The sequence below is a fragment of the Salmo salar genome, chromosome 04 (assembly GCF_965601325.2).
Source record: "Salmo salar chromosome 04, fSalSal1, whole genome shotgun sequence".
In the NCBI taxonomy this organism is placed as follows: Eukaryota; Metazoa; Chordata; class Actinopteri; order Salmoniformes; family Salmonidae; genus Salmo; species Salmo salar.
Genome location: NC_138294.1, coordinates 38,851,111 through 38,995,289, shown reverse-complemented (window position 1 = coordinate 38,995,289; position 144,179 = coordinate 38,851,111). Strand labels below are relative to the sequence as shown.

At 41.4% G+C, this 144,179-nt stretch overlaps 1 protein-coding gene across 2 annotated transcripts; it reads right to left on the bottom strand.

Moving 5' to 3' along the window:
• Positions 1-53,188: 53,188 nt before the first annotated feature.
• LOC106602849 (solute carrier family 13 member 2) lies at positions 53,189-116,645 on the bottom strand. Of its 2 annotated transcripts, none has more exons than XM_014195783.3 (12): positions 116,242-116,645; positions 93,123-93,251; positions 92,869-93,005; positions 91,348-91,601; positions 90,859-91,039; positions 85,094-85,216; positions 64,747-64,956; positions 64,474-64,589; positions 58,232-58,350; positions 57,954-58,115; positions 57,617-57,754; positions 53,189-57,345 (listed from the first exon to the last, which is right to left on the bottom strand). In XM_014195783.3, the coding sequence occupies exons 1-12, from the start codon at positions 116,338-116,340 to the stop codon at positions 57,211-57,213; spliced, it is 1,803 nt and encodes a 600-aa protein (XP_014051258.1). In that variant the 5' UTR covers positions 116,341-116,645; the 3' UTR covers positions 53,189-57,210. The 2 variants fall into 2 exon arrangements, with proteins under 2 accessions (XP_014051258.1, XP_082830501.1); XM_082974375.1 differs by having other exon boundaries at positions 93,123-93,248.
• Between the last annotated feature and the right edge of the window lie 27,534 nt (positions 116,646-144,179).

The window sequence follows — 144,179 nt, the reverse complement described above, 5'->3', positions numbered from 1 at the left end:
ACAAATTCATATGATATTGTTTGTTTTGCAAATTCGTAACATATACGAATTGTAATTCATAACATATCATAAGAATGGACATCCACAAATAAATACATACCATACGAAACGTAACATATCATACCAAATGGAGTGTCTTCAATTTACATACAGAATAATATTAAATGCTCTGAGACCAGGTTGGGTAGGAAGATGATACTGCCACTTCCTTGAGATTGCTTAAAAAATCATCCACTCACCACCCCTTTTCAATTAAGCTACGACCAAAAGGCATAAAGCTTACTTTGCTTTGGCTTGCCATCTTTAGAGGCAGCTGCAAGCCTGCAGCGACCCTACCGGAGACGATCCTACCAGAGATGACCCTACCAGAGACCATTTCGGTCATAGGTTACTAGTGTGCTGTTGGCTGGTTCGTTCAGTGAGAGAGCAACTACAGAAGCATTATCTACTGCACACGCCTCCAGACTTCAACTCTGAAAGAAGAAGGGCTTTGAATTAAGCAGGAAGGAGCTACACAGACAGCAGCTGTGCAGCCTTCGGAAAGGGAGGGAGGGAGAGCAGCAAGGAAGGTGGACGACTGTTTTTGTTTCTTGCAAGCCCGGGCTTTGAGAAGGGAGAGGAGGGACGGGGAATTAGATATTCTTGTACCAGCAAAGGCAACAGCCAGGACCCGTCAAACGCTGAGAAGTCTGCCGATAATAATCCCGGCAGTTGCGGTGGCGGAAGAGATACTGGAGGAAGCAGCAGTAACAACAGCAACAGCCAGACGAGTCCGAACGCGAACCCAAACCCAACGGCGGCGTTTAAAAAAAAAAAGGCTGCAACTCGATGAACGTTGGGGTCCCGGCGACCATGGGGAGGGACAGCTCATGAACATGGTGATCACTCCCGATGATGTACTGAGCTTGCAGAAGATCGCAGAGAGTAAATTTGATAGTCCACATACCACACTAGGCTAACTGATTGACTGGCTGATATGGCTAATAGTAATGCACGCTTAAAACACCATTCATTCATTGAATGACGAGTGCCCATTGACGCGTTCCATCTCTGGTTAATCAATACATTGTGAACAGCTGATGTTTCCCGCCATTAAAGACTGGGAACTTTGCGCTACCTAGCTAACAACATTCACCAAAACTTAAGAGAATGTTCCCTTAAGAGTCTATTTAGGTTGTTAACTTATGGTTTCAAAGGAATGTTTCCAGTGATGTGCATAGAATGTTTCCAAGAGACCATTCCCTTAATGTGAAAAATAACTTACCCAGAATGCGGATACCATGTTCTCAGAACATAATCTACTAATGGTATAGACATGTTTCATGGGAATGTTGCAAGAACATTAATGTGTCCAGTTTTCTGTGGGTTAGGAGCAGGGGTGAAAGTATGGCGTCCCGGCAAAATAAATATTAGGGGTACAACATCCCGGTAAAACATGAGCCTATCACAATGAAAACTAAATGTCAAGAAAACTGTAGGCTATTACACCATTATTAATCATTACCGCATGTCAGAGGCATGAAACATTTGCGAATGGACTTGAAAACTGGTGGTATAGCCTATGCTCCAAAATGTGATGTGGTTCGATGAGAACATTGACATTTTGCCAAGGCAGGTATGAGTGGCCGACAACGAGAGACAGGTGGACAGCAGTGGAGCAGTGCTTGACTTGGACTGAAATATATGCTGGTACTTTTGGGCTTATATTCTATAAGAGGAACAGGAGCTCAAGCAGTAGAACATTTGAGGTGTTGGTACTCAGCTCCAGTGAGCTCCTGTCTAAGTCAAGCACTGGTTTGGCTGGAAATATGTTGCAAGCGGATGAAAGTGCATGGGTAGCCTAGTAAAGGAGCCCTTAAAGTGATTGTAAGACAATCAGATGAAAACATCATGACTGGTTGTGTTTATACCACAATAAAAGGTAATACATTTTAAAATTTAAATGACAAATCTTTACAACTAGGCCCACAGAGATCCTTTTAAATTAATAGTGATTCTATATGTAATTATATGATTAGGCCGATCAATTCTATGACAGTACCAGTCAAAAGTTTGCACACACCTACTCATTCAAGGGTTTTTCTTTATATTAACTATTTTCTACATTGTAGAATAATAGTGAAGACATCAAAACTATGAAATAACACATTGAATAATGTAGTAACCAAAAAAGTGTTAAACAAATCAAAACAGATTTTATATATGAGATACTTCAAAGTAGCCACACTGTCACGACTTCCGCCGAAGTCGGCTCCTCTCCCTGTTCGGGCGGCATTCGGCGGTTGACGTCACCGGCTTTCTAGCCATCGCCGCTCCATTTTTCATGTATCCATTTGTTTTGTCTTGTTCCCTGCACACCTGGTTTTCATTCCCTAATCAATTCACATGTATTTATTCCTCTGTTCCCCATCATGTCTTTGTGTAGGATTGTTTGTGTTACGTGTATTTTGATATTGTGGATATTGTTACGCACCTTACTTTTTGTCTATGTTCCGTGTTTTGGGCACATTTTATGTTATTTTGTGCTGTCATTTTGTCACGCTTGTCGTTGGAAATGGAGGACCAAAACGCAGCAGGTATGTGTATGCTCATCTTGCTTTTTAATAAATACAAAATGAACACCAAAATAACAAAGAACGAACGATCGACAAAAAACAGTCTGGTAAGGCACAAGGCTAAACACAGAATAATCACCCACAAATAACAAACACAAACACACCCTCATATATGGGACTCTCAATCAAAGGCAGATAGACAACACCTGCCTTCAACTGAGAGTCCCAACCCCAATTAACCAAACATAGAAACAGACATACTAGACAAATCATAGAATACCTGAAAACCAAACAGTGCCCAAAAACCCCGGAATACTTAAACCAAATACCCCTTCAACAAAACACACCACCCCGAACCACATAAAACGAATACCCTCTGCCACGTCCTGACCAAACTACAATACCAATTAACCTTATACTGGTCAGGACGTGACACATTTTGACCAGAATAAAAAGTGCGCCTCTAATACACACTCCTAACACACCCTTTGCCTTCATGACAGCTTTGTACACTCTTCGCATTCTCTCAACCAGCTTCATGTGGTACCTGGAATGCATTTTAATTAACAGATGTGCCTTGTTAAAAGTACATTTGTGGAATTTCTTTCCTTATTAATGCGTTTGGTAGGGATGGTATACAGAAGATAGCCCTATTTGGTAAAAGACCAAGTCCATATTATAGCAAGAAAAGCTCAAATAAGCAAAGAGAAACGACAGTCCATCATTACTTTAAGACATGAAGGTCACACAATATGGAAAAATGTCAATAACTTTTAAAGTTTCTTCAAGTGCAGTCGCAAAAACCATCAAGCGCTATGATGAAACTGGCTCTCATGAGAATCGCCACAGGAAAGGAACACCCAGAGTTACCTCTGCTGGAAAGGATAAGTTCATTAGAGTTACCAGCCTCAGAAATTGCAGCCCAAATAAATGCTTCACAGAGTTCAAGTAACAGACCAATGTCAACATCAATTGTTCAGAGGAGACTGCGTGAATCAGGCCTTCATGGTCAAATTGCTGTGAAGAAACCACTACTAAAGGACACCAATAAGAAGAAGAGACTTGCTTGGGCCATGAAACATGAGCAATGGACATTAGACCGGTGGAAATCTGTCCTTTGGTCTGATGAGTCCAAATTTGAGATTTATGTTTCCAACCGCTGTGTCTTTGTGAGACACAGAGTAGGTTAACAGATGATCTCTGCATGTATGGTTCCGACCAAGAATCATGGAGGAGAAGGTGTTTTTTTGTGGGGGTGCTTTGCTGGTGACACTGTCAGTGATATATTTTGGATTCAAGGCAAACTTAACCAGCATGGCTATCACAGCATTCTGCAGCGATATGACGGCATCCCATCTTGTTTGAGCTTAGTGGGACTATCATTTGTTTTTCAACAGGACAATGACCCACCACACCCCCAGGCTGTGTAAGGGCTATTTGACCAAGAAGGAGCGTCATGGAGTGCTGCATTAGATGACCTGGCCTCTACAATCCCCCAACTTCAACCCAATTGATATGGTTTGAATGAGTTGGACCGCAGAGTGAAGGAAAAGCATCCAACAAGTGCTCAGCATAAGGGTGTCTACTTTGAATCATTCTCTTTGCTTATTTGAGCTGTTCTTGCTATAATATGGACTTGGTATTTTACCTCTATAGGGCTATCTTCTGTATAACACCCCACCTTGTCACAACACAACACAACTGGCTCAAACGCATTAACGTTTTTGGGATGAGGGCAGCATTTGGAATTTTGGATGAAAAGCATGCCCAAAGTAAACTGCCGGCTACTCAGGCCCAGAAGATAGGATATGCATTCATATTTCTAAAACTATTAAAATTATGTCTGTGAGTATAACAGAACTTATTTGGCAGGCAAAACCCCAAGGACAAACCATCCAGGATTCTTTTTTTTGAGGTGACAGTGTTTTCAATGGGATTTCTATGTGGATCTAGATTTCTAAGGCACTTGCTTGCAGTTCCTATCGCTTCCACTGGATGTCACCAGTCTTTAGAAATTGGTTGATGTTTTTCTTTTGAGTAATGAAGAAGTATGGCTGTTCAGAACGAGGGTCGAGTCTAGTGTACTGTTGTGGTTGGGGCGCTCAACCTGAAAGCTCGCTCCACTTTGTTTTCGTCGGTATTGAGTTTATCCCATCTTAAATGTTATTGATTATTTACGTAAAAAAATACCTAAGTTGTATTAGGAAAGTTGTTTGAAATGTTTGGATCAAGATTACAGGTAACTTATTAGATATTTTGTAGTCATGTTGCGCGAGTTGGAACCGGTGTTTATCTGATTCAAACGCACCAAATAAATTGACATTTTGGAGATATAATGACGGAATTTATCGAACATATCGTTATTTCTGAGTTTTGTGTCGCGCCTGGCAGGTTGAATTATGATTGTCATGTGTTTGTTTGATGGGGTGCTGTCCTCAGATAATAGCATGGTTTGCTTTCGCCGTAAAGCCTTTTTAAAATCTGACATGGTGGCTAGATTAACAAGAAGTTAAGCTTTAATTTGCTGTATTGCACTTGTAAATGTATGAAAGTTTAATATTTCAAATAATTTTTGGGGAATTTCACGCTCTGCCATTTCACCGGATGTTGTCAAAACGTTCAGCCGTAACAGGTTTAAGAAGGAGAGAAATTCCACAAATTAACTTTTAACAAGGCACACCTGTTAATTGAAATGACTTCCAATGACTACCTCATGAAACTGTTTGAGAGAATGGCAAGAGTGTGCAAAGCTGTCATCAAGGCAAATGTGGTTACTTTGAGGAATCTCATTCAGAGGACTTGGATTAAATGCGGAAGACACATTTCAGTTGAAGGCATTCCTTTCCTTTCAAATATGGAATAGATTTTGATTTGTTTAACACTATTTTGGTGACAACATGATGCCATATGTGTTATTTCATAGTTTTGATGTCTTCACTATTACTTTAAAATGTACAAAATAGTAAAAATAAAGAAAAACCTTTGAATAAGTAGTGTCCAAACTTTTGACTGGTACTGTATATATATATGTATATATATATAAATATACAGTTGAAGTCGGAAGTTTACATACACCTTAGCAAAATACATTTAAACTCAGTTTTCACAATTCCTGACATTTAATCCTAGTAAAAATTCCCTGTCTTAGGTCAGTTAGGATCACCACTTTATTTTAAGACTATGAAATGTTAAAATAATAGTAGAGATAATGATTTATTTCAGCTTTTATTTCTTTCATCACATTCCCAGTGGGTCAGAAGTTTACATACACTCATATAGTATTTGGTAGTATTGCCTTAAAATTGTTTAACTTGGGTCAAACGTTTTGGGTAGCCTTCCACAAGCTTCCCACAATAAGTTGGGTGAATTTTGGCACATTCCTAATGACAGAGCTGGTGTAACTGAGTCAGGTTAGTAGTCCTTGCTCGCACACACTTTTTCAGTTCTGCCTACAAATTTTCTACGGGATTGAGGTCAGGGCTTTGTGATGGCCACTCCAATACCTTGACTATTGTTGTCCTTAAGCCATTTTGCCACAACTTTGGAAGTATGCTTGGGGTCATTGTCCATTTGCAAGACCCATTTGCGACCAAGCTTTAACTTCCTGACTGTCGTCTTGAGATGTTGCTTCAATATATACACATAATTTTCCTCTCTCATGATGCCATCTATTTTGTGAGGTGCACCAGTCCCTCCTGCAGCAAATCACCCCCACAGCATGATGCTGCCACCCCCGTGCTTCACGGTTGGGATGGTGTTCTTCGGCTTGCAAGCCTCCCCCTTTTCCCTCCAAACATAACGATGGTCATTATGGCCAAACAGTTCTATTTTTGTTTCATCAGACCAGAGCACATTTCTCCAAAAAGGACGATCTTTGTCCCCATGTGCAGTTCCAAACCGTAGTCTGGCTTTTTTATGGCGGTTTTGGAGCAGTGGCTTCTTCCTTGCTGAGCGGCCTTTCAGGTTATGTTGATATAGGATTCGTTTTACTGTGGATATAGATACTTTTGTACTTGTTTCCTCCAGCATTTTCACAGGGTCCTTTGCTGTTGATCTGGGATTGATTTGCACTTTTCGCACCAAAGTACGTTCATCTCTAGGAGACAGAACGCTTCTCCTTGCTGAGCGGTATGACGACGGCGTGGTCCCATGGTGTTTATACTTGCGTACTATTGTTTGTAACGTGGTACCTTCAGGCATTTGGGAATTGTTCCCAAGGATGAACCAGATGTGGAGAGGTCTACAATTGTTTTTCTGAGGTCTTGGCTGATTTCATTTGATTTTCCCATGATGTCAAGCAAAGAGGCACTGAGTTTGAAGGTAGGCCTTGAAGTACATCCACAGTTACACCTCAAATTGACTCAAATGATGTCAATTAGCCTATCAGAAGCTTCTAAAGCCATGACACAATTTTCTGGAATTTTCCAAGCTGTTTAAAGGCATAGTCAACTTAGTGTATATAAACTTCTGACTCACTGGATTTGTGATACAGTGAATTATAAGTGAAATAATCTGTCTGTAAACAATTGTTGGAAACATTACTTGTGTCATGCACAAAGTAGATGTCCTAATTGACTTGCCAAAACTATAGTTTGTTATTAAATTTGTGGAGTGATTGAAAAACGAGTTTTAATGACTCCAACCTAGGTGTATGTAAACTTCCGACTTCAACTGTATATATATATCAATGTATATTCCTAATTCTGCCAGAAATTCACTGTAACGTCCGTCGTCAAGAATGGACCAAGGCGCAGCAGGTATGTGGATACTCATGATTTTTAATTTAAAAAAAAGGAGTAAAGTATCCACTGGACAAAAAAACAATAAAGACAACAGCAACAGTCTTGCAGGCACATACAACGCAGTGCAAGGACAACTACCCACAAAACCAAGTGACAAACCTACTCCTACATATATGACTCCCAATCAGGAACAACGATCCCCAGCTGTTCCTGATCAGGAGTCACAAGACCAACACAGAACATTCACACACACAAGACTGCCACGTCCTGACCCCAAAACTACTACAACAGCTCCATCTGCTGGTCAGGACGTGACAGTACCCCCCCCCCCCCCCCTCAAGGTGCAGACCCCGGAATGCACCTAACAACAGAAAACACCAACAAACAAAATCCCCAACAAAACCCATAAACAATAACCCCTAAACAATAAGTGAGGGAAGGGAGGGTGGCTGCCGTCACCGACGGCACTGTGCTACACCCTCCCTCCCTCCCCAACCCACCTATCCTGGAGGTGGCTCAGGTGCAGGACGTGGACCTCGCTCCACCTTCGACGTCGCCCACTTTGGTGGCGCCGATAGCTGCGCCGGGCAGATGGGCAACTCGGGCTGACCCTGGCAGACGGACCACTCTGGCTGGGTCGGAAGACATGCGGGCCACTCGGGCTGGGCCGGAGGACAAGCGGGCCACTCGGGCTGGGCCGGCGGACAGGCGGGCCACTCGGGCTGGGCCGGCGGACAGGCGGGCCACTCGGGCTGGGCCGGCGGACAGGCGGGCCACTCGGGCTGGGCCGGCGGACAGGCGGGCCACTCGGGCTGGGCCGGAGGACAGGAGGGCCACTCGGGCTGGGCCGGAGGACAGGAGGGCCACTCGGGCTGGAGGGCCACTCGGGCTGGGCCGGCGGACAGGCAGGCCACTCGGGCTGGGCCGGCGGACAGGCGGGCCACTCGGGCTGGGCCGGAGGACAGGAGGGCCACTCGGGCTGGGCCGGAGGACAGGAGGGCCACTCGGGCTGGGCCGGAGGACAGGAGGGCCACTCGGGCTGGGCCGGAGGGCCACTCGGGCTGGGCCGGAGGGCCACTCGGGCTGGGCCGGAGGACCGGAGGGCCACTCGGGCTGGGCCGGAGGGCCACTCGGGCTGGGCCGGAGGACCGGAGGGCCACTCGGGCTGGGCCGGAGGACCGGAGGGCCACTCGGGCTGGGCCGGAGGACCGGAGGGCCACTCGGGCTGGGCCGGAGGACCGGAGGGCCACTCGGGCTGGGCCGGAGGACCGGAGGGCCACTCGGGCTGGGCCGGAGGACAGGAGGGCCACTCGGGCTGGGCCGGAGGACAGGAGGGCCACTCGGGCTGATCCTGACTGTCGGGCCACTCTGGCAGCTCCGGGCAGTCTGGCCACCTTGGCAGCTCCGGGCAGTCGGGCCACCCTGGCAGCTCCGGGCAGTCGGGCCACTCTGGCAGCTCCGGGCAGTCGGGCCACTCTAGCAGCTCCGGGCAGTCGGGCCACTCTGGCAGCTCCGGGCAGTCGGGCCACTCTGGCAGCTCCGGGCAGTCGGGCCACTCTGGCAGCTCCGGGCAGTCGGGCCACTCTGGCAGCTCCGGGCAGTCGGGCCACTCTGGCAGTTCTGGGCAGTCGGGCCACTCTGGCAGTTCCGGGCAGTCGGGCAACGAAAGCAAAACATTAGATTATGTCAGCAGAGTACCCAGCCAGAAATAATCAGACACCCATTTGTCAAGGTAGCATATAATGTCACATAAACCCAAACCACAGCTAAATGCAGCACTAACCTTTGATGATCTTCATCAGATGACAACCCTAGGACATTATGTTATACAATACATGCATGTTTTGTTCAATCAAGTTCATATTTATATCGAAAACCAGCTTTTTACATTATCATGTGACGTTCAGAACTAGCATACCCCCCGCAAACTTCCGGAGGAATTTGCTAACATTTTACTAAATTACTCACGATAAACGTTCACAAAAAGCATAACAATTATTTTAAGAATTATAGATACAGAACTCCTCTATGCACTCGATATGTCCGATTATAAAATAGCTTTTCGGTGAAAGCACATTTTGCAATATTCTCAGTAGATAGCCCGGCATCACAGGGCTAGCTATTTAGACACCCAGCAAGTTTAGCACTCACCAAAGTCCGATTTACTATAAGAAAAATGTTATTACCTTTGGTCTTCTTCGTCAGAATGCACTCCCAGGACTTCTCCTTCAATAACAAATGTTGGTTTGGTTCAAAATAATCCATAGTTATATCCAAATAGCGGTGTTTTGTTCGTGCGTTCAAGACACTATCCGAATGGTAAAGAAGGGTGACGAGCACGACGCATTTCGTGACAAAACATTTCTAAATATTCCATTACCGTACTTCGAAGCATGTCAACCGCTGTTTAAAATCAATTTTTATGCAATTTTTCTCGTAAAAAAGCGATAATATTCCGACCGGGAATCTGCAGTTGGGTAAAAAGACGAAAGAAAATAAAGCATGGGGTTGACTCGTGCACGCGCCTAAGCCCATTGTCATCTGATCGGCCACTTGCCAAAGGCGATAATGTGTTTCAGCCAGAGGCAGCCTCGATATCATTCAGCTTTTTCCCGGGTTCTGAGAGCCTATGGGAGCCGTAGGAAGTGTCACGTTACAGCAAAGATCCTCAGTCTTCAATAAACAGAGACAAGAAGCTCAAGGAATAGTCAGAGAGGGCACTTCCTGTAAGGAATCTTCTCAGGTTTTTGCCTGCCATATGAGTTCTGTTATACTCACAGACACCATTCAAACAGTTTTAGAAACTTTAGGGTGTTTTCTATCCAAAGCCAATAATTATATGCATATTCTAGTTTCTGGGCAGTAGTAATAACCAGATTAAATTGGGTACGTTTTTTTATCCGGCCGTGTAAATACTGCCCCCTACCCCCAACAGGTTAACCTCTTACATCTAGACGTTCCGCTAGCGGAACACCTGCTCCAATATCCAATGATGGGCGTGGCGCGAAATTCAAATTCATCTAAAATCCGAAATCTTCCATTTTTCAAACATATGACTATTTTACAGCATTTTAAAGACAAGACTCTCGTTAATCTAACCACACTGTCCGATTTCAAAAAGGCTTTACAGCGAAAACAAAACATTAGATTATGTCAGCAGAGTACCCAGCCAGAAATAATCAGACACCCATTTTTCAAGCTAGCATATAATGTCACAAAAACCCAGAAGACAGCTAAATGCAGCACTAACCTTTGATGATCTTCATCAGATGACACGCCGAGGACATTATGTTATACAATACATGCATGTTTTGTTCAATCAAGTTCATATTTATATCAAAAAACAGCTTTTTACATTAGCATGTGACGTTCAGAACTAGCATACCCCATGCAAACTTCCGGGGAATTTACTAACAATTTACTCAATTACTCATGATAAACGTTCACAAAAAGCATTACAATTATTTTAAGAATTATAGATACAGAACTCCTCTATGCACTCGATATGTCCGATTTTAAAATAGCTTTTTGGTGAAAGCACATTTTGCAATATTCTAAGTACATAGCCCAGCCATCACGGGCTAGCTATTTAGACACCCGGCAAGTTTAGCCTTCACCAAAATCAGATTTACTATAAGAAAAATGTTATTACCTTTCCTGTTCTTCGTCAGAATGCACTCCCAGGACTTCTACTTCAATAACAAATGTTGGTTTGGTCCCAAATAATCCATCGTTATATCCAAAGAGCGGCGTTTTGTTCGTGCGTTCTAGACACTATCCGAAATGGTAAATCAGGGTCGCGCGCATGGCGCAATTCGTGACAAAAAAATTCTAAATATTCCATTATCGTACTTCGAAGCATGTCAACCTCTGTTTAAAATCAATTTTTATGCAATTTATCTCGTAAAAAAGCGATAATATTCCGACCGGGAATCTGCTTTTCGGTAAATAGAGGGAAAAACAGAAAGACGGGGGCGGCCAGTGCACGCGCCTAAGCCCTTTGTCCTCTGATAGACCACTTAGCAAAAGCGCTTGTGTGTTTCAGCCAGGGCTTTGAATTACGTCATTCAGCTTTTTCCCGGGCTCTGAGCGCCCATGGAAACCGTAGGAAGTGTCACGTAACAGCAGAGATCCTTTGTAATGGATAGAGATGACAAAGATGGCCAAGAAATGGTCAGACAGGGTACTTCCTGTACAGAATCTTCTCAGGTTTTGGCCTGCCAAATGAGTTCTGTTATACTCACAGACACCATTCAAACAGTTTTAGAAACTTTGGAGTGTTTTCTATCCAAAGCTAATAATTATATGCATATTCTAGTTTCTGGGCAGGAGTAATAATCAGATTAAATCGGGTACGTTTTTTATCCCGTGAAAATACTGCCCCCTAGCCATAACAGGTTAACTAGCTTTTTTTTTTTCAATACCTCCTTTTCTCCCCAATTTTCATGATATCCAATTGCTAGCCTTGTCCCATCGCTGCAACTCCCGTACGGACTCGGGAGAGGTTAAGGTCGAGCATCCCCCGAAACACGACCCTGCCAAGCCACACTGCTTCTTGACACACTGCTCGCTTAACCCAGAAGCCAGCCACAACAATGTGTCATAGGAAACAACAACAACTGGCGACCGTGTCAGCGTGCATGTGCCCGGCCCGCCACAGGAGTCGCTAGAGTGCGATGGGACAAGGACATTCCGGCCAGCCAAACCCTCCCGTAACCCAGGTGACGCTGGGATAATTGTGCGTCACTTCATTGGTTGTGGCCGGCTGCGACACAGCCTGGGATAGAACCTGGATCTGAGTGTGAAGCAGTGCCTTAGACCTAAACTCAGGAGGCCAAACTAGGTATTTCTTTGCAGCACATTACCATAAGACTGGACAACAATCAAGATAATGTCAAACTAAAGCCTGCAGGACTTGCTTTGTGGAGTGTGGTGTCAAAAAAGCAGAGCATCTCTTTATTATGGACAGAACTCTCCCCATCTGTACAACCATGGAATCTACAGTTGAAGTTGGAAGTTTACATACACCTTAGCAAAATACATTTAAACTCAGTTTTTCACAATTCCTGACATTTAATCCTAGTAAAAATGCCCTGTCTTAGGTCAGTTAGGATCACCACTTTATTTTAAGAGTGTGAAATGTCAGAATAATAGTAGAGAGAATGATTTATTTCAGCTTTTATTTCTTTCATCACATTCCCAGTGGGTCAGAAGTTTACATTTGGTAGCATTGCCTTTAAATTGTTTAACCTGTCTGGGAACCTGGGACACTTGCGTCCCACCCTAGTCAACAGCCAGTGGAATCGCGTCGCGCGAAATACAAATACCTCATAAATGCTATAACTTCAATTTCTCAAACATATGACTATTTTACACCATTTTATAGATACACCTCTCCTGAATCGAACCACGTTGTCCGATTTCAAAAAGGCTTTACAGCAAAAGCAAAACATTAGATTATGTTAGGAGAGTACCCAGCCAAAAATAATCACACTGCCATTTTCAAAGTAACTAGCATGCATCACAAATACCCAAAACACAGCTAAATGCAGCACTAACCTTTGACAATCTTCATCAGATGACACTCCTCGGACATCATGTTACACAATACATGCATTTTTTGTTTGATAAAGTTCATATTTATATATAAAAACAGCATTTTACATCGGCGCGTGACGTTCAGAAAATATTTTCCCTCAAATGCTTCCGGTGAATCAGCGCTACAATTTACAAAATTACTATTCGAAAACATTGTTAAAATGTAATATTGTCATTCAAAGAATTATAGATTAACATCTTGTGAATGCAACCGCATTGCCAGATGTAAAAATAATTTTACTGGGAAATCACACTTTGCAATAAACGAGGTCCTGTGCTCAGAAAAATAGGCTAGGCGATACAGGTTAGCGCCATCTTGGAACCATCTAAAATCAAATATACTATTGTAAATATTCCCTTATCTTCATCAGAAGGCACTTCCAGGCATCCCAGGTCCACAACAAATGTAGTTTTGTTCGAAAAAGTTAATAATTTATGTCCCAATAGCTCCTTCTTGTTAGTGCATTCCGAAGGCTACTCATAATGTACGAGGAGCACGGGACTTGTCGTCACGAATGTGCAAAAAAATATATATTTACGTTCGTACAAACATGTCAAACGTTGTATAACATAAATCTTTAGGGCCTTTTTCAATCAGAGCTTCAGTAATATTCAAGGCGGACAATTGCATTGTCTTACTAAACGTTTCGGAATGAAAGGGTACCCATGGGCGCCCGCGTCATAGTAGTAATGGCCCTCCCCCATGACCAAATTTCCAGGCCTCTCGTTCGGTCAGTTTTTACCGGAGAAGACTCAAACCACTTTGTAAAGACTGTTGACATCTAGTGGAAGCCTTAGGAAGTGCTAAATGAATCCTAACTCATGGTGTGTTTCATAGGCAAAGTGTTGAACGTGATTCCACAAATCAGATTTCCACTTCCTGCATGGAATCTTCTCAGGTTTTGGCCTGCCATATGAGTTCTGTTACACTCACAGACACCATTCAAACAGTTTTAGGAACTTTAGGGTGTTTTCTATCCAAAGCCAATAATTATATGCATATTCTAGTTACTGGGCAGGAGTAGTAACCAGAATAAATCGGGTACGTTTTTTATCCAGCCGTGTCAATACTGCCCCCTAGCCCTAACAGGTTATTAATATGCTATTGTCCGGTTGGATATTATCGCAATTTTACATTAAAAATACCATAAAGATTAATTTTAAACAGCACTTGACATGCTTCTAAGTACGGTAATGGAACATTTTGACTTTTTGTCTCTCGTTCCTCGCTCACGCGTTATGCCTTTGGATAAGTGATCTGTACGCACGAACAAAACTGAGGTATTTGTAAATAAATATGGATTATTTCAAACATAAACCACATTTATTGTGGAAGTAGCATTCCTGGGAGTGCATTCTGACGAAGATCAGCAAAGGTAAGAGAATATTTCTAATACTAATTCTGAGTTTAGGTTGCCCCGAACTTGGCGGATGTCTGAATAGCTCACCGTGATGGCTGAGCTATGTACTCAGAATATTGAAAAATGTGCTTTCTCCGTAAAGATATTTGAAAATATGACACAGCGGTTGCATCCAGGGGTAGTCTATCTATAATTCTTAAAATAATTGTTATATATTTTGTCAACGTTTAGTATGAGTATTTCTGTAAATTGATGTGCACATTCACCGGAGGTTTTGGTGGGAATACATTTTCTGAACATCACGCGCCAATGTGAAATGGGGTTTTTGGATATAAATATGAACTTTATCGAACAAAACACACATGTATTGTGTAACATAATGTCCTAGGAGTGTCATCTGATGAAGATCGACAAAGGTTAGTGCTTCATTTAGCTGTGTTTTGGGTTTTATTGACACATGTCCTTGCTTGGAAAATGGCTGTGTGATTATTCTTGTCTATGTACTCTCCTAACATAATCTAATGTTTTGCTTTCGCTGTAAAGCCTTTTTGAAATCGGACAATGTGGTTAGATTAATGAGAAGTTTATCTTTAAAATGGTGTAAAATAGTTGTATGGTTGAGAAAGTTGAATTATGACATTTTGTTGTTTTTGAATTTTACGCCCTGATATTTCACTGGCTGTGTCCCACCTAGCCCATAGAAGTTAAACCAGACTGCACAATTTTTTTCTTTTTTTATTGATGATAGTTGTCTAGATAATCATTAAAAACTGTACAGTTAGCAGAAAACGGCTTCAGTGTGGGTTTGGAGTTGTTTTTTTCCCCACAAATTTTTTTTAAATTATAATCCATGGTGGTCTTTATAAATGTAGTGTTATTAACAAAAAAATGTACTGACTTATACTTTATTTCTCAAGAAAAGCAAAATGTTTCTTTTTTTTGGTTTCTATTTTTTAACATTCTCTCGCATTTCATGTTAAAATGTGAAACGGATAAGTTGTATTTTTTTTCTTTTGTCCTGGAAAGCATGTACCTTACTTATATTTTTAGTTTTTTTTAAAGGATTTTGCATAAAATGTTTGAATGATTTTCTTTCTGTATTTTTTTTTTTTAGTTTTTAAAAGAAAATAATAAAATGTTGTATATCACTACTTTTGCAGCTGTTACTTACAACCATACTTCTACAACCATACAGGGGCACACTCCAACACTCAGACATCCTTTACATATCGTTATATATATATTTATATACCGTTTTCCTCGTTTTCTTTCATACATATTTCGTATATATTTTAATCTCACTTTCCATCTACGGACTGAATATACTTTCCTGCAACCCGACTCACCCAATGTGGTATGGATCTACTATTTTTATACTTTAGAACCGGAACCCCCATCAGAAGCTAGCCAGCTAACTAGCTAGTAGTCAGTTAGCCACTGCTAGCGGTCTTCACCGTTAACTCGGACATCAGCCAGCCTCAGCCTGGTCAATTCCTGCCAGTCTGTACAGCGCGATATCAACCCAGAGCATGTCGGACTGCTTTTTCTCTACCACATCTCCGGATTCCTACCGCAAGCTCCGAACCTTTACACAGGATCATCGCAGCTAGCTAGCTGCAGTCCGAGTGGCTTCTCCTGGCTAACGTCTCTGTCCCGAAGCAAGCACCAGTTAGCCTTGAGCTAGCCTCGAGCTAGGCCCATCTCCCAGCTTACCGAAGAGGTCCACCAGCTTTTCTTGGGCTACAATACCTCTTTTGCCAATTGGCCTGGACCCTTTACTGCCGACAAGGAGCCCCGCCGATGAATCACGACTGGTCTGCCAACAGACTCTTCGGTGGCGACATCGCCGAAGGCCCATCTGCTAGCCTTGGCCTGCTAGCTGTCTGAATCTCAGTATATCCAGCTCGCCTAGCGTAGTAGCAACTACTGAATTGGCTCCCTGACTCACCTATTGCTAGTCATTGAACCCTATGATCACTCAGCTACACATGCCTCTGCCTTATGTCAATATGCCTTGCCTATTGCTGTTTTGGTAAGTGAGTATTGTCTTATTTCTGCCCAATATGCCTTAGATAGCCCTTTTGTCCCATCCCCCACACATGCGGTGACCTCACATGGCTTAACTGGTACCTTTAGAGACAAAACCTCTCTTATCGTCACTTAATGCCTAGGCTTACCTCCACTGTACTCACATCCTACCATACCCTTATCTGTACATTATGCCTTGAATCTTTTCTTCCACGCCCAGAAATCTGCTCCTTTTGTTCTCTGTTCTGAACGCACTAGACGACCAGTTCTTATCGCCTTTAGCCGTACACTTATCCTACTCCTCCTCTGTTCCTCTGGTGATGTAAAGGTTAATCCAGGCCCTGCAGCCCCCAGCACCGCTCTCATTCCCCAGGCGCTCTCATTTGTTGACTTCTGCAACCGCAAAAGCCTTGGTTTCATGCATGTTAAAATCAGAAGCCTCTCCCTAAGTTTGTTTTATTCAATGCTTTAACACACTCCACCAACCCTGATGTCCTAGCCGTGTCTGAGTCCTGGCTAAGGAAGACCACCAAAAATCCTTACATTTCCATCCCCCTCTACAACATTTTCCAACAAGATAGAACTGCCAATGGGGGCGGAGTTGCAATGTACTGCAGAGATAGCCTGCAGAGTTCTGTCATATTATCCAGGTCTGTGCCCAAACAATTCGAGCTTCTACTTTTAAAAATCCACCTTTCCAGAAACAAGTCTCTCACCATTGCCGCTCCCACCCCCCTTAGCCCCCTACTGTGCCCTGGACACCATATGTGAATTGATTGCCCCCCATCTATCTTCAGATATCGTACTGTTAGGTGACCTAAACTGGGATATGCTTAACACCCCGGCCGTCCCGTCCTCCAATCTAAGCTAGATGCCCTCAATCTCACACAAATTATCGAGGGAACCTACCAGGTACAACCCTAAATCTGTAACCATGGGCACCCTCTTAGATATCATCCTGACCAACTTTCCCTCTAAATACACCTGTGCCGTCTTCAACCAGGATCTCAGCGATCACTGCCTCATTGCCTGCGTCCATAATGGTTCCGCGGTCAAATGACCACCCCTCATCACTATTAAATGCTCCCTAAAACACTTCAGCAAGCAGGCCTTTCTAATCGACCTGGCCCGGGTATCCTGGAAGGATATTGACCTCATCCCGTCAGTAGAGCCTGGTTGCTCTTTAAAATTGCTTTCCTCACCATCTTAAAGAAGCGTGCCCCATTCAAAAAATGTAGAACTAAGAACAGATATAGCCCTTGGTTCACCCCAGACTTGACTACCCTTGACAGCACAAAATCATCCTGTGGCATTCTGCATTACATCGAATAGCCCCCGCGATATGCAACTTTTCAGGGAAGTCAGGTACCAACATACACAGTCAGTTAGGAAAGCTAAGGCTAGATTTTTCAAGCAGAAATGTTCATTCTGTAGCACTAATTCCAAAATAGAGAATAAGAGCACCTCCTCCCAGCTGCCCACTGCACTGAGGCTAGGAAACACTGTCAACACCAATAAATCTACAATAATCAATCATTTTGGCTGGCCATGATTTCCATCTGGCTACCCCTACCCCGGCCAACAGCTCTGCACCCCTTGCAGTAACTTGCCCAAGCACCCCCCACTTCTCCTTCACCCAAATCCAGACAGCTGATGTTCTGAAAGAGCTGCAAAATCTGGATCCCTACAAATCAACTGGGCTAGACAATCTGGACCCTCTCTTTCTAAAATGATCCGCCGAAATTGTTGCAACCCCTATTACTAGCCTGTTGAACCTCTCTTTCATATCGTCTGAGATCCCCAAAGATTGGAAAGCTGCCGCGGTCATACCCCTCTTCAAACAGGGAGACACTCTAGACCCAAACTGTTATAGACCTACAGTTGAAGTCGGAAGTTTACATACACCCAGGTTGGAGTCATTAAAACTCATTTTTCAACCACTCCCCAAATTTCTTGTTAACAAACTATAGTTTTGGCAAGTCAGTTAGGACATCTACTTTGTGCATGACACAAGTAATTTTTCCATCAATTGTTTACAGACAGATTATTTCACTTATAATTCACTGTATCACAAATCCAGTGAGTCAGAAGTTTACATACACTAAGTTGACTGTGGCTTTAAACAGCTTGAAAAATTCCAGAAAATTATGTCATGGCTTTAGAAGCTTCTGATAGGCTAATTGACATCATTTGAGTCAATTGGAGTTGTACCTGTGGATGTATTTCAAGGCCTACCTTCAAACTCAGTGCCTCTTTGCTTGACATCATGGGAAATTATGAATCAAGACCTCAGAAAAACAATTGTAGACCTCCACACATCTGGTTCATCCTTGGGAGCAATTTCCAAATGCCTGAAGGTACCACGTTACAAACAATAGTACTCAAGTATAAACACCATGGGACCACGCATTCGTCATACCGCTCAGGAAGGAGACACATTCTGTCTCCTAGAGTTGAACGTCCTTTGGTGCGAAAAGTGCAAATCAATCCCAGAACAACAGCAAAGGACCTTGTGAAGATGCTGGAGGAAACAAGTACAAAAGTATCTATATCCACAGTAAAATGAGTCCTATATCGACATAACCTAAAAGGCCGCTCAGCAAGGAAGAAGCCATTGCTCCAAAACCGCCATAAAAAAGCCAGACTACGGTTTGCAACTGCACATGGGGACAAAGATTGTACTTTTTGCAGAAATGCTTGCAAGCCAAAGAACACCATCCCAACCATGAGCACGGGGGTGGCAGCATCATGTTGTGGGGGTGCTTTGCTGCAGGAGGGACTGGTGCACTTCACAAAATAGATGGCATCATTCGAGTGAGGAAAATTAGGTGGATATATTGAAGCAACATCTCAAGACATCAGTCAGGAAGTTAAAGCTTGGTCGCAAATGGGTCTTCCAAAATGGACAATGACCCCAAGCATACTTCCAAAGTTGTGGCAAAATGGCTTAAGGATGACAAAGTCAAGGTATTGACTTCTTTTTCATAAAGCCCTGACCTCAACCCTATAGAACATTTGTGGGCAGAACTGAAAAAGCATGTGTGTGCAAGGAGACCTACAAACCTGACTCAGTTACACCAGCTCTGTCAGGAGGAAGGGGCCAAAATAACACCTAACTAATTGTGGTAAGCTTGTGGAAGGCTACCCAAAATGTTTGGCCCAAGTTAAACAATTTAAAGGCAATGCTACTAAATACTAATTGTGTGTATGTAAACTTCTGATCCACTGGGAATGTGATGAAAGAAATAAAAGCTGAAATAAATCATTCTCTCTACTATTATTCTGACATTTCACATTCTTAAAAAAAAGTGGAGATCCTAACTGACGTAAGACAGGGAACATTTACTAGGATAAAATGTCTGAGTTTTAAATTCAACTGAGTTTAAATGTATTTGGCTAAGGTGTATGTAAACTTCCGACTTCAACTCTACATCCATCTCACCGACCATTTCGAATCCCACCGTACCTTCTCCACTATGCAATCTGGTTTCCTAGCTGGTCATGGGTGCACCTCAGCCACGCTCAAGCTCCAAAATGATATCATAACCGCCATCGATAAAAGACAGTTCTGTGAAGCCGTCTTCATTGACCTGGCTAAGGCTTTAGACTCTGTCAATCACCGCATTCTTATTGGCAGACTCAATAGCCTAGGTTTGTCAAATGACTGCCTCGTCTGGTTCACCAACTACTTCTCAGATAGAGTTCATTGTGTCAAATAGGAGGGCCTGTTGTCCGGACCTCTGGCAGTCTCTATGGGGGTGTCACAGGGTTCAATTCTCAGACCGACACTTTTATCTGTATATATCAATGATGTCGCTGATCCACCTCTTCGCAGACGACACCATTCAGTATACATCTGGCCCTTCTTTGGACAATGTGTTAACAAACCTCCAAACGAGCTTCAATGCCATACAACACTCCTTCCATGGCCTTTTAAATGCTAGTAAAACTAAATGCATGCTCTTCAACAGATTGCTGCCCGCACCCACCCGCCAGACTAGCATCACTACTCTGGACGGTTCTGACTTGGAATATGTGGACAACTACAAATACCTAGGTGTCTGGTTAGACTGTAAACTCTCCTTCCAGACTCACATTAAGCATCTCCAATCAAAAATGAAATCTAGAATCAGCTTCCTATTTCACAACAAAGCCTCCTTTACTTATGCTGCCAAACATACCCTCGTAAAACTGTCTATCCTACCAATCCATGACTTTGGCGATGTCATTTACAAAATAGCCTCCAACACTCTACTCAGAAAACTGGATCTGTTTTGTCACCAAAGCCACTTTTACTGCCCACCACTGTGCCCTGTATGCTCTCGTTGGCGGGCCCTTGCTACATTTTCGTAGCCAAATCCATTGGCTCCAGGTCATCTATAAGCCTTTGATTGGTAAAGCCCAGGCCTCATCTCAGCTCACTGGTCACCATAGCAAACCCACCTGTAGCACGTGCTCCAGCAGGTATATTTCACTGGTCATCCCCAAAGCCAACACTTCCTTTGGCCACCTTTCCTTCCAGTTCTCTGCTGCCAATGACTGGAAGGAATTGCAAAAATCACTGAAGCTGGAGACTTATATCTCCCTCTCTAACTTTAAGCATCAGCTGTCAGAGCAGCTTACCAATCACTGTACCTGTACACAGCCAATCTGTAAATAGCACACCCAACTACCACATCCACATATTGTTATTTATCTTCTTGCTCTTTTGCATCCCAGGATCTTTACTAGCACATCATAATCTGCACATCTATCACTCCTGTGTTAATGCTAAATTCTAATTATTTCACCTCCATGGCCTATTTATTGCCTTACCTTCCTACTCTTCTACATTTGCACGCGCTGTACATAGATTTTTCTATTGTGTTATTGACTTTACGTTTGTTTATGTGCAACTCTGTGTTGTTTTTGTCGCACTGCTTTGCTTTATCTTGGCCAGGTCCCAGTTGTAAATGAGAACTTGTTCTCAACTGACCTACCTGGTAAATAAAAGATGAAATAAATAAACAAACAAAGCATTTGTGTTTAGTGAGTCGGCCAGATCAGAGGCAGTAGGAATGTTCGGATGACCAGGGATGTTCTCTTGATAAGTTTGTGAATTGGACAATTTTCCTGTCAAAATGTAACAAGTACATTTGGGTGTCAAGGAAAGTACATTATTTTCTTTACGAATGTAGTGAATAAAAGTAGCCAAAAATATAAAATAGTAAAGTAATGTACAGATAACACAAAAAAACTACTTAAGTAGTACTTACAAGTATTTTTACACCACTGCCCAAATGCCTTCATACCAAAACATTAGCATACTTTATATACCGTTACACATGCACTTAACTTATGTATGGAAAACTATGTGATAAGGCCTTGAAACCTGAGTGAGGTGCACATGTACAGTACATAAACAGATGCATGCGCCATATATTTATGTGGTGGACACTTGATACGGTCACATGATATTGTTGTGGTATGTCACAAAATAATGTTACGACCACATACATTTTATATATCAATATTTTACTAAGTGGATGGTCTCTACAGAAGGTGTAAACAGTTCAGCCAAATGGTTACTTACATAGTAGCAATATCATAAATAGATAGTGTCAATATAAATAACATATACAGTATGTACAAGAACGATATCAATAACAATATCAGTGATAGACGAGGTAGTTATATGCATACAATCAGGGGTAAAGTGGCTGAGCAGCAGGATAAAATATAAATAGTAGCAGCAACATATGGCGTGTGTGTTAGGAGAGAGTCATTTGAATAGAGGCACTGCAGATAGTGCTGATGACTGGTTCGTGCAAACCACGCATGAACAAGGGAATCTATATTCAGAGAGCCTGTTTCTGTCCTTCCCTTTACTTTGGTGCAGGGCATGTGATGTCCATAGCCTCTTCATCACAAAACTCCCTGATCTTTTCAAAAAGATAAGTTTGTCTTGCTGTGTCCAGTCCAGGTGGTGCTTGTACAGGCAGACCATCTATGGGCAGAAGGATGCGCAGCAGCTGAAACCTGGTCCCGACAGTCCCAACACTCCTTGGCGACAACACCAGGCTCCAGAGCATCGAAGCTGTAAAACAGGGAATAACAAAAAAATCAGAAGACCCTACAACCCTGCACAACATCAATTCACCTCCCAAGTTTATATAAGAATAACCTCATACAATGAAAATAATTTTTTACTTGAAGTGCTGGTACTGCTTGATCTGTGGCAGCGGCCCGAAGTACAGTGTCAGGTGTTACGGCCAGCCATAGCTTTCCACCAGCACCGTACCATCCTCCAGTCCAACCAGCTGTGGGATGTTGACCTGTCACAGTGCTGTCCTTCACAACACCAGCAATCTCAGACAAAGTGTTCACTCTGTTCTTTCTGAAGCGCTGCTTGATGTGGTCGAAGCACCAGTCAGGGGCAAACTTGGTGTGGCCTGTGATCAGCAAGTGAAGGTCCAGATTGTGGTGGAGGTTGTGCATGGTCCGCCAGGCACAATACCAGAGCACAAACTTGTTCTTTTTTTGGCCACTGCAGTTATCACAATTCAGGTCCACATGTGTTTTCCCAACTCCGTAGTTGAAGAAATGGTGCATGTAGTTGATGACAGTGCTGCAGCCTTTGCTTGCTTGGGCCAGCTCTCTTTTTGATGACTGCATGACTGGTGGATTAGAGTCAGGTGGGTTCTACTGATTGATGCTGACAGACACATTCCAGATACAAATATTTTAGCATTATTATACAATTGATGCAAAATGGCATTCTGCATTATCACTACACACAGTTCATACAGGGAATGTTAGCTACTGTAGCTAGCCAGCCGTCTAACGTCAGCTGGCTAGCTAACAGCAAGCTTTAACTAGCAATACAAAAAGATTGTCATAGCTAGCTAAAGTTAACCAATAGGTTCAATATTAGCTAGTTAGCTAGCTAACATTAGGCTATAACTAGCAATGTGAAATGCCATTCTGAGAAGACTACACTAGCGTTACACACACTTCATTCACATATGTTAATTTTAGCTAGCAAGCCAGCCACCTGACCTCAGCTGACATTAGTAGCTAACGGCAAGCTTTTACTTTTTTTTTATTTTTTTTTAGACATGTCACATTAACTAGCAAGCTAAAATATGAAATATTATCCCAATCCATAGAGTAATGTTACTAGCAATACAAACCGATTGTCATAGCAAGCTAAAGTTAACCAAATAACGTTAGGTTCATTGTTAGTTAGCAAGCCAGCCATCGAACTCCAGCTGGCTAGCTAACAGAAAGCTTTAGCTTGCAGTGAAAACATTTTTCTGACAAAATTAGAAAGTATAATATCTGAATCTGCAGCTAGACTCTTACCTGTATACATGGATGAAAGCTTCACGGCAGACTGCAACCCATTTTATCAGACATCCTGTGTTGTTTCCGTTTAGTTTGCACAGCTTGTTTGGCCCGTTGTGTTCCACTGATTTCAAAATGTGTTATTTTCAGAGTGAGAGAGTCAGCATTGCATGGCACGATCGTCGTCCAGAAAGTAGCCCATCACAACTTTTTCCCACTGACCTTTGATGATAGCGCCTGATAAATTCAGGGCAGCAATGTTATTGAGAGCAGGAGAAATATATTTGCAGTTCTCCATGTCTAAAGTTATATTGTTCAAAATAAACGTTTTTAAAGATATAGTAGATTGGACTATCAAGGCATTACGAGCAGCTCATTTTATAGACACAACATGCAACACTGCAGACCAATCCAAACTCATCTCTCGGCATGTCCAGCCTACTCATTATCTCAGCCCATCATGGCTAGCGGGAAGGTTGCCACCTTTCTCTGTGGCTAAATCAACTAGGCTCATAATTTAACCATTTTATTTGTATTTACAGATGACATACAAGTTTTATATTAAGGCACATGAAAGTTCACATGTTCGAGAAGGCATTTCTGCCAAAAAATGCAATTTGATAAAATAAATGTATGTTCAAAAGGCTCTCCTGTGAAGTCGTGAATTGCGACATATGCCTAGTTTCCTGAATTAGGTCACATATAAAGTAATCTGTTTTTCCCACGTACACAAGTCTCTCACCTAAGCCCTACCACTATTCTGTCTGGTCCATTTCTCCCACCAGTACACGCATGAGAGAAGTTTGAATGTTATCTCTCTCCATACTCACTCCACATGCGTGGTCTCTGGACTCATGGTGCACTCCTGCCGCCCATACCCAGGTTACAGATAGGAGTGTTAAGACACTTCTTAATTTGGATATCCAGACCATCCATTATGATAAATTATTATATTCTCCATTTCTCCATTTCCATTCTCCAAGACATGTCAAAGATTATAACAACATACTGTTACTGTTGAAACATTTTTCAAAATTGATTCATACTCCCTTATTTACCTGTCGACGTCTCCGAAGAGTTTCCAGATCAGGGAGTTAGTACCCCAACCCAAGGGTGAATCCCAACAATCCAGCAGACCCAATCTGGTGAAATTTGTATCGAAACAAAGACAAAAATGAAATCAGCAATACACACATCACAATCCATTTGGAGTAACTGTCATCCCTTATTAACATATATTTTTCCTTCTATATACAGACTGAACAAAGTACATTTGTATATTTACCCAAAGACCATGAGCCCAGGGAACTGGTAATTTTCCCTTCGAACACATGATTCAAAAACCACATGTTAAATCAAAAATATACAGATTCAAATAACCAATCAACTTAGAATTACAACTCTTGATAACCCCATAAGGAAATAATATCTCATAAAGTAATTGAAAAATAGAACAGAAACTGGTGTTTCTCATTCATTTTATTATTAAATCCCACCTGTTTTGATCATTTCTAGTGAGATTGATCAAGCCTCACCAGAAAGTCAGGATACAGGGCATTCGACACCATTAAATATTGCCTTTCCCTTTTCTTTCCCTGTCCTTTCTGAAACCATTTAAAACATTTCCATCTCACTGCCTACCCAATTTAAAACCTAATTGAAAAGACCCCACACAATTAATCCCACGGTATTAACACCAATAACACATTCATACCTGGTGAGTTGTGTTGTGTGTGCATGCTGGTGTGGGTGTGGTAAACCGTAAGTCAAAAACACACATGAACAGGCCTTACTTATCTGGGAACTCTGTTTATGGCCTAATCCAGATACCTTTATACTTAAAACTGCTGAATATCACTAACTGCTCTCCCCAAGACCACAGTCTCAGGGAACATTGCGACGAGAGATAATGAAACCCCCTCCTCTTCTGGAAAAGAAAGTGTACATTTCGTTAGCATTTACTATGCTACATCTTAACCTCTTGGGGCTAGGTGGGACGCTAGCGTGCCACCCGTGGTGCACTCCATCAACAGCAGGTGCATTTCAAGAGCGGCAAATTTGAATCCAAATAAATGTCAAAATTCAAATTTTTCAAAAATACAACTATGTTACACCATTTGAAAGATAAACATCTCCTTAATCTAACCACGTTTTACGATTTCAAAAAGGTTTTACGGCGAAAGCATAAATTTAGAGTATGTTAGGACAGTACATTTACAAGAGTTGTGTGTAATGTTTTGTCAAGTCAAAGACAAGGTCACCAAAACCATAAAACCAGCTAAAATGATACACTAACCTTTTACAATCTCCATCAGATGACACTCCTAGGACATTATGTTAGACAATGCATGCATTTTTAGTTCTATCAAGTTGATATTTATATCCAAAAACAGCGTTTTACTATGGCATTGATGTTGAGGAAATCGTTTCCCTCCAATAACCGGCAGTCAAGTCAGCGTCACAAATTAAATAATTGAAATTAGAAAACATTGGTAAAATATTATATTGTCATTTAAAGAATTATAGATTTACATCTTTTGAACGCAATCAACTTGCCAGATTTAAAAATAACCTTACTGGGAAATCACACTTTGCAATAATCTGAGCACTGTGCCCAGAAAAATACGCGTTGCGATACAGACTAGACGTCATGTTGGGGAGATCTAAAATCGAAAATACTATGTAAATAATCCATTACCTTTGATTCTCTTCATCAGATGTCACTTCCAGGTATCACAGGTCCATAACGAATGTAGTTTTGTTCAAAAAAGCTCATCATTTATGTCCAAAAATCTCCGTCTCGTTAGCACATGATGTAAGCCAGCCGGACTTCTCGTCATGAACGAGGGGAAAAAATATATTTCCGTTCGTTCAAACATGTCAAACGTTGTATAGCATAAATCATTAGGGCCTTTTTTAACCAGAACATGAATAATATTCAAGGTGGACGAATGCATAGTCTTTTATAACGTATTGGAACGAGGGTACCCAACATGAAGTAGCGCGCCAGGTGTCTAATGGGACATCACCGTTCCATGGCTCTTGTTCGGTCAGATCTCCCTCCAGAAGACTCAAAACACTTTGTAAAGGCTGGTGACATCTAGTGGAAGCAATAGGAAGTGCCAAAATATTCCTAAACCCCTGTGTTTTTCAATGGGATAGGTTTAAAGTCAATACAACACATCAGGTATCCACTTCCTGTCAGAAAATGTCTCAGGGTTTTGCCTGCCAAATGAGTTCTGTTATACTCACAGACACCATTCAAACAGTTTTGGAAACTTTAGAGTGTTTTCTATCCATATATAATAAGTATATGCATATTCTAGTTACTGGGTAGGATTAGTAACCAGATTAAATCGGGTACATTTTTTTTATCCAGACGTGCAAATGCTGCCCCCTAGACCCAACAGGTTAATCAGCAATCCAAAAGTATTAATTATAAACCAACCATGATAAATGGTAAATCCACTGTCCTTACTCCCATCATTAAATGTTTGTTTGAATCTACCCCATGATTTATGTATCCTTTATTTAGCATCTACTACCCTTAGACACGGCAACATTATCTCGCCACCGAGTCTAACTGTTCACTGGTCTCTTTTACCCATGATTCTACATAACCACCATACCACAATGTTCTTGAACTAAACATTTTAAAACTTCATTTTATGTTTTGTAACCCTAATGATAATTTCTCATGACTCCTCCTCCCTATCGTCCACTATCAAAATCTATTTCAGAATAAGACGACATAAAATGTCTCATGAGATTAACCCCCCCCCAAAGTTTTCTGAGTCTGCAAGGAGTGTTTGGCCAGATAACTTTACTTTGTTGCCTCTTTAGAATCCATCCCCCTGGCATTTTGCCTAGATTCTTCAACCCAAAATACTTTTTCCTGTAGCAAATTCATCCAGTTTTTCATAAGGAATCCGCGATATTTGATCCCAGGCATATATTAAAACATTTTTGGAAACGTGGGCTCCTACATCTACCTTCATGGAGGATACCTTCTGTATCCTCCATGAACCACTATCGATCGAACCGAGGCCATACACCACTATGTTAACCTGTTGGGGCTAGGGGGCAGTATTGAGAATTTTGAAAAAAATATGTGCCCATTTTTAACTGCCTCCTACACCAACTCAGAAGCTAGAATATGCATATTATTGTTCATGTTTGGATAGAAAACACTCCGAATTTTCTAAAACTGTTTGAATGGTGTCTGTAAGTATAACAGAACTCTTATGGCAGTCAAAACCCTGAGACAAATTATGACAGGAAGTGGATACCTGATGTGTTGAATTACCTTTAAGCCTATGCCATTGAAACACACAGGGGCTTATTAATTGTTGAGCACTTCCTATGGCTTCCACTAGATGTCACCAGTCTTTACAAAGTGTTTTTTTAGTCTTATACTGTGAGAACTGAACGAACAAGAGCCTTGGAACGGTGGTGGCCGATTAGACTCTGGCGCGCGAGTTCATGTTGGGTACTCTCGTTCCAATACGGTTTAAAAGAGAATGCAATCGTCCGCCTTGAATATTATTCATGATCTGGGCACGGACGGGTTGGTCAGCCATATAGGTCCACTGATGGAACTTTACAGCTCTATCTCTGGCAGTCAGCTGGTACCGGGACAGGATCTCGGTTTTTAGTCGCCCATAGTCCGCAGCTTCATGGGAATCCAGGTCAAAATAGACTTCCTGGGCCACCCCGGTCAAAAGAGGAGCTAATGCGCTCGCCCATTCTGTGGGCGGCCACTCTTCCAAGGTGGCCGTCCTTTCGAAGGTCATGAGGAAGGCCTCGATATCATCCTCCTTGGAGAGACGAAGTAAGATGGCGTGACCAGCCGCTCTAGGCCTCACTCTAGGTTCTTCTCGCCCACTCAGCTGTCATTGCAGGAGTTCTATGGTTGTCTGCTGTGCCGTGATCAACTGTTGTAGTAGGGCGTTGTCCATCGTTCTTGAATGGTTCCTCTGTGTCTACTGGAAGAATCTTGATTTACTCACTTATCCTTGTGTCACTCGTCCACGTAGTGCCCGCATTCTCCACCAATGTGAGCGGACCAAGTCATCTGGTGTCACTCGTCTTAATGGATCTTCTTGGATAGCACCTCTCTCTCTGTAGCCCTTCTCCAGAGATAGTCTATCTTCCACCTTTCTTGCTGGTTTCATCCTCTCTCTTGTAGGGGAAAGAGAATATGTCATTAGTACCATCAGCTGTGCTTAATTGCCTCTGGTTACCTTGTCTCACATACCTTGTTGGGCTACTATCCGTGAGCCCAGCCTGCCCTCTGGTGGTCCTTCCACACCTGCTAAACCTGTAACGAGAGGGTGAAAGTCTCAGACGCAGTGGCTGTGAGGCAGTATAGTGTGTGTGTGGATGGATGGATGGATAAAGTGTCATGCTTGTGTACTTGGAAAAAAGGTTGCCTGTAAATTCTGAAGGAGAGCCACATTCAGGCTTAAAAGAAAAGCAATAAGACATTTGAACTGTTTGATTTGGGTGTATTAGCCATAGCAATAAAGAGGTTGGTTTTATGCCCTGTTGGGGAGGGGAACCATGACAGATTATGCTGAAGTAGGAAGACAAGTGTGAATAATTTTGGTAATGTGTGTTATCAACAACAATGATATTTGAGGCGCAACACTAGAAGGTCATCCATATTCTCCAGTAACGCATTTGCAGATGTCATGTATTGATTCTAATACAAGGTATTAAGTGCTGTGACAAATAAAAGGCACAAATATCATAACTATTCTCCGGGGAAGTGGGTAGTGCTACCTTGGAAAATAGTTAATAAAAAGTTGTGTATTATAGATGGGAGTGAAGAAATCTAAAACACCCTGGACACCGTCGGGAGAGGATTCGGAATAATAACTATTGAAATTGTGACAGACGGCCCCAATTCTCCCTGTAAAGCGTGGCTGCGCTGAAAGAAGTGCACACGCATTCTACCAATTCGGTTAGAATATGGGAACAATTGAGCAAACTGGATAAAATTGGTCAGCATTTCCCTGCTGACAAAAAATTCCAATCAAATAAAGAACTTAGATGTTGTTGTGCTATGGCACAATGATATCAATGAGAAATCACGAGCTCCATATACAAGTGTTTTGATGTTGACGTTTTATCAACAGAAGAGTATAACCGATAAGTAAATTAGATGTCTTCAGCTGAAAAAGACCGGGTACGTGAGTACATTGATAGAATTTGTACGTCGGCTCTGATGGCAGGTTTGAAGCCTGTGATCAAAACAGCAATTGCGGGGGTAGTGGATGAAATAGAGCAGAATGCTGTGAGAGTGGAATATATCTCCGGTCACTTCGCAGACGTGCGAGTGGTTAATGTGGCCACAGTGGAAGTCATTAACAGGGGTCTAAATGGCTGAGGTAGGAAAAAGAAACAGAGAGAAAAGGGTAGCAAACCAGTGCTAAGGCACAGGAGGTTAGCTCCCTGTTTTAGACGTGGGGCTATTGGTCATTGGAAGAATGAGTGTAGACCTGTAATGGAGACCGCTGCATTCGGGGGTATGTTGACATGCAAGCCTTTGCACCTTTGTCAAAACAACATCAGCATACACTCCTGAAAGTAGCGGGACAAGGAACATTAACCTGTTATGGCTAGGGGGCAGTATTTTCACGGCTGGATAAAAAACTTACCCGATTTAATCTGGTTACCACTCCTACCCAGTAACTAGAATATGCATATACTTATTACATATGGATAGAAAACACCCTAAAGTTTCTAAAACTGTTTGAATGGTGTCTGTGAGTATAACAGAACTCATATGGCAGGCCAAAATCTGAGAAGGTTTCATTTAGGAAGTGGCCTGTCTGACAAGGTGTCGTTCTTCTTGTCTCTGTTTATTGAAGAGTGAGGATCTTAGCTGTCCCGTGACACTTCCTACGGCTGCCATAGGGTCTCAGAAGGCGGTAAAAAGCTGAATCGTGGCTTTGCAGGCTCTGGCTGAAAAAAAGTAGCGCGTTTGGGTAGTGGCTGGTTACAGTACTGTGAGACTCAGGCTCGTGCCCGCGTCGACCGAAAGCTTTGTTTTCTTTCCTCTGTTTAGCTAAATGGACATTCCCGGTCGGAATATTATCGCTTTTTTTACGAGAAAAATGGCATAAAAATTGATTTTAAACAGCGGTTGACATGCTTCGAAGTACGGTAATGGAATATTTAGATTTTTTTGTCATGAATTGCGCCATGCGCGCGACCCTTATTTACCCTTTCAGATAGTGTCTGGAACGCACGAACAAAACACCGCAATTTGGATATAACGATGGATTATTTTGGACCAAACCAACATTTGTTATTGAAGTAGCAGTCCTGGGAGTGCATTCTGACGAAGACAACAAAAGGTAATCAAACTTTTATAATAGTAAATCTGATTTTGGTGAAGGCTAAACCTGCCGGGTGTCTAAATAGCTAGCCCGTGATGCCTGGGCTATGTACTTAGAATATTGCAAAATGTGCTTTCACCAAAAAGCTATTTTAAAATCGGACATATCGAGTGCATAGAGGAGTTCTGTATCTATAATTCTTAAAATAATTGTTATGCTTTTTGTGAACGTTTATCGTGAGTAATTTAGTAAAATGTTAGCAAATTCCTCCGGAAGTTTGCGGGGGGTATGCTAGTTCTGAACGTCACATGCTAATGTAAAAAGCTGTTTTTTGATATAAACATGAACTTGATTGAACAAAACATGCATGTATTGTATAACATAATGTCCTAGGTGTGTCATCTGATGAAGATCATCAAAGGTTAGTGCTGCATTTAGCTGTCTTCTGGGTTTTTGTGACATTATATGCTAGCTTGAAAAATGGGTGTCTGATTATTTCTGGCTTGGTACTCTGCTGACATAATCTAATGTTTTGCTTTTGCTGTAAAGCCTTTTTGAAATCGGACAGTGTGGTTAGATAAAGGAGAGTCATGTCTTTAAAATGCTGTGAAATAGTCATATGTTTGAAAAATTGAAGTTTTTGTATTTTTGAGGAATTTGTAATTCGCGCCACGCCTATCATTGGATATTGGAGCAGGTGTTCCGCTAGCGGAACGTCTAGATGTAAGAGGTTAAGGAGCCTTTTGGTCCTAGACTTGGCGCTCCGGTACCGCTTGCCGTGCGGTAGCAGAGATAACTGTCTATTGACTTGGATGACTGGAGTCTTTGACAATTTTATGGGCTTTCTTCTGACACCACCTAGTATATAGGTCGTGGATGGCAGGAAGCTTGGCCTCAGTGATGTACTGAGCCATATGCACTACCCTCTGTAGCGCCTTATGGTCAGCTGCCGAGCAGTTGCCATACCAGACGGTGATGCAAGCGGTCAGGATGCTCTTTATGGTGCAGTTGTAGATTTTCTTGAGGATCTGGGGACCCATGCCAAATCTTTTCAGTCTCCTGAGGGGGAAAAGGTTCTGTAATGCCCTCTTCACAACAGTCTTGGTGTGTTTGGAACATGATAGTTTGTTGGTGATGTGGACACCAAGGAACTTGAAACTCTCGACCCACTCCACTACTTCCCCGTCGATGTTAGTGGGGGCCTGTTCGGCTGTCTTTTTCCTGTAGTCCACAATCAGCTCATTTGTCCTGCTCACATTGAGGGAGAGGTTGTTGTCCTAGCACCACACTGCCAGGTCTCTGACCTCCTCCCTATAGGCTGTCTCATCATTTTCAGTGATCAGGCCTACCACTGTTGTGTCGTCAGCAAACTTAATGATGGTGTTGGAGTCATTTTTGGCCACGCAGTTGTGGCTGAACAGGGAGTACAGGAGGGGACTAAGTACACAACCCTGAGGGGCCCCAGTGTTGAGGATCAGCATGGGAGACATGTTGTTGCCTACCCTTACCACCTGGGGGTGGCCCGTCAGGAAGTCCAGGATCCTGTTGCAGAGGGAGATGTTTAGTCCCAGGGTCCTTAGCTTAGTGATGAGCTTCGTGGGCACTATGGTGTTGAACGCTGAGCTGTAGTCAATGAACAGCATTCTCACATAGGTGTTTCTTTTGTCCAGGTGATGAAAGGGCCGTGTGGAGTTCGATTCAGATTGCATCATCTGTTTTGTGTCTGTCTGTTTAGCTGTTTGACCCTCTGGGACGAATAAACTTGGTTTAAGCTTTCATAGTGTCCCTGTCGAGTTCTTACTCTGATATTTAGAGCCTAACAATTGGCGCTGCGAGCAGTGTTCACCACGATTTACAGTCTTACTAAAGATTCTGAATCAGTGAACAGGAGCCGGCACCAGAAACAAGGTAGTCACAGTTCCTAAACCAGGTTATCACTCATTCTGAAGTCTTGGGGAGATTAGAGTCATAGGCTGAACCAATTATAGGATACAGACCTAGAAATCTTGAGCTTATTCAGTAGTCCCATTTTATTACGACCGGTCATTCCTTGGTGGTAGATTGTAAGTCCCGGAAGGTAAGCCCGAACAGGTTGGTACCTGTAGATGGTAAGTCCTAGGGGGTAAATCCTGAGTGTGTTGGTTCCTGCTAGTACCATAAAGTATAGGGTAAGGCCTGGAAGGTAAGCCTGAGCAGGCTGGTACCTGCAGAGGGTAAGTTCTAGAGGGTAATTCCCGAGTGGGTTGGTTCCTGTGAGTACTACAAGAATAGGGTGAGTCCCGGAAGGTAAGCCCGAGCAGGTTAGTACCTGCAAAGGGTAAGTCCTAGGGGGTAAGACCCAGGGGGGTTTGTTCCCTGTGTGAGCGGACCAAGTCATCTGGTGTCACTCATCTTAATGGATCTTCTTGGATAGCACCTCTCTCTCTGTAGCCCTTCTCCAGAGATAGTTTATCTTCCCCTTTTCTTGCTGGTTCCATCCTCTCTCTTATAGGGGAAAGAGAATATGTCATTAGTACCATCAGCTGTGCTTAACCTCTATGGGCTAGGTACAATTTTTCAAACATATGACTATTTTACACCATTTTAAAGACAAGACTCTCGTTAACCTCTTATGGCTAGGGGGCAGTATTTTCACGGCTGGATAAAAAACGTACCCGATTTAATCTGGTTACTAATCCTACCCAGTAACTAGAATATGCATATACTTATTATATATGGATAGAAAACACCCTAAAGTTTCTAAAACTGTTTGAATGGTGTCTGTGAGTATAACAGAACTCAAAATGGCAGGTCAAAACCTGAGAGATTCCTTTACAGGAAGTGGCCTGTCTGACCATTTCTGGAACTTCTTTGCCATCTCTATCTTTTACTAAGGATCTCTGCTCTAACGTGACACTTCCTACGTCGTCCATAGGCGCTCAGAGCCCGGGAAAAACCTGAATGTCGTCATCCCAGCCCCAGGCTGAAACACATTATCGCCTTTCTCAAGTGGCCGATCAAGGGACTCTGGGCTTAGGCGCGTGACCTGTCCGCCCCCGTCTTTGTGATTTTTTTCCTCTGTTTGCCGAAAAGGAGATTCCCGGTCAGAATATTATCGCTTTTCTACGAGAAAAATGGCATAAAAATTGATTTTAAACAGCGGTTGACATGCTTCGAAGTACGGTAATGGAATATTTAGAATTTTTTTGTCACGAATTGCGCCATGCGCACGACCCTTCTTTACCATTTCGGATAGTGTCTGGAACGCACGAACAAAACGCCGCTATTTGGATATAACGATGGATTATTTTGGACCAAACCAACATTTGTTATTGAAGTAGCAGTCCTGGGAGTGCATTCTGACGAAGACAACAAAGGTAATGAAACTTTTGTAATAGTAAATCGGAGTTTGATCAGGGCTAAACTTGGTCGGTGTCTAAATGGCTAGCCCTGATGGCTGGGCTATCTACTGAGAATATTGCAAAATGTGCTTTCACCGAAAAGCTATTTTAAAATCGGACATATCGAGTGCATAGAGGAGTTCTGTATCTATAATTCTTAAAATAATTGTTATGTTTTTTGTGAACGTTTATCGTGAGTAATTTAGTAAACTCACCTGATGTTTGCGGGGGGTATGCTAGTTCTGAACGTCACATGCTAATGTAAAAAGCTGGTTTTTGATATAAATATGAACTTGATTGAACAAAACATGCATGCATTGTATAACATAATGTCCTAGGGTTGTCATCTGATGAAGATCATCAAAGGTTAGTGCTGCATTTAGCTGTGGTTTTTGTTTTTTGTGACATTATATGCTAGCTTGAAAAATGGGTGTCTGATTATTTCTGGCTTGGTACTCTGCTGACATAATCTAATGTTTTGCTTTCGCTGTAAAGCCTTTTTGAAATCGGACAGTGTTGGGACCAGGGTCTGTGGGGGATTGGCAAAGGTTGAAGCTTCCCAGGAGGGAGATGAGGGCTTTTGGCTTGGGCGCAGACTGAACAGGGGAGTATGTAATCCCTTACGTCGGATGCCAGTGAGGACCACCAGAAGTTCCGGGCTAGAAGTTCGGTGGTTCGTGTAATGCCCGGATGTCCTGACCCCAAGTACGTGTGACTCCATTGCACCAGTTGGGGTCTAACAGCTGCTGGTACGTAACTCTTCCCAGCTGGTGTCTCAGGAGGAGCCGGGTCGGAGGTTAGGGCTTCTTGTACGGCAGAGTGAACCTCCCACTGTACCGGTCCCATAATGCAAGAGGAAGGAAGAATGGGTGTAGGGTTTGAGTTACTGGTCGGAAGGTCAAACTGGCAGGAGAGAGCATCAGCTTTTACATTATTCTCTCCAGGGATGTAAGTGACATGAAAATGGAAGCGTGTGCAGAAGAGCCCAGTGGGCTTGTCTGTAGTTTATCCTCTTGGCCCCTCTGATATATTCCAGATTACGATGATCTGTTAGGATGAGAAAGGGATGTTGTGCACCCTCCAACCAGTGGCGCCACTCCTCGAGGGCCAGCTTGATGGGGAGGAGTTCTGTTCCCCACGTAATTCCTCTCAGCAGGGATGTGATTTGGGAGGTGTTCCCACCCGCTGAGAGAGTATGGCTCTCAAGATGGCGTAGTAGTCAGACGTCTTTGTCCTTCGTCTTGTCGTGTCCCATGTAGATATATATTTACACATTTTCCTCGCATATCTTTTTATATATTTTTTTCTAAAAACTCAACCTCAAAACACTCTCCTGCAACCCGCCTCACCAATAAAAAAAAAAAGTATTATTTACCTCAAATCTGAAACCTAAAACAGAAGCTAGCCAGAGGTTAGCCAGAGGTTGGCCAGTTCACTGGCTAACGTTGGAGTTCAGCTAGCCACGGTTGGCAGTCATCAGCTATCCCTTAGCTTGAAAAGCTATCACCAGTTTTGTACAGCGCGACTCAGACCAGAGCATACCGGACCTATTTTCTCTCCATATCCCCGGATTTATACCGCAGGCTCTGGACATTTACACCTGGATCTTGCAGCTAGCTAGCTGCTACCTGAGTGACTATTGGCTAACGTCGGACCCGGAGCTAACATCAATTATTCCGGAGCTAGCCAGCTGAAGAGTCCATCAGCCACTCCTGGGCTACAATCACCTATCCGGACCCGTTTTACTGCCGATGTGGAGCCCCATCGGGCCTTCACAACTGGACTACCAACGTTATCTGCCCGAGGGAGTTATCCAACTGGCCCCTCCTTCGCGACGTAACCTGAACACCCATCTGCGGCCTGCTAACCTATAGCTGTCTTATCAGCTGCTATCTGAATAGGTCTATCGGACAATTTTCTTGGGCCACTATAACTATAACTATTTTGCCAATTGGACTGGTCCCCCCTACCACACGGAACCCCACTAATCTACAGACGGAAACGCACGAGGTGGCTAAAAACAGACCTCCCTCCATCTTCTGCCAGCTTGCTACCTATGGCCCGGCTAGCTGTCTGAATCCCACGGGACCCTTATGATCACTCGGCTAAGCATGCCTCTCCTTAATGTCAATATGCCTTGTCCATTGCTGTTCTGGTTAGTGTTTATTGGCTTATTTCACTGTAGAGCCTCTAGCCCTGCTCATTATACCTTATCAAACCTTTCAGTTCCACCACCCACACATGCTATGACATCTTCTGGTTTCAATTATGTTTTTAGAGACAATATCTCTCTCATCATCACTCAATGCCTAGGTTTATCTCCACTGTATTCACATCCTACCATACCGTTGTCTGTACATTATACCTTGAAGCTATTTTATCGCCCACAGAAACCTGCTCATTTTACTCTCTATTCTGGGCGTCATAGAAGACCACTTCTCATAGCTTTTAGCCGTACCCTTATCCTACTCCTCCACTGTTCCTCTGGTGGTGTAGAGGTGAATCCAGGCCCTGCAGTGCCTAGCTCCACTCCTATTCCCAGGTGCTCTCTTTTGATGACTTCTGTAACCGTAATAGCCTTGGTTTCATGCATGTTAACATTAGAAGCCTTCTCCCTAAGTTTGTTTTATTCACTGCTTTAGCACACTCTGCCAACCCAGATGTCCTAGCCATGTCTGAATCCTGGCTTAGGAAGTCCACCAAAAACTCTGAAATCTTCATCCCTAACTACAACATTTTCAGACAAGATAGAATGGCCAAAGGGGGCGGTGTTGCAATCTACTGCAGAGATAGCCTGCAGAGTTCTGTCCTACTATCCAGGTCTGTACCCAAACAATTTGAACTTCTACTTTTAAAAATCCATCTCTAAAAACAAGTCTCTCACCATTGCCGACTGCTATAGACCACCCTCTGCCCCCAGCTGTGCTCTGGACACCATATGTAAACTGATTGCCCCCCCATCTATCGTCAGAGCTCGTGCTGCTTGGTGACCTAAACTGGGACATGCTTAACACCCCAGCCATCCTACAATCTAAGCTTGATGCCCTCAATCTCACACAAATTATCAATGAACCTACCAGGTACCACCCCAAAGCCGTAAACACGGGCACCCTCATAGATATCATCCTAACCAACTCGCCCTCTAAATACACCTCTGCTGTTTTCAACCAAGATCTCAGCGATCACTGCCTCATTGCCTGCATCCGTAATGGGTCAGCGGTCAAACGACCTCCACTCATCACTGTCAAACGCTCCCTGAAACATTTCAGCGAGCAAGCCTTTCTAATCGACCTGGCCCGGGTATCCTGGAAGGATATTGACCTCATCCCGTCAGTAGAGGATGCCAGGTTATTTTTTTTAAATGCCTTCCTCACCATCTTAAATAAGCATGCCCCATTCAAGAAATGTAGAACCAGGAACAGATATAGCCCTTGGTTCTCTCCAGACCTGACTGCCCTTAACCAACACAAAAACATCCTGTGGTGTTCTGCATTAGCATCGAACAGCCCCCGTGATATGCAACTTTTCAGGGAAGTTAGAAACTAATATACACAGGCAGTTAGAAAAGCCAAGGCTAGCTTTTTCAAGCAGAAATTTGCTTCCTGCAACACAAACTCAAAAAGGTTCTGGGACACTGTAAAGTCCATGGAGAATAAGAACACCTCCTCCCAGCTACCCACTGCACTGAGGAGAGGAAACTCTGTCACCTCCGATAAATCCACTATAATTGAGAATTTCAATAAGCATTTTTCTTACTGGCTGGCCATGCTTTCCACCTGGCTATCCCTACCACGTTCAACAGCACTGCACCCCCCACAGCTACTCGCCCAAGCCTTCCTCATTTCTCCTTCTTCCAAATCCAGTCAGCTGATGTTCTGAAAGAGCTGAACAATCTGGACCCCTACAAATCAGCCGGGCTAGACAATCTGGACCCTTTCTTTCTAAAATGATCTGCCGAAATTGTTGCAACCCCTATTACTAGCCTGTTCAACCTCTCTTTCATGTCGTCTGAGATTCCAAAAGATTGGAAATTAGCTGCTGTCATCCCCTCTTCAAAGGAGGGGACACTCTTGACCCAAACTGCTACAGACCTATATCTATCCTACCCTGCCTTTCTAAGGTCTTCGAAAGCCAAGTCAACAAACAGATTATCGACCATTTCGAATCCCACCGCACCTTCTCCGCTATGCAATCTGGTTTCAGAGCTGGTCATGGGTGCACCTCAGCCGCGCTCAAAGTCCTAAATGATATCGTAACCGCCATCGATAAGAAACAATACTGTGCTGCCGTATTCATTGACCTGGCCAAGGCTTTCGACTCTGTCAATCACCACATCCTCATCGGCATAATCAATAGCCTTGGTTTCTCAAATGATTGCCTCGCCTGGTTCACCAGCTACTTCTCTGATAGAGTTCAATGTTTCAAATTGGATGGCCTGTTATCCGGGCCTCTGGTAGTCTCTATGGGGGTGCCACAGGGTTCAATTCTTGGGCCAACTCTTTTCTCTGTATACATCAATAATGTCGCTTTTGCTGCTGGTGAGTCTCTGATCCACCTCTACGTAGACGACACCATTCTGTATACTTCTGGCCCTTCTTTGGACACTGTGTTAACCTGTTGGGGATAGGGGGCAGTATTGACACGGCTGGATAAAAAACGTACCCGATTTAATCTGGTTACTACTCCTGCCCAGTAACTAGTAACTAGAGGCTCTTAGAGCCCGGGAAAAACCTGAATGTCGTCATTTCAGCCCCAGGCTGAAACACATTATCGCCTTTCTCAAGTGGCCGATCAAGGGACTGTGGGCTTAGGCGCGTGCACTGGCTGCCCCCGTCTTTGTGTTTTTTCCTCTGTTTGCCGAAAAGGAGATTCCCGGTTGGAATATTATCGCTTTTTTACGAGATAAATTGCATAAAAATTGATTTTAAACAGCGGTTGACATGCTTCGAGGTACGGTATTGGAATATTTAGAATTTTTTTGTCACGAATTGCGCCATGCGCACGACCCTGATTTACCATTTCGGATAGTGTCTGGGACGCACGAACAAAACGCCGCTATTCGGATATAACGATGGATTATTTTGGACCAAACCAACATTTGTTATTGAAGTATCAGTCCTGGGAGTGCATTCTGACGAAGACAACAAAAGGTAATCAAACTTTTATAATAGTAAATCTGATTTTGGTGAAGGCTAAACTTGCCGGGTATCTAAATAGCTAGCCCGTGATGGCTGGGCTATGTACTTAGAATATTGCAAAATGTGCTTTCACCAAAAAGCTATTTTAAAATCGGACATATCGAGTGCATAGAGGAGTTCTGTATCTATAATTCTTAAAATAATTGTTATGCTTTTTGTGAACGTTTATCGTGAGTAATTTAGTAAATTGTTAGTAAATTCCCAGGAAGTATGCTAGTTCTGAACGTCACATGCTAATGTAAAAAGCTGGTTTTTGATATAAATATGAACTTGATTGAACAAAACATGCATGTATTGTATAACATAATGTCCTAGGGTTGTCATCTGATGAAGATCATCAGAGGTTAGTGCTGCATTTAGCTGTCTTCTGGGTTTATGTGACATTATATGCTAGCTTGAAAAATGGGTGTCTGATTATTTCTGGCTGGGTACTCTGCTGACATAATCTAATGTTTTGCTTTCGTTGTAAAGCCTTTTTGAAATTGGACAGTGTGGTTAGATTAACGAGAGTCAGCCAGAAATAATCACACACCCATTTTTCAAGCTAGTATATAATGTCACAAAAACCAAAACCAAAGCTAAATGCAGCACTAACCTTTGATGATCTTCATCAGATGACACTTCTAGGACATTATGTTATACAATACATGCATGTTTTGTTCAATCAAGTTCATATTTATATCAAAAAACAGCTTTTTACATTAGCAAGTGACGTTCAGAACTAGCATACTTCCGGTGAATTTACTAAATTACTCACGATAAACGTTCACAAAAAACATAACAATTATTTTAAGAATTATAGATACAGAACTCGTTTATGCAATCGAGGTGTCTGATTTTAAAATAGCTTTTCGGTGAAAGCACATTTTGCAATATTCTGAGTAGATAGCCCAGCCATCATGGCTAGCTATTTTGACACCCACCAAGTTTCGCACTCACCAAACTCAGATTTACTATAAGAAAAACTGGATTACCTTTGCTGTTCTTCATCAGAATGCACTCCCAGGACTTCTACTTCAACACCCAATGTTGTTTTGGTTCCAAATAATCCATAGTTATATCCAAATAGCTGCGTTTTCTTCTTGCGTTCAAGACACTATCCGAAGGGTGACGCGCCGGCGTGTATCGTGACAAAACATTTCAAAATATTCCATTACCGTACTTCGAAGCATGTCAAACGCTGTTTAAAATCAATTTTTATGTGATTTTTCTCGTGAAATAGCGATAATATTCCAACCGGGAGACCTTGTTTTCGTTCAAACACTGAAAATAGAAAATGAACTCTTCACATGCACGCGCACACCAGTGTCATTGTTCTCAGAACGACCACTTTCAAAAACCCCTACTGTTTTTCGCCCAGGGACTGCAGAGTCATCATTCCCCGTTCTGGCGCCTTCTGAGAGCCTATGGGAGCCTTAGAAAATGTCACGTTACAGTAGAGATCCTCTATTTTCGATAAAGAGGCTATAGAAGGACAAGAAATGGTCAGACAGGGCACTTCTCATATAGAATCTTTTCAGGTTTTGGCCTGCCATATGAGTTCTGTTATACTCAGACACCATTCAAACAGTTTTAGAAACTTTAGGGTGTTTTCTATCCAAATCAAATAATTATATGCATATTCTAGTTCCTGGGCAGGAGTAATAACCAGATTAAATCGGGTACGTTTTTTTTCCGGCCGTGAAAATACTGCCCCCTATCCTAAACAGGTTAACCTCTTGACGGTCGCCTAGGATAGGGGGCGGCACAGCGCATTTTGAAAAGAATTCGTGCCCATTTTAAACGGCCTACTACTCAAACTCAGAAGCTAGGATATGCATATAATTAATACTTGTGGATAGAAAACACCCTAAAGTTTCTAAAACTGTTTGAATGGTGTATGTGAGTATAACAGAACTCATATGGCAGTCAAAACCCCGAGACAGATCAAAACAGGAAGTGGAATTCTGAATTGCGGACTCAACTTTATCACGTTGCCTATTAATCACACCGTGAGCAATGCTTCATTGAGCACTTCCTATTGCTTCCACTAGATGTCCCCAGTCTTTACAAAGTGATTTGAGTCTCCTACTGTGAAAACTGTCACACGGAGAGGGCCATCACCATTATGACGCCGGCGCCCCTGGCGACCCTCCCCTTTCGAAACGTTTATAAAGACAATGCAATCGTCCCCCTTGAATCTTATTGGAGCTCTGGTTGAAAAAGGCCCTAAAGATTTATGTTATACAACGTTTGACATGTTTGAACGAACCTAAATAAGAAAAAAATGCATTTTGTTGAAAGAGTAGCCCCGCGCATGTCGGAACTTTTGGTGCAGCCTTCAGAACGCGCTAACAACAACAAGCTAATGGAACATAAAGGATGAACTTTTTCGAAAGAAAATACATTTGTTGTGGACCTGGGATTCCTGGAAGTGCCTAAGGATGAAGATAATCAAAGGTAAGGGATTATTGACAATAGTATACAAGACTAGATTTGATATGCGATTGTTCCAAGATGGCGCTGACCTGTATTGCTAGCCTATTGTTCTGAGTATCGCATCCCTTTTTATCGCAAAGTGTGATTACCCAGTAAAGTTATTTTTAAATCTGGAATTACAGGTGCTTTCAAGAGATATTCATCTATAAATTTTAGAATGACAATATTACATTTTAAAAATGTTTTCGAATAGTAATTTAGTAAATTGTAGCGCTGTTTCATCGGATGCATTTGAGGGAAAATAGTTAGTCAACGTTACGCACCGATGTAAAATGCTGTTTTTATATATAAATATGAACTTTATCGAACAAAAGAATGCATGTATTGTGTAACATGATGTCCTAGGTGTGTCATCTGATGAAGATTGTCAAAGGTTAGTGCTGCATTTAGCTGTTTTTTGGTTATTTGTGATGCATGTGGTTGGTCGGAAAATGGCTATGTGGCTACTTTTACGATATACTCCTCTAACATAATCTAATGTTTTGCTTTTGCTGTAAAGCCTTTTTGAAATCGGACAACGTGATTCAATTCAGGAGAGGTGTATCTATAAAACGATATAATTTGATATTTTTTTTTTTTTAAATATAAAATTATTAAATGTTGTTATGCTAATGGCGATAGGATTTTTTGCTGGACAGGGGTTAAGCCTTCGCAGAAGGCAGGAATCGTGGTCGCAGGCAATGGTCAAACACAGGTAGGCAGTCAAAAACAAACAATACCTCAAAACCATACCATCAGAAAGAACTGAACTAAATAAAGAACTGATGAGAAAAGGTGAGAAATGAACACAGGTGAAATCAATGAACAAAAATGAAAGACAGGGCTACGTTCCAGAACTCAAATAAACAGGGCTAAGTTCAAGAACACAAATAAGAAGAACACAAGGTTGACTAAGAAAAGAAAAGCAGAACCTTACACAGCCCCAGTTCAAACCCCCGATGTTTCCTTTATGAGGCCTGCTAGATGTGAACTACATGACCAAAAGTATATGGACACCTGCTCGTCGAACATCTCATTCCAAAATCATGTGCATTAATATGAAGTTGGTCCCCCCTTTGCTGCTATAACCTGTCTGGGCTAGGGGGCAGTATTTTCACAGCCGGATAAAAAACGTACCCGATTTAAACTGGTTACTGCTCTTGCCCAGAAACGAGAATATGCATATAATTAGTAGATTTGGATAGGAAACACTCTAAACGTTCTAAAACTGTTTGAATGGTGTCTGTGAGTATAACAGAACTCATATGGCAGTCAAAAACCTGAGAAGATTCCAAGCAGGATGTGGTCTGTCTGACAATTTGTAGTCCTTCTGTTGCATCTCTATCGAAATTACAGTATCTGTGCTGTTACGTGACACTTTCTAAGGCTTCCATTGGCTCTCTAAAGCCTTCAGAAAGCGGATTGACTCGTCTCCTGTCTCTGGGCAGATAACAGCAGCAGAGTTTGTCAGTGTGCTGCCTGGGGACAGAGAGACTGGAGATGCACGTTCATGAGACCAGCTAATGTAAAAAAACAGCTTTTTACATTAGCATGTGATGTTCAGAAATAGCATTCCCACCCAAAACTTCCGGTGAATTTACTAAATTACTCATCATAAACGTTGACAAAATACATAACAATTATTTAAAGAATTATAGATACAGAACTCCTTTATGCGAAAGCACATTTTGCAATATTTTGAGTACATAGCTCAGCCATCACAGGCTAGCTATTCAGACACCCGCCAACTTCGGGGCTCACTAAACTCAGAATTACTATTCGAAAAATTGGATTACCTTTGCTGTTCTTCGTCAGAATGCACTCCCAGGACTTCTACTTCAACAACAAATGTTGTTTTTGTTCCAAATAACCGCATTGTAATTACTCCACAATACTAACCTAATTGACAGAGTGAAAAGAAGGAAGCCTGTACAGAATACATATATTACAAAACATGCATCCTGTTTGATACAAGGCACTAAAGTAATAATGCTAAAAATGTGGCAAAGAAATTAACTTTTTGTCCTAAATTAATACAAAGTGTTATGTTTGGCACACATCCAATACAAAACATTACTGAGAATCCTATAGGAAAACCTGGTTCAGTCTGCTTTCCACCAGACACTGGGAGATGAATTCAGCTTTTAGCAGGGCCAAATCTACACCGGAGTTGCTTACCAAGAAGTCAATGAATGTTCCTGAGAGGCTAAGTTACAGTTTTGACTTAAATCTGCTTGAAAATCTATGGCAAGACTTGAAAATGGTTTTCTAGCAATGAACAACCAATTTGACAGCTTGAAGAATTTTGAAAAGAATAATAGGAAAATATTCTACAATCCAGGTGTGGAAAGGTCTCACTTACCCAGAAAGACTCACAGCCGCAATTGTTGCCAAAGGTGATTCTAACACGTGTTGACTCAGGCAAATACTTATGTAAATTAGATATTTCTGTATTTAATTTTCAATAAATTTGCGTGGTTCTGTTTCTACATCTGCATTTGGGTTTTAGGCTGGGTTTCTGTACAGCACTTTGTAACATCGGCTGATGTAAAAAGGGCTTGTAACGAGTGTCGTGTGTGGAGGACCAAGACGCAACAGGGAAGTGTATACTCATCTTCTCTTTTTAATATATAAGAAGGAGAAACAAAATAAACACGTATACAATTAACAGAAACGACACTAACAGTTCTGCCAGGTGACAAGCACAAAACAGAATACAACAATCCACAATACAAACACACCCCTAATTATAGGACCTTCAATCAGAGGCAACGATAGACAGCTGCCTCCAACTGAAGGCCCCAACACCAATTAACTAAACATAGAAATACAAATGACTAGACAGAACATAGAAATAAACTAACATAGAACAATAACCAAATCCCTAGACTAATAAATCAAATACCCCTCTCTACATGGACACATACACACAACCACCCTGAACCACATAAAACAAATACCCCCTGCCACGTCCTGACCAAACTAAACACTAACAAATAACACCTTTACAGGTCAGAACGTGACAGGGCTTTATAAATAAATTTGATTGATTGATAGTGAACCACATCAAGTTCCACAATCTCTCTCTCTCTCTCCTTCTCTCTAGTGAACCATGGAAAGTTTCTTAAGCAGGAGGACTCGTATGCGTTTGAGGAGGACAGCAGCAGTGACAGTCTGTCTCCAGAGCAACACCACAGTGAAGAGTCCCAGGGGTCCTCATGCACCAGCCCGCAAAAGCCCTAAACAGGTAATACTCCTTCTCCTCCTCCCTCTTACCTCTTTCCTTACCAGACTCAAATAGGCCTATCACCGTTTCCCTCTTCTTCTTGCCGCTTCTTCTCTTCATTCTCCTCCTCCCTCTTGATAATGTATCGTAACATAAACTATCCTCCATGAGTGCTCACACTATGAACAAAAGGTGCACCAAAGCCTCCCCTATTCCTTCACAAACCTACCCAAGTCAGTTATATGGTATATGAATATTTCTGAAGGCATTTTGAGCTTAACAAACATGAACCCTTTACCTGGACATACAGTCCCAAATGGCACCCTATTCCCTTTATAGTGCACTACTTTTGACCAGGACCTATAGGCACTATATAGGGAATTTGGTTCCATTCAAGAAGCGTACGCAGTCATCAGTCTAATTATTTGTAAAGGACTTTGAATTGTTGTGATCTTATTGTCTGGATAAGAAACTGTTAAAATGACAACCATATAGATCCAGGCAACACAAAATCATGTACTCTAATGTGTGATGACGCTACTGCATATTACATATTGTATCTGGTTCAAAAAAGAACCACAATAACAAGTTCAATGTACAAGTAGAATTTTATTAATTTTATTTAAACGTATTCACAGTGCCGATACCATGCCCTCTGCTTAGCTATAAGAATATATGTTGAGGATCAATAACTTTTTTATTTATTTAACCTTTATTTAACTACACTGTAAAAAAAAGTTTTGGGGATTAAGTTAAAATAAATTATTTCATCTATTCAAGTCAACTAAATGTGAAAAATGTGTTGATTTGACAAATCATGTTAAGTTGACTTCAACTCAACAAAAGCTGTAAAATAAAAATGTAGTTCAGTTAGCAAAGAACAATTTGCTCATTCAACTTTCAAATCAGAACTAATAAGTAAAATAAACTAAAACAAGATCCCAGTTGTGTTGACAAATAATGACATGTTATATTATTAACTACAAGTCATTACATTTTCTTAGCTGATTCAACTTGATTTTATAAATGATTAACTATGTGTTCCCTCAACTTTCAAATTAGATCCAATAAGTCAAATTAACTAAATGAAGACAAAAGTTGTCTTGACTTTAAATGTCAAGTCAGGTTAACTACAAATCTGTACATTAACTTAACTTACAAAATTAAGCTAAATCGGCTAAGACCTATGTGCTTATTTAACTTTTAAGTCAGAACTAAGAAGTCAAATCAGTGGTCTGTGCAACTGCCTCCGGTGCACATGTACTGTCGTGTGGGTTTGAGTCTGGGTTTGAACTTCTTAATTATAGCCCTAATAGCGTACCCATTGTTAAAAAAATATATTTTGAATTTGTGAGTGTTTTTGCCTTTCCACATTGTGATTGATGAAAAATGCCTTATTTTTATACCCCAGTTGAAGGGAGCCATGGAAGGCCACAACACAGTTAATTTTTTCACAAGTAAGAATCCCTATTGGGTGCCAACAATTGTCATTTTGTGGATGGTTTGTTTTAAATGGAATTTGATTGGTGTAACTTTGCTGGAGTGACTTCCCCCATATTCCTTGCAGCCAATAAATTCCTTTTTTGTCTCTGAGGGCAAAAGTCACATGCAATATCTCATTTTCGGAATTCTGAAAAGATGGCGGCGAGTGCAGACGAGATTTCAGCTTGCTCCGAGTAACCTTACATTTAAGTAAGTTTGAGAGGGATAAAAGTTAACGGAACTTGGCTTATAGTAAACACAATAGAGAACAACGCTTAGTTGACCGCTAATTTGATCTGAAACTGAGCAATGGAAGAAAAAAAATGTGCCACCTGACTCCTCGGGAGAAGAAATGGAGGATTCTGGACATTTGGTTGATTCTGAAAATGCAGTCAATAGTCCTGCACCCAAAAATACACAAAGATTTGTCTTTGCGCGAACTACAGGTCAACATAATCGATGCTGTCTCTGCAAAGATAAACGAAAGAGCCGATGGTCTGGAGAAAATGATACGCGAAAACACATAAAAAATAGTTGACCTCGAGACCTCTCTGAATCATGCATACAAGAGTACTGAAGAGCTTAAACTTGCAAACACTGCTACGTCTGAGAAATGCACATCTCAGGAGAAGACCATCGCAGACATGCAAGAGCGCTTATCGGATGCAGAGCGATACCGGAGAAGGTGGGGGCTACGGCTTTACGGTGTCCCCGAGGACCAGGATGAGAATGTGAAGCGCTTAGTAAGAGACATCTGTAACCGTGTGGCACCGGACTTCCCCGATGGATATATGGATATGGATGTGGATGTCGCTCATCGTATTGGGAAGAAACAAGATGCTATCATCAGCCGCTCGATCATCATCCAGTTTGCTTTTCACACAGCGAGAGATGCAGTTTGGAAGAAAGCAAAGGAAAGCGCCTTTCTGAAAGAGAGAACTTAGATTCGTACAACAGGCCCGAAATCAAGGAAAAGGAGGATACTACAGGGGAATCGGAGACTTTTTCGCCAGCGGAAAAAAAGTACGACCGGGGTGATTTGTTCTGTCGGTAGGTTTACAAGGTAGCTCCTTCCCCACTGCAAACTGAACGTTCTAGTTTTGAAATATGGTGTTACTGTTTTACAAGTTAAGACTTCTGTTAATACATATATGAAGCAACTTTTATAGAGAGGGTAAAGTGAGATTGCATAGGATTTTTCTTCCTATTCTATAGATATGGACTTGAAGTTTATGTCAATCAATGCCAGGGGATACAAAAGCTGTTGAAGAGAAGCTTTTTTGGGGGGGTTTGTAAGGACTGCAACGCAGATCTTGTATTCGTTTAAGAAACACATTCATACAAAGAGGACTATAATTTTTAGGAAAATCAGTGGGGCAATGTAATTTTTTTGGCCCACGGGACTAATCATTCAGCTGGGGTTCCAATTTTAGCACACAATTTCAAAGGGACATTTTTGTTTACTCAAATGGACTCCAATGGACATTGGCTAGTAGCGGTCATCAACCACATGGACAGATTATTTGTGTAATGTATATGGATACTGTTCTAGTCCTCCAAATAACTTACTTCTAGAGGAAATTGAAGATATTCTTAAGTCTTCTGAGAAAATATCCATCCAGTCAGATTATAGTTGGTGGAGATTTTAATATAGTTTATTCTAATGGGACTGATAGATTGCCTCATAGGCCTAACATTGGTGTGAACAAGTTGGTGAATTTCTGCCAAAGCCTGGACTTAATTGACATATGGAGAGTAAAAAACCTGGAGAGATACAATACACATGGAGTAATAGAGATCGTTCTTTACAATCAAGAATTGATTTGTGGGTGATGGGTTCAAGACTAGAGGTTAACACTGTAGAGGTAAAAATATTGCCTGCTGTCCTGACGGATCATAAAGTCATATGGTTGACTGTAAGAATGTGCAGCAATGATGGTAAGAAATACTCTGGTGGTTATTGGAAATTAAATAACTCATTGTTATTGCATGATGATTTAAAAAATGTGATTAAGAATCTAATTTCTGTTTACTGGAGTTTAGCTACATCTAATGCAGAATATGGGAAATATTGGGAACTGCTGAAATTTAAAATCCGCTCAGCCTGTATTACTTATGGAAAACGGCTTGCTTTAAGAAGGAGATGTGAGGTAGCTGAACTCTCTAAGACACTTGCCGATATCACAGAGATTGAGCATCTTGATCTTAATAAGAAAGCTAAATTGAATGATTTACAGAATCAACTAGATACATTGAATGAGGAAAAGGCTAGAGGAGCTTTCATAAGATCCAGAAAACAATGGCTTGAAAAAGGCAAAAAGAACAGTAGATACTTTTTTTATTTGGAAAGAGGAGAGGGGAACTCAACACACATCGTAAACTTAAGATTAATGGGGTTACCACTGAGGATAGAGAGTTGTTATCAGACTTTACTACTAAGTTTTAGGATAATCTTTACTCCTTAGATAACAATTTGAGTGACTCTAAGGATCTCCTTGATTCTATAGAGAATGTTAATTCGGTTAGTGAAGAATTCAATCAGTCTTGTTGCCAAGATTTATCCATTATGGACATCCAGTACGGGGTTGCTCAGTTAAAAAAGATTGTGATGGATTAACCTCTGAATTTGACAAAACCTTCTTTGAAGAAATAGCAACTTTTTTACTTGAAACCTTTAAGGCTATAAAGAAGGGAGAACTACCTGCCTCTCTGAAGCAAGGGGTTATTACTGTTATACCTAAACACACAAGGATCTCTTAAATATTGATAATTGGCGTCTAATCACACTCCTAAATAACGACTACGAAATTATAGCTTTAATCTTTGCAAAAAGGTTAAAGTCTTGCTTGAATGATCTGATTGATGAATGTCAATCAGGGTTTATGCTTCGTGGGTGTCAGTTGTTGATGTGTGCAGAGGGTCCCTGGTTCAAACCTAGGTTGGGATGAGGAGAGGGACGGAAACTATACTGTTACTCTTGCAACCTCATGCTAATCACATTAGCTTTCGCTACCTCAATCGTCCCGTGGAAGGGACACCGTTCCCGAAGAAGATTTATAGGGTTTTTTAAGTGTTTGAGTTTTTTAGCAATGTAATTGGCTATTTTGCTTGATGGCCTTAGTGCCCTGGCTGATTGTTTTGGTGCACTGGCAGATTAGTCACCCTCTTAAGACATAGTGGTCTTGTCCCTAAAATTCATTTCCTGGTATGTTACGCTCTTCAAACAGGTTGCTCTGGAGTTCATGAGACTGGTGTCTGTGGACCTGAAGAAGACATTTTATGAAGGCCTAGACAGTCATCTTTCCAAGCTTTTTGAATTCTACTGGGCCAAGAGTGGTGGAGGCATGGAGCTAAAACACCTTATGGACGGTCTTGACAAAGACGTAGGTTCCATTATATTGACATTAAAGTATTTTGTACAGTTATTACCTACGTTTTGGTGTATATATATATTACATACTTCTTGTGAGAAGACCCTACCAATTTTTTGAAGATGTGAGGTATACAACCTTACAACATAACCTTATGCTTTCTCCCAGGAGTGAAATTTCCTATGAATCATGAAGCACTGTAATGTTCAATGGAGTCAAGTCGAATGTCTGTCACCATCTGAAGTGATTATAACACACAGGCCAAATCAAATGTGAACCAACTACAGTATATAAGGACATCTCTTTTAGCAATGTTTGAGTTGTTTTACTTTTACTCCCTTGCTAGACATTTAGTTGAGAATAGTGATTTAGCATGCTTTTTGTCCAGAAGAAACTAAGTCTTTATCTTGGACAACTTCATCTTGGACTGCAAAGCAAAAATCAGGACCATACATTAAACACAATACTAGGTTTGGGTGATAATACCTAACTACCATGTAAACTACTATTGATAGCTGTTGTCGACGGTTGTGAAATGTAAGTATGCTCAAGTTTTTGCATATTTTAATGTATCACACATTCCTGGTGTATGGCAGCACACAATACTGTAGTGCCCTTAGTGATATGTCAAATTCCCTATTGTTAGACAATTAACAGAATTAAAGTGGCACTGTGAGGAATTCCAAATTCTATACAAAAGCTGTAAAAACAATATTTCTTGTTATTTAAAATATAAAAACTGATTTTGATAGGACAATTAATCCCTACACCATGCAGTGCTGATTTCGCCATTTGAACAGGAATTGCAATCAGTTTTGTTTCAACATTGTTCGTCAGTGGGCTCGCGCCGGTCCGTCTTCAATATAAACTTTGCATTTTAGGCTGTGCTTTTGTGTAACAAACTAATTGCTTATTGTAGGGAATCATTGTCCTATTTTTAAAATTTCTAGAGATATAGTTTTTGCAGCTTTTGTAAGCTGGTCATTTAAAAAGAAAGTAAAAAGAAAGAGCTGATTGCCAAAACAGCACTGAATGATAGATGAGGCTTTACATGGTTTTCCCCCTCATTTTCAGTGTTGGATGACCATGGGCCTTTGCGGCGCTATAGCGGACAATCCATAATTTTTAGCAAATAGGAAAATAACAGACATGTTTTACTTCAATTAAGAACACATTCTATCTAGACCTGGGAGCAATCATGGTTGACCGACGTGCTTAAGGACCATGCTTGTTTCCTGGTGCAACGCTCTTGACCACCAGGCTACCTGCCACCATCAATATGCAACAGTACATTTGCAGACATTGTCACAGAAAAATTGTATTGGAGAATGTTTTGTAGGGCAACGTCTTTAATCTTTGCCTATTTTTGTTCTGTTTTTCAGAAGACAACTGATTCTGATGAAGTCACCCATGGAGTGAAAATATACTTGTCATTGTGGATGGAGCTGCAGCAGATGACCCAATGCCAGCTGACAATGTGGATGTTGCCCTTGTGATAGAAGAGCAGGTGATCATACATGAGCTTCACAATGTCCCAAATGCCTTTGCCACTTTGATTGGACTTTATTGCCTGAACATGGATTATCCAAAACTGTTTGGTGTACACTTTTGAGGTAGTTCAGAAAATATTATTGAATATCAATGTACTCTTGATAGTAAAACAATTATTGTAAATGTAAAGTCATTTTAAAATGGAGATAAGCTTTACTAAATCTGAAATTTGTTCAACTGTACATACTGGGTTATATTAAGTTTACAATTTGTATTAGTCATTTTGTTGAGCTAGAACAGTGGTTCTCAACTTGCAGCCTATGGCAATATTGTCTGTTATGTCATTAATAGTATAGTTATTTATTTGTGTGTGTCCTGCTTGACTTGCTCGTAGCCACAGTGTAGCACCACCAGCCAAACAGGTTGAAAACTATGTGTTACAATAACTCAATATGACGTAGGCTTGACTCTTTTAAATGTGACATTAAATCAGATAACTCACACTTGAATGTTGTTTCAACTTGTTATTTCCAGTCATCTAGTTGCGTGGCCTTTTTCAAGCTCAGAGCACTTAATATGTCACATTATCCTAGCTTAGACTATTTTTTTATGTAAACTTTAAATGTAGTTATCATAACTGTGTTACTAGTTATGATAACTTTTAAAAGTTGACATAACAAAATTGGAAAAAGATTAAACTCAGAATAGTAAGTTATAATGGCAAATGGTTAACCCTTATGAATTGAAGTAACTGGCTTTAGTTCAGATAACTCTAGCTTTAAGGTTGTTTCAACTTGTTATTTTCCACTCATCTAGTTGCGTGGCCTTTTTCAAGCTCAGAGCACTTAACATGTCACGTTATCCTTGCATAGACCATTTTGTTATGTAAACTTTAAATGTAGTTATGATAACTGTATTACTAGTTACAGTATCTTAATTGAAAGTTGACTTAACAAAATGTGAAATTAACTCAACAAAAAATGGTTGGTTATACTGACATGATGATGTGGACTTAAATGTTTTTAATTTGTCAACATAAATGTCGCTTTAGCTATTATAACTCAACATTGATTGTTGATGTAATAAATGTTTAAGTTGATTCGAATTAGAATCGTAAGTTACACTGAAATGAAGCAGTGTACTTAACTGCCTTATTTGTCAACAATAATGTAGCTTTAGTTATTAGAATTCCACATTTATTGTTATAAAAGGTTTAAGTTGATTCAAATAATATTATTAAATGAACAATTAATAAACATCAAATTAACAGTCTATTGTTAGTCAAAATAAATGTCATAAAAGCTAGGATAACGTGAAATGTGAAGTACTCTGAGCTTGAAAAAGGCCAAGGAACTAGATCACTGGAAATAAGTTGAAACAACAAATCATTTTTTACAGTTAGGTAAGTCAGTTAAGAACAAATTCTTACAATGACAGCCTACCCCGGCCAAACCCTCCACTAACCCCGACGAAGCTGGGCCAATTGTGCGTCTCCATATGGGACTCCCGATCACAGCCGGTTGTGTGACAGCCTGGGATTGAACCACTGCGCCACTCGGTCCCCATTCCTACTGTCACGAAAAACTTCGATAGCAGGAGGGGTGAAGTCAGGCACAGGAGACAAAGGTCCGTGAAACACACGTTTAATCAATCCTTGAAAAAATGCCGCAACAAGGCAGTGTGCACAATAATACAATAGGAGAACAGCTCCAAAAATACTAAGGGACGGGACGCAGCCCGGCAACCCTAATGCCTAAACGACGCAGCGTAATAAGGAAATTACAATATTCCCCTTCATGCCCAAAAGGCATGACAAATAAACAATCCCGCACAAATCCCGAAACGAAACAGACAAACTAAGTACCCCACTAATTAACTAACACAGAACAGGTGCAGACCTAAACAGACATAACCAAAAGACACAGAAACATAGATCGGTGGCAGCTAGTAGGCCGGCGACGACGACCGCTGAGCACCGCCCGACCGGGGAGAGGCGCAACCTTCTGTGGACGTTGTGACACCTACTTATACTTATATGCTATATATATATATATACATTCCTGTACAATGCTTGCTTTAAGAAGTAGTCTCGTTGTAAGGATATCCTTGTCTGGGACTGACTCAATTCAAAGGAGTGCACTGCTGTGTTGAAGCACCGTTCAACCCTATTCCGCTTCACCAGATTTACAATTACATGTAATGAACACTTGGGGGCAATGTTATACCCTAGTTCCCTAGCCCCTTACCCTGACCACCTAGGCACTTTTAACAGCAGACTTAGCCTATCAGAGGGCAAGGTAGAGCTGCAACCATATTGTATATGGTATCTTATTTCTAAACTGTCCTAAATTAAGGAGAAGATACTGTAGCTGGTGTACTTGTTCATTGTCACTTCAGCGTTGTGTGTGTGCTTAATCTTCCTTTCCCATTCACTTTATCTCTCTCTTTCTATGTCTGACTTTCTGTTTGCCTGTCAGTCCACATTTACAGTACCTGTCAAAAGTTTGGACACACCTACTCCTTCAAGGGTTTTTCTTAATTTTGTACTATTTTCTACATTGTAGAATAATAGTGAAGACATCAAAACTATGAAATAACATCTATGGAATCATGTAGTAACCAAAAAAGTGTTAAACAAATCAAAATATATTTTATGTTTGAGATTCTTCAAAGTAGCCACCCTTTGCCTTGATGACAGTTTTGCACACTCTTGGCATTCTCTCAACCAGATTCACCTGGAATGCTTTTCCAACAGTCTTGAAGGAGTTTCCATAAATGCTGAGCACTTGTTGGCTGCTTTTCCTTCATTCTGCGGTCCAACTCATCCCAAACCATCTCAATTGGGTTGAGGTTGGGTGATTTTGGAAGCCAGGTCATCTGATACAGTACTCCATCACTTTTCTTCTTGGTCAAATAGCCCTTACACAGCCTGGAGGTGTTTTGGGTCATTGACCTGTTGAAAAACCAATGATAGTCCCACTAAGTGCAAAGTAGATGGGATGGCGTATCGCTGCAGAATGCTGTGGTAGACATGTTGGTTAAGTGTGCCTTGAATTAAGTATCACCAGCAAAGCACCCCCACAGCATCACAGCTCCTCTTCCATGCTTCACGGTGGGAACCACACATGAGATCATCCATTCACCTACTCTGCGTTTCACAAAGACATGGCGGTTGGAAACAAAAATGTCAAATTTGGACTCATCAGACCAAAGGACAGATTTCCACCAGTCTAATGTCCATTGCTTGTGTTTCTTGAACCAAGCAAGTCTCTTCTTATTGGTGTCCTTTAGTAGTGATTTCTTTGCAGCAATTTGAGCATGAAGGCCTGATTCACATAGTCTCCTCTGAACAGTTGATGTTGAGATGTATCTGTTACTTGAAATCTGTGAAGCATTTATTTGGGCTGTGTTTTCTTAGGCTGGTAACTCTAATGAACTTATCCACTGCAGCAAAGGTAACTCTGGGTCTTCCTTTCCTGTTCCGGTCCTCATGAGAGCCAGATTCATCATAGCGCTTGATGGTTTTTGCGACTGTATTTGAAGAAACTTTCAAAGTTTTTGAAATGTTCTATATTGACTGATCTTCATGTCTTAAAGTAATGATGGACTGTCATTTTTCTTTGCTTATTTGAGTTGTTCTTGCAACAATATGGACTTGGTCTTTTACCAAATAGGGCTATCTTCTGTATGCCGCCACCTTCCTTGTCACAACACAACTGATTGGCTTAACCTGTTGGGGGTAGGGGGCAGTATTTGCACGGCCGGATAAAAAACGTACCCGATTTAATCTGGTTATTACTACTGCCCAGAAACTAGAATATGCATATAATTATTGGCTTTGGATAGAAAACACCCTAAAGTTTCTAAAACTGTTTGAATGGTGTCTGTGAGTATAACAGAACTCATATGGCAGGCAAAAACCTGAGAAGATTCCTTACAGGAAGTGACCTGTCTGACAAGTTCTTGTTCTTCTTGGCTCTCTTTAATGAAAACTGAGGATCTTTGCTGTAACGTGACACTTCCTACGGCTCCCATAGGCTCTCAGAAGGCGGGAAAAAGCTGAATGATGTAATTCCAGCCACTGGCTGAAAAACACTAGCGCTTTTGGTAAGTGCTCTATCAGAGGACAATGGGACGGAGGCGCGTGCACGAGTCGACCCCATGTTTTTATTGTCTCTCTCTTTGAACCTAAACACGCTTTCCCGGTCGGAATATTATCGCTTTTTTACGAGAAAAATGGCATAAAAATTGATTTTAAACAGCGGTTGACATGCTTCGAAGTACGGTAATGGAATATTTAGAATATTTTTGTCACGAAATGCGTCGTGCGCGTCACCCTTCTTTACCATTCGGATAGTGTCTTGAACGCACGAACAAAACAGAGGATATTGATACTGATTGCCTATGGAGCTGTGAAGGGAACGGCACCTCCATACCTTCAGGCTCTGATCAGGCCCTACACCCAAACAAGGGCACTGCGTTCATCCACCTCTGGCCTGCTGGCCCCCCTACCTCTGAGGAAGCACAGTTCCCGCTCAGCCCAGTCAAAACTGTTCGCTGCTCTGGCACCCCAATGGTGGAACATGCTCCCTCACGACGCCAGGACAGCGGAGTCAATCACCACCTTCCGGAGACACCTGAAACCCCACCTCTTTAAGGAATACCTAGGATAGGATAAAGTAATCCTTCTAATATTGCAAAATGTGCTTTCACCGAAAAGCTATTTTAAAATCGGACATAGCGAGTGCATAGAGGAGTTCTGTATCTATAATTCTTAAAATAATTGTTATGTTTTTTGTGAACGTTTATCGTGAGTAATTTAGTAAATTCACCGGAAGTATGCTAGTTCTGAACGTCACATGCTAATGTAAAAAGCTGGTTTTTGATATAAATATGAACTTCATTGAACAAAACATGCATGTATTGTATAACATAATGTCCTAGGGTTGTCATCTGATGAAGATCATCAAAGGTTAGTGATACATTTTTGCTGTATTTCTGGTTTTTGTGACGCCTCTCCTTGCTTGGAAAATGGCTATGTGGTTTTCTTGTTTAGGCTCTGTCATAACATTAATGTTATGCTTTCGCCGTAAAGCCTTTTTGAAATTGGACAATGTGGTTGGATTAACGAGAATCTTATCATTAAAATGGGATATAATAGTTGTATGTTTGAGAAATCTGAATTATGAGATCTTTGTTGTTTTGAATTTGCCGCCCTGCTATTTCCCTGGCTGTTGAATAGTGTGTACCGCGGGTGTCCCACATGTCCCAGAGAGGTTAATTGAAGTGCATTCCAGGTGACTACCTCATGAAGCTGGTTGAGAGAATGCCAAGGCAAATGAGAATACCAAGGCAACTGGTGGCTATTTCGAAAAACCTCATAAAATATATTTTGATTTGTTTAACACTTTTTTTGGTTACTACATGATTCCATATGTTTTTTTTCACAGTTTTGATGTCTTCACTATTATTCTACAATGCGGAAAATAGTAAAAATAAAGAAAAACCCTTGAATGAGTCGGTGTGTCCAAACTTTTGACTGGTACTGTCTGCCTGCCTGCCTCTCTCTCTCCCTTGCTCTCTTTGGTGCTCATATCAAAATCCTCCCTCCATCCTCCTCCTTCCTCCCGCCTCTTTCTCCTCCCCCTCTCAGGGCTTGGTCCCATGTGTGATGTTGGCCCAGTCAGGGAAGGTGCTGAGCTGGAACATTGCGTCTCCCCAGGTGTTGATGCCCAGGTTGATGGTCAGGATCCCGATCATGTTCAGCATGAAGCCTGCCTTCACCTGGACAACACAACAACACAAAATCAGGTATACAGTAAACACTATTGTATCTGAATGTGTAATAACATAATATATGCCTTTTAGCTGACACTTTAATCCATAGCGATTTACAGTAGTCTGTGCATACATTTCAGTGTATGTGACCCCAGTGGGAATTGAACCTACTATTTTGGTGTTGCAACACCATGCTACCATCTGAGCTACTGTGGTTGTGTGTCTGTGTCTATCCATTCGTGTGTGTGCACTTATACACCTGTGTGTTGGGTCTCACCATGTCCATGACTTTGAGATTTCCATAGGAGAAGACGATGGCATTGGGAGGTGTTGCCACAGGCAACATGAAAGCCAACGAGGCACAGATGGTGCAGGGCAGCATCACGTACAGAGGATGCAGCCCAATAGCTGTGGCCTGGTGGAAAGTAAAAAGGAACACACCCAGTCAGTCAACACACTTGAACATGTGTATGAGAGAGAGCGGGAGTGTGTCTGTGTGTGTGCATGCAAATGTGCGTGCATGCGTACGTGCGTTATTGCGTGTGGGTGTGCGCGTTCGTTCGTGCATGAGTGCATCTGTAAGTGTGCATGTGTCTGTTTGTGTGTGTGGTTACCATAGAGGCCAGTATGGGCAGGAACAGTGTGGTAGTAGCTGTGTTGCTGGAGCACTCAGTGAAGGTCCCCACCAACAGACAGAGTAGCAGAGAGATACCGAAGGGAGGAATGGACTGTAGAGGAGCTAGACTCTCACCCAGCCATTTAGACAGACCAGATGCCTAGAGAAACAGATGGGATGGGTGAGATGAGGGGGGTGAGTGAGAGGGGGTGGGTGAAGGTGAGAGTGAGAGAGACAAGATACAGGGCATTATGAACTAGATGCCTGCACACACACCTCGCTACCGCTGGCCAAAGCAAAACCTCCTCCCAGCAATAGGATGATATTCCAGGGCATGCGTTCGTGGACCACATGCCAGTTCAACAGAGCAGCTGGGGCCTTTTGCTTCTTCTTACCTGGAGAGTGGGAGGGGAGTAAGAGAAGGAATAAGTGAAATTAACATTAACAATGCATATTCAAGGCATATCTCTTCATTTGAGAGTGAAACTGAACTTTGTCTTATTAAGTCTTCTTAACTGAACAGAATCTGCAGACATAGATAAAGATGAAGTCGGGAGTTTACATACACCTTAGCCAAATACATTTAAACTCAGTATTCACAATTCCTGACATTTAATCCTAGTAAAAAATTCCCTGTCTTACGTCAGTTAGGATCACCACTTTATTTTAAGGATGTGAAATGTCAGAATAATAGTGTAGAGTGATTTATTTCAGCTTTTATTTCTTTCATCACATTCCCAGTGGGTCAGAAGTTAATTATGGCTAGGGGGCAGTATTTACACCGCCGGATAAAAAACATACCCGATTTAATCTGGTTACTACTCCTACCCAGTAACTACAATATGCATATACTTATTATATATGGATAGAAAACACCCTAAAGTTTCTAAAACTGTTTGAATGGTGTCTGTGAGTATAACAGAACTCATATGGCAGGCAAAAACCTGAGAGATTCCTTTACAGGAAGTGGCCTGTCTGACCATTTATTGGCTTTCTTTGACATCTCTTTCCAAAACAAAGGATCTCTGCGGTAAAGTGACACTTCCCACGGCTCCCATAGGCTCTCAGAGCCCGGGAAAAAGCTGAATGTCGTCATTCCAGCCCCAGGCTGAAACACATTATCGCCTTTTTCAAGTGGCCGATCAGGGGACAGTGGGCTTAGGCGCGTGCACTGGTTTCCCCCGTCTTTCTTTTTTTTCCTCCATTTACCGAAACGCAGATTCCCGGTCGGAATATTATCGCTTTTTTACGAGATAAATTGCATTTTGCAAATTGATTTTAAACAGCGGTTGACATGCTTCAAAGTACGGTAATGGAATATTTACAAATGTTTTGTCACGAAATGCACCATGCTCGTAAGCCTGATTTACCATTTCGGATAGTGTCTAGAACGCACGAACAAAACGCCGCTATTTGGATATAACGATGGATTATTTGGGACCAAACCAACATTTGTTATTGAAGTAGAAGTCCTGGGAGTGCATTCTGACGAAGAACACCAAAGGTAATAACATTTTTGTTATAGTAAATCTGATTTTGGTGAAGGCTAAACTTGCTGGGTGTCTAAATAGCTAGCCCGTGATGGCTGGGCTATGTACTTAGAATATTGCAAAATGTGCTTTCATCAAAAAGCTATTTTAAAATCGGACATATCGAGTGCATAGAGGAGTTCTGTATCTATAATTCTTAAAATAATTGTTATGCTTTTTGTGAACGTTTATCGTGAGTAATTTAGTAAATTCTTAGTAAATTCCCCGGAAGTTTGCGGGGGGTATGCTAGTTCTGAACATCACATGCTAATGTAAAAAGCTGTTTTTTGATATAAATATGAACTTGATTGAACAAAACATGCATGTATTGTATAACATAATGTCCCGGGTGTGTCATCTGATGAAGATCAAAGGTTAGTGCTGCATTTAGCTGTGGTTTGGGTTTATGTGACATTATATGCTAGCTTGAAAAATGGGTGTCTGATTATTTCTGCCTGGGTACTCTGCTGACATAATCTAATGTTTTGCTTTCGCTGTAAAGCCTTTTTGAAATCGGACAGTGTGGTTAGATTAACGAGAGTCTTGTCTTTAAATAGCTGTAAAATAGTCATATGTTTGAGAAATTGAAGTAATAGCATTTCTAAGGTATTTGAAAATCGCGCCACAGGATTCAACTGGCTGTTACGTAGGCGGGACGATTTGGTGCCACCTAGCCCAGAGAGGTTAACATACACTTAATTAGTATTTAGTAGCATTGCCTTTATATTGTTTAAAACTTCTTAAGGTATAGGGGGCAGTATTTTCACGGCCGGATGAAAAAACGTACCCATATTAAACTAGTTACTACTCTGGCCCGGAAACTAGAATATGCATATTATTATTAGATTTGGATAGAAAACACCCTAAAGTTTCTAAAACTGTTTGAATGGTGTCTGTGAGTATAACAGAACTCATATGGCAGGCAAAAACCTGAGAAATATTCAACCAGGAAGTGGGAGATCTGAGAATTGTAGTTCTTCTTTCTAATCCCTATCGAAACTATAGTGTCTGTGGGGTCACATTGCACGTTGCACTCAAAAGCCTTCAGAAAGTTTTTTCATCTGTCTCCTGTAACCGGGCAGAGAATAGGAGCTCAGTCAATGAGTGGACTGCCTGGGGACGAAGGGATTGATGATGCGTGATCCCGCGAGCGCGCCGTTCCTTCTTTTTCTTCTTGAATGAATACGCTATTGTCCGGTTGGAATATTATCGCATTTTTACGTTAAAATACCATAAAAATAGATTTTAAACAACGTTTGACATGCTTCTAAGAACGGTAATGGAACATTTTGACTTTTTGTGTCTCGAATTACGCTCGCGCATTATGCCTTTGACCTGAACGCACGAACAAAACAGAGGTATTTGGACATAAATATGGATTATTTCGAACAAAAACAACATTTCTTGTGGACGTAGCAGTCCTGAGAGTGCATTCTGACGAAGATCAGCAAAGGTAAGAGAATATTTATAATACTAATTCTGAGTTTAGGTGACCCCAGAACTTGGCGGGTGTCTGTATAGCTTGCTTTGATGGCGAGCTCTCTACTCAGAATATTGAAAAATGTGCTTTAGCCGAAAAGCTATTTTAAAATGTGACACAGCGGTTGCATCAAGGAGTAGTGTATCAATAATTCTTAAAATAATTATTATGTATTTTGTCAAAGTTTATGATGAGTACTTCATCGGAGGTTTTGGTGGGAATACATTTTCTGAACATCACGCGCCAATGTAAAATGCTGTTTTTGGATATAAATATGAATTTTATCGAACAGAACATACATGCATTGTGTAACATGATGTCCTAGGAGTGTCATCTGATGAAGATCGTCAAAGGTTAGTGCTTTATTTAGCTGTGTTTTGGGTTTTTGTGACATATATCCTTGCCTGGAAAATGGCTGTGGTTATTTTTGTCTATGTACTTTCCTAACATAATCTAATGTTTTGCTTTCACTGTAAAGCCGTTTTGAAATCGGACAATGTGGTTACATTATGGAGAAGTGTATCTTTAAAATGGTGTAAAATAGTCGTATGTTTGAGAAATTGAAATTATGATTTTTTTGCTTCGCGCCATGCTATTTCACTGGCTGTTGAATAGTGTGGGACGGTGACGTCCCACCTTGCCCAGAGAAGTTAACTTGGGCCAAACATTTCGGGTAGCCTTCCACAAGCTTACCACAATAAGTTGGGTGAATTTTGGCCCATTCCTCCTGACAGAGCTGGTGTAACTGAGTCAGGTTTGTAGGCCTCGTTGCTCGCACATGCTTTTTCACTCCTGCCCACAAATTTTCTATAGGATTGAGGTCAGGGCTTTATGATGGCCACTCCAATACCTTGACTTTGTTGTCCTTAAGCCATTTTGCCACAACTTTGGAAGTATGCTTGAGGTCATTGTCCATTTGGAAGGTCAATTTGGAAGACCAATTTTGCGACCAAGCTTTAACTTCCTGACTGATGTCTTAACCTGTTAGGGCTAGGGGGCAGTATTTGCACAGCTGGATAAATTTTTTTTACCCGATTTAATCTGGTTACTAATCCTACCCAGTAACTAGAATATGCATATACTTATTATATATGGATAGAAAACACTCTAAAGTTTCTAAAACTGTTTGAATGGTGTCTGTGAGTATAACAGAACTAATTTGGCAGGCAAAACCCTGAGACATTTTCTGACAGGAAGTGGATACCTGATGTGTTGTATTACCTTTAAACCTATGCCATTGAAAAACACAGGGGCTGAGGAATATTTTGGCACTTCCTATTGCTTCCACTAGATGTCACCAGCCTTTACAAAGTGTTTTGAGTCTTCTGGAGGGAGATCTGACCGAACAAGAGCCATGGAACGATGATGGCCCATTAGACACCTGGCGCGCGAGTTCATGTTGGGTACCCTCGTTCCAATACGTTATAAAAGAGTATGCATTCGTCCACCTTGAATATTATTCATGTTCTGGTTAAAAAAGGCCCTAATGATTTATGCTATACAACGTTTGACATGTTTGAACGAACGTAAATATATTTTTTCCCCTCGTTCATGAAGTGAAGTCCGGCGGGCTTAGATCATGTGCTAACAAGACGGAGATTTTTGGACATAAATGATGAGCTTTTTTGAACAAAACTACATTCGTTATGGACCTGTGATACCTGGAAGTGACATCTGATGAAGAGAATCAAAGGTAATGGATTATTTACATAGTATTTTCGATTTTAGATCTCCCCAACATGACGACTAGTCTGTATCGCAACGCGTATTTTTCTGGGCGCAGTGCTCAGATTATTGCAAAGTGTGATTTCCCAGTAAGGTTATTTTTAAATCTGGCAAGTTGATTGCGTTCAAGAGATGTAAATCTATAATTCTTTAAATGACAATATAATATTTTACCAATGTTTTCTAATTTTAATTATTTAATTTGTGATGCTGACTTGACTGCCGGTTATTGGAGGGAAACGATTTCCTCAACATCAATGCCATAGTAAAACGCTGTTTTTGGATATAAATATGAACTTGATAGAACTAAAAATGCATGCATTGTCTAACATAATGTCCTAGGAGTGTCATCTGATGGAGATTGTAAAAGGTTAGTGCATCATTTTAGCTGGTTTTATGGTTTTGGTGACCCTGTCTTTGAATTGACAAAACATTACACACAACTCTTGTAAATGTACTGTCCTAACATACTCTAAATTTATGCTTTCGCCGTAAAACCTTTTTGAAATCGTAAAACGTGGTTAGATTAAGGAGATGTTTATCTTTCAAAGGGTGTAAAATAGTTGTATGTTTGAAAAATTTGAATTTTGACATTTATTTGGATTCAAATTTGCCGCTCTTGAAATGCACCTGCTGTTGATGGAGTGCACCACGGGGGGGACGCCTGCGTCCCACCTAGCCCATAGAGGTTAAGATGTTGCTTCAATATATCCACATAATTTTCCACCCTCATGATGCTATCTATTTTGTGAAGTGCACCAGTCCCTCCTGCTGCAACGCACCCCACAAAATGATGCTGCCATCCCGTGCTTCACGGTTGGGATGGTGTCTTTGGCTTGCAAGCCTCCCCCTTTTTCCTCCAAACATAACGATGGTCATTATGGCTAAACAGTTTTATTTTTGTTTCATCAGACCAGAGGACATTTCTCCAAAAGTACAATCTTTTTCCCCATGTGCAGTTGCAAACCATAGTCTGGCTTTTTTATGGCGGTTATGGAGCAGTGGCTTCTTCCTTGCTGAGCGGCCTTTCAGGTTATGTCGATATAGGACTCGTTTTACTGTTGATATATATACTTTTGTTTCCTCCAGCATCTTCACAAGGTCCTTTGCTATTGTTCTGGGATTGATTTGCACTTTTCGCACCAAAGGACGTTCATCTCTAGGAGACAGAGAGTCTCCTTCCTGAGTGGTATGATGGCTGCGTGTTCCCATGGTGTTTATACTTGCGTACTATTGTTTGTGCAGATGAACGTGGTACCTTCAGGTGTTTGGTAATTTCTCCTAAGGATGAACCAGACTTGTGGAGGTCTACAATTTCTTTTCTGAGGTCTTGGCTCATCATTTCCCATGATGTCAAGCAAAGAGTCACTGAGTTTGAAGGTAGGCCTTGAAATACATCCACAGGTACACCTCCAATTGCCTCAAATGATGTCAATTATCCTATCAAAAGCTTCTAAAGCCATGACATAATTTTCTGGAATTTTCCAAGATGTTTAAAAGCACAGCCAACTTAGTGTATGTAAACTTCTGACCCGCTGGAATTGTGAAACAGTGAATTATACGTGAATTATAATCTGTCTTTAAACAATTGTTGGAAAAATTACTTGTGTCATGCACAAAGTAGATATCCTAACCGACTTGCCAAAGCTATAGTTCTTTTAATAAGAAATTTGTGTGGTTGAAAAACGAGTTTAAATGACTCCAACCTAATTGTATGTAATCTTCAGACTTCAACTGTGTTTGTTATTGTGTCTCTTTCATTGAACCCCCCCGCCCCCCCTCACCTTCCTCCCCAGCCTCTCCCTCCTCTTCCTCAGCACTCTTACAGCAGAATGGCCGTGAGGGGATAATGAAGAAGAGCGTGGACATGAATATGGCAACTGTCCCGTCTGTCACAAACCTAAAAGACACACACAGGGAAAGAGTTTAGAATTCAGTTAGAAGAACAGACATTCACATTTTATTGGTGTGTTTGTGTGCGCGTGCATGCACCTGACTGCGTGCCTGCCTGCGCCAGCCTGTGTGCATGAATGTATCTGTATATGTGTGCTACTCACGCTCCATCCTTGTTAAACAGTACAGTGGCCCAGCCTGGCATGAAGCCTGGTTCTCTGGTGAACCACATCACCACCAGCAGGACAAAGATGGTCAGCACAGCCCCCTCGGCAAAGGTCATGCTCCCCAGCTTCCTGTACTCCTCCTTCATCACTGCGAACACCTCCTTGTCTCCCTCATTCTTCTTCCCGCAGCCAAATGACTTCTTCATGCTGTCAACGACACACACGGGTAAGGAGTGAGACCTCAAAGAATCAATTAATATCAAACGTATTTGAATTAGGAGCTATTAGTTAGAAGTAATGTATCCTGTTCTGTGGCTTCTCTTAAAGTGATATTTCACCGCTGCTCCTTCGATGTATATGTCCATTAACTTGTTATTTATAAAAAGTCGAAAATTGCCTCACTGCACACAAATACCAGTGTTTCTGCATCTCTGATTGTAAGCAAACCATAATATGTGGAATTCATAGCGATTTCAGGATGTAGTACCACTCCTGTCGAAGTTGATCCAGTTGAGAATTGGAGTCAACAGATAGCTAACGTTACTCACGGGACCAGCCACTCGTTCATAGAACATCAGAGGGTGTCTCGGGAGTCGGGATATGCAAAAAAAACACATTTCACACCTCACACTTGTGTTTACACACCTCACACTTACAGGACAAATATAAGCACCCCCCTATTTGACCTTTTGAGATTGCGAAGAACTTTTTATTTTTGTGTCGACAACAACTGTAAAGTTTAGTCATGTTGAGGTGCTCAATACCTGGATGTGCAAACTACAAGCAAGTGCAGGCTGCTGGGGTAACATTTCATTGGTTACCTGCCGGAAATATTCCTCTGAGCCGAAAGTGGCTGGCGGCAGTGCTTAATTTAAGCTGAAGCCTGCCGGAACAGGATCCGGCACTTCTCCGTTTTGGACTGTTTCGTTCCGGAACACATTTGGCCGGCTCGGTACCTCTCATGGCATGAAAAATAATTGTCACAAATTTGAATAAACGCGGTGAAAGTTCTTTCGAGTTGCCTCTGTTAATTCTCCTCCATTTTTAGGACTATAATTTCCTCCTCATATTGCAGCATACAATATGTGTCTCCACACACCTAGGCTATTGATGGATTCAAGACAAGGTCGTTTTCATTGAGCTCAGATAATCAGTTTGTCAGTGTCAAAGTAGCCTGACTGTTTGATCATTTGTGACGTAATATGGTGCTTTCAAGACAACTGGGGACTCTGAAAAAAAACAGGTCGAATCATGACGTCAGTGATCTTCAGGTCGGACATTTGGTGCTTTAGAAAGAGGCCAGAGTTCCCCACTTGGAATTTCGAGTTTGATGACCATTCAAACAAATTTTCCCAGTCGGAGCTTGTTTTTTCCCGATTTCCCAGTTGTGTTGAACGCACTGAAGTTGGAAGTACCCGTTCCCAGCTTTGAATGTGACATTAAAAAAGATTATGCCTAAGTCTCCAATCATGTAAAATGACATAGAATTGCATAAATAACTTTTATAAAAGGCAACAAAAAAAATCCCATGTGTGCAACTTCTGTAAGTGCCTCTACTCTACTGCTCTATACCACTACGCAAATGTGATGATATGCATGCAATGCTTTATTACCAAGGTAAAAAAAAATATCTCGTGTTCCGGTCCCCAGGTCACCCCCCTCTCATGCTCACTTGTTGTTCCAGCACCTCCCGGTTTACAGATTAAGCACTGGCTGGCAGCAATAGAGAATGCTGCCTATGATGTGAAAACTCCTGTGGAAAAATATCCAAATGTATGTGTTGGTTGCCAACACTTTCAGCCAGAGGATTTCGAAACAGACCTGAAGTCTTAACTGAGGGTGTTGCCAGGTCGTAGAACATTGAAATGTGAATCTATTCCATCGATTTTCACCTTCACTTCAAAGAGGAAGCCATCCGATCAGCCAACATCAGCGCAGCAGAAAATAAGTCAAGCAGCGGTAACGTAGCTAACTTAGTTAACTATCTAGCCAGTGGCGACCCATCATTCAGGGCAGAGGTTCACCTGTTTTGAGCCCCACATGTTTAGCTTAAAATGTTGTTTTTTTTAATCCTGTTATTTTGGCATTAATTCGTGTCACACATCAATTTGCAAACAATGTAAAAACAAATGTATTGAGTGAATAAAGCCACATGGTCTTTTTCTTTCATTCTTGAGTAAGGCAGCTCCAAAATGCAGGTATTTTAGCCAAGATTAGTGCTTTCTATGGTGGAGGGGCAGCCAGTGGAAAATACAGAGTGCAGGGGCTGGTAATCTTCTCTAGTTGCGCCGTGATAGGCTCAGTGTTCTGTCATTCATGGGGACACTACGTCACCGCGTAATCTACAGGGAGAGCTAGGCAGTTGAAGCCCCCTTGGGTGCTGCCATAGATTTACATTAGAAGTGCTCATCCAAGAAATTATAGATAAAAGGTATTGGTGCTCATCGGCCATTGGACCGAAAATGACAATTTCAACTGAGTGGTTTGGAAGGGATCAGTGGCTAACTGCAAGATTGCATAGCACTCACTATTTTGCTTCCCCTGCCTGCTATTCGTTGGAGAGTGTGTGTGGTCCAAGTCTGGGTTTAAGGATTTAAAGCATCTATCTAAAAGTGTCTCTTTTCCGAGCTTAAAATGATAAACATTCACACGCAACAACATTGGCCAGAAAAGTTTGAATACATTGGCCATGCTGTGAATCCAGCATGACTTCTGCCAATTTCAAAACAACTGGAAACTCAGAACTGGGAAATCTCAGACTTCAGTAAGTTCAAGATAACTGGGAACTCTGAAAAAGATTTGCTCCGACTGGGGAAAATACGTCTTGAATGGTCATCCAACTCAGATTTCCAAGTCGAGAACTCAGTCTCTTTCTAGAGCTCCGACCTGAAGATCACTGAAGTCATGATTCAACCTTGTCATGATTCGAGTTCCCAGATGTCTTGAAAGCATCATAAATCCAGAGAATGTCAGACTTTTATGACAAAGTTCGATGACAAAGGATCGCCGCGCCACCTTCCTGTTCAAGTGGCCACAGCACAACAACGGTGAGTCCTAAAATGTATTGTATGCTGCTGTATCAATTATGTAATATGCCAGGGAGATATGTATACTATAGATAAGAAGTGTATGTTGTGTAGTAAGCTGTTGGTAGCCCATGTGCTTCACCCTAATAATTTTGTCCCTTTCCCCCTCAGCAATTGGTGGTACATATATAGCCTGTTTTAGAGCAATGCCATCATCAAACACTGTAAGAGCTTTCTTTGTCTGCTTATATGCCTCCTTTATTTATCCTATGTTTCTGACTTGGTGTACATGGAGAACACTAAAAATGGCCCATGTTCTGAATTCTGTCTCTACATTTCAAAAGTGCTGAAGAAATAGTTATATTGACTAAGTCCATCTTGGCTTGGTCATTAATGTCTTAATCAAAATTACAGATTGCCTCTTGTCTGCTAATCATTCGCTTATGCCATAGTTTGTACATCTCAACAGTCTCTTCCCGTTCAAATATTTGTTTCAACAAACAGTTCAGTAATAGACCCATGTAATTCAGTTGATATTGCGAGGGTTGTTTTGTATGCTCAATGCGTTGTCTGGGTGTCTGTATATTGTCTATAAAACTGGATCTTCATGATTTGTATTTTCCTAAAAATAATACTTCAAATGGTAGGCTAACCGAAACCCTAAACCACAATCTAGTGTGGGTGACTGACTGGCGTCTGTTGGGAGTAGGTATTGTGAGTGAAGGTTAGTGTGCATGATCTATTGATACGAGGGAGATGGATGGATAGATATAGTACAGTGCCTTCAGAAAGTTTTTTCACCCCTTTACTTTTTCCACATTTTGTTGTCTTACTGCCTGAATTTAAAATAGTTTAAAGGGAGATTGTGTGTCACTGATTTACACAAAATACCCCATCATCTCAGTGGAATTGTGTTTTTAGAAATGTTTAACAAATTAATAAAAAACTAAAAGCTGTCTTGAGTCAATAAGTATTCAACCGGTTTGTAATGGCCAACCTGCATAAATTTAGGATTAAAGATGTGCTTAACAAGTTACGTAATAAGTTGCATGGATTCTGTTTTAATAATAGTGTTTAACCTGTTTGGGATAGGGGGCAGTATTTTCACGGCCGGATAAAAAACGTACCCGATTAATCTGGTTATTAAACAGCCCAGAAACTAGAATATGCATATAATTAGTAGATCTGGATAGAAAACACCCTAAAGTTTCTAAAACTGTTTGAATGGTGTCTGTGAGTATAACAGAACTCATATGGCAGGCCAAAACCTGAGAAGATTCTATACGGGAAGTGCCCAGTCTGACCATTTCTTGGCCTTCTGTAGCCTCTGTCGAAAATACAGGATCTCTGCTGTAACGTGACATTTTCTAAGGCTTTCATTGGCTCTAGGAAGGCGCCAGAACGTGGAATGATAACTCTGCAGTCTCTGGGCAAAAAACAGTAGGGGTTTTGGTGAGTGGTACATCAGAGAACAATGGCACTGGCGCGCGTGCATGTGACGACTCCATTTTCCTCTTTCAGTGTTTGAACGGATACAACGTCTCCCGGTTGGAATATTATCGCTATTTTACGAGAAAAATTGCATAAAAATTGATTTTAAACAGCGTTTGACATGCTTCGAAGTACGGTAATGGAATATTTTGAACAATTTTTTGTCACGAAACGCGCCGGGCGCATCACCCTTCGGATAGTGATTTGAACGCACGAACAAAACGGAGCTATTTGGATAGAACTATGGATTATTTGAAACCAAAACAACATTGGGTGTTGAAGTAGAAGTCCTGGGAGTGCATTCTGACAAAGAACAGCAAAGGTAATACAATTTTTCTTATAGTAAATCTGAGTTTGGTGAGTGCCAAACTTGGTGGGTGTCAAAATAGCTAGCCATGATGGCCGGGCTATCTACTCAGAATATTGCAAAATGTGCTTTCACCGAAAAGCTATTTTAAAATCTGACACCGCGATTGCATAAAGGAGTTCTGTATCTATAAATCTTAAAATATTTGTTATGTTTTTTGTCAACGTTTATCGTGAGTAATTTAGTATATTCACCGGAAGTTTTCGGTGGGTATGCTAGTTCTGAACCAAACAAGCTAATGTAAAAAGCTGGTTTTTGATATAAATATGAACTTGATTGAACAAAACATGCATGTATTGTATAACATAATGTCCTAAGAGTGTCATCTGATGAAGATCATCAAAGGTTAGTGCTGCATTTAGCTGTGGTTTTGGTTTTTGTGACATATATGCTAGCTTGAAAAACATCTGTCCCTAACAGGTTGTAACATGATTTTTAAATAACTACCCCAGCTCTATACCCCACACATATAATTATCTGTAAGGTCCCACATTCGAGCAGTGAATTTCAAGCACAGATTCAACCACAAAGAATAGGGAGGTTTTCCAATGGTTCTCAAAGAAGGGCACCAATTGGTACATTGGTAAAAGAAAAAAGCAGACATTGAATATCCCTTTGGGCATGGTGCAGTTATTAATTACACTTTGGATGCTGTCTCAATACACCCGGTCACTACAAAGATACAAGCGGCTTTCCTAACTCAGTTGCCGGAGAGGAAGGAATCCATTCAGAGATTTCACTTTGAAGCCAATTGATTTTAACAAAAAAAAAACGAAACATGGCGGTCTTCGCCTTAGCAATCTCACTGCAATAAAGACCACCTCCGTTACTGTCATTATTGTAAGAGATTGTGATATCTCACAACTCAAAATAGAGCTAGTCACTTCCAAGGCAGTCAAAGTCAGTTAACTTCCCTGGGCTAGCGTCCCACCCTAGTCAACAGCCAGTGGAATCGCGTGGCGCGAAATACAAATGCCTCAAATGCTATAACTTCAATTTCTCAAACATATGACTATTTTACACCATTTTAAAGACAAGACTCTCGTTAATCTAACCACACTGTCCGATTTCAAAAAGGCTTTACAACGAAAGCAAAACATTAGATTATGTCAGCAGAGTACCGAGACAGAAATAATCAGACACCCATTTTTCAAGCTAGCATATAATGTCACAAAAACCCAGAAGACAGCTAAATGCAGCACTAACCTTTGATGATCTTCATCAGATGACACACCTAGGACATTATGTTATACAATACATGCATGTTTTGTTCAATCAAGTTCATATTTATATAAAAAACCAGCTTTATTCATTAGCATGTGACGTTCAGAAAAAGCATACCCCCCGCAAACTTCCGGGGAATTTACTAAATTACTCACGATAAACGTTCACAAAAAGCATAACAATTATTTTAAGAATTATAGATACATTACTCCTCTATGCACTCGATATGTCCGATTTTAAAATAGCTTTTCGGATGAAGCACATTTTGCAATATTCTGAGTAGATAGCCCGGCATCACGGGCTAGCTATTTAGACACCCACCCAGTTTAGCCTTCACCAAAATCACATTTCCTATAAGAAAAATGGTCTTACCTTTCCTGTTCTTCGTCAGAATGCACTCCCAGGACTTCTACTTCAATAACAAATGTAGGTTTGGTCCCAAATAATCCATAGTTATGTTCCATCAGCGAAGTTTTGTTCGTGCGTTCTAGACACTATCAGAATGGTAAATCACGGTCGTGCGCATGGCGCATAACGTGACAAAATTTTTTCTAAATATTCCATTACCGTACTTTGAAGCATGTCAACCGCTGTTTAAAATTAATTTTTATGCCATTATTCTCGTAAAAAAGCGATAATATTCCGACCGGGAATCTGCAATTAGCTAAACAGCCGAAGGAAAATTCTGCACGGGGTCGAATCGGGCACGCGCCTAATTCCATTGTCCTCTGATGGGCCACTTGGAAAAGGCGATAATGTGTTTCAGCCTGAGGCTGCCTCGTCATCGTTCAGGTTTTTCCCGGGCTCTGAGAGCCTATTGGAGCCGTAGGAATTGTCACGTTACAGCTAAGATCCTGACTCTTCAATAAACAGAAGCAAGAACAACAACACCTTGTCAGACAGGCCACTTCCTGCATGAAACCTTCTCAGGTTTTTGCCTGCCATAGGAGTTCTGTTATACTCAGACACCATTCAAACAGTTTTAGAAACTTTAGGGTGTTTTCTATCCATATATAATAAGTATATGCATATTCTAGTTACTGAGTAGGATTAGTAACCAGATTAAATCGGGTACGTTTTTTATCCAGCCGTGTAAATACTGCCCCCTAGCCCCAACAAGATAAATGAACTTGCTCCTACCTATCTCTGCAATTTGGTCCTGCCTTACATACTTACATGAACTCTATGTCACAAGACACAGGACTCTTTATTGTCCCTAGAATTTCTAAGCAAACAGCTGGAGGCAGGGCTTTCTCCTATAGAACTACATTTTCATGGGATGGTCTGCCTATCTATGTGAGAGACATCTCAACCTTTAAGTCTTTACTAAAGACTCATCTCTTCAGTAGGTCCTATGATTGAGTGTACTCTGGCCCAGTGGTGCAAAGGTGAACGGCAAGGCACTGGCGTGACGAACCATCCTTGCTGTCTCTGCCTGGCAGGCTCCCCTCTCTTCATTGGGATTCTCTGCCTCTGATGCTATTATGGGAGCTGAGCCACTGGTTTACTAGTGCTTTTCTATTGCGTCCCTAGGAGCGGTGATCGACTTGAGTGGGTTGAGTCATTGACGTGATCTTCCTGTCCGGTTTTGCGCCCCCTCGAGGAGATCTTCATGGGCTACACTCAGCCTTGTCTCAGGGTAGTAAGTTAGTGGTCTATTGATATCGCTTTAGTGGTTGGCGGCTATTCTGTGGCAAAGTGGGTGGGGTTATATCGTGCCTGTTTGGCCCTGTCTGGGCGTATTGTAGGACAGGGAAACTCTCTCTCTCTGTCTCCCTCTGGCTCTCTCTCTCCTTCTTTCTACCTCTCTCTCTCCCTCTCTACTGCACCTGCTGTCTCTGAATGCTCGGCTATGAAAATCCATTTGACATTTACTCCTGAGGTGCTGACCTGTTGCACCCTTTACAACCACTGTGACTATTATTTGACCCTGCTGGTCATCTATGTATGTTTGAACATGTTGAAGAACAATCTGGCCTTAATGGCCATGTACTCTTATAATCTCCACCCGGCACTGCCAGAAGAGGACTGACCACCCCTCAGAGCCTGGTTCCTCTCTAGGTTTCTTCCTAGGTTCCTTCCTTTTCTAGGGAGTTTTTCCTAGCCACCATGCTTCTACATCTGCATTGCTTTCTGTTTGGGGTTTTAGGCTGTGTTTCTGTAGAAGCGCTTTGTGACATCTGCTGATGTAAAAAGGTCTTTATAACTACATTTGATTTGATTTGACATTGAATGTTCCTGAGTGGTCTAGTTACCGTTTTGACTTAAATTGGCTTGAAGATCTATGGCAAAACTTGACAATTGCTGTCTAGCAATGATCAACAACCAACTTGACAGAGCTTGAAGAATTTGTAAAATAATAATGGGCAAATATTTTACAATCCAGGTGTGCAAAGCTCTTAGAGACTTACCCAGAAAGACTCACAGCTGTATTCGCTGCCAAAGGTGACTGAGGGGGTTGAATACTACATCTAATCAAGATATATTAGTGTTTTATTATCCATTCAGTTTTTTAAATGTTAGAACTTTTCTAGCACTTTGACATAATAGAACATTTTGTGAAGATTGTTGACAAAAAAAATTACAATTATATCCATTTGAATCCCATATTGTGACTTAACAAACTATAGAAAAATTCAAGGGGTGTGAATACTTTGTGTATTGATGTATACAAAGTAGTAAAATGTTGGCTAATCACTGACTAGTGTGTGTCCTACAGCCTAATCCTGCTGCAGTAAATAAAGTAGTACAGATCCTGTAACCCCATTGGATGAAAGCTTTCAGCTGGGAACAAACTGAGGAAAAGACATAACAGAAATCGTAAAAAGGAGTGGATACTTGCTACAAGTCCTGTAGATATTCACCCTGGAACAATCATATCAGGGAGGCAATATCCATAAAGAGAGACACGCCCCCCTCAGAGAGAGAGAGAGAGAGAGATGCAGCTTAATGTGAGCTCTCACATTTTTCAACATGTTTTTTACAAAAGGATAGATTTGCAGTTAGATTAACTGGTATTCTTCAGCAGGTACATATGCAGGATGATACCCTCCACAGCATGGCCTTCCCTCCAGATTAAAACTCCAAACCTACAACCCAATTTTGACCAAAATTAACCGGAGAGATTACTGCTTCCAAGGTTTTCTTTTTCCAAGCTATATGGAGGGTGCTCTAGCTAACAAACAGCAGAGAGACCTGAGGACACAATTCCAACCTGGAACTGAGTGAAAAATAGAGCACATTACAATTTCTCTCATGACTCCTGCATTCTTTGTTGACTACAAACGTTCTTTACCCAACCGTGGGACAGACTATGCTCGGGACTCTGACTCTATTGGTTACACAGACTTTTGGCCTCCCATCTTATTCTAACCACCTCTCGCCGGCTTTGTATTCATGTTACCGGATGAAATTGCTGTACAATATGATCTTGTTGATAACTGATGTACATTCAGATATGCCGTGCCCTGATTGTATTACTGTTAATTTGCATATACACCCTGGCCCATCTACTGTTGCTAGCCCCAATTCTGACCCCAACTGTGCTCTGATATCTGCTTCACTGATTTCTGCTCTCGTAAAAGCCTGGGTTTTCTGCACGTTAAAACTTCTTCGGGCTAGTGGGCAGTATTCAGAAGTTTGGATGAATGAGGTGCCCAAAGTAAACTGCCTGTTACTCAGGCCCAGAATATGCATATTATTAGTAGATTTGGATAGGAAACACTCTGAAGTTTCTAAAACTGTTTGAATGATGTCTGTGAGTATAACAGAACTCATATGGCAGGCAAAAACCTGAGAAAAATCCAACCAGGAACTGGGAAATCTGGTGCTTGTAGTCTTTTCAAGTCATTGCCTATCTAACACACAGTGACTTAGGGTTCATTTTGCACTTCCTAAGGCTTCCACTAGATATCAACAGTCTTTAGAACCTTGTTCAGGCTTTTGCAGTGAACAGAGAGCGAACAAGAAGGCCGGGAAGTTGGTGACTCAGAAAATGACATGAGTTATGTGGCGCGCATTCACGTGATGAGGTAGCTGTGTTCCAAAACATTTTAAGACATTGGAATCGTACGGTTGGAATATTATTGAAGTTTTATGTTAAAAAGGCCCTGAAGATTGATGCTATACAACGTTTGACATGTTTCAACGAACGTAAATATAACTTTTTTTTAACTTTTCGTCGTGAAATTTTTGGTGCGCTTCCTACATTTGGAGTAGCTTACTGAACGCACAAACAACGAGGTATTTGGACATAAATTATGGACTTTATCGAACAAAACAACATTTATTGTGGACCTGGGATTCCTGGAAGTGCCTTCTGATGAAGATCATCAAAGGTAAGTGAATATTTATAATGCTATTTATGATTTTAGATGACTCCAAAATGGCGGGTATCTGTATTGCCTGGTGTATATTTCTGAGCGCGACCAGAACGTGTGCTTTCCCCGTGAAGCTTTTTTGAAATCAGTCACAGCGGTTGCATAAAGGAGATGGTTATCTATAATTCTTAGAATATCAGTTTAATATTTTATCAACGTTTATGATGAGTATTTTTGTAAATTGTTGTGCTGATTCACCAGCAGTATTGGAGGCAAAATATTTTCTGAACATCACGCGCCAATGTAATATGCTGTTTTTGGATATAAATATGAACTTTATCGAACAAAACATACATGTACTGTCTAACATTGAGTCCTAGGAGTGTCATCTGATGAAGATCGTCAAAGGTTAGTGCTTAATTTTAGCTGAATTTCTGGTATTTGTGACCCCTCTCCTGCTTGGAAAATGGCTGTGTGGTTTTTCTTGTGTTGTACCTGTCCTAACATAATCTAACTTTATGCTTTTGCAGTAAAGCCTTTTTGAAATCGGACAATGTGGTTCGATTAAGGAGAAGTGTACCTTTTAAAATGGTGTAAAATAGTCGTATGTTTGAGAACTTTGAATTATGACATTTTGTTGTTTTGAATTTGGCACTCTTATTTTTCACTGGCTGTTGAATAGTGTGAACCGTGGGTGGGACGGTAGCGTCCCACCTGCCCAAGAGAGGTTAAAATAATGTCTGTGAGTATAACATAACTGATATGGCAGGCAAAAACCTGAGGACAATCCATCTGTTTTTTTTTCTTCATCTCACCACTGATTACAATGGCTGGGAATGGGAATATAAAAGGAAGATCTCCCATATTGCAGTTCCTAGGGCTTCCACTAGATGTCAACAGTCTTTAGAAAGAGTTTCAGGCTTGTTTTTAGAAAAAATAGCTAGAATTTGTACTTTTTCTAAGTGGCTCCCATTTTGGCTGTAGTGTTTGTTGCGTGTTCCGTTGAGGGCGTGCACTTCGTTATTTATCTCTGGTAATGGTCTCCGGTATTCTCCGTCTTAAATTGTATAATTTATTTACATATTAGGGTACCTGAGGATTGATTAGGAATGTTGTTTGATATGTTTGGAAGAAGTTTATTGGTAATTTACGGGATTCATTTGTACGCATTTTCAACGAGGGAAACCGGTGGAATACTGAGTCAAGCGCGCCAATGAAACAGACTTTTTTGGGATATAAAGAAGGACTTTATCGAACAACAGGACCATTTGTTATGTAGCTGGGACCCTTGTGATTGCAACCAGATGAAGATCTTCAAAGGTAAGTGATTTATTTTATCGCTATTTCTGACTTTCGTGACGCCTCTGCTTGGTTGGAAATGTATGTAATGCTTTTGTGTGCTGGGCGCTGTCCTCAGATAATCGCATGGTGTGCTTTCGCCGTAAAGCTTTTTTGAAATCTGACAAAGCGGCTGGATTAACAAGAAGTTAAGCTTTTAACTGATGTATAACACTTGTATTTTCATGAATGTTTAATATTACGATTTCTGTCATTTGAACTTCGCTCTCTGCAATTTCAATGAATGTTGTTGAGGTAAGACGCTAGCGTCCCAATGATCCGTAAGAAGCTAACACTAGAAGCTTATTACCTCAAATTGATCAATTGAAAGTGTGGGTTCACATCTCCAATCCAGATGTGTTGGTCATTACTGAGACGTGGTTAAGGAAAAGTGTTTTGAATACTGATGTTAACCTTTCTGGTTATAACCTTTTTCGGCAAGACAGATCTTCCAAAGGTGGTGGAGTGGCAATTTTTACCAAGGATCACCTTCAGTGATTGGTTGTCTCCAACAAGTCTGTCCCCCAAAAAATGTGATTTGCTGATTTTAAGCATTACACTTTCAAATAGCTCTTTGTTGACTGTTGCTGGGTGCTATGGTCCTCCATCAGTCACGGCCTGTACCCTACCTGCCCTAAACTCTCTCCTGGCCCCTTACACTAAGTCTGAATTTGTCCTCCTAGGTGACCTAAACTGGGACATGCTTAAACCACCTGACCAGGTCCTAAGTAATGGGACTCCCTAAATCTTTCTCATATTATTACCAATCCCACAAGGTATGACTCCAAACAACCAGAAAAGGCTACTCTCCTCGATATTATCCTCACAAATAATCCTGATTGGTATCAGTCTGGTGTTTTCTGTAATGACCTTAGTGATCATTGTTTTATAGCCTGTGTTCGTAATGGCTGCTCAGTGAAACGACCTGTACTGATTTTGTCAGCATCCTGATGGTACTACGCCAGAGAGCAAATAGACCACCATTGTCCTCTGTTCTATTACCGAACGTGCAGCAAATGATGGATGAGCTCCGTTCGAGACTATCCGTTTGAGACTATCCTATCAACAGGTCCTGACAACTGTAAAATTCTATGTTTCTGAGTCGTGGTTGAATGAAGACATCAGTAATGTACTGTACAGCTTTCTGGTTTTTCTATGCATGGTCAAGACCGGACGGCAGACTCGGGTAAGACGAAGTGAGGCGGGGTGTTTCTCTATTTTAACAACAGCTGGTGTACGATCTCCAGTCTCACGTTTTTGGTGGCCTGAGTTAGAATACCTCATGATAAGCTGCAGACCATACTATTTACCAAGAGCGTTTTCATCAATTTTTTTGTAGCTGTCTATTTACCACCACAAACCGATGCTTGCACTAAGACCCCACTCAACGAGCTGTATAGGACTATAAGCAAACCAGAAAATATACATTCAGAGGTAGTGTTTTGTAATGGCCAGTGATTTTAATGCAGGGAAACTGAGATCCATTTTATACCAGCATGTCACCTGTGCAACTCGAGACGACAAAACTCTAGATACATTTTACTCCACACACACACAAACACATACAAGGCCCTCCATTTGGCAAATCAGACCATAACTCTATCCTCCTGCTTACAAGCAAAAACTCAAACAGGAAGTACTAGTGACGTGCACAATATGGAAGTGGTCTGATGAAGCGGATGCTAAGCTACAGGACTGTTTCGCTAGTAGAGACTGGAATATGTTCCGGGATTAATCCGATAACATTCAGGAGTTTACCACATTAGTCACCGGCTTCATTATTAAGTTCATCGATGACAGTGACCGTACATATCCCAACCAGAAGCCATGAATTACATGCAACATCGCCCGCTTACATGCAACATCGCCCGCTTTCAAAGAGCAGGACACTAATCCAGATGCTAATAAGAAATCTCACTGTGACCTCCGACAAGCCATCAAACAGGCAAAGCATCAATACAGGACAAAGATCGAATCCTACAGCTCTGATGCTTGACGGATGTGGCAGGGCTTGCAAACTATCACGGAATACAAAGGGAAACCCAGTCGCGAGCTGCCCAGCGACACGAGCCTACCAGAGCAGCTAAATGCTTTCTATGCTCACTTTGAGGCAAGCAGCACTGAACCATGCATGATAATTGTTCCAGGTGACTGTGTGATCTCGCACTCTGTATCCGATGTGAGTATCTTTAACCTGTTGGGTCTAGGGGGCAGCATTTGCACGTCTGGATAAAAAAAATGTACCCGATTTAATCTGGTTACTAATCCTACCCAGTAACTAGAATATGCATATACTTATTATATATGGATAGAAAACACTCTAAAGTTTCCAAAACTGTTTGAATGGTGTCTGTGAGTATAACAGAACTCATTTGGCAGGCAAAACCCTGAGACATTTTCTGACAGGAAGTGGATACCTGATGTGTTGTATTGACTTTAAACCTATCCCATTGAAAAACACAGGGGTTTAGGAATATTTTGGCACTTCCTATTGCTTCCACTAGATGTCACCAGCCTTTACAAAGTGTTTTGAGTCTTCTGGAGGGAGATCTGACCGAACAAGAGCCATGGAACGGTGATGTCCCATTAGACACCTGGCGCGCTACTTCATGTTGGGTACCCTCGTTCCAATACGTTATAAAAGACTATGCATTCGTCCACCTTGAATATTATTCATGTTCTGGTTAAAAAAGGCCCTAATGATTTATGCTATACAACGTTTGACATGTTTGAACGAACGGAAATATATTTTTTCCCCTCGTTCATGACGAGAAGTCCGGCTGGCTTACATCATGTGCTAACGAGACGGAGATTTTTGGACATAAATGATGAGCTTTTTTGAACAAAACTACATTCGTTATGGACCTGTGATACCTGGAAGTGACATCTGATGAAGAGAATCAAAGGTAATGGATTATTTACATAGTATTTTCGATTTTAGATCTCCCCAACATGACGTCTAGTCTGTATCGCAACGCGTATTTTTCTGGGCGCAGTGCTCAGATTATTGCAAAGTGTGATTTCCCAGTAAGGTTATTTTTAAATCTGGCAAGTTGATTGCGTTCAAGAGATGTAAATCTATAATTCTTTAAATGACAATATAATATTTTAACAATGTTTTCTAATTTTAATTATTTAATTTCTGACGCTGACTTGACTGCCGGTTATTGGAGGGAAACGATTTCCTCAACATCAATGCCATAGTAAAACGCTGTTTTTGGATATAAAAATGAACTTGATAGAACTAAAAATGCATGCATTGTCTAACATAATGTCCTAGGAGTGTCATCTGATGGAGATTGTAAAAGGTTAGTGCATCATTTTAGCTGGTTTTATGGTTTTGGTGACCCTGTCTTTGACTTGACAAAACATTACACACAACTCTTGTAAATGTACTGTCCTAACATACTCTAAATTTATGCTTTCGCCGTAAAACCTTTTTGAAATCGTAAAACGTGGTTAGATTAAGGAGATGTTTATCTTTCAAATGGTGTAACATAGTTGTATTTTTGAAAAATTTGAATTTTGACATTTATTTGGATTCAAATTTGCCGCTCTTGAAATGCACCTGCTGTTGATGGAGTGCACCACGGGTGGCACGCTAGCGTCCCACCTAGCCCCAAGAGGTTAAACAGGTTAACATTTACAAGGACACAGGGCCAGATGGAATACCAGGACGCACACTCAGAGCATTCGCTGAACAGCTGGCAAGTGTCTTCACTGACATTACAACCTATCCCTGACCTGGTCTATAATAGTAACTTGTTTCAAGCAGACCACCATAGTCCCCATGCCCAAGAACGCCAAGTTACCCTGCCTAAATTACTATCGCCCTGTAGCACTCACATCTATAGCCATGAAATGCTTTGAAAGGCTGGACCCATTCCAATTTGCATACCGCCCTAAGAGATCCACAGATGATTCAATCTTTATCACACTTCACACTACCCTCACCCAACTGGACAAAAGGAATACCTGTGTAAGAATGCTGTTCATTGACTACAGCTCAGCATTCAACACCTTTGTCCCCTCCAAGCCCTTCACCAAGCAAAGGGCCCTGGGACTGTAAAGCTCTCTCTGCCACTGGATCCTGTACTTCTTGACTGCTGCACCCAGGCGGTGAGCGTAGGCAACAACACATCTGCCACACTGACCATCAACATGGGGGCCACTCAGGGGTGTGTCCTTAATCCCCTCCTGTACTCCACAACCTCATGGCTGCACATGACTCCATCCCCATAATCAAGTTTCTGACGACATGGCGGTGGTAGGAGTGACCAGCGATGATGATGAGGCAGCCTATAGGGAGGAAGTCAACCTCTCCCTCAAAGTAAGCAAGTTAGATCGTGGCTGCTCTAACTGTGGTGAGTTCATTATAAAATCTGCAAAAGAGTAATCGTTCTCCACCCAGTGTTTTTCTACATAGAGTCATCCATCCATAGAGTCATCCATCCAAGAACCCTCAAACTACAGGACCTGCAGTCCCAGGAAATCAGACACTGGAGACAGAGCTCTGAGAGGCTACACCAAAAACTAACACGCAGACGGGCTGGTGCAAAGCAAGGAACAGCCGGCGACCTGCCACTAACAACTGACCCAGACATCACCCACCCCCCTGCGCTTCTCTCTCGCTCTTCATATGCATCTAAGTCCCCAGCGGAGCCAGGAAATGTTTGTTCCCTTGGACTGTTGGCGTGCAGCAGTGAAAACTCATTTGAATCTGCTGGGTACTCGTGTTCTATCAAATGTATAATCTGCAACATGTTCGTTGTTGTCACGAGGAAAGGTCCGATGGATACCTTAATTTGTGAAAAATGTATAGAACTTAATGACGGTAAAGAAAGGACTAGTACTCTTCATGAAGAAATACAAAATTTGACCAGGCGCCTTGAACTGAATATGGATGCTATGAGACTATCGGTATCTTTAAATGCTTCCTATCAAAACATCCAAGAGGATCATAATGGGACCTTCCTGGACTGTGATCTATTTCCACCACTGCAGCCCTCTACTAGCTTGGACCAGAAAATGGCTGCTCATTATTTGACTCCAGGTGAGCGAAAAATGAATGTGTGTCTAAACCAGAAAGATGGAGAATAATCGTTCTCAGCACGCCTGCCTTCTTCCCCCACATCCGGACTTAAGACTTCCAAATCGCTTTGAGCCCTTGTACCAGCTGTCTTCTGCCGGGGGCTTGGGTGTTCCCTCCATGGCTGTGGATGCCCCTCCAGCTACATCTCCCTGTCCTAGTCAATCAACAGCCTGGGCACAGCCTGGACCAAGGCGGCCCCCTTTGGCCCCGCAATCAGCCTGTTACCAACCCTTAGTAAACTTTTTGAAAAATGTGTGTTATCCTGTTGGGGCTCGGGGTCAGTAAAAATGTGAATTTTGTGACTGTACTATTTAGTGTCATTGTTTTATAGATACCATAGTGAGAAAGGATTCATTTCGCAACACCTACGGCTTCCACTAGATGTCAACGATCTTTATAAAGTTGTTTGAAGCGTCTATGATAAACAGAGAGCAAATTAGAATCCAAGGAAGTTGACATGTCATCACTTCATTTTTTTGCGCCTGCGCATAAATCTGAGAAACGTGAGTTTTGTCTTCATTGTTTATCTCGACATAGGATAGGTTGTGTGAAAATATTACTGATGTTTAACGTTAAAAATGGACCAAAAGATTAATGCTAAACAACATTTGACATGTTTGAACGAACATAAATAGATTATTTACTAGGTTTTTTTAGCTTTTCGGCGTGATTTTACAGTCCCCCACCACGTTTTGTGGGAGCATAATGAACGCTAAGTACTTGGTGTTATTTGGACATAAATTATGAACTTTGTCAAAAGAAACCACATTTGTTCCGGACCTGGGATGCCTTCCGGACCTGGGATGCCTGTCTTCTGATGGAGATAATCAAAGGTAAGGGGATATTTACAATGTTATTATCGATTTTAGATGATGCTAACTGTATAGCATAGCCTGTTGTTCTTAGCATAGCACCCCGTTTATTGCAAAATGTGATTTCCCAGTAAAGTTATTTTGAGATCTGGCCATTCGGTAGCAATTACGAGATGATAATATATTATTCTTTGAATGACAATATTATAATTTACCAATGTTTTCGAATAGTAATTTTGTTATGTTCACCGGAAGCATTTCAGAGAAGAAAAAAATCTGAATTTCACGCTACTGTAAAATGCTGTTTTTGGATATAAATATGAACTTGATGGAACAAAAAATGCATGTATTGTATAACATAATGTCCTAGGAGTGTCATCTGATGGAGATTGACAAAAGTTAGTGCATAATTCAAGCTGGTTTCTGCTTTTGGTGACGCCTGACCTTGAATTGAAAATGGATGTTTGTACTTTTGTGGCTATGTACTGTCCTAACATAATCTAACTTTATGCTTTTGCCGTAAAGCCTCTTTGAAAATCGAACAATGTGCTTAGATTAAGGAGATGTTTATCATTTAAATTGTGTAAAATAGTTGATTGTTTGAGAAATTGAAATTATTAGATTTTTGATGTTTTGAATTTCCAGCCTTGTTAGCAATCCCGGCTCGGGGTTCATTGCTAACCTGTAGCCCCAACAGGTTATAACAGGATCCAATACTATTTTACAGTAATCAAATTGACAACAGACTTTCAGCAAACTTATAGGGAAGGACATTCAACAAGCACAACACAAATGACTGATGATTGGCAGAGCGATATTGGTGATAAAAGATTGTGTGGGCTGTTTTGTTTGACTTCAGTGTGGCTTTTGACATTATAGATCATAGTCTGTTGCCGGAAAAATGTATGTGTTATGGCTTTACACCCCCTGCTATATTGTGGATAAAGAGTTACCCGTCTGACAAAACACAGAAGGTGTTCTTTAATGGAAGCCTTTCCAACAAAATTCAGGTAGAATCAGGAACTCCCCAGGGCAGCTGTCTAGGCCATTTGATTTTTTCAATCTTTCAGGCTTTGTGTAAAGCTAGTATGTCCATGCATGCACATGACTCAACACTATACATGTCAGCTACCACAGTGACTGAAATGACAGCAACTCTTAACCTCTATGGGCTAGGTGGGACGCTAGCGTGCCACCCGTGGTGCACTCCATCAACAGCAGGTGCATTTCAAGAGCGGCAAATTTGAATCCAAATAAATGTCAAAATTCAAATTTTTCAAACATACAACTATTTTACACCCTTTGAAAGATAAACATCTCCTTAATCTAACCACGTTTTACGATTTCAAAAAGGTTTTACGGCGAAAGCATAAATTTAGAGTATGTTAGGACAGTACATTTACAAGAGTTGTGTGTAATGTTTTGTCAAGTCAAAGACAGGGTCACCAAAACCATAAAACCAGCTAAAATGATGCACTAACCTTTTACAATCTCCATCAGATGACACTCCTAGGACATTATGTTAGACAATGCATGCATTTTTAGTTCTATCAAGTTCATATTTATATCCAAAAACAGCGTTTTACTATGGCATTGATGTTGAGGAAATCGTTTCCCTCCAATAACCGGCAGTCAAGTCAGCGTCACAAATTAAATAATTAAAATGAGAAAACATTGGTAAAATATTATATTGTCATTTAAAGAATTATAGATTTACATCTCTTGAACGCAATCAACTTGCCAGATTTAAAAATAACCTTACTGGGAAATCACACTTTGCAATAATCTGAGCACTGCGCCCAGAAAAATACGCGTTGCGATACAGACTAGACGTCATGTTGGGGAGATCTAAAATCGAAAATACTATGTAAATAATCCATTACCTTTGATTCTCTTCATCAGATGTCACTTCCAGGTATCACAGGTCCATAACGAATGTAGTTTTGTTCAAAAAAGCTCATCATTTATGTCCAAAAATCTCCGTCTTGTTAGCACATGATCTAAGCCAGCCGGACTTCTCGTCATGAACAAGGGGAAAAAATATATTTCCGTTCGTTCAAACATGTCAAACGTTGTATAGCATAAATCATTAGGGCCTTTTTTAACCAGAACATGAATAATATTCAAGGTGGACGAATGCATACTCTTTTATAACGTATTGGAACGAGGGTACCCAACATGAACTCGCGCGCCAGGTGTCTAATGGGACATCATCGTTCCATGGCTCTTGTTCGGTCAGATCTCCCTCCAGAAGACTCAAAACACTTTGTAAAGGCTGGTGACATCTAGTGGAAGCAATAGGAAGTGCCAAAATATTCCTCAGCCCCTGTGTTTTTCAATGGGATAGGTTTAAAGTCAATACAACACATCAGGTATCCACTTCCTGTCAGAAAATGTCTCAGGGTTTTGCCTGCCAAATGAGTTCTGTTATACTCACAGACACCATTCAAACAGTTTTAGAAACTTTAGAGTGTTTTCTATCCATATATAATAAGTATATGCATATTCTAGTTACTGGGTAGGATTAGTAACCAGATTAAATCGGGTACATTTTTTTTATCCAGACGTGCAAATGCTGCCCCCTAGCCCTAACAGGTTAACAAAGAGCTGAAGATCACTGATTTGACCTCCCATTTTTCTGAGTTCCCAGTTGTTTTGAATGCAGAATTACTTACTTGAAGCCCATATACATGAACTGCAGCCAGAGCCAGGACAGGATAAGCATGATGACCATGTTGGGAAAGGCAAAGCCAAACCATGACGCAAAGTTGATCACATCGCCATTACCAGGGAAGATGCTATAGAGAGGGGGAGAAGGGGGAGAAAGGAGAGGGAGAGAGAGGAGAGGGGAGAAGGGGATAGGGAGGAGATTTAGATATGGCCTGGTTTTATCTTCATCAAGACTGTATGAAAATTATGGTCATGTACTCAATGTCATATTTATGGAGTGTGCATGCACGCACACATGTGTGGGTATCTGTGTCTGTTACGTTATACCCTTATTCTAAAATGGATTCAATAGTATTTTTTCTCATCTATCTACACACAATAACCCATAATGACAAAGTAAAAGTGTTTTTTTAGAAATGATCACACATTTGCACAAATATTCAGACCCTTTACTCAGTACTTTGTTGAAGCCCATTTGGCAGCGATTACAGCCTTGAGTCTTCTTGGGTATGACACTACAAGCTTGGTACAAATGTATTTGGGGAGTCTCTTCTCTGCAGATCCTCTCAAGCTCTGTCAGGTTGGATGGGGAGTGTCGCTGGTTTAGCTATATTTAGAGAGATGTCTTGGCTCTGGCTGGGTCACTCAAGGACATTCAGAGACTTGTCCTGAAGCCACTCCTGCATTGTCTTGGCTGTGTGCTTAGGGTTGTTGACCTGTTGGAAGCCCCAGTCTGAGGTCCTGAGCACTCTGGAGCAGGCTTTCGTTAAAACCTCTTAAGGATCATTCTCTTTTTTTCGCCAAAAATGACATACCCAAATCTAACTGCCTGTAGCTCAGGACCTGAAGCAAGGATATGATATTGATACCATTTGAAAGGAAACACTTTAAAGTTTGTGGAAATGTGAACTTAAACTAATGTAGGAGAATATAACACATTAGATCTGGTAAAAGATAATACAAAGAAAAAACATGGTTTTCTTTTTTTTTTGTCTCATCTTTGAAATGCAAGACAAAGGCCATAATATACCATTCCAGGTTAGGCACAATTTTGATTTTGGCCACTAGATGGCAGCAGTGTATGTGAAAAGTTTTACGCTGTTCAATGAACCATTGCATTTCTGTTCAAAATGTTGTATCAAGAATGCCCAAATGTGCCTAATTGGTTAATTAATACATTTTCAAGTTCATAACTGGGCACTCTCCTTAAACAATACCATGGTATTATTTCACTGTAATAGCTACTGTAAACTGGACATTGCAGTTAGATTAATTTAAACTTTCTGCCCATATCAAGCTGCCAGTTGAGGACTTGTGAGGTGTCTGTTTCTCAAACTAGACTCTAATGTACTTGTCCTCTTGCTCAGTTGTGCACCAGGGCCTCCCACACCTTTTTCTATTCTGGTTAGAGCCGTTTTGCGCTGTTCTGTGAAGGGAGTAGTACACAGCGTTGTACGAGATCTTCACTTTCTTGGCAATTTCTCGCATGGAATAGCCATCATTTCTCAGAACAAGAATAGACTGACGAGTTTCAGAAGAAAGTTATTTGTTTCTGGCCATTTTGAGCTTGTAATCGAACACACAAATGCTGATGCCTCACATACTCAACTGGTCTAAAGTGGGCTAGTTTAATTGCTTCTTTAATGAGGACAACAGTTTTCAGCGGTGCTAACATAATCACAAAAGGGTTTTCTAATGATCAATTAGCCTTTTAAAATTGTAAAATTGGATTAGCTAACACAACGTGCCATTGGAACACAGGAGTGATGGTTGCTGATAATGGGCCTTTGTACGCCTATGTAGATATTCCATAAAATTTCCAGCTACAATAGTCATTTACAACATTAACAATTTTTACACTGTATTTCTGATCAATTTGATGTTATTTTAATGGACAAAAAAAGGCTTTACTTTCAAAAACAAGGACATTTCTAAGTGACCTCAAACTTTTGAACGGTAGTGTATATGTAGCAGAAAAGCTGTAAAAAAACAAACAAGGTATGTGTCCTCCGAAGAGGGGTGGTGGTATAATGGGTACATTTTTTAAATAAAAGAATGATGGATGCCACTGTGTTCTCGGGGACCTTCAATGCTACAGATATTTTTTGGGTCTACAGTCAATCACGGACTATAAAAGTAAAACCAGTCCTGTCGCGGACCACGATGTCTTGCTGCCAGACAAACTAAACAACTTCTTTGCTCGCTTTGAGGACAATATAGTGCCACTGACACGGACCACTACCAAAACCTGCGGGCTCTCCTTCACTGCAGTTAACGTGAGTAAAACATTTAAACAGGTTAACCCTCGCAAGGCTGCCGGCCCAGACGGCATCCCTAGCCTCGTCCTCAGAGCATGCGTAGACCAGCTGGCTGGTGTGTTTACAGACATATTCAATCAATCCTTATCCCAGTCGGCTGTTCCCACATGTTTCAAGAAGGGCCACCATTGTTCCCGTTCCCAAGAAAGCTAAGGTAACTGAGCTAAATGACTATCGCCCCGTAGCCCTCACTTCCGTCATCATGAAGTGCTTTGAGAGACTAGTCAAGGACCATATCACCTCCACCCTACCTGACACTCTAGACCCACTCCAATTTGCTTACCACCCTAATAGGTCCACAGACGACGCAATCGCAATCACACTGCACAGTGCCCTAACCCATCTGGACAAGAGGAAGACGTACGTAAGAATGCTGTTCATCGACTACAGCTCAGCATTTAACCTGTTATGGATAGGGGGCAGTATTTTCATGGCCGGATAAAAAACGTACCCGATTTAATCTGATTATTACTCCTGCCCAGAAACTACAATATGCATATAATTATTAGCTTTGGATAGAAAACACTCCAAAGTTTCTAAAACTGTTTGAATGGTGTCTGTGAGTATAACAGAACTCATTTGGCAGGCCAAAACCTGAGAAGATTCTGTACAGGAAGAACCCTGTCTGACCATTTCTTGGCCTTCTTGATTATCTCTATCCAAAACAGGGGATCTCTTGTCACGTCCTGACCAGTAGAGGGTGTAGTTGGGTCAGGACGTGGCAGAAGGGAGTGTGTGTTTTTTATTGTTTCATTGATTTTGGCCGTGTGACTTCCAATCAGGCACAGCTGTAGAGGGTTGTGGTTGATTGGGAGTCACACATAAGTTGCCTACGTTTCCTTTGTGTTTCGTGGGTAATTGTGCTTGTCATTGTGGTTGCACCTGACAGGACTGTGTTGGCTGTAAGTTTTGTTGTTTTTGTACATTGCATAGTGTTCGTGTAATTAAATATGACGAACCCTAACTCCGCCGCATTTTGGTCCACTTCTTCCTCAGACAGCTGTTACATCTCTGCTGTTACGTGACACTTCCTACGGCTCCCATGGGCTCTCAGAAGGCGGCAAAAAGCTGAATCGTGGCTTTGCAGGCCCTGGCTGAAAAACATTAGCGCGTTTGGATAGTGGTCGGTCAGAGTACTATGAGACTGAGGCTCGTGCACGAGTCGACTCCATGTTTACTTTCTCTCTCTTTGAACGAAAACAACCACTCCCGGTCGGAATATTATCGCTTTTTTACGAGAAAAATGGCATAAAAATGTATTTTAAACAGCGGTTGACATGCTTCGAAGTACGGTAATGTAATATTTAGAATTTTTTTGTCACGAAACGCGTCGGGCGCATAACCCTTCGTCACCCTTGGATAGTGTCTTGAACGCACTAACAAAACGCCGCTATTTGGATATAACTATGGATTATTTTGAACCAAACCAACATTTGTTATTGAAGTAGCAGTCCTGGGAGTGCATTCTGACGAAGAACACCAAAGGTAATCAAACTTTTCTAATAGTAAATCGGAGTTTGGTGAGGGTCAAACTTGGTGGGTGTCAAAATAGCTAGCCGTGATGGCTGGGCTATCTACTCAGAATATTGCAAAATGTGCTTTCACCGAAAAGCTATTTTAAAATCGGACACCTCGATTGCACAAAGGAGTTCTGTATCTATAATTCTTAAAATAATTGTTATGTTTTTTGTGAACGTTTATCGTGAGTAATTTAGTAAATTCACCGGAAGTGTTCGGTGGGAATGCTAGTTCTGAACGTCACATGCTAATATAAAAAGCTGTTTTTTGATATAAATATGAACTTGATTGAACAAAACATGCATGTATTGTATAACATAATGTCCTAGGAGTGTCATCTGATGAAGATCATCAAAGGTTAGTGCTGCATTTAGCTGTGGTTTTGTTTTTTGTGACATTATATGCTAGCTTGAAAAATGGGTGTCTGATTATTTCTGGCTGGGTACTCTGCTGACATAATCTAATGTTTTGCTTTCGCTGTAAAGCCTTTTTGAAATCGGACAGTGTGGTTAGATAAAGGAGAGTCTTGTCTTTAAAATGCTGTAAAATAGTCATATGTTTGAAAAATGGAAGTTTTTGTATTTTTGAGGAATTTGTAATTCACGCCACGCCTATCATTGGATATTGGAGCAGGTTTTCCGCTAGCGGAACGTCTAGATGTAAGAGGTTTTAACACCATAGTACCCTCCAAACTCATCATTAAGCTCGAGACCATGGGTCTCAACCCCGCCCTGTGCAAATGGGTCCTGGACTTCCTGACGGGCCGCCCCCAGGTGGTGAGGGTAGGAAACAACACCTCCACCCCGCTGATCCTCAACACTAGGCCCAACAAGGGTGCGTTCTCAGCCCTCTCCTGTACCCCTTGTTCACCCATGACTGCGTGGCCATGCACGCCTCCAACTCAATCATCAAGTTTGCAGACGACACACACTGGTAGGCTTGATTACCAACAACGACGGCCTTCAGGAAGGAGGTGAGGGCCCTCGGAGTGTGCTGTCAGGAAAATAACCTCACACTCATTGTCAACAAGACAAAGGAGATGATCGTGGACTTCAGGAAACAGCAGAGGGATCACCCCCCTATCCACATCGACAGGACAGTAGTGGAGAAGGTGGAAAGTTTTAAGTTCATCGGCGTACACATCCCGGACAAACTGAAATGGTCCACCCACACAGACAGCGTGGTGAAGAAGGCGCAGCAGCGCCTCTTCAACCTCAGGAGGCTGAAGAAATTTGGCTTGTCACCAAAAACACTTACAAATTTTTACAGATGTCCAATCGAGAGCATCCTGTCGGGCTGTATCACCGCCTGGTACGGCAACTACTACGCCCACAACCATAAGGCTCTCCAGAGGTTAGTGAGGTCTGCACAACGCATCACCGGGGGCAAACTACCTGCCCTCCAGTACACCTATACCACCCGATGTCACAGGAAGGCCAAAAAGATCATCAAGGACAACAACCACCCAAGCCACTGCCACCTGAGCCACTATCTCAAGGCCATCATACTGTTAAACAGCCATCACTAACATTGAGTGGCCACTGCCAACATACTGACTCATCTCTAGCCACTTTAAAACAATGCCACTTTATATAATGTTTACATACCCTACGTTACTCATCTCATATGTATATACTGTACTCTATACCATCTAATGCATCTTGCCTATGCCGTTCGGCCATCGGTCATTCATATATCTTTATGTACATATTCTTATTCATTCCTTTACACTTGTGTGTATAAGGTAGTTGTTGTGAAATTGTTAGATTACTTGTTAGATATTACTGCATGGTCGGAACTAGAAGCACAAGCATTTCGCTACACTCGCATTAACATCTGCTAACCATGTGTATGTGACAAATAATATTTGATTTGATTTGGGAAGGGGTCTGAATACTTTATGAATGCACTGTATGTGTGTGTGTGTAACTTACTCGTCCATCTGTCCCTTGAGGATGAGGTTGGGTGTTGTGCCAGTGAGGGTGGCTGTGCCTCCGATACTGGCAGAGTAGCACACACTCAGACTCATCCCTTTAGTCAAGAGCTGGTACTTCAACTCTCTCTCTTTTCTTCTCCTCTCCAGAGGTGAGTCCGCATCCCTCTCCTCATCCTTATCTGGAGGGAGGGAAGATGAGGAAGGACAGAGAGGGAGAGGAGGGGTAGAGAGAGAAAGAGGAATGTGGTTAGCGGGCTAGGGGGGGGAAAGGGTTAGGTTTGAGAGTGAGTCAAGAATAGAGTCACATTAAACGAGACGTGTTCCTGTCTGTCCCTGTTCTCCATTCACACACACCTGTCTCAGAAGAATCATTAACACTGTGTTCAGGGTAGTCTTTACAACTTATTAAAACATATTTAAAACATATTCAAAATGGATCTAAAACAGATTACATTCAGGAAAGAAAGTACTGTATCTTTACACATACACGTATAATCCTGCTGAATCTTGACGAGGTCCTGTTTGATGTTGATCTCTTCTTCTTGGGGTGCTTTGGTGTCCAGTTCGAAGGCCTGGTTGTCTTTCCCTTCAACCTGCAGCTCCCGCTCATCCTGCCTGGCCTCTGTGGCACACAGCTGTCCTAGCACAGCCTGGGCGATGGGCACCATCATGGCTGTGGTGGCTGTGTTACTGATCCACATGGAAAGGAAGGCTGTCACACCCATGAACCCCGACATCAGCCTGGAGAGAGTGAGATGGGGATGGTGATTGTATTCAAACGTTACTTTTGTATTGCATGTAATATCTATCTGTATTGTTTTTTTATAACTAAGGTAGGCCTACTTCTAACATTGTTCTTATTGTTTTATGTGATGCAGTAGCTAATGTTGCTAACTCTGACTGTATTTTGTAGGACGATAGCTAATTTTGCTAACTCTGACTGCATTTTAAAGTACAGTACCTAATATGTCTAAATCTGACTGTATTTTGTAGAAAGGTAGCTAATTTTGATAACTCTGACTGTATTTTGCATTACTGTAGCTAATGTTGCCAAATCTGACTGTATTTTGTAGAACTGTAGTTAATATTGCTAACTGACTGTATTTTGTAGAACAGTTGCTAATGTTACTTACTCTGACTGCATTTTGTATTACGGTAGCTCTTGTTGCTAAATCTGACTATTTTGTAGAATAGTAGCTAACATTGCTAAATCTGACTGTATTTTGTAGAACGATAGCTATTGTTGCTAACTCTGACTGTACACTATACTGAGTGTATATGCTACTGTATTACAGTGGCTACTAGCTAACTTAGTGTACTTACAGTGCCGGCCATACCCCCACCAGGTAGCTAATGTTTCTAACTCTGACAGTATTTTGCCAGATGGAAGCTAATATTGTTAACTTTGACTGTATTTTGTAGAACAGTCGCTAATGTGTCTAACTCTGACTGTATTTTTTACGAAGGTAGCTAATGTTTCTAACTCTGGCTGTATTTTGTAGGACGGTAGCTAATGTTGCTAACTCTGACTTTGTTTTGTAGAACAGCCGCTAATGTTGCTAACTCTGACTGTATTTTGTAGTACGTAGCTAATGTTGCTAACTCTGACGATATTTGTATTACGGTAGCTTTTGTTGCTAACTCTTACTGTATTTTGTAGAACGGTAGCTAATATTGCTCTCTGACTGTATTTTGTAGAATGGTAGCTAATATTGCTAACTCTGACTGTATTTTGTAGAGTGGTAGCTAATGTTGCTAACTATGATTGTATTTTGTATTACGGTAGCTATCGTTGCTAAATCTGACTGTATTTTGTAGAACGGTAGTTAATATTGCTAACTCTGACTGTATTTTGTAGCTAATGTTGCTTGCTCTGACTGTATTTTGTAGCTAATGTTGCTTGCTCTGACTATATTTTGTAGAACGGTAGCTAACTCTGGACTGTACAGTATATTGACTGTAAATGCTACTGTATTACAGTGGCTACTAGCTAACTTGGTGTACTTACAGTGCCGGCCGTACCCCCACCACTAGTAGTACTCGGAGGGCGATGCGTTTGTGAAGATTCCAGTTCTCAACAGCGATAGCCACCAACAGGCCACCGATGAATAGCATGTTAGAGTCCTTTAGGTACTGGACACACACCTGGAAAAGGTAGCACACACACACAGGTCAAGACCTAGTCAGCCCGCTGACTAAAGCGTAGACATCAGGTTTCAGTCATTTGTTTTGTTTTGTTTTGTTTGTGTAATGTTTGCGTACTGCTCCAGACTCCATGATGCCCATCATAGGGAAGAGGATAACAGGCAGCAGGGCAGTCATAGCCAGGGGCATACACTCTGTACACCAGTACAGTGCCATCAGGATGATAGCATAGCCACACTTAGCCTGCTGTACACAGAGACAAATGGAGAGAGAGAGGGGAATGGGGGGGGGGGGGGGGGGGGGGGGTTAGAATACAAACTTGAAACAGAATTTGGCCAGTTTCATTACACATTGAATAGCAATAGAAACTGCCTAGCTCCATTAGGCCAAAAAGGGATGATTTTCACTTGTGGGTTCTGGGATTGCTACGCTGACTGAATTAGAAAATGTATAGAACTACTACTGTTTCTGTGTATTAAGTCTCTCCCTTAAACATACATGCACATAATCTTGAACACGCACACACAACAGAGAAATAGCAGTAACTACTGTATCAGTATCTTATCTCCTTTACCCCTTTAATGATTGTAAGGCTTCATTCACGCAAATAGCTGTAACCTTTGATCATAAAAACTAACAGTCATCCATACTCTTGTCTTTTATGACACACTTTATGGGCCTTAGGGAGAAATACAAACTCATGGAGATTATTTAACCTCCCTGGCTGAAAACTTTCCATTCCAACACATTGGTTTAGAACAGATAACCTTTTACAACAAACCAGGAGAGAGTTGCAGTAGAAAAGAAACGCTGTGAAAGGTTATTAGGTGATCATAGTAGTAGCTAGCTAGTTGGCCTAAGGTCAGGAATTCAGCTTTGAACTGAGCTTTCCTTTATCCCATGGTCTACCATGTAGCCTTGTGTTTGGGTTAACACACACACACAAGTATTACCTTAGTACCATGGTCACCACAGAGAGTCCAATGACCCAACACATTCATTACAATATCATCAGGTTATTGTTGTCAGCTGTACTCTTGTACAATTCCATTGACTGTGCTATTCAGTTTCAGGTGGTGTCAGTGTGCCACCTACAAAATGTGTAAGGGCAGAATGCAATATACTGTATATATTATGTATGTGGTGGTACAAGATGTGTATGATGTGTATGACATGGGCAATGTGCAATGTATGTATTGTGTATTTGTTGAGTGTGAACAGTGCAGATCTGGGTTCAAATACTATTTAGGGTATTTCAATTACTTTCAAATACATTTTGACATCATTTCTCTTGAAAATACAAGTAGTTGAATATGATTGATTGATATGATTTATTTAAGTCTCTGAAAATCTACCGGTGCCCAGCCCACATGGGCTTACAAGACACTACGAAACACAATAACATTTTCCTTGTACTCAAAACCAAATAACATTTGACAAATTATACACATATACAATAATTATGTACAGCTACCATCCAGCCACATTACACAAATAGTACATTTCTCCTCCTCCTCCTCCTTCTCCAGGCATTGTGAACAAACTGAGCAAATGAAACAAAATGCAAGCCTCCTACTGAGAGTTGATCTATCTACAGCTATTCATTTGGTCTTGCAATCCAGGGTTTTAATCAAGCCCAGCCCTGCTTAACTCTGATATGTGTCACTGACTACTACCAATGTGCTATCCTGAGAATGATTATTGAGAGATCTCTTAATAACTAAATATATTCACTCTTGCTTTCGAAGTCAATCCAACATTTTGGTTTAAAAGAGCAAATTAAATGTAACCATACATTAGTCACACAGTGATTTCGAAAGTATTCAGACCCCTTGACCTTTTCCACAATTTGTTGCACAAAGCGAAAACAGGTTTTTCAAAGCAGAAATACCTTATTTACATAAGTATTCAGACCCTTTGCTGTGAGACTCGAAATTGAGCTCAGGTGCATCCTGTTTCCATTGATCATCCTTGAGATGTTTCTACAACTTCATTGGAGTCCACTTGATTGGACAGGATTTGCAAAGGCACACTCCTGTCCATATAAGTTCCCACAGTTGATAGTGCATGTCAGAGCAAAAACCAACACATGAGGTCGAAGGAATTGTCTGTAGAGCTGCGAGACAGGATTGTGTCAAGGCACAGATCTGGGGAAGGGTACCCAAAAATATCTGCAGCATTGAAGGTCCCAGAGAACACAGTGGCCTCCATCATTCTTTAAATGGAAAAAGTTTGGAACCACCAAGACTCTTTCTAGAGCTGGCCACCTGGCCAAACTGAGCAATTGTGGGGAGAAGGGCCTTGCTCAGGCAGGTGATCAGGAACCAGATGGTCACTCTGAAAGAGCTCTAGCGTTCCTCTGAGGAGATGAACCTTCCAGAAGGACAACCACCTCTGCAGCACTCCACCAATCAGGCCTTTATGGTAGAGTGGACAGACGGAAGCCAGTCCTTAGTAAAACTGCACATGACAACCCGCTTGGAGTTTGCCAAAAGGCACCTAAAGACTCTCAGGCCATGAGAAACAAGATTCTCCGGTGTGATGAAACCAAGATTGAACTCTTTAGCCTGAATGCCAACCATCACGTCTGGAGGAAACCTGGCACCATCCCTACGGTGAAGCATGGTGGTGGCAGCAGCATCGTGCTGTGAGGAAGTTTCTCAGTGGCAGGGACTGAGAGTCTAGTCAGGATCGAGACTGGAGCGAAGGTTCACCTTCCAACAGGACTTGAATCTGATCGAACAGCTCTGAAAATATCTGAAAATAGCTGTGCAGCAATGCTCCCCATCCAACCTGACAGAGCTTGAGAGGATCTGCACTGAGGAATGTAAGAAACTCCCCAAATACAGGTGTGCCAAGCATGTAGCGTCATAGCCAAGAAGACTCGATGCTCTAATCACTGCCAAAGCGTCTGAGTAAAGGGTCTGAATACTTATGTAAATGTAATAATTCAGTTTTTTTAAATAAATTAGCAAACATTTCTAAAAAAAAAATGTAATCAATTTTAGAATAGAATAAGGCTGTAACATAACAAAATGTGGAAAAAGTCAAGGGGTCTGAATACTTTCTGAAGGCACTGCATGTCATCAATGATACTATTTAAGGCTATATATCCTTTGAAAGGTCACCAACAGCTTTTGCTTCAATTCAACCCAGGTTTTAACAAGAAATTGACAAAAAACTCTGCAAAAAAAGAAACATACCTTTTTCAGGACCCTGTCTTGCAAAGATAATTCGTAAAAATCCAAATAATGTCACAGACCTTCATTGTAAAGGGTTTAAACACTGTTTCCCATGCTTGCTCAATGAACCATAAACAATTAATGAACATGCACCTGTGGAATGGTCGTTAATACACTAACAACTTACAGACGGTAGGCAATTAAGGTCACAGTTATGAAAACTTAGGATACTAAAGAGGCCTTTCTACTGACTCTGAAAAACACCAAAAGAAAGATGCCAAGGGTCCTTGCTCATCTGCTTGAACGTGCCTTAGGCATGCTGCAAGGAGGCATGAAGACTGCAGATGTGGCCATGGCAATACATTGCAATGTCCGTACTGTGAGACACATAAGACAGCGCTACATGGAGACAGGACAGACAGCTGATCATCCTTGCAGTGGCAGACCATGTATAACAACACCTGCACAGGATCGGTACATCCGAACATCACACCTGCAGGACAGGCACAGGATGGCAACAACAACTGCCAGAGTTACACCAGGAACGCACAATCCCTCCATCAGTGCTCAGACTGTCCGCAATAGCCTGAGAGAGGCTGGACTGAGGGCTTGTAGGCCTGTTGTAAGGCAGGTCCTCACCAGACATCACCGGGAACAACATCGCCTATGAGCACAAACCCCCTGTCGCTGGACCAGACACGACTGGCAAAAAGTGCTCTTCACTAACGAGTCACGGTTTTGTCTCACCAGGGGTGATGGACGGATTCGCATTTATCGTCGAAGGAATGAGCGTTACACCGAGGCCTGTACTCTGGAGTGGGATCGATTTGGAGGTGGAGGGTCTGTCATGGTCTGGGGCGGTGTGTCACAGCATCATCGGACTGAGCTTGTTGTCATTGCAGGCAATCTCAACATTGTGCGTTACCGGGAAGACATCCTCCTCCCTCATGTGGTACCCTTCCTGCAGGCTCATCCTGACATGACCCTGCAGCATGACAATGCCACCAGCCATCCTGCTCGTTCTGTGCATGATTTCCTGCAAGACAGGAACGTCAGTGTTCTGCCATGGCCAGTGAATAGCTCGGATCTCAGTACCATTGAGCACGTCTGGGACCTGTTAGATGGGAACGTGAAGGCTTGTGCAATTCCCCCCAGAAATGTCCGGGAACTTGCAAGTGCCTTGGTGGAAGAGGGGTAACATCTCACAGCAAGAACTGGAAAATCTGGTGCAGTCCATGAGGAGAAGATGCACTGCAGTTCTTAATGCAGCTGGTGGCCACACTGTTACTTTTGTTAGTCACACATCTGTGGAACTTGTTCAGTTTTTGTCTGTCTCAGTTGTTGAATCTTGTTATGTTCATACAAATATTTACACATGTTAAGTTTGCTGAAAATAAACGCAGTTGACAGTGAGAGGACGTTTCTTTTTGTTGTTGCTGAGTTTACATATAGGCCTAGGATTTCAAGCTTTGGTTTATTTCAAATGTAATATTCAAGTTCATAATTAATATGTTGGACTCACGTCTCCATCTCAACCAAGAATCAAAGTTAACCTCTCTTGGGTAGGGGGCAGTATTTTCACATCCGGATGGAAAGCGTTCCCAAAGTAAACTGCCTGTTACTCAGGCCCAGAAGCTAGGATATGCATAGATAGAAAACACTTCAAAGTTTCTAAAACTGTTAACCTCTCTGGGCTAGGCGGGACGAATTCGTCCCACCTACGCAACAGCCAGTTGAATCCCGTGGCGCGATTTTCAAATACCTTAGAAATGCTATTACTTCAATTTCTCAAACATATGACTATTTTACAGCATTTTAAAGACAAGACTCTCGTTAATCTAACCACACTGTCCGATTTCAAAAAGGCTTTACAACGAAAGCAAAACATTAGATTATGTCAGCAGAGTACCCAGCCAGAAATAATCAGACACCCATTTTTCAAGCTAGCATATAATGTCACATAAACCCAGAAGACAGCTAAATGCAGCAATAACCTTTGATGATCTTCATCAGATGACAATCCTAGGACATTTGTTATACAATACATGCATGTTTTGTTCAATCACGTTCATATTTATATAAAAAAACAGCTTTTTACATTAGCATGTGACGTTCAGAACTAGCATACCCCCCGCAAACTTCCGGGGAATTTACTAACAATTTACTAAATTACTCACGATAAACGTTCACAAAAAACATAACAATTATTTTAAGAATTATAGATACAGAACTCCTTTGTGCAATCGAGGTGTCCGATTTTAAAATAGCTTTTCGGTGAAAGCACATTTTGCAATATTCTCAGTAGATAGCCCAGCCATCACGGCTAGCCATTTAGACACCGACCAAGTTTAGCCCTGACCAAAGTCAGATTTACTATTACAAAAGTTTGATTACCTTTGTTGTCTTCGTCAGAATGCACTCCCAGGACTCCTACTTCAATAACAAATGTTGGTTTGGTCCAAAATAATCCATCGTTATATCCAAATAGCGGCGTTTTGTTCGTGCGTTCCAGACACTATCCGAAATGGTAAATCAGGGTTACGAGCATGGCGCAATTCGTGACAAAAAAAAATCGAAATATTCCATTACCGTACTTCGAAGCATGTCAACCGCTATTTAAAATCCATTTTTATGCCATTTTTCTCGTAAAAAAGCGATAATATTCCGACCGGGAATCTCCGTTTAGGTAAACAGAGGAAAGAAAACAAAGCTTTCGGTCGACGCGGGTACGAGCCTGAGTCTCACAGTACTGTAACCAGCCACTACCCAAACGCGCTACTTTTTTTCAGCCAGAGCCTGCAAAGCCACGATTCAGCTTTTTGCCGCCTTCTGAGAGCCTATGGCAGCCGTAGGAAGTGTAACGTAACAGCAGAGATCCTTTGTAATGGATAGAGATGGCAAAGAAGGCCAAGAAATGGTCAGACAGGGTAATTCCTGTACAGAATCTTCTCAGGTTTTGACCTGCCATTTGAGTTCTGTTATACTCACAGACACCATTCAAACAGCTTTAGAAACTTTGGAGTGTTTTCTATCCAAAGCCAATAATTATATGCATATTCTAGTTACTGGGCAGGAGTAGTAACCAGATTAAATCGGGTACGTTTTTTATCCAGCCGTGTCAATACTGCCCCCTAGCCCTAACAGGTTAAAATAATGTCTGTGAGTATAATAGAACTGATATGGCAGGCGAAACCCCGAGGCAAAACCATCAACAACAAAATAATTTCAGCCTACCACTGTTTCCAATGACTTTCATGTTTATTATGAGGTCGAAGTCCTCCCAGATTGCAGTTCCTAGGGCTTCCACTAGATGTCAACAGTCTTTAGAAAGAGTTTCAGGATGGTTTTTGGAAAAATTAGCTAGAAGTTGTAGTTTTTGTAAGTGAATCCCATTTTGGCTGTAGTGTTTCCATGCGCGTGAATGAAAGTGCGTTCTTTGTTATTTATTTATTTATGAACATACTATTCTCCGTCTTAAATGTTATTGTTTTTTTACATAATAGGGTACCTGAGGTTTGATTATAAACGTTGTTTGACTTGTTTGGATACGTTTATTGGTAACGTTTGGGATTCATTTTGAAACCGAATGAATGAAGCGCGCCAGCTAAACTGAGTTTTTATGGATATAAAGAAGGACTTTATCGAACAGAAGGACCATTTGTGATGTAACTGGGACCTTTTGGAGTGCCAACAGAAGATCTTCAAAGGTAAGGCATTTATTATATTGCTATTTCTGACTTTCGTGTCACACCTGCCTGGTTTTAAAATGTTTTTCATGGTTTTGTATGCGGGGCGCTGTCCTCAGATAATCTCATTGTGTGCTTTCACCGTAAAGCCTTTTTGAAATCTGACACAGCGGCTGGATTAACAAGAAGTTACGCTTTACTTTGATGTATAATACTAGTATTTTCATGAATGTTAAATATTTATATTTCTGCAATTTGAATTTCGCGCTCTGCAATTTCACCAGATATTGGCCAGGTGGGACACTACCGTCCTAGCTTCCCTTAACTTTTCTCTAGGATAGGGGGCAGTATTTTGACGTCTGGATGAAAGGCGTGCCCCAATTACTACCTGCTTCTTCTCTGCTTCTCGCCTGCTTCTCAGGCCCAGAAGGTAGGATATGCATATTATTAGTAGATTTGGATAGAAAACACTCTGAAGTTTCTAAAACTGTTTGACTGATATCTGTGAGTAGAAAATAACTCATATGGCAGGCAAAAACCTGAGAAAAAATCCAACCAGGAAGTGACTTGTAGTTTTTCTATCTAACCCCTATCGAAACTACAGTGTCTGTAGTGTCATTTTGCACTTCCTAAGGCTTCCACTTGATGTCAACAGCCTTTAGAAACGTGTTTCATGCGTCTACTGTTACTGGGCAGAGAATAGGAGCTCAGTCAATCAGTGGACTGCCTGGGACCAAAGAGTTGTTTACTGCGCAGGCACACTGGCGCGCCGCTCCTTCTTTTTCCTCTGTAATGAATACCCTATTGTCCGGTTGGAATATTATCAAAGTTTTATGTTAAAAAGACCCTAAGGATTGATTGTAAACATCGTTTGACATGTTTCTATGAATGGTAATGGAACTATTTGACTTTTCGTCTCTGGTTTTGCGCTGAACGCGTGAACAAAACGGAGGTATTTGGACATAAATATCGAGTATTTCGAACAAAAAGAACATTTCTTGTGGAAGTGGGAGTCCTGGGAGTGCATTCCGACGAAGATCAGCAAAGGTAAGGGAAGATTTATAATACTAATTCTGAGTTTAGTTGACTCCAGAACTTGGCGGGTAACTGTATAGCTTGCTTTGATGGCTGAGCTCTGTGCTCAGAATACTGAACAATGTGCTTTCACCAAAAAGCTATTTTAAAATCTGACACAGCGGTTGCATTAACCTGTTTAGGATAGGGGGCAGTATTTTCACGTACCCGATTTAATCTGGTTATTACTCCTGCCCAGAAACTAGAATATGCATACAATTATTTGATTTGGATAGAAAACACCCTAAATTTTCTAAAACTGTTTGAATGGTGTCTGTGAGTATAACAGAACTCATATGGCAGGCCAAAACCTGAGAAGATTCTATATGGGAAGTGCCCTGTCTGACCATTTCTTGGCCTTCTGTAGCCTCTTTATCGAAAATACAGGATCTCTGCAGTAACATGACATTTTCTAAGGCTCCCATAGGCTCTCAGAAGGCGCCAGAACGTTGAATGATAACTCTGCAGTCCCTGGGCGAAAAACAGTAGGGCTTTTGGAAAGTGGTTGTTCTGAGAACAATGACACTGGCGCACGCGTGCATGTGAAGACTCCATTTTCTATTTTCAGTGTTTGAACGAAAACAACGTCTCCCGGTTGGAATATTATCGCTATTTTACGAGAAAAATCGCATAAAAATTGATTTTAAACAGCGTTTGACATGCTTCGAAGTACGGTAATGGAATATTTAGACATTTTTTGTCACGATACGCGCCGGCGCGTCACCCTTCGGATAGTGTCTTGAACGCAAGAACAAAACGCAGCTATTTGGATATAACTATAGATTATTTGGAACCAAAACAACATTGGGTGTTGAAGTAGAAGTCCTGGGAGTGCATTCTGACGAAGAACAGCAAAGGTAATCCAATTTATCTTATAGTAAATCTGAGTTTGGTGAGTGCCAAACTTGGTGGGTGTCAAAATAGCTAGCCATGATGGCCGGGCTATCTACTCAAAATATTGCAAAATGTGCTTTCACCGAAAAGCTATTTTAAAATCGGACACCGCGATTGCATAAAGGAGTGCTGTATCTATAATTCTTAAAATAATTGTAATGTTTTTTGTGAACGTTTATCGTGAGTAATTTAGTAAATTCACCGGAAGTTTTCGGTGGGTATGCTAGTTCTGAACAAAACATGCTAATGTAAAAAGCTGGTTTTTGATATAAATATGTACTTGATTGAACAAAACATGCATGTATTGTATAACATAATGTCCTAGGAGTGTCATCTGATGAAGATCATCTAAGGTTAGTGCTGCATTTAGCTGTGGTTTTGGTTTTTGTGACATTATATGCTAGCTTGAAAAATGGGTGTGTGATTATTTCTGGCTGGGTACTCTCCTGACATAATCTAATGTTTTTTTGCTTTCGTTGTAAAGCCTTTTTGAAATCAGACAATGTGGTTAGATAAAGGAGAGTCTTGTCTTTAAAATGGTGTAAAATAGTCATATGTTTGAAAAATTGAAGTTTTAGCATTTTTGAGGTGTTTGTAATTCGCGCCACGCTCTACCATTGGATATTGGTGAGGCGTTCCGCTAGCGGAACATGTAGATGTAAGAGGTTTTAAGTATATCTATAATTCTTTTAATAACTGTTGTAAATTTTATCAATGTTTATGATGAGTATTTTTGTAAATTGATGTGCTCATTCACCGGGAGTTTTGGTGGGAATACATTTTCTGAACATCACGCGCCAATGTAAAATGGGGTTTATGGATATAAATATGAACTTTATCAAGCAAAACATAGATGTATTGTGTAACAATGAGTCCTGGGAGTGTCATCTGATGAAGATCATCAAAGGTTAGTGATTAATTTTAGCTGTATTTCTGGTTTTTGTGACGCGTCTCCTTGCTTGGAAAATGGCTGTGTGGTTTTTCTTGTCTCGGCGCTGTCCTAACATCATCTAATTTTATGCTTTCGCCGTAGAGCCTTTTTGAAATCGGACACTGTGGTTGGATTAAGGGGAATCGTATCTTAAAAATGGTGTATAATACTTGTATGTTTGAGATATTTGAATTATGAGATTTTTGTTGTTTTGAATTTGCCGCCCTGCTATTTCACTGGCTGTTGATGGTGTGTACCGTGGGTGGGACGCTAGCATCCCAGATGTCTCAGAGAGGTTTTAAGAAGTAAAAAAATAGGACGAAATCAAATCAAACCTTAAAGGCACTTTACATAAAGTTTGATTTTATTATCGGTTGAGATGGAGTCGTAAATCCGACATATCAATTGTTAATTTGTAGACAACCTGGAATGAAATCCATACTAAGTCAACTGTACAAAATATACATCTCATTCAAATGTTGATATTTGGTTGAGTTGACAATCAAACACAATTCATCATTTTTATATATTACTTGTGTAATACAGTAAATAGCCAAAAGTTAATCTTACAAACTAATATAACAGTATTTATTTAACCTTACAATGTGTAACGTCCATGGCCACATTGAGGGTAGCCTATATTAACTATAAATATCTTCTTATGTAATCATTACATTTGAGGGTGTGCATGTTCAAGATAACATGCAAAGATCGCAGGTCTGTGGAGATCTTGACAATTGCTGTAATAATCTGTGCAGGATCTCGAACAGCATTGATCACTTGCACCATGTACTTTTAATGTATTCTCAACTGGATCCCATTTCATTTGGTTTTGCTATTAGATGAATCAAGGTGATAAAACATCACGCTTTTGTATGAATAAAAAACATCTGACATTGTATTCTCATTTGAACTTTGTTGTGCTTTTAAATGGTTGAAAGTGCAGTAATAACACATTTAGATGACAACTAAACCAAAAATCAGACAGTGTTTTTCCATTGTAATTTGCTTGTGGTTTTAGATGGTTGAAAGCATAGTGATAACACATCGGGAATTCAACAATTCTGGCTGTCTTTTTGAGTAGGTGAATAAAGGTTGAAATCTCATTGATCAATGTCTCAGCCAAATTTTACCCACATTGAAATGACTTGTTATGTGTGCCCAGTGGGAGTGTACGTTCTAAGTTTAAGTTTAAACCAAATATCAGCTTCCCATTTTTCCTTGTGGATTAGAAAAAGCTTATCCTTGATTTGGTTTACACCACATGGTAATTTGGTCCTGAATATATATATATATATATATATATATATATATATATATATATATATATATATATATATATATATATATATATAGCCCGTCTGGTGTTCAACCTTCCCAAGTTCTCTCACGTCACCCCGCTCCTCCGCTCTCTCCACTGGCTTCCAGTCGAAGCTCGCATCCGCTACAAGACCATGGTGCTTGCCTACGGAGCTGTGAGGGGAACGGCACCTCCGTACCTTCAGGCTCTGATCAGGCCCTACACCCAAACAAGGGCACTCCGTTCATCCACCTCTGGCCTGCTCGCCTCCCTACCTCTGAGGAAGCACAGTTCCCGCTCAGCCCAGTCAAAACTGTTCGCTGCTCTGGCATCCCAATGGTGGAACAAGCTCCCTCACGACGCCAGGACAGCGGAGTCAATCACCACCTTCCGGAGACAACTGAAACCCCACCTCTTCAAGGAATACCTGGGATAGGATAAAGTAATCCTTCTAACCCCCCCCTTAAAAGATTTAGATGCACTATTGTAAAGTGGTTGTTCCACTGGATATTATAAGGTGAATGCACCAATTTGTAAGTCGCTCTGGATAAGAGCGTCTGCTAAATGACTTAAATGTAAATGTAAATGTTAAATGTACTGAAAATCTGTTTCACAAAAAATATATAACAATTATCTAGTCCACGGATTGTTGTTATGAGTAAGGTCCCAGTCTAACACTTATTTTGTGATTCTGTCTTCTGGCATATTTATCCGTCTGTGCCATAGACATACCATGTCACCTTTTTGCCTAACCACACATGGTTCCCAACCCATATCTCCACAGATGGCCAGGTTTGGAGTCAGTTTGTGCACTCTGTTTTGAACATCGTTACAATTAGTATGCACGTTGGATCCCCATACCCCAGCAGCATAGTCCATCACTGGAAAAACAAAGGGTTTATGCATCTGAGAATAAGCACACAGTAAGCACAATATTGTGTATTTAGAAATACATTAGGAAATTATTGGCATGTATTTGCAAATATAAATGTTTAAATACTCCCATGCATTTGAACCCAGGTCTGTTTGGTATTTCAAGTAATGTATTTGGAAATAAGTATTTGAAAATAGTTTTAAAGAGTATAGTAAATTATTTTTAAATACTTAAAAATACTTCCAATAGAAGTAGTTCAGGGATTCTTGAAAGTCTGGAAAATGTATTTTTATAGGTGAAAAAATATTTTGTTTATTTGAGCTTACATTCAGGGGAATTTTATGAAGGGGAAATATTTGCTTTTGGCATTTTCTACATATTTTCAATATTATTCATTTCCATGTCGGCTCCATGCCCAGAAATGCCCATGTCTGGAGCAAAGGATCCCAATTTCAAGCGCTCCCCAAAATGTTTTTACTGTTTTAAAAACAGTGATTCCTGAAAAATGTGTCCAGAGATTTGGTCAACTCAGTCAGATTTGTCTACAATCCTAAATTAATCAGGAATGAGCAGGGAGCTACATTATTCATGAACAGGACCCCTCATTCATGTCCCATTACATGTAGTGCAACACGACCTCATGGTCTGTAAAGTCATTTTTTTTATAGATTTAAACAAACAATATTGAAATTACTATAAATGGTCAACTCCATCTCCCTGATAGATTAAATTAGGATATATACTTTTTTGTTTATTTTAATTAGGTTTTAGAGTCATAAAGCAATGGAGGGAGAGTAAGAGAGAGAGAAAGAGACACAGCTGCATGTGAGCTCTCACATTTTTTATAAGAAGGTATATTTGGAGTTAGGTAAACTTGGATTTTTCGGGGAAGGACATATACAGGATGCTACACTCTAGAGCGTAACCTTCAGTCCAGTTTCAAAACTCCAAACCTAAACACATTTTTTGGCAAAATTACCTTTAAGGATTACTACTACCAAGGATTTTTTCTTCCAAGCTAACAAACAGCAGAAACCAGAGGACACCATCCAACCTGTGACAGACGAGATACAACTTCAATTAGCACTGAGGTGTGAAGAGAGAGGTGTCGAAGCCTTTGAGCCCAACAAATGGCAGGAGTCTCTCACATAAGGTGAATGCACCAATTTGTAAGTCGCTCTGGATAAGAGCGTCTGCTAAATGACGTAAATGTAAATGTAAACACACCCCCATTAATAAAATGAGAAATAAAAACAGGTTCAGCCCCTGGTTCGACCGTGATCTTGCGGAGTTACTCCACCTCAATAATTTAATTTGGCGAAAGGCTCGGCACACGCATACTCCGGCTGATGAGAAATAACTGCACTCAGGCTATCCGGAAAGCCAAAGTTAGTTACTTTAAGGAGCAATTCTCTCTCTGTGGGTCTTATCCCAAGAAGATCTGGAAAACAGTCAAAGACCTGGAGAATAACCCTCCTCGTCACAGCTGCCCATGTCCCTTACTGTTGATGATGTGGTTGTTATTGACAAGAAGCACATGGCTGAGCTCTTTTTTCACCACTTCATTAAGCCAGGATTCCTATTTGACTCAGCCATGGCTCCTTGCACGTCCAACAATTCCTCATCTCCCACCCCTTCTAATGTGACTAGCCCCGATGCTCCTCCCTCTTTTTCCCCTACACCACTACAAAGTTTCTTGCTGCAGGCGGTCACTGAGTATGAGGTGCTAGAGGAGCTCCTTAAACTTGACCCCAAAAAAAACATCTGGGTCAGATGGTTTAGACCTTTTATTCCTTAAGGTTCTGCGGCTATCATTGCCAAGCCTATCTCTGACCTTTTTAACCTTACTCTCCTCTCCATTGCTTGGAAGGCAGCCACGGTGTGTCCTTTATTTAAAGGGCGAGATCAAGCTGATCCTAACTGTTATAGGCCTATTTCTATTTTGCCTTGTTTACTGACTGGCTTTCTTGATGTATATAGTATTCTCTCTGGTATGCAATCTGGTTTCCGCTAAGGTTATGGATGTGTCATTGCAACCTTAAAGGTCCTCAATGATGTCACCATTGCCCTTGAATCTCTGCAATGTTGTGCTGCTATTTTTATTGACTTGGCCAAAGCTTTTGATATGGTAGACCATTCCATTCTTGTGGGCCGGCTAAGGAGTATTGGTGTCTCTGAAGGGTTTTTAGCTTGGTTTGCTAACTACAGTGGTTGCTCCACTAAACGGTTTGCGATTATGCTGCGGGACTTAGAGGTAATTTGTGGTTTAGTACATTACCCTGCGTCACCACTTCATTGCTCCAGACCAGTGCAAGGGGGAGTTAGAGCACTGATTATGCTTTCAGGTCCTACTGTGTCTCTAACTGACAATGAATGGGTGACATAAACCTAAATAGAAACTGATAATTGTGCACAACTTCAGTATTACTTACTAAAACTGTTGTTACACTAAGGTTTTTATTATTTTATTTTGTTAAGATTATTTTTCTTTTACTGTAGTACTGTAGCCCACTCTTAACCAGTCACATTGTACAGCGCCTGAGTGGCACAACGGTCTAAGAGACTGTGTTGCTACAGCTGTGTCGCTACAGATGTGTGTTGCTACAGATGCTGGTTCCATACTCATGCCGGTCTCGACTGGGAGACCCATGAGATGACTGTAGGTTTTTGGTTTGTCTCCCTCTAAAAACGGAAATAATTAATTCTAAATAACAAACTGGCTTTATTTACGAATTAGTAACAATGTCTCACCCCATATTCAAGAATAGCCTTTTTCCTCACTCAATTTACCTTATTTGAAAACAAAATCATCTCCAAAATATTGTTATTTTTTATTATTATTAATTTAGAATTATATAAAAGCCCCTTGGATATTGTCACAGATATATTATGTACCCTTTTATTAGCAGGACAATATATATCCACATTGACGGGACAGTAGTGGAGAAGGTGGAAAGTTTTAAGTTCCTCGGTGTACACAAACTGAAATGGTCCACCCACACAGACAGCGTGGTGAAGAAGGCGCAACAGCGCCTCTTCAACCTCAGGAGGCTGAAGAAATTTGTCTTGTCACCAACACTCACAAACTTTTACAGATGCACAATCGAGAGCATCCTGTCGGGCTGTATCACCACCTGGTACGGCAACTGCTCCACCCACAACCATAAGGCTCTCCAGGGGGTAGTGAGGTCTGCACAATGCCTCACCGAGGGCAAAACTACCTGCCCTCCAGGATACCTACACCACCCAATGTCACAGGAAGGCCAAAAAGATCATCAAGGACAACAACCACCCGAGCCACTGCCTGTTCACCCCGCTATCATCCAGAAGGTGAGGTCAGTACAGGTGCATCAAAGCTGGGACCGAGAGACTGAAAAACAGCTTCTATCTCAAGGCCATCAGACGGTTAAACATCCATCACTAACATTGAGTGGCTGTTGCCAACTCTAATCTCTAGCCACTTTAATAATTAAAAATTGGATGTATCACTAGTCACTTCAAACAATGCCACTTTATATAATGTTTAAATACCCTACATTACTCATCTCATATGTATATACTATACTCTATACCATCTACTGCATTTTGCCTATGCCGTTCGGCCATTGCTCATCCATATATTGATATGTACATATTCTTATTAATTCCTTTACACTTGTGTGTAAAAGGTAGTTGTTGAGAAATGGTTAAATTACTTGTTAGATATTATTGCATGGTCAGAACGAGAAGCACAAGCATTTCGCTACACTTGCGTTAAAATCTGCTAACCATGTGAAATAATTTGATTTGATATTGGTCATATTGGTCATGGCTCCCGAGTGGCACACAATGGGATTGCCTTGCAGTTCTCCAGCTGTATCCACTGAAAGTGCGCGAGGTTCAAGGCACAAGGGCAGGGGCACGGGATGGGCCGCAGAGCCACGCACAGAAGACTGACCTAGCCCATGGGGAAGGGAGGAGGAGGAAAGGGGGCCCCTCCACACTGGATAGCACAGAGCAACACTTTAAGGGGTATTGCACTAATAATGGCGCTGACTAGGGAAACGTTCACTCTGTTCTTAGTGCCAGTCTGAACGTTCATACTAAAAACAATGTAGCTAATACTGCCATCTTTATGCTTTGGTTAATAAAATAATGATAAAAATACTCTTTCAAAATGCCGATGTCTATTTAGTTAAGGATCCATAACAAATTACTATGGGAATAAATATCACTGAATTACAGAAATATAGGAACAAAGTTGTCTAATGAAGGTAAACAAATTGTTGCTTACTGGAAAATACTCTTTCAAACACACATGGTCACGTTGTACAGCGCCATTATAGCTATTAGCAGGTAGCTGGACAATAGACTTGCCTAGAAGTTGGGTGGGGGGACAATTCTATCGTCAAATGAATCGTCAAATGTTAGGGTTGGCTGTATCACAACCGGCCTTGATTGGTTGCAATTTCAGTTTAATCCACCAGAAAAGACAAAACAAATAATATAACAAAAAGTATTATTATGTATCACATCCGACCATAATTGGGAGTCCCATAGGGCGGCGCACAATTGGCTCAGTGTTTCTCTCCCTCTAAAAAAAGAAACAAATATTTTGGCCTTTATTCAGATTACAATGGATCACTTTTGTTTTTTTGAAAACAAAATAACCTCCAAAATATCGCTATATATTATCAAGTTGATGGCACAGTCATAAAGCCCAGCACCTAATGTACATAAAGCTGAGTCACTCATTCATTCATGGCTTTGGATCAAAATAAATAAGTACCAACATTCTTTCTGATAGTCTTTAACCTGTTATGGCTAGGGGCCAGTATTTACACCGCCGGATAAAAAACGTACCCGATTTAATCTGGTTACTACTCCTACCCAGTAACTAGAATATGCATATACTTATTAGATATGGATAGAAAACACCCTAAAATTTCTAAAACTGTTTGAATGGTGTCTGTGAGTATAACAGAACTCATATGGCAGGCAAAAACCTGAGAGATTCCTTTACAGGAAGTGGCCTGTATGACCATTTATTGGCTTTCTTTGACATCTCTTTCCAAAGCAAAGGATCTCTGCGGTAACGTGACACTTCCCACGGCTCCCATAGGCTCTCAGAGCCCGGGAAAAAGCTGAATGTCGTCATTCCAGCCCCAGGCTGAAACACATTATCGCCTTTGTCAAATGGCCGATCAGGGGACAGTGGGCTTAGGCGCGTGCACTGGTCGCCCCCGTCTTTCTTTTTTTTCCTCTATTTACCGAAACGCAGATTCCCGGTCGGAATATTATCGCTTTTTTACGAGATAAATTGCATAAAAATTAATTTTAAACAGCGGTTGACATGCTTCGAAGTATGGTAATGGAATATTTAGAATTTTTTTGTCACGAAATGCGCCATGCTCGTAACCCTGATTTACCATTTCGGATAGTGTCTAGAACGCACGAACAAAACGCCGCTGTTTCGATATAACGATGGATTATTTGGGACCAAACCAACATTTGTTATTGAAGTAGAAGTCCTGGGAGTGCATTCTGATGAAGAACAGCAAAGGTAATAACATTTTTGTTATAGTAAATCTGATTTTGGTGAAGGCTAAACTTGCTGGGTGTCTAAATAGCTAGCCCGTGATGGCTGGGCTATGTACTTAGAATATTGCAAAATGTGCTTTCATCAAAAAGCTATTTTAAAATCGGACATATCGAGTGCATAGAGGAGTTCTGTATCTATAATTCTTAAAATAATTGTTATGCTTTTTGTGAACGTTTATCGTGAGTAATTTAGTAAATTGTTAGTAAATTCCCCGGAAGTATGCTAGTTCTGAACGTCACATGCTAATGTAAAAAGCAGTTTTTTGATATAAATATGAACTTGATTGAACAAAACATGCATGTATTGTATAACATAATGTCCTAGGGTTGTCATCTGATGAAGATCATCAAAGGTTAGTGCTGCATTTAGCTGTGGTTTGGGTTTATGTGACATTATATGCTAGCTTGAAAAATGGGTGTCTGATTATTTCTGGCTGGGTACTCTGCTGACATAATCTAATGTTTTGCTTTCGTTGTAAAGCCTTTTTGAAATCGGACAGTGTGGTTAGATTAACCTCTTGGGGCTAGGTGGGACGCTAGCGTGCCACCCGTGGTGCACTCCATCAACAGCAGGTGCATTTCAAGAGCGGCAAATTTGAATCCAAATAAATGTCAAAATTCTAATTTTTCAAAAATACAACTATGTTACACCATTTGAAAGATAAACATCTCCTTAATCTAACCACGTTTTACGATTTCAAAAAGGTTTTACGGCGAAAGCATAAATTTAGAGTATGTTAGGACAGTACATTTACAAGAGTTGTGTGTAATGTTTTGTCAAGTCAAAGACAGGGTCACCAAAACCATAAAACCAGCTAAAATGATGCACTAACCTTTTACAATCTCCATCAGATGACACTCCTAGGACATTATGTTAGACAATGCATGCATTTTTAGTTCTATCAAGTTCATTTTTATATCCAAAAACAGCGTTTTACTATGGCATTGATGTTGAGGAAATCGTTTCCCTCCAATAACCGGCAGTCAAGTCAGCGTCAGAAATTAAATAATTAAAATTAGAAAACATTGTTAAAATATTATATTGTCATTTAAAGAATTATAGATTTACATCTCTTGAACGCAATCAACTTGCCAGATTTAAAAATAACCTTACTGGGAAATCACACTTTGCAATAATCTGAGCACTGCGCCCAGAAAAATACGCGTTGCGATACAGACTAGACGTCATGTTGGGGAGATCTAAAATCGAAAATACTATGTAAATAATCCATTACCTTTGATTCTCTTCATCAGATGTCACTTCCAGGTATCACAGGTCCATAACGAATGTAGTTTTGTTCAAAAAAGCTCATCATTTATGTCCAAAAATCTCCGTCTCGTTAGCACATGATGTAAGCCAGCCGGACTTCTCGTCATGAACGAGGGGAAAAAATATATTTCCGTTCGTTCAAACATGTCAAACGTTGTATAGCATAAATCATTAGGGCCTTTTTTAACCAGAACATGAATAATATTCAAGGTGGACGAATGCATACTCTTTTATAACGTATTGGAACGAGGGTACCCAACATGAAGTAGCGCGCCAGGTGTCTAATGGGACATCACCGTTCCATGGCTCTTGTTCGGTCAGATCTCCCTCCAGAAGACTCAAAACACTTTGTAAAGGCTGGTGACATCTAGTGGAAGCAATAGGAAGTGCCAAAATATTCCTAAACCCCTGTGTTTTTCAATGGGATAGGTTTAAAGTCAATACAACACATCAGGTATCCACTTCCTGTCAGAAAATGTCTCAGGGTTTTGCCTGCCAAATGAGTTCTGTTATACTCACAGACACCATTCAAACAGTTTTGGAAACTTTAGAGTGTTTTCTATCCATATATAATAAGTATATGCATATTCTAGTTACTGGGTAGGATTAGTAACCAGATTAAATCGGGTACATTTTTTTTATCCAGACGTGCAAATGCTGCCCCCTAGACCCAACAGGTTAACGAGAGTCTTGTCTTTAAATAGCTGTAAAATAGTCATATGTTTGAGAAATTGAAGTAGTAGCATTTCTAAGGTATTTGAAAATCGCGCCACAGGATTCAACTGGCTGTTACGTAGGTGGGACGATTTGGTGCCACCTAGCTCAGAGAGGTTAAATGAACACCGAAACAAAACAAATACAAACGAAAACTTAACGTTCAGTAGGTCATACAGCACAGTACCAAAAACAAGATCCCACAAACTAAGGTGGGAAAAAGGCTGCCTAAGTATGATCCCCAATCAGAGACAACGATAGACAGCTGCCTCTGATTGGGAACCATACCCGGCCAACAAAGAAATAGAAAACATAGATTGCCCACCCTAGTCACACTCTGACCTAACCAAATAGAGAATAAAAGGGATCGCTAAGGTCAGGTTGTGACAGTACCCCCCCAAAGGTGCGGACTCCGGCCGCAAAACCTGACTCTATAGGGGAGGGTCCGGGTGGGCATCTAGCCTCGGTGGCGGCTCCGGTGCGGGACATAGACCCCGCTCTGCTCGTGGATCCACCATCTTTGATGGCGAATCTGGTGCGGGGATCATCGCCGGGGGCTCCTGACCGTAGGTCGCCGACTGTCACTGGAGGCTCTGGATCGCCGACCGTCGCTGGAGGCTCCGGACCGGCGATTGTTGCTGGAGGATTTGGACCGCCGATTGTCGCTGGAGGCTCCGGACCGCCAGCCGTCGCTGGAGGCTTCGGGCCATGGATCGTCCCTGGAGGCTTCGGGCCATGGATCGTCCCTGGAGGCTTCGGGCCATGGATCGTCCCTGGAGGCTTCGGGCCATGGATCGTCCCTGGAGGCTTCGGGCCATGGATCGTCCCTGGAGGCTTCGGGCCATGGATCGTCCCTGGAGGCTTCGGGCCATGGATCGTCCCTGGAGGCTTCGGGCCATGGATCGTCCCTGGAGGCTTCGGGCCATGGATCGTCCCTGGAGGCTTCGGGCCATGGATCGTCCCTGGAGGCTTCGGGCCATGGATCGTCCCTGGAGGCTTCGGGCTATGGATCGTCCCTGGAGGCTTTGGCCCATGGATCGTCCCTGGAGGCTTTGGCCCATGGATCGTCCCTGGAGGCTTTGGCCCATGGATCGTCCCTGGAGGCTTTGGCCCATGGATCGTCCCTGGAGGCTTTGGCCCATGGATCATCACTGGAGGCTTCGGGCCATGGATCATCACTGGAAGCTTCGGGCGTGGAGCCGGCACAGGATATACTAGGCCGTGAAGGCGCACTGGAGGTCTGGAGCATAGAGCTGGCACAAGCCGTCCTGGCTGGATGCTCACTTTAGCCCGGCAAGTGCGGGCGCTGGCACAGGACGCACTGGGCTGTGAAGGCGCACTGGCGACACAGTGCGTAGGGCCGGCGCAGGATATCCTGGACCGAGGAGGCGCACTGGAGACCAGGAGCTCTGAGCCAGCACAACCCATCCTGGCTGGATGCTCACTTTCGCACGGCAAGTGCGAGGAGCTGGCACCGAGTGCACCGGGCTGTGAATGCGCACTGGAGACACGGTGCGTATCACCGCATAACATGATGCCTGAACGGTCACACACGGGGAGTTGGCTCTGGTCTGAAACCTGGCTCCGCCAACCACCCTGTGCTGCCTCTTTGGCTTCTGTCGTGGTAGTGAACTTCGGAGTCGCCATTGATCCTCCTTCGCTGCCTCCGTCTGCTCCCATGGAAGGTGATCCATTCCTGCCCGGATCTCCTCCCACGTCCAGGATCCCTTTCCGTCCAAGATATCCTCCCATGTCCAGGATGTCTGCTCCTCCTGGCCACGCTGCTTGGTCCGTTTGTGGTGGGATCTTCTGTTACGCTCGTCGTAAAGATTGGACCAAGGTGCAGCGTGGTAGGCGTACATTTTAATTTATTAAATGAACACCGAAACAAAACAAATACAAACGAAAACGTAACGTTCAGTAGGGCATACAGCACAGTACCAAAAACAAGATCCCACAAACTAAGGTGGGAAAAAGGCTGCCTAAGTATGATCCCCAATCAAAGACAACGATAGACAGCTGCCTCTGATTGGGAACCATACCCGGCCAACAAAGAAATAGAAAACATAGATTGCCCACCCTAGTCACACCCTGACCTAACCAAATAGAGAATAAAAGGGATCGCTAAGGTCAGGGCATGACAGGAATAGTGTGTATTTAAGCAATAAGGCCTGAGGTGGTGTGATATATGGCAATATACCGTGGCTAAGGGCTGTTTTTATGCATGGATTATCCGCTGTATATTGACCATATACCACAACCCCCCGAGGTGCCTTACTGTTATTATAAACTGGCTACCAAAATAATTAGAACAATAAACAAGTAATGTTGCATCATACCCATGGTATATTGTCTAATATAACTATGGCTTTCAGCCAATGAGCGTCCAGGACCAAACAACACGGTTTATAATTTTTTATACAGCAGTACTGACAACTTCCATGAACAATAAAGCTTATCCCATCCTATTGCCTTATTATCCCCCTATCTATCCACATGTAACCCAATAGGACATGCTTTGTGTTCAGTAGGCATGAAGTAAGAGAAAACAGTTTGAAACAGATGAGATATGTTACTAAACGTCCTGAACCTGACCAATAATAACACTAATTTGATTTAATTGTTCTGTTTCAAAATCTTTCAACATGTTTTTCAATCTTGTGCATACTGAGCATGACCCTGCGATCACAGTATTATTTTTTATGTTTGATTCTCGTCCAGGCAAACTAGCATGGTGAGGAATATTTGGTAGATCCTAGATATATATTTTTATATTTAATATATATCTACTAGTATCTGCTGTTATCTAATAATGAACCTTTGTATTTTGGAGCCTCGCTCCTCAGTGTTTTGATGACATCAACATGTTCCCTCCTCAGAACTGCTGGCTCATTCTGATTTAGAACCTCTTCCTCATCATTATGGATACCAATCAATATCCCTCTAACCAGGCAAGCTCCTCTGTGTTCACATCACTAAGGATTTAACATGGTCCACACACAAATGCACCATTGAGAGCATCTTAACTGGCTGTATCACCGCTTGGTACAGCAACTGTTTGGCTTCTGACCACAAGCCACTACAGAGGGTAGGGCCCCTGCCATCCAGGAACTCTATACCAGGCGGTGTCAGAGGAATGCCTAAAAATTGTCAAAGACTCGAGCCACCAAGTCATACTGCTCTCTCTGCTACCCCATGGCAAGCGGTACCGATGCACCAAGTCTGGAACCAACAGGACCCTGAACAGCTTCTACCCACAAGCCATAAGATTAATGTTAACCAAATAGCTTCCTGGACTATCTTTATTGACCCCGTTCTGCACTCTTTTGACTCATTACATACCCTACTGCTACCGCTTATTGACGATCCTGTTGCCTAATCACTTTTCCCCTATCTATATGTACATATCTACCTCAATTACCTCGTACCCCTGCACATCAACTCAGTAGTGGTAGCCCGTGTATATAGCCAAATTATCATTACTCATTGTGTACTTTCTATTGTTTTTCTTTTTTTATCTGCATTGTTGGGAAGGGCCCGTAAGTAAGCATTTCACTGTTAGTCCATACCTGTTGATTACGAAGCATGTGACAAATAACATTTGATTTTAAAATACTATTCAATAAGGATGTACATGCTACCAACACACACACACACACACACACACACACACACACACACACACACACACACACACACACACACACACACACACACACACACACACTTACTGGTGTGGGGATGAGCAGAGGCAGAGGCAGGAGGAGAAGAGGGGTGAGGAAGATAATGAGGTAGTTCCTATGGCTCCACAGCCAGCTACACCCAACCATGGCTCTCCAACAGACAGGTAACCCAGAGACAGAAACACACCTGGACCACAGGTAACCTAGCGTTAACTTACTACTAACCCACAGGTAACACGAAAAACAGTTTGGTCAGGTATACAGCTGGGCACCAGATAGCTCAAACTTCAGGGAACCAAAAAGTAACCCAGAAAGCAGTGAACAGAAAGGTACATCTGCACTCCTGGCTGAGCCACAGGTCAAATACAGGTAAGCCTCAGGTTAGCTACTGGTAAGGTAGTGGGAAAGGTGTGCTCCAGGCTGACAGCGTAGCAGGACATGTGCCTAATAAGACTGTCATTTACTGTTTATATCACAGAGAAAGTATTAAACATTAACTCAACCACAAGGGGAGGGTGATCATAGAGAGTGAGAGAGAGATATAGGAAAATGAGAATGAGGGAGGGAAGGGTAAAGGATAGGAGAAGTGAGGGAGGGAGAAAGAGAAAGTGATCACCAAACTATAGAGGATTGATTTACCAGACAATAAAGTTCTTTCAACTTTATCTAAATGTCCAATTCCAATGATTTATCACACACACTATTATTGGAAGTTACTTGAAACCCCTTTTCATCTATTGCCGTGGTGATAAGCAAGTGGGTTTACTCTGGCATGTGCCCTGCTGGTGAACCCAGAACAGGTGACACACACACACACATACACACACACACACACACACACACACACACACACACACACACACACACACACACACACCACAGTGCCTTTGGAAAGAATTCAGACCCCTTTACTTTTTTCACAATTTGTTAGCTTACAGACTTATTCTAAAATTGATTAAATAATTTATTTCTTCATCAATCTACACACAATAACCCATAATGTCAAAGCAAAAACAGGTTTTTAGACATTTTTGCTGATTTATAAAAGTAAAAAAATAAATATCACATTTACAGAAATATTCAGACCTTTTACTTAGTACTTTGTTGAAGCACCTTTGGCAGCGATTACAGCCTCGAGTCTTCTTGGGTGTGACGCTACAAGCTCTATTCTCCTCTGCAGATCCTCTCAAGCTCTCAATTGCTGACCCTTATTTAAAGCCCTTGGTGAAAACCTTTTTCCCTATTCTACTCGAACGCGTGTTAGACTATAGTACTTTAAAAAAAGAGAGAACAAACAAATTAATGATTTTTAAGCTATTGTCACAGTTATAATGAAAAACCTTTGATAATTAAAAATATATATAATTATTTAACCTTTATTTAATTAGGCAAGTCAGTTAAGAACAAATTATTATTTACAATGACGGCCTACCGTCATGATCTAATTACACACCATGATCCAATTATACATTGCCTGTCTCTGTAGTTGTGTTTTCTGTGGCATCTTAGAACTCTGCTTTTGACATATACAGCACACTATTGTAACACCCATGTTACAGTCGGAAAGCAGCATCAGTGTATTGTTGACACACAAAGGATACAGTATGTGTGAATATGATCCAATGATGTCAACAAAGTGGCATTCCAACCATTTTATCAGTATTCTGTGGACTGTCCCCCAAACTGGTGGCTTTCACATAATCAGTTGTTTTAATATGTTATAACTGTTTTGTAATGGCCTGATCAATACAAAGGCAGACAAATTGGCAGACATATTAGATATTATGACATTTATTTGACAATTATGGTTTGGAAAGAATTAAAACGTGACCATTTGAATTTGACCAAAGAAACAACCTTACGATTTGACTTTGGACTATGCAGTGCAAACAGTGTACATCTATTTGTCTGAGAGCACACAGACACTGTGAATTCATATGTACTGTAAGAACAGTACGTGCTAATCCACTTATAAAGAAACCAATACAAATGTTCCTGCTTTAATATCATAAATCCTTACATACTGTAAGAACACTGCATCCCTTTCTTCTTGCAACAACTTCAATTAAGTCGTAAACTACAGCGCCAAAGCTGTAAAAAAGATAAAATAAATGCTTACACTCCCACAATTACAGAACGCTTGACCAATGGTGAAAACATAATGAGGAAGAATTCTAGCCCCTTTGATGGGGGGCGGTCTGTGCATATTTGTAAACAACAGCTGGTGCACGAAATCTAAGGAAGTCTATAGTATCTTGTGATAAAATACAGACCACACTATTTGCCAAGAGAATTTTCAGCTATACTTTTCATGGCTGTTTATTTACCACCACAGACGGATGCTGGCACTAAGACCGCACTCAGTCAGCTGTATAGGCAAATAAGCAAACAGGAAACCGCACACCCAGGTGTGGCGCTCCTAGTGGCCGGAGACTTTAATGCAGGGAAACTTAAATCAGTTCTAGCTAATTTTTATCAACATGTTAAATGTGCAACCTGAGGGGGAAAAAATCTAGATCACCTGTACTCCACACACAGACATGCGTAAAAAGCTCTCCCTCGCCCTCCATCTGGTAAATCCGACCAAAATTCTATCTTCCTGCTTACAAGCAAAAATTAAAGTTGGAAGCACCAGTGACTCGGTCTATAAAAAAAGTGGTCAGGTGAAGCAGATGCAAAACTACAGGACTGTTTTGCTATCACAGACTGGAACATGTTCTTTCGATGGCATTGAGGAGTACACCACATCAGTCACTGGCTTTATCAATAAGTTCATCGAGGACGTCGTCCCCACAGTGACTGTACGTACATACCCCAACCGGAAGCCATGGATTTCAGGCAACATTCGCACTGAGCTAAAGGGTAGAGCTGCTGCTTTCAAGTTGCGGGGCTCTAACCTCGGAAGCTGACAAGAAATCCTGCTATGCCCTCCGACGAACCATTAAACAGGGCTAAGATTGAATCGTACTACACCAGCTCCGACGCTCGTCTTATGTGGCAGGGCTTGCAAACTATTACAGACTAGAAAGGGAAGCACAGCCGCGAGCTGCCCAGTGACACAAGCCTACCAGACGAGCTAAATCACTTCTATGCTCGCTTCGAGGCAAGCAACACTGAGGCATGCATGAGAGCATCAGCTGTTCCAGACGACTGTGTGATCACGCTCTCCGTAGCAGACGTGAGTAAGACCTTTCAACAGGTCAACATTCACAAGGCTGCGGGGCCAGACGGATAAACCAGGACGTGTGCTCTGGGCATGTGCTGATCAACTGGCAGGTGTCTTCAGTGACATTTTCAACATGCCCCTAGTTGAGTCTGTAATACCAACATGTTTCAAGCAGACCACCATAGTCTCTTTGACCAATAACACGAAGGCAATCTGTCTAAATGACTACAGACCCGTAGCACTCACGTCCTTGGCCATGAAGTTCTTTGAAAGGCTGGTAATGGCTCACATCAACAGAAACCCTAGACCCACTCCAATTTGAATACTGCCCAAACAGATCCACAGATGGTGCAATCTCTATTGCACTCCACACTGCCCTTTCCCACCTGGACAAAAGGAACACCTACGTAAGAATGCTATTCATTGACTACGGCTCAGCGCTCAACACCATAGTACCCTCAAAGTTCATTAGCTTGTCATGACCCCAATGTTTCATGGCAACGGAGGACTTTCACGGGGTGGTCGCGAGAGTGCTCAGGGAGGTTTAGGGGTTTCCGTTGGTGCTACTACAATGGAAAGTCCAGACCAGGTCTCCATCGTGCGCATTCCACCCGACTATGCCGATTTGGTTCTTGCCTTCTCCATAAAGAAGGCGACTCAATTACCACCCCATCGATGGGGGGATTGTGCAATACATTTCCTGGTAGACGCCGCACTTCCCAGGAGTCACGTGTATCCCCTGTCACAGGCGGAGATGGCGGCTATGGAAACATATGTCTCCGAATCCCTGCGTCAGGGGTACATTCGGTCCACCACTTCACCCGCCTCCTCGAGTTTCTTTTTTGTGAAGAAGGAGGGAGGTCTGCACCCGTGTATTGACTATCGAGGCCTAAACCAGATCACTATGAGGTACATTTACCCACTACCTCTGATAGCCACAGCAATTGAGTCAATGCACAGGGCGCGCTTCTTCACCAAACTAGATATCAGGAGCGCTTACTACCTGGTGCGTATCCGGGAGGGAGACAAGTGGAAGACGGCGTTCATTACGACCTCAGGGCATTATGAGTACCTCGTCATGCCGTACGGGTTGATGAATGCTCCATCAGTCTTCCAAGCCCAGAGAGGTTAACATCCATTTAAAGTTTGGTTTGATTTGATTTAGTCTTATTTCTTAAAACCTGTTGAGGACAATATCCAATGGTAGAGCGTGGCGCGAAATACAAAAAAAACTCTAAAATGCTATAACTTCAATTTCTCAAACATATGACTTTTAACCATTTGAAAGATAAGACTCTGGTTAATCCAACCACATTGTTTGATTTCAAAAAGGCTTTACAGCGAAAGCAAAACATTAGATTATGTTAGGAGAGTACCCAGCCAAAAATAATCACACAGCCATTTTCAAAGCAAGCATATATGTCACAAAAACCCAAAACACAGCTAAATGCAGCACTAACCTTTGATGATCTTCATCAGACGACACTCCTAGGACATTATGTTATACAATACATGCATGTTTTGTTCAATCAAGTTCATATTTATATCAAAAAACAGCTTTTTACATTAGCATGTGATGTTCAGAAATCGTATTCCCACCAAAATTACTCATGATAAACGTTGACAAAATACATAACAATTATTTTAAGAATTATAGATACAGAACTCCTTTATGCAATCGCTATGTCAGATTTTAAAATAGCTTTTCGGCGAAAGCACATTTTGCAATATTCTGAGTACATAGCTCAGCAATCAGGGTTAGCTATTTTGAAACCCGCCAAGTTCGGGGCTCACTAAACTCAGAATTAGTATTAGAAAAATTGTATTACCTTTGCTGTTCTTCGTCAGAATGCACTCCCAGGACTGCTACTTCCACAACAAATGTTGTTTTTGTTCCAAATAATCCATAGTTATGTCCAAATACCCCGGTTTTGTTTGTACGTTCATGTCACTATCCAAAGGGTAACGCGCCAGCGCATTTCCAGACAAAAAAATTCTAAATGTTCGATTACCATACTTAAAAGCATGTCAAACGCTGTTTAAAATCAATTTTTAGCCTATTTTTCTCGCAAAATAGCGATAATATTCCAACCGGAATAGTGTATTCATTCAAAGAGGAAAAGATAAAATGGCGTGATCTTGTGAACGTGCATCTCCAATCTCTTTGTCACCAGGCAGTCCACTGACAAACTGAGCTGCTATTATCTGCCCAGAGACAGGAGACGCCTCAATCCGGTTTCTGAAGGCTTTAGAGAGCCAATGGAAGCCTTAGAAAGTGTCACGTAACAGCTGAGATACTGTAGTTTCGATAGAGATGCAAAAGAAGGACTACAAATTCGCAGACAGGCCACTTCCTGCTTGGAATCTTCTCAGGTTTTTGCCTGCCATATGAGTTCTGTTATACTCATAGACACCATTCAAACAGTTTTAGAAACTTTAGAGTTTTTTCTATCCAAATCTACTAATTATATGCATATTCTAGTTTCTGGGCAAGAGTAGTAACCAGATTAATTCGGGTACGTTTTTTTTCATCCGGCCGTGAAAATACTGCCCCCTATGACAGGTTAACAAATGATATGTTGGATTTACGTCTCCAACTCAACCAAAAATAAAAGTTAAAGAATGGGATTAAGCCAGTGGCTCAGATGGAACTATCCAAGCAGTAGATACATCTCCTTAAAATGATTGGTTGTGTCGTCAACCAAAACACAATTCAATATTACTTTTGAAATACAGTAAAAAGCCTAGTTAAAACTACAGTGCATTCATGAAAGTATTCTGACCCTTTGACTTTTTCCACATTTTGTTACGTTACAGCGTTATTCTAAAATTGATTAAATTGTGTTTTTTCCCTCATAAATATACACACAATACCCCATAATGACAAAGCAAAAACAGGATTTTAGATTAAAAAATATATAAGTATTCACATTTACATAAGTATTCAGAAACCTTTACTCAGTACTTTGTTGAAGTAACTTTGGTAGCTATTACAGACTTGAGTCTTCTTGGGGATGATTTTAGTCAATGCCACTCCGACATTGCTCGATCTACAATTTATATATTTCTTAATTCCATTATTTTACTTTTAGATTTGTGTGTATTGTTGTGAATTGTCCGAGCTAGGAGCTCAAGCATTACAAGCTTGGTACACCTGTATTTGGGTATCTTCTCCCATTCTGCTCTGCAGAACCTATCAAGCTCTGTCAGGTTGGATGGGGAGCGTCACTGCACAGCTATTTTCAGGTCTCTCCAGAGATGTTCGATCGGGTTCAAGTCCGAGCTCTGGCTGGGCCACTCAAGGACATTCAGACACTCGTCCCAACCTCATGGTTTGGATTTTGCTCTGACATGCACTGTCAACTGTGGGACCTTATTTAGACAGGTGTGTGCCCATCCAAATCATGTCCAATCAATAGAATTTCCCACAGGTGGACTCCAATCAAGTGTATCTGGGAATGTATCGTTTTCTGCAACCTGACTCGAGGCGAGTAAAGAACTCCCTCTACTGGAATCAGAGTTTTCAGACGTTATTCTATCAAATAGGTGGCCCACTGAGGCAAAGCAGTTATTAGAAAGAAGCACCACAAATTTCCTTCTAATCTGTTAAGGGACCAGAGGCTGTCATAACTTGCTGAGATATGTTTTGGAGTTCTGTTTCAGAGATGTGACTACTTTCCTGAAGGCAGCTGGATTCCCACCAATCTCAGATACACAGTTCAAGAACTATGTCAAATTTCTTCTGAACAGGGATAGACATCCATTTCTCAAGTGTCTGAAGGACTGCCAGTCTAGCCTTAGCCCAAGCTACATTTTCTACTGAAGTTTCTCTGATAGTGTTACGTTACAGCCTTATACTAAAATTGATTAAATAAATATCTTCCCTCCTCAATCTATACACAATAACCCATAATGACAAAGCAAAAAATGTTTCTAGAAATGTTTGCAAATGTATAAAAATAAATACCTTATTTACATAGGTATTCAAACCCTTTGCTATGAGACTCAAAATTGAGCTCAAGTACATCCTGTTTCCATTGATCATCATTGTGTCGAGGCACAGATCTGGGGAAGGACAACAAAAAATGTCTGCAGCATTAAAGGTTCCCAGGAAAATAGTGGCCTCCATCATTCTTAAATGGAAGAAGTTTGGAACCACCAAGACTCTTCCTAGAGCTGGCCGCCCGGCCTAACTGAGCAATTGGGAGAGAAGGGGCTTGGTCAGGGAGGTGACCAAGAACCCGATGGTCACTCTGAAGGAGCTCCAGAGTTTCTCTGTGGAGATGGGAGAATCTTCCAGAGGACAACCATCTTTGCAGCATACCACCAATCCGTCCTTTATGGTAGAGTGGCCAGACGGAAGCCAGTCCTCTGTAAAAGGCACATGACAACCCGCTTGGAGTTTGCCAAAATGCACCTAAAGACTCTCAGACCATGAGAAACAAGATTCTCTGGTCTGATGAAACCAAGTTTGAACTCTTTGGCCTGAATGTCAAGCGTCACGTCTGGAGGAAACCTGGCACCATCCCTACGGTTAAGCATGTGTTAACAAACCTCCAGACGAGTTTCAATGCCATACAACTCTCCTTCCATGGCCTCCAACTGCTCTTAAATGCAAGTAAAACTAAATGAATGCTCTTCAACCGATCGCTGCCCGCCCGTCCAGCATCACTACTCTGGACGGTTCTGACTTAGAATATGTGGACAACTACAAATACCTATGTTTGGTTAGACTGTAAACTCTCCTTCCAGACTCACATTAAGCATCTCCAATCCAAAATTAAATCTAGATTTGGCTTCCTATTTCGCAACAATGCATCCTTCACTCATGCTGCCAAACATACCCTGGTAACCATCCTACCGATCCTCGATTTTGGAGATGTAATTTACAAAATAGCCTCCAACACTCTGCTCAACAAACTGGATGCAGTCTATCACAATGCCATCCGTTTTGTCACCAAAGTCACATATACTACCCACCACTGCGACCTGTACGCTCTCATTGGCCAGCCATCGCTTCATACTCGTCGTCAAACCCACTGGCTCCAGGTCATCTACAAGTCTTTGCTAGGTAAAACCCCGCCTTATCTCAGCTCACTGGTCACCATAGCAGCACCCACCCAAAGCACACGCTCCAGCAGGTATATTTCACTGGTCACCCCCAAAGCCAATTCCTCCTTTGGCCGCCTTTCCTTCCAGTTCTCTGCTGCCAATGACTGGAATGAACTGCAAAAATCACTGAAGATGGAGACTCATATCTCCCTCACTAACTTTAACTCTTACAGCTCCTTAAGGATAGGGGGCAGTATTGACAATTTCGGAAAAGATATGTGCCCATATTAAACTGCCTCCTACTCAAACTCAGAAGCTAGGATATGCATATTATTAGTAGATTTGGATAGAAAACACTCTGAAGTTTCTAAAACCGTTTGAATGGTGTCTGTGAGTATAACAGAACTCATATGGCAAGCAAAAACCTGAGAGAAATCCTACCAGGAAGTGGAAATCTGGATGCATGGGCTCTCCAAGTCATTTCCTATTGAATACACAGTGACATAGTAATAATTGTGCACTTCCTACGGCTTCCACTAGATGTCGACAGTCTTTACAAAGTTGTTTGAAGCATCTACGATGAACAGAGACCAAATGACAAGGAGGGGAAGTTGTAGAGGCAGGGGGTGACATCACTTCTTGGTGCGAGTTCATGAGGATGGATCCTCCCATTCCAAAACCTTTTTCAAGACACAGGAACCGTCCGGTTGAAATATTACTGAATCTTCACATTCTGAAGGCCCTAAAGATTGATGTTTTACAACGTTTGACATGTTTGAACGAACGTAAATACAACTTTTTTTACTTTTCGTCGCGACATCGTCTGCGCGCTTCCTACACTTGGAGTAGCTTACTGGATGCGTGAACAACAAGGAGTTATTTGGACATAAATTATGGACTTTATCGAACAAAACAACATTTGTTGTGGACCTGGGATACCTGGAAGTGCCTTCTGATGAAGATGATCAAAGGTAAGGGAATATTTCTAATGCAATGTATGATTTTAGATGACTCCAAGATGGCGGCTATCTGTATAGCCTAGTGTATTTTTCTGAGCTCAGTACTCAGATTTTTGCAAAGAGTGCTTTCCTCGTGAAGCTTTTTTGAAATCTTTCATAGCGTTTGCATAAAGAAGATGTTCATCTATAATTCTTTGAATGACAGTTTAATTTTGTATCAATGTTTATGACAAGTATTTTTGTAAATTGTGGCGCTGATTCACCGGCAGTATTTGAGGGAAAATATTTTCTGAACGTCACGTGCCGATGTAAAATGCTGTTTTTTGATATAAATATGAACTTTATCGAACAAAAAATGCATCTATTGTGTATCATGATGTCCTAGGAGTGTCATCTGATGAAGATCGTCAAAGGTTAGTGCTGCATTTAGCTGTGTTTTGGGTATTTGTGATGCATGCTAGTTGCTTGGAAAATGGCTGTGTGGTTATTTTTGTCATGTAGTCTCCTAACATAATCTAATGTTTTGCTTTTGCTGTAAAGCCTTTTGGAAATCGGACAATGTGTATCTATAAAATGGTGTAAAATAGTCCTATGTTTGAGAAACAGAAATTATTAGATTTGGTTTTGAATATGGCGCTCTGATTTTTTTCGCTGGCTGTTGATCCCGCTTAGGGGATCCGTGCGGCAATTAACCTGTTTAGGATAGGGGGCAGTATTTTCACATCCGGATAAAAAAACGTACCCGATTTAATCTGGTTATTACTCCTGCCCAGAAACTAGAATATGCATATAATTATTTTATTTGGATAGAAAACACCCTAAAGTTTCTAAAACTGTTCGAATGGTGTCTGTGAGTATAACAGAACTCATATGGCAGGCCAAAACCTGAGAAGATTCCATACAGGAAGTGCCCTCTCTGACCATTTCTTGGCCTTCTGTAGCCTCTTTATGGAAAATAGAGGATCTCTGCTGTAACGTGACATTATGTACAGGTGCAGTGATCTGTGTGCTGCTCTGACAGCTGGTGCTTAAATGAAACTAAATAGACTCTAGCCTGTTACACTTAACTTTTTGGATGAGAAAATACAACAAACAGCACAGTGACATTGCGGAAGTCTGTGACCACAACACCATAATACATTAAGACATGAATCATTAACCTCTATAAATAAACAAAATATTTGACATAGTAAACAATAGACAATTAGCAAGGCCATAGTGAATCCATTGAGGAGACATCTCTATCATTTTAAAGTGCCAATAGCTGAATTACAGCCATCAGCCTTTTATTTTATTTATTTATTTAATTTCACCTTTATTTAACCAGGTAGGCAAGTTGAGAACAAGTTCTCATTTACAATTGTGACCTGGCCAATATAAAGCAAGCAGTTTGACACATACAACAACACAGAGTTACACATGGAGTAAAACAAACATACAGTCAATAATATAGTAGAAAAAAAAGTCTATATACAAAGTGAGCAAATGAGGTGAGATAAGGGAGGTAAAGGCAAAAAAGGCCATGGTGGCGAAGTAAATACAATATAGCAAATAAAACACTGGAATGGTAGATTTGCAGTGGAAGATAGTGCAAAATAGAAATAATGGGGTGCAAAGGAGCTAAATAAATAAATACAGTAGGGGAAGAGGTAGTTGTTTGGGCTAAATTATAGATGGACTATGTGCAGTGATCTGTGAGCTGATCTGACAGCTGGTGCTTAAAGCTAGTGAGGGAGATAAGTGTTTCCAGTTTTAGAGATTTTTGTAGTTCGTTCTAGTCATTGGCAGCAGAGAACTGGAAGGAGAGGCGGCCGAAGGAGGAATTGGCTTTGGGGGTGACCAGAGAGATATACCTGCTGCGCGTGCTACAGGTGGGTGCTGCTATGGTGACCAGCGAGCTGAGATAAGGGGGAACTTTACCTAGCAGGGTCTTGTAGATGACCTGGAGCCAGTGGGTTTGGCGACGAGTATGAAGCGAGGGCCAGCCAACGAGAGCGTACAGATCGCAGTGGTGGGTAGTATATGGGGCTTTGGTGACAAAACGGATGGCACTGTGATAGACTGCATCCAATTTATTGAGTAGGGTATTGGAGGCTATTTTGTAAATGACATCGCCAAAGTCGAGGATCAGTAGGATGGTCAGTTTTACGAGGGTATGTTTGGCAGCATGAGTGAAAGATGCTTTGTTGCGAAATAGGAAGCCAATTCTAGACTTAACTTTGGATTGGAGAGTTTACAGTCTAACCAGACATCTAGGTATTTGTAGTTGTCCACATATTCTAAGTCAGAACCGTCCAGAGTAGAGATGTTGGACGGGCGGGCAGGTGCAGGCAGCGATCGGTTTAAGAGCATGCATTTAGTTTTACTTGTATTTAAGAGCAGTTGGAGGCCACGGAAGGAGAGTTGTATGGCATTGAAACTCGTCTGGAGGGTAGTTAACTTCTCTAGGGGAGGTGGGACGAAATCATCCCACACTATTCAACAGCCAGTGACAAATCAGAGTGCCAAATTTAAAACCATAAAATGTCATAATTCAAAGTTCTCAAACATAAGACTACTTTACACCATTTTATAAATACACTTCTCCTGAATCGAACCACACTGTCCGATTTCCAAAAGGCTTTACAGCGAAAGCAAAACATTAGATTTTGTTAGGAGAGTACATAGACACAAAAAACCACACAGCCATTTCCAAGCAACTAGCATGCATCACAAATACCCAAAACACAGCTAAATGCAGCACTAACCTTTGATGATCTTCATCAGACGACACTCCTAGGACATTATGTTATACAATACATGCATGTTTTGTTCAATCAAGTTCATATTTATATCAAAAAACTGCTTTTTACATTAGCATGTGATGTTCAGAACTAGCATACCCACCGAAAACTTCCGGTGAATTTACTAAATTACTCAAGATAAACGTTGACAAAATACATAACAATTATTTTAAGAATTATAGATACAGAACTCCTTTATGCAATCGCTATGTCCGATTTTAAAATAGCTTTTCGGCGAAAGCACATTTTGCAATATTCTGAGTACATAGCTCGGCCATCACGGCTAGCTAATTTGACACCCACCAAGTTTGGGACAACCTAAACTCAGAATTACTATTAGAAAAATTGGATTACCTTTGCTGTTCTTCATCAGAATGCACTCCCAGGACTTCTACTTCAACAACAAATGTTGTTTTGGTTCCAAATAATCCATAGTTATATTCAAATAGCTCCGTTTTGTTCGTGCGTTCTGGTCACTATCCGAAGGGTAACGCGCAAGCGCATTTCGTGACAATACTTAGAAACATGTCAAACGCTGTTTAAAATCAATTTTTATGGTATTTTTCTCGTAAAATAGCGATAATATTCCAACCGGACAACGTTGTATTCATTCAAAGGCTGAAAGAAAAAAAATAGAGTAGTCTCGTGAACGCGCATCTCAGTCTCACTGTCCCCAGGCTGACCACTTAAAATTCTGCTGCTGTTCTTTGCCCAGAGACAGCAGACACCACCATTCCACTTTCCGGCGGCTTTAGAGAGCCAATGGAAGCCTTAGAAAATGTCACGTTACAGCACAGATGCTGTATTTTCGATAGAGATGCAACAGAAGGACAACAAATTGTCAGACAGGGCACTTCCTGTATGGAATCTTCTCAGGTTTTGGCCTGCCATATGAGTTCTGTTATACTCACAGACACCATTCAAACAGTTTTAGAAACTTTAGAGTGTTGTCTATCCAAATCTACTAATTATATGCATATTCTAGTTTCTGGGCAGGAGTAGTAACCAGATTAAATCGGGTACGTTTTTTATCCGACCGTGAAAATACTGCCCCCTATACCACAACAGGTTAACACAGTGTCCAAAGAAGGGCCAGAAGTATACAGAATGGTGTCGTCTGCATAGAGGTGGATCAGATGGCCTTAGCCCCAGGAATGTCATTTAGGGCATTAAATGCTGTTTAAGTGCTGTTATATGGTGACCCATATCCTGATAGGGATCAACCTCTGGTTTAATAGGCAGCTAGAATGTACAGCCTATCACAGGTAGAACTCTTTTGGGTTTCATGTAGAACCCTCTGTGGACAGGGTTATGAATGGAACTTTGAAGGGTTCTACCTGGAACCAAAAGGGTTCTTCAAAGGGTTCTCCTATGGGGACAGCCAATCAACCTTTTTATCTAAGAGTGCCGATGGGCAGGGTTTACAGTTTTGGGACTGTGTTATTTTTTTCCATTGCGCCTGCCAAACTCAATCAAGCACAGATTAAGTATTTGAAATTATTTCAAATAGTGTTTGAACCCTGGTCCGTTAGACATTGGTTAATTTTATGTTTTGTTATCATAGGATAAGCTGGCCAGTGTCTGGTAGAATGTAAATTAACTCTGGACTTTAGTGCCTGCCAGATATTGTATATGTGATTTAAGTTTTATATTATAATAATAAATAATACCTGGGATTTATACAGCACATTTCAATGACTCTATATGTGATTTGTCCTGCCCTCTTTTTAAAACACGGGCTTTAGTACAAAAGAGGAAAGAGGACATGTGAACTGTCGTCTATGGAGACACTGACTGTTATGTAACAAGCATGAGTGGCGCTTGGAGGGCTGGACAGGGCTGGGACAGGGAGAGAGGGATTATAAAGATTTATAATATCCACCAGACTAGACTAGACTAGAAAGAGAGAGCGAGCGAGAGAGAGAGAGACAGAGAGGCCATATCGGATGGAGGTGAGAGGTGGATAGGGGTACACAAAGAAAGCTGAATGAATGACTCAGTAGACTAGAGTTACGTATGTGTCTCTCAAAGCTTGTCTATAGTATGTCTGATTAGGACTTATTTTATGGGCTACCATTGCTTTGCGGAGTATTACAACCAGCTGTCGGAGCTAGAATAGATGGAAAACAACAGAGCAATGTGTTTATTTCACTTATCTGTTTTGGTTACATATGATTTGGCTTTGGTCCTTCTCCTGCATCAGAACCAAGAAATATAATTATAAGATTAGAATTAAGTGACATTTCCATTCAAAGCAAAGTTTAGAACCAAAGTGTACAACTCATCGAATCAGAAGAACAGACAAGTGATCGGCTTATTGTGTGTACCATTTGGAATGCTCAATTAATTTATGCTTATCCTAATGTTACGAAACCAATAACCAGCCTATGGATATTGTTGCACTTGCTTGTCTACGGATCCTAGGAAACTTTACCTTGGTCCAGGGCCAGCTCTGTCTCTCTTGACCTCTTGTGTGTCCAGCCCAAACAGATTATAATTTGTTCAGATAGTGATGAAAATATATACAAAAAGGAAAAATATCAAAGGCATGCCCAAAATAAAAGACTCAAAAACAACCAAAAGGCATCATTGCCACCAAACCAACCCTATGTGTAGACTGCTGTTACTACATTCCGCGCCCACTGTCATTGAGGCCCACTGTCATTGAGGCTGCTAGCACTGTCTCTGGCCCACACTCCAGCACAGAAGGTGGAGTTAATGCACCAACATTGGATGTCCACTACCAAAAAGCCCCACCGAAGAAGGAGGCTGCTAGCTAGCTAGGGGACACTGGTATACATTGTTCTTCACCCCAGCCTGCCGAGCGCTGCTTTCCCCTCAGTTCTGTTAATGTTACAGAGATGGAAGTAGCTAGCTAGTGAAGTCAACCCAACTCTTGCTTGGAAGTGATTACCCTCACCGTAACGTTAAAATAACTGCAGAAAAGCAGAGCTCGGCAGGTGGGGGCGAAAGACACTGTGTGACTGTGTCCTAGCTAGCTAGCAGCCTCAATGGTAGTGGCGGTGTGCAGATAGACCCTTCTCAACCAACCAGCAACCTCACGACTCTCCAAGCTGGCACTCTGACTGACAACCACCTTAATTGGTAGCACCTGATGTGCTTATCAAGCCTTGGCTCAGCACCTAGACCCAGTGGCTGCCACATGGGGGATGGAGTGTGGAAGTGTATCCTGGAAAGTGTGTGTATGTCCTCACACTAAACATTGCCTTATATCATAACAATACCATAGATAAGCATGCGACCTGACCAGGAAAAACTCTTATAGCCTTTAACTAGGGTGAGGAAAAAGTCCCTGTTCTTTGGAAAACAACTATAACCATGATATGTCCCAGACAGTCACCAAGCACCAGAGTATCTGCTGGCCCGTGTCCCCACCTCTCCCTCTACAAGCAGCTCAGATAAGTTGACAAGACTATGACCCTACCTGGGCTGTGAGCTGCCAATCATAGAACAATGTGGGATGGACCTGATTGGTAGAACATGAAGTCAAACTGAAAGAAATCTGATTGTAACAAGAATATACTCTATTCCACGTTTCTTCTATGCACTCATTTATATCTACTATATTATTATAGAGTGCTAACTTCAGTCCAGCCAGCAGACAACTCAAGGCACTTCCCTTTGTCATATACTCAAGGCTCTTCCCTTTGTCATATACCTGTTCAAGTTGTCCCACACAGAGCACAGAACATCTACAACCTATTACCAGGCACCACACTACCTATATTAAACTCAGGCATGGTTAGCGTATAGGTTCTTAGCATATCTCAATGGTTGCCAGAGACGGCATGAACTGGCAGGGACAGTGTAGATTGCGTAATATGTGAGTAATAACAGGCGCACATCCCTGCTCCTTCACGGAGTGTACTGTACTGTACCAAACGTATAGGCACTGTCCCAAATGGAACCCTATTCCCTACACAGTGGGAATGGGCCCAGGTCAAAAGTAGTGCACTATGTAGGGAATAGCGTGCCATTTGGGACGGAACTACCATTTTATCACTCTGCATCCCAAGGCCGTCGCACCTAACAAAATATGTTGAAATGATTAATAGAACATTACTACAGATATGTGGTTGCCAACCAGAACTCATATAACATCATAAACCCACAGGAACGTCCCTCGGAGAGACAAAGTACACCCACATTGAACATGTAACAATTGCCTAAAGTTTTTCCTGGTAAGTGTTCAAGGAAAACTTCAGGCCCTTACAATGATTGAAGTCACTTCCACATTGACTAATATACATTTTTCCCAGTAGTCCTGAAGGCCTTGGGTACTGCAATGTTCTGTAATGTCTGAATGGAATGTTTCTCTGGCTCAGAGGGACTCATCTATAGCTAATAGGAGATCTGACGTTTTGCAACTAAAATCTAGAGTTTCTGTTGGACAAACTCTGGTAGGTCCCTCCCCGCTTCGTTCTGTTTGCTTCAGGTTAAGAAACATTTTGCAACAATCGGCGTAATTAATACCCCTCCATGTGATCAGAGACCGAGCCATTTACCAGGAAGTCCTTTGTGAAACACAAACACACACACACACACACGTAAGGGCTCTAAATAAATAAATACAAATATTGGTAGCGCTGATACTCCCAACTTAAAAACTTAGGAGCACCACTTAAAATGTATTATTGATTGAGTGTCACGTCTGCTCCTGCTCCTCCCCTCCGGCGTCGACATTGCCAGAGTACTAACCACCGGTCCTGGGATTCATCATTACGCACACCTGGCACTTATCATTATGTGCACCTGTGAATCATTATGATTCACACCTGGACTCCATTACCTTTATCATTTCCTCCCCTTTATATGTCACTCTCCCAGGTTCACTCACCAGTTGCTATTGTTCTTGTGTATCGGCGGTCTGCCTTATGTTAGTGTCGTGTTCCTGGTTTTGTTTCTTAAAACGTTTCACCTGCTTACGACTCACCGCCCCATCATTACATTGAGATGCAGCCTTTATTGGGCCTATATGAATTCTAGCTACTTTTGAGGCAGATGTTGTGCTCTAGAAACTAACATGTAAAGACATTTGTTCATTATAAGTTAAAATGTTGAAACAAATACCTGTCATTGAAATTACAAAGAATGTTAGGTTTCTACATTGTGTGAAAAGCACTGTTTTCTACTGAGATGCATTACATTGAACATTTTACACTGTCTCTAAGAATGTCACAACACGCAAATCCATCATTCATCATTGATCTCCTGGACCCTCACTTATAAACGTGTGTTGCCCCAAAACATGCGTGCGCCACTTTTCACAAAAAAATTGGCATTTATAAAAACTGGACATGAGTTGTGCTTATCCTCCCGCAAACAGTAGACCATATACGCACAGTTTCTAGTTTGTTGAAGCATTGCAAGAAGGCAAAAGAAGCAGCCTTGTGCAATTGGAATATATGACAATCTTATAACAAAAAACAAGTAGTCTAGCTAAATATAATATAACAAGATGCAAATATTTTCGCATTCAAAAACAATTTGAAATAGGCATATACTTCCTATTTTATTTTCCATGATCATTGCAGAATAAATTCTTCACCTTTTCTGACTTTGATGGTTTCATAGGCTACTCATGTCATGAAATAGCCTATAGCAGTGGTGGATAAAGTACCCAACTGTCATAATTGAGTAAAAGTAATGATACCTTTAATAGAAAATGATGAAAGTAAAAGTCACCCACTAAAATTCTACTTAAGTAAAAGTCTAAAAGTATTTGGTTTAAAATATACTTAAGTATATTTTAGCAATTACATTTACTTTAGATACTTAAGTAGTAAAAGTATAAATCAAAATTCCTTTTATATTAAATTCAGCAAACCAGATGGCACCATTTTATTTTTATTTTTTTATTTACGGAAGCCAGGGGCCCACTCCAACATTCAGACATCATTTACAAACAAAGCAGGTGTGTTTAGTGAGTCTGCCAGATCAGAGGCAGTAGGGATGACCAGGGATGTTCGGTTGATAAGTACGTGAATTGGACTTTTCCTGTCCTGCAAAGCATTCAGAATATAACGAGTGCTTTTGGTTGTCCTTATTTTCTTAAGGAATGTAGTGAAGTAAAAGTAAAAGTTGTCAAAAATATAAATAGTAAAGTACAGATACCCCAAAAAACTACTGAAGTAGTACTTTAAAGTATTTTTACTTAAATAGTTTAGACCACTGCCTATAGGCCTACAACAAGATAGTATAGGCTACCATTCCTCCCATCTCTCATTTAATTGGACTCACACATAAACAGATAAGTTATTTTGTTATATGAGAACCAATCTGAAGCGCTGTTTAACAGTAGACAGACATTTCACCTTCTCCATTGAAGTTTGTAGGCTACGTCTGAATACTGTATTGTCAAATTTCTCATGTAGACAATATTTAATTTATATTCATAATACCTACTGTACATCATAACCACTACAGAATATATTCCTCAAATGTTCTGGCCATGTTGAGACAGTTAAGTTCATACTCTTGAAGTAGAAATACAAAATGAAATACCATGTGCATCTCTCATTTAAGTGGGCCTGTTAGATATAATTTCAAGTTCTAGCTCTATGCATCTGACAGGGAGCATGGTTTATGACATATAGCAGAAATTTATCAGGTGAAAAGACAGTTGATCTTTACAATGAAGTGTGCAGGCTAACACTGTAAGTAGGCCTACTGTACTTTCCATTGAAGGTGAACAGACAGGTGAGCTTTACATTGAAGTGTGCAGGCTAACACTGTAAGTAGGCCTACTATACGTTCCATTGAAAGGTGAACAAACAGTTGATCATTACATTGAAGTGTGTAAGCTACCACTGAAAGTAGGTGTACTGTAGTTTCCATTAACAGGTGAACAGAGAGTTGATCTTTACAATGAAGTGTGTAGGCTACCAATGTAAGTACGTGTCACATCTGCTCCTGCTACGCCCTCTGGTGTTAATCCGGTGTCTTCTTGCCCTGCAATTACTCCCCCTGTACACTCTCTCTCTCTCTCTCTCGCCCTCTCTCCCTCTTTCTCTCCCTCTCCCTCTCCCTCTCCTTCTCTGTGTGATTGTGTGGTTGGAGACAGGTGTGCTGGAGTCAGAGCAGATCCCTACTAGCTGCAACTCGTTCCATATCAAGACCTCTACAAATACTCAGTCCTGCCACTTCCACTCTGCCAGATCGTAATCTCTGCTCAATCAGTTCATGATTCTGGCCATTTATGATTATGCAAGATCCTGTTACTCTGCTGTGCCTGTGTCCCTTCTTGACAACGTTTATCCTCTCATTGCAGTTTACTCTGTCTCTGGCTCCTGTCTCCCATTCCACATCTCACCACCCAACTACCTTGCTCTGGATTTTACTCACCACCACTACCTTGGATTCCCCTCAGTTCCTGTTTACCCTGTTCTACTCAGCTAACTCCAATCTCAGTCTCCACATCTGTTTTTTCTGCAACTCATCTGAGCTTTCCCGGATCTGCACTCCATATCTCCATGTTTTAACAATACATATTTTCATTCATTCATCCCCGTTTCCTCATCTGAGTCTGCTCTTGGGTTCCCCTGTGTCGCTCCACTTAACCTCTCTTGGGTAGGGGGCAGTATTTTGACGTCCGGATGAAAAGCGTGCCCAAAGTAAACTGCCTGTTACTCAGGAAGCTAGGATATGCATATAATTGGTTTACCTAAACGCAGATTCCCGGTCGGAATATTATCGCTTTTTTATGAGAAAAATGGCATAAAAATTTATTTTAAACAGCGGTTGACATGCTTCGAAGTACGGTAATGGAATATTTAGATTTTTTTTGTCACGAATTGCGCCATGCTCGTCACCCTTATTTACCCTTTCGGATAGTGTCTTGAACGCACGAACAAAACGCCGCTGTTTGGATATAACTATGGATTATTTTGAACCAAACCAACATTTGTTATTGAAGTAGAAGTCCTGGGAGTGCATTCTGACGAAGACAGCAAAGGTAATAACATTTTTCTTATAGTAAATCTGACTTTGATGAGTGCTAAACTTGCTGGGTGTCTAAATAGCTAGCCCTGTGATGCCGGGCTATCTACTGAGAATATTGCAAAATGTGCTTTCACCGAAAAGCTATTTTAAAATCGGACATATCGAGTGCATAGAGGAGTTCTGTATCTATAATTCTTAAAATAATTGTTAGGTTTTTGTGAACGTTTATCGTGAGTAATTTAGTAAATTCACCGGCAGTGTTCGGTGGGAATGCTAGTCACATGCTAGTTACATGCTAATGTAAAAAGCTGTTTTTTGATATAAATATGAACTTGATTGAACAAAACATGCATGTATTGTATGACATAATGTCCTAGGGTTGTCATCTGATGAAGATCATCAAAGGTTAGTGCTGCATTTAGCTGTGGTTTGGGTTTATGTGACATTATATGCTAGCTTAAAAAATGGGTGTCTGATTATTTCTGGCTGGGTACTCTGCTGACATAATCTAATGTTTTGCTTTCGTTGTAAAGCCTTTTTGAAATCGGACAGTGTGGTTAGATTAACCAGAGTCTTATCTTTAAAATGGTGTAAAATAGTAATATGTTTGAAAAATTGAAGTTTTTGCATTTTTGAGGAATTTGAATAACGCGCCACGGGGTTACACTGGCTGTTGAGTAGGTGGGACACAAGCGTCATTTTTCAATATTCTGAGTACATAGCTCAGCCATCACGGTGAGCTCAGAATTAGTATTAGAAATATTCTCTTACCTTTGCTGATCTTCATCAGAATGCACTCCCATGACTGCTACTTCCACAAGAAATGTTGTTTTTGTTTGAAATAATCCATATTTATGTACAAATACCTCCGTTTTGTTCGTGCGTACAGATCACTTATCCAAAGGCATAACGCGCAAGTGCGGAACCAGAGACGAAAAGTCAAAATGTTCCATTACCGTACTTAGAAGCATGTCAAACGCTGTTTAAAATCAATCTTTATGGTATTTTTAACGTAAAACTGCGATAATATTCCAACTGGACAATAGCATATTCATTCAAGAAGAAAAAGAAGGAACGGTGTGACTGCGCATATCCAATCCCTTTGTTGCCAGGCAGTCCACTCAGAAACTGAGCTCCTATTATCTGCCCAGTGACAGGAGAATGCTCAAACCACTTTCTGAAGGCTGTTGGCAGCCAATGGAAGCCTTAGGAAGTGCAACGTCACCCCACAGACACGGATGCCAACGCTCTCAATGGAAAGCTACTCTTCCGTGTTTTGGATAGAACTGTTCCTGTTACCCTGCGTCTCTGGAAATCACCAGGGAAAGATCTGTTTCCACGTAATCGACTATTTTCACTCACCTCTGGTTCTGGGTCATCGATGGTTAATGCTACACAATCTACAGATTGACTGGTCCAATGGAAGGTTAACTACTTGGAGTACATTTTGTTACTCCAATTGTCTACATGCTGCCCTTCCGCCTGCCTTGTCTGCCCCCCAGTCCATTCCAGAACCCTCAGACCTGTCTTCTGTTCCTCCAGAATATCACGGTCTAGCTCCTGTATTCAGTAAGCACCAGACCCCATCTCTGCCGCCTCATCGGCCGTACGACTGTACTATGGAGCTTCAGCCTGGAGCTCCTCTCCCTAGTAGCAGGTTGCATAACCTCTCTCGCCCCGAGCAAGAGGCCATGGAAGAATATATCCAGGACATATCAGGCCTTCTTCCTCTCTGATGGGAGCTGGCTTTTTCTTTGTCAAGAAAAGGATGGGTCACTGAGGCCATGCATAGACTTCCGTTTGTTGAATAGTATCACTGTCAGGAACAGTACCCCTTGCCACTCAAGCTGCTTTTGCCCCCCTCCATGGTGCCACAGTGTTTGCCCCCCTCCATGGTGCCACAGTGTTTACTAAACTTGACCATCGGAATGCCTACCACCTTGTCTGTATCAGAGAAGGGGACGAGTGGAAAACGGCATTCAACACACCACTTGGACATTTTGAGTATTTGGTCATGCCTTTTGGTCTCACTAACGCCCCTGCTGTTTTTCAGAGCCTGGTTAATGATGTCATTGGGCTATTTGTTTTTGTCTGTGGATTACCTTATTTTTTCAAAGGACCTTGAGGCTCACAAGCAACACGTTCTCCAAAGGCTGTTGGATAATAAGCTATTTGTTAAGTCAGAGAAATGTGAGTTTCATGATTCCTCTGTCCTTCTTGGGTTACATTATTGCTCAAAGACCGATACGAATGGACCCTGCCAAGGTTAGGGCAGTCAGAGTGGCCTGTGCCCGCGAATCTGAAGCAGTTACAGCGTTTCCTGGGGTTTGCCAATTTTTATAGACGCTTCATCAATGACTACAGTTGTTTGGCAGCTCCTCTCACCTCCACTCAATTCCCCTGAGGCAGAGCCAGCATTCAGGGAACTCCTGCACTGCTTCACTTCTGCTCCAATCCTTACCAGCCAGACCCAGAACTCCAGTTCATCCTCGATGTGGACGCTTCCCACACCAGGGTAGGTGCAGTCCTGTCTCAACGATCTCCCTCGGCTCAGAAGCTCCATCCTTGTGCCTTCTTGTCCCACAAGCTCTCACCTGCAGAGAGTAATTGAGGTATAGGTAACCGGGAACTCCTGGCCATTAAGCTGGCTCTTGAGGAGTGCCGTCACTGGTGAACTTCTCTAGGGTAGGGGGCAGTATTTTGACATCCAGATGAAAGGCGTGCCCAAATTAAACTGCCTGCTACTCAGGCTCAGAAGGTAGGATATGCATGTTATTAGTAGATGTGGATAGAAAACACTGAAATTTCTAGAACTGTTTGAATGATGTCTGTGAGTATAACAGAACTCATATGCTAGGCAAAAACCTGAGAAAAATCCAACAGCTTTTTCTACCATTTTTGAGAGAAATGGGAGATTCAATATAGGCCGATTTAGTTTTTTATATTTTCTGGGTCAAGGTTTGGCTTTTTCAAGAGGCTTTATTACTGCCACTTTTAATGAGTTTGGTACACATCCGGTGGATAGAGAGCAGTTTATTATGTTCAACATAGGAGGGCCAAGCACAGGAAGCAGCTCTTTCAGTAGTTTAGTTGGAATAGAGTCCAGTATGCAGCTTGAAGTTTTAGAGGCCATGATTATTTTCATCAATGTGTCAAGAGATATAGTACTAAAACACTTTAGTGTCTCCCTTGATTCTAGGTCCTGGCAGAGTTGTGCAGACTCAGGACAACTGAGCTTTGGAGGAATACGCAGATTTAAAGAGGGGTCCGTAATTTGCTTTCTAATGATAATCTTTTTGTCAAAGAAGCTCATGAATTTATCACTGCTGAAGTGAAAGCCATCCTCTCTTGGGGAATGTTGCTTTTTAGTTAGCTTTGTGACAGTATCAAAAAATAATTTTTGTTTGTTCTTATTTTCCTCAATTAACTTGGAAAAATAGGATGATCAAGCAGCATTGAGGGCTCTTCGATACTGCACGGTACTGTCTTTCCAAGCTAGTCGGAAGACTTCAAGTTTGGTGTGGCGCCATTTCCGTTCCAATTTTCTGGAAGCTTGCTTCAGAGCTCGGGTAACTTCTGTATACCAGGGAGCTAGTTTCTTATGACAAATGTTTTTAGTTTTTAGGGGTGCGACTGCATCTAGGGTATTGCGCAAGTTTAAATTGAGTTCCTCAGTTGGGAGGTTAACCGATTATTGTACTCTGATGTCCTTGGGTAGGCGGAGGGAGTCTGGAAGGGCATCTAGGAATCTTTGGGTTGTCTGAGAATTTATAGCACAACTTTTGATGATCCTTGGTTGGAGTCTGAGCAGATAATTTGTTGCGATTGCAAACGTAATCAAATGGTGGTCCGATAATCCAGGATTATGAGGAAAAACATTAAGATCCACAACATTTATTCCATGGGACAAAACTAGGTCCAGAGTATGACTATGGCAGTGAGTAGGTCCGGAGACATGTTGGACAAAACCCACTGATTCGATGATGGCTCCAAAAGCATTTTGGAGTGGTTCTGTGGACATTTCCATGTGAATATTAAAGTCATCAAAAATGTGAATATTACTACAAGGTCTGATAGGAATTCAGGGAACTCCGTGAGGAACGCTGTATATGGCCCAGGAGGCCTGTAAACAGTAGCTATAAAAAGTGATTGAGTAGGCTGCATAGAGTTCATGACTAGAAGCTCAAAAGACAAACAATTATTTTTTTTATAATTTGAAATTTGCTATAAAAAATGTTAGCAACACCTCCATCTTTGCGGGATGCGTGGGGGATATGGTCACTATTGTAAACAGGAGGTGAGGCCTCATTTAACACAGTAAATTCATCAGGCTTAAGCCATGTTTCAGTCAGGCCAATCACATCAAGATTATGATCAGTGATTAGTTCATTGACTGTAACTGCCTTGGAAGTGAGGGATCTAACATTAAGTAGCCCTATTTTTAGATGTGAGGTATCACAATCTCTTTCAATAATGGCAGGAATGGAGGTCTTTATTCCAGAGAGATTGCTAAGGCGATCACCGCCATATTTAGTTTTGCCCAACCTAGGTCGAGGCACAGTCCCGGTCTCAATGGGGATAGCTGAGCTGACCACACTGACCGTGCTAGTGGCAGACTCCACTAAGCTGGCAGGCTGGCTACCAGCCTGCTGCCTGGACTGCACCCTATCTCATTGTGGAGCTAGGGTGTGTAGGCTGCCATTGTAAGTAGACCTACTGAATTTTCCATTAACAGGTGAAAAGCTGATCTTTAGATTTAAGTTTGGATTCTACCAATGTAAGTACGCCTACTGTAGTTTCCATTAATGTTGAAAAGTTAGTTGGTATTTACATTGAGGTCTGTAAGCAACCACTGTAAGTTGGCCTACTGCCGTTGCCATTAAGAGGTGAACATACAGTTGATCTTGACAATGAAGTGTGTGGCCTACCACTGTAAGTAGACCTACTGTAGTTACCATTAAAAGCTGAACAGACAGTTGATCTTTACATTGAAGTGTGTAGGCTAACAATGTAACTAGGTCTAGTGTAGTTTCTTGTAACAGGTGAACAGACAGTTGATCTGTACATTGAATTGTGTAGGCTGCCAAATTTAAGTAGACCTACTGTAGTTTCCATTAACGTTGAACAGTTAGTTGGTGTTTACGTTGAACTGTGTAGGTTACCAATGCAACAATACCTACTGTAGTTTCCACTAACAGGTGAACAGTTAGTTTATCTTTAAATTTGAGTGTGTATTCTACCAATGTAATTAGGACTACTGTAGTTTCCATTAACAAGGGAACAGACAGCTGATCTTTACATTGAATTTTGTAGTCTAAGTTTAAGTGGACCTACTGTAGTTTCCATTAACAGGTGAACATACAGTTGATATTTACATTGTAGTGTGTAGGCTACCACTGTAAGTAGACCTACTGAATTTTCCATGAACGGTGAACAGACAGTTGATCTTTACATTAAAGTGAATATTCTACCATTGTAAGTACGCCTACTGTAGTTTCCATTAATGTTTAAGAGTTAGTTGGTGTTTACATTGTAGTGTGTAGACCACCAAAGTAAGTAGACCTTTTGTAGTTTCTATTAACAGGTGAACAGACAGTTGATATTTACTTTGAAGTGTGTAGGCTAAAACTGTAAGTAGACCTACTGTAGTTTCCATTAACAGGTGACCAGACAGCTGATCTTTACATTGAGGTATGTAGGCTACCACAATAAGTAGACCTACTGTAGTTTCCATTAACAGATGTATATACATTTGATATTTACATTGAAGTGTGTAAGGCTAACTCTAAGTAGGTCTGCTGTAGTTTTTGTGAACAGGTGAACAGACAACTGATCTGTACATTGTAGTGTGTAGTCTACCATTGTAAGTAGACCAACTGTAGTTTCCATTAACAGGTGAACAGACAGCTGATCTTTACATTGAGGTATGTAGGCTACCTCTGTAAGGTGGCCTACTGTAGTTTCCATTAAGAGGTGAACAGACAGTCTATCTGTACATTGAATTTTGTAGTCTAACACATTTAAGTAGACCTACTGTAGTTTCCATTAACAGGTTTACAGACATTTGATCTTTACATGGAAGTGTGTAGAATAACACTGTAAGTAGGCCTACGGTATTTTCCGTTAACAGGTGAACCGTTAGTTGATCTTTACATTGAAGTGTGTATTCTGCCAATGTAAGTAGGACTACTGTAGTTTCCAATTCCAGGTGAACAGACAGTTGATCTTTACATTGAAGTGTGTAGACTACTACTGTAATTAGGCCTACTGTAGTTTCCATTAATAGGTGAACAGACGGTTGATGTTTTCATTGAAATGTGTAGACTACCACTGTAAGTAGGCCTACTGTAGTTTCCATTGACAGGTGAACAGACATTTGATCTTTAGATTGAAATGTGTATGCTACCACTAAGTAGGTCTACTGTAATTTCCATTTTTTTGTTTGAGTATACAATGTTTCAGAATTCGCAGGCAACGCAGGTTTGGGAAACCGTGAATGCAAAACATTATTGCATTCAAACAATCTCTTTACAGCTCCACAACAGAAACGTTGAGATACAGCAAATGTTAATACAAAAGAAAACATTGTGCCAACACCTCCTAAGACTTTTGATCAAGTTCGCCATGCATTGCTATTTCCTTTAGATACGGTCTTGGCCTAATTCCAATACTTCAAAACTATACAGCAAATAAGGGTGTCACGCCCTGACCCTAGTAAGATGTCATTTTCTATAGTAGAGTAGGTCAGGGCGTGACAGGGGGGGTGTTTTGGGTTTTTCTATGTTTTCTATTTCTATGTTTTAGTTCTAGTTTTTGTATTTCTATGTTGGGGTTGTTTGGGTTGATCTCCAATTGGAGGCAGCTGATCCTCGTTGCCTCTGATTGGAGATCATATTTAAGTAGGGGTTTTTCTTCCTGGGTTTTTGTGGGTAGTTTTCTGTATGTTTTCTGTATGTCACCTGACGGAACTGTTGTCGGTCGTTTTGTTAAAGTGTATTCATTAAAAAGTAAATATGAGCACTATACACGCTGCGCCTTAGTCCCCTTTAAACGACCCGCGTTACAAAGGGTGTTATTGACACCATAAAAGATGAACATTTTTCAGGCAGCGTTATATTGCTCGTTCACGCGTGCACAGTTTGTAATAACTGTTCATAATAAGGTGTATTACCATAACTGACCGACTGACCTCAGTTCATCTTTCAATCACCCACAATGAGGAGATGGCACGTGGGTATATTCTTCTATAAACCATTATTATGAAAGCTAGATGCCAATCGCCATATAAAGACCAAAGAAAAAAGCCTGGAAAGAGGAGAGATGACTTGAAACAATTCGGTTGACCTTTTTTGTGTGTGGATTAGTTGTCGGAGTAGAGGACCTTGTGCATTTCAGGTAAAATAACAACAACGTTTATATCCCAGGACAAATTAACTAGCAACAGAAAGCTAGCTAAATAGGTCAAATTAGCTAGCAACTGCAAGCTAGCTAGGTAAATTGCCATAAATGTTTAATGCTTTTCGACTTGTTCCCAAATTAATATAATTGGTTCAGAGTTTGTTTTGATATTTCAACCTGTGTGTCGTGAATGCGTTGGGTGTGGGGGGACAAAATCAATTTGCTCATGATGGCGCACGTGGACGTTTGGGCATGGTGTCCTGGACTCAATTAAAAGTGCATCTCTATTGCTCACCCAAATGGCGCGATAGGAATATTTATCATGATGACGCTTTTGTTTTGTTGTGACCACAATATACCATCATGGATTAAACAACTTTTATATACAATAATATGAGGCTAGTTAGAATAACCAAACGTTGGGGAAATAATAGCCTGTAGCCTACTTGGAGCCAGTGATTGGCTAATTCATTCAGAATTTCGGTATATGATCATGTCTAATGCTGTAGGTTGGTGGGCTCAATTATTTTGTCTGTTCCTCTAACATCGTCATTGGAAAAATTATAGAGAATTGAGCCGGCTGGGTCATCGGGGCTAACACGGTGTTGGAAAGCTCTGGCTCCCATATTTGCCTAGGGTTGTTGTTCCACTCCACAAATCAATAGG

Bases quoted from the DNA above. Each gene is read 5' to 3' on its own strand.
- LOC106602849 (XM_014195783.3), bottom strand. From the start codon at position 116,340: ATGGTTGGGTGTAGCTGGCTGTGGAGCCATAGGAACTACCTCATTATC. The intron at 91,602-92,868 runs GTAAGTACACCA...CACTCTCTCCAG, and splicing joins GTGGGGGTACGGCCGGCACT to GCTGATGTCGGGGTTCATGG. The intron at 64,590-64,746 runs GTGAGTAGCACA...TGTGTCTTTTAG, and splicing joins CTGTTTAACAAGGATGGAGC to GTTTGTGACAGACGGGACAG.